General features: G+C 35.7%; 2 protein-coding genes across 6 annotated transcripts; both read left to right on the plus strand.

Moving 5' to 3' along the window:
- The first annotated feature begins 1,464 nt into the window (after positions 1 to 1,464).
- LOC101267324 (uncharacterized) lies at positions 1,465 to 1,890 on the plus strand. Its single transcript, XM_004243065.1, has one exon. The coding sequence runs from the start codon at positions 1,465 to 1,467 to the stop codon at positions 1,888 to 1,890; it is 426 nt and encodes a 141-aa protein (XP_004243113.1).
- Positions 1,891 to 18,757: 16,867 nt separating this feature from the next.
- LOC101256303 (calcium-transporting ATPase 3, endoplasmic reticulum-type) lies at positions 18,758 to 105,157 on the plus strand. 5 transcript variants are annotated; one of them, XM_004242901.5, is made up of 34 exons: positions 18,758 to 19,142; positions 19,216 to 19,266; positions 19,346 to 19,379; positions 20,706 to 20,723; positions 24,111 to 24,247; positions 25,190 to 25,264; positions 29,005 to 29,050; positions 29,981 to 30,040; positions 30,152 to 30,232; positions 31,106 to 31,191; positions 41,249 to 41,350; positions 41,429 to 41,482; positions 46,336 to 46,437; positions 48,146 to 48,204; positions 50,080 to 50,224; positions 53,750 to 53,857; positions 58,412 to 58,564; positions 58,970 to 59,074; positions 60,425 to 60,621; positions 73,323 to 73,434; positions 81,217 to 81,315; positions 81,400 to 81,545; positions 81,676 to 81,733; positions 82,577 to 82,669; positions 89,913 to 89,963; positions 90,055 to 90,186; positions 93,559 to 93,660; positions 100,864 to 100,918; positions 101,171 to 101,256; positions 102,566 to 102,714; positions 103,714 to 103,819; positions 103,928 to 103,981; positions 104,612 to 104,657; positions 104,760 to 105,157. In XM_004242901.5, the coding sequence occupies exons 1-34, from the start codon at positions 19,110 to 19,112 to the stop codon at positions 104,825 to 104,827; spliced, it is 3,003 nt and encodes a 1,000-aa protein (XP_004242949.1). In that variant the 5' UTR covers positions 18,758 to 19,109; the 3' UTR covers positions 104,828 to 105,157. The 5 variants fall into 5 exon arrangements, 4 of the variants coding, with proteins under 4 accessions (XP_004242949.1, XP_019070377.1, XP_025887704.1 ...); XM_026031919.2 differs by having other exon boundaries at positions 18,940 to 19,142; positions 29,981 to 30,033; XM_026031918.2 differs by lacking the exons at positions 18,758 to 19,142; positions 19,216 to 19,266; positions 19,346 to 19,379; ... (1 more) ...; positions 24,111 to 24,247; positions 25,190 to 25,264 and adding an exon at positions 25,907 to 26,059.
- The last annotated feature ends 39,022 nt before the right edge of the window (positions 105,158 to 144,179 follow it).

The raw sequence follows: 144,179 nt of genomic DNA on the forward strand, positions 1-144,179 counted from the left end.
GACATTATTTGTCTTCTTATAGTACATACCTTATTTCCAGGATGGACCCATTGAAGTATATTTTCCAAAAGGTGATGCCAACCGGGAAGTTAGCTAAGTGGCAAATGTTATTGAGTGAATTTGATATTGTGTGAGTGACTCAGAATGCGATAAAAGCACAGTCTTTGGCTGATCATCTTGCAGAAAATCCTTTTGATGAAGCATATGAGCCACTAAAGACTTATTTCTCGATGGAGCAGCATATCACCAAGGAAAATGTGTCGGAGCAGTCTTAGTGTCATAATCTGGTAGACACTATCCCATAGCAGCTAAACTCTTATTTAATTGCACGAACGACATGACTGAATATGAAGCTTGCATTCTTTGTTTAAAAATGGACATCGACATGAATGTCCATGAGCTATTAGTTATTGGACAGGTTCAAGGAGAGTGGGCCGTGAAGAATCCAAAGATTATACCTTATGTGAAGTGTGTAAATAAACTATGCAAAAGATTTCGTAAGATCGAGTTCAGACATACTCCCAGAATACATAATGGGTTGTCTGATTCCCTTGCCACCATTGCTTCGATGATTAAGCATCCAGACACTAAGTATATTGATCCTCTATATATAGAGATGAAGGAACATCCAATCCATTGTTCACATGTGGAAGTAAAACCAGATGATTTGCCATGGTATTTCGATATAAGGAAGTATTTAGAGTTTGGGAATTATCCAGAAGATGCATCCAACCATAAAAAGTCGATACATCATATGTATCTCAATTTCTTCTTATTGGAGAAGTCCATTACAGGAGGACTCTAGATTTGGGTCTTCTCGGATGTGTTGATATTGGTGAAGCTGCAAAACTTATTGAACAGTTATATGCTGGAGTATGTGGTACGCATATGAATGGGATCACTTTGGCAAGAAAGATCCTTCGAGCCAGTTATTGCTGGATGACTATGTAGAATGATTGTTGTAAGTTTGTGTAGTAATGTCATAAATGTAAAGTGCACGGTGATTTGATCCGAGTGCTGCCTCACCAACTTAATGCTATGAGTTCACCTTCACCATTTGTAGCTTGGGGTATGGATGTCATCAGTCTGATAGATCCAGCCTCTTCAAATGGACACAAATTCATTTTGGTTGCCATCGACTATTTCACTAAGTGGGTAGAAGTAGCTCCGTACAAGTCGGTGACCAAAAAAGTTGTAGCCGATTTTGTTTGCAAAAATATGATATGCAGATTTGGAGTACCAAAATCCAGCATTACTGATAATGGTGCAAATCTCAACAGTCACATGATAAGATATATATGTGGGCAATTTAAGATTACTCACCGAAACTCAACCGCTTATCGTCCTCAAATGAATGGAACTGTAGAGGCTGCCAATAAGAATATCAAGAAGATTCTGAGGAAAATGATTGACAATCATTGAGTATGGCATGAGATGTTTCCATATGCTTTGTTGGGTTATCCAATGACTGTCAGAACGTCAATTGCATTCACTCCATATTTGCTAGTATATGGAACAGAAGAAGTCATTCCTGCTGAAGTCGAAATATCATCTTTGAGAATTATCCAAGAAGCTCAGTTAAGTAATGTTAAGTGGGTCAGCAAGCGGATTGATCGAATAACATTGATTAATAAAAAGATAATGGTTGCCGTTTGTCATGGTCAACTATATCTACAGAGAATGATTCGTGCTTTCCACAAGACAGACAGAGCCAGAATTTTGGAAATCGGTCAGTTGGTACTTAAGCGCATTTTTCCTCATCATGAAGAGTACAAAGGAAAATTTTCACCAAATAAGCAAGGACCTTACATGGTTCGCAAAGTATTATCTAGAGGTGCTTTGGTCCTTTCGGAAATAAATGGCACCACATGGCCGAAATCGATCAACTGAGATGCTATCAAGAAATACTACGTGTGAAGCTTCAGTTTGCATTTTTGTTATTTATTGTAATCGATCTGACCTGAATTCTCGAGAATGAAATACTTAGGCGGGCTATTTCGGCCTCGGTCACCCCATTTATCCCTTTCAATATTTTTTTGTATTTGAACTACGTTCGACCTGAATTCTCAAGAATGAGATACGTAGGCGGTCTATGTCGGCCTCGATCGGTTTCTTTGTGAATTTCATATTCTTTGTTAACCCTTAAGAAGGAACTACATTTGACCTAATTCCTGCCTCAAAGGGATACATAAGCGCCACAAGGTTTCGATCATATTTCCCGTAAGATTTCTATTCCTCTTTACATTAGAAACTGGGACAGAATTTTTTAGAGGGACTCAAAAATGTCGAGAAGATTTTTTCTCAACAAGCCAAGACTGAAGATATTTTGAGATTTGTGACCGAGAACAATATTTGAAGGGATCTCAAAAGTTCCATGATTTGCTCACTAACAGTCAAGGATAATCCAAGACAGTTAACTGGGACAGATATACCTCCAAGCATCAGGCTCAAAGGCTAAGCCTGACGTGACATGACACTTAACAGTGACCTTTTTAAAAATACTACTCAAAAAAAAAATCTTAAAGTTTTCCCTTCATGTTTCATTTGTTTTGGCATAAAATATTTTGTCTTGTCTATCAAGAGTCGCGATATCAGGAAATCAACTGGAAATAGCAGGACAATGAGTAGACAACTGAAGGAATCGACACAGATCAGTTCATTTTAAAACTAACAATTTTTCGGTGGACGCAGGTTTATAGCTTTGCTTTAAAATTAGCAAATTCCTCTGATCGATGAATATAGAGAAGTCAAGGGAGGAGAAAGCTCTCCCAAAATTAACGGTGTTCATGTAGACGCATGAATTATTTTATATTGCTTATATTGGAATACAAATGGTTTATTTCAGTCAATTTCCAACAACATCAAGTCTAAAAAATGTCCAGCTAGATTAAAAGATGAATCAAGCAGAAAATCTCAAGAAAGAGTTCACGGTTTCCACAAAGGACGCCATCTGCATCATAATATCATAAAGGTATTACCACTACCGGAAGGGTCATTTATTTGTATTGTCGGTTGAGATGATACACTATCCGAAGGGTCATTCATTTGTATTATCGGTCGAAACAATATCATTACCCAGAAGTTAACTATAATTCTCGATTGAAGAATTATCTTTATTTGGTACCAAGGATGGCATCGCGAGTCAATATTCATGCATCGTGGAAGATCAGGCATCGCGAGTTAATATTCATACATTGCGGAAGATCATGCATCACGAGTCAATATTCATGCATCGCAAAAGATCATGCATCGCGAGTCAATTTTCATGCATCACGAGAAGATATTCATGCCTCGCAGAAAGTTATGCATCGCGAGAAAATATTCATATGTCGTAGAAATTTACGCATCGTTGAAAATCATGCATCGTGAGTCAATATTCATGAATCGCGGAAGATCATGCATCGCGAGTTAATATTCATGCATCGCGAGAAGATATTCATGCCTCGCAGAAAGTTATGCATCGCAAGAAGATTTTCATGCTTCTCAAAAATTTATGCATCGCGAGAAAAAATTTCATGCCTCGCAGAAAGTTATGCATCGCGAGAAGATATTCATGCCTCGCAGAAATTTATACATCGCGGGAAGATATTCATGCCCCCACGAAGATCATGCATCGAGAATTAATATTCATGCATCAAAGAAGATCCTGCATCGCGAGTCAATATTCATGCATCACGAAATATCATGCATCGCGAGTCAATATTCATGCATCGCAAAAGATCATGCATTGCAAGTTAATATTCATGCATCACGAGAAGATATTCATGCCCCGCAAAGAATCACGCATCAAGGGAAGTTATTCATGCCCCGCAAAAAATCATGCACTGCAGAGAAGGAATTAACAACATCCTTTTTCAAGAAGAGCATCAAAGACGACATCTAGATAAATATCACCACCTTGCATCTATTTTTATTTATTTTGACATCAAATGAAGAGTATATCTCAATCATAATACATAACCTTTATTTGGTTTATGTCAAACCGATCGAGTTGACGTCAAATGAAGAAGAGGAACAACTAAGTGTCAAGATGGTAAAGGACACTACCTCTCATTTCAGTTGCATTTTTATGCTAATGAGTTTTATATCAGCCTTCGTCGAGAGCATCCGAAAGGATGAATTCTACAAAACATACCATAGGTGCGGACGACATCAAAATGATGCAGCATAATGTGGAACTTTTTCTTAGCAGCGAACTTGGACATAGTCCAAAGAGGAGTGTCAACTTTTAGGATGCGAGCAGAGGAGTGACTTCAACCACAATAAAATCACACCCCTATCAGAAGGCATCTGGTTTATTCTTTGGCTTTTATCAGTTTCGATTTGCGTCCGGATTTTTGGTATGTCTTGGAGGCAAGTTTCCAGTCTGAGTGACGATACACCAAGAGTCTTCGAAATTATATCCGTGTAAGTTTTTACCTATAGATGTGAAAAGATCCACCCTCATGGCTACGAGGTTGCAAGCCTCTTTTTCATACTCGATTTAATTTGTTACTCGTCCAGAGCCAAAGGTTATCTAACATAATAGATTTTCTTTTCAATCGATCGAGTCAAACTACAGACAACCTGATTCCTGAAGATACAAGGATATCTAGGCGAGCTCAATGTTGAACACTCGGTTGTGTTCCAACGTTCCCTCATAGATCTTATTCCCGAGAATCCCAATCTCTTCATATTTCGGTATCTAGATGACTTTTGAATTCTATCAAAATCGTGCGTTAAATCAAGCGTAATCAATTACCGAGCTTCTCAAGTTTAAACAATTTAAAGTAATTAATTTTATAAATTTTGAAAACAAAATAATAATAATAATAATAATAATAATAATAAATAAAATAAAGTAATAATAAATAAATTTAGCTTGCAAGCTATTTTAAATAAGGTTTGTTACCTAACGTATTGTCTTACATATTTATTCGTATGATATTATTATTATTATTCAAAGTCGAAAAAATATAAATAGTAATATTACGTTTTGTACAAATATTTGTTTAAATATTATAGCTTTTATTTTTGAATCCTTAGTTTATATTCGAATAAATTTTTTTATTTTGTTAACCTTGAGAAGCTTATTGATTAATTATATTAATCCATCTTATTTTAAAGTCTAATCAAGTATGCCAATTATGAGTTAATTTGACTAAATCAGTAATGTTCTAAAAGACTAATTTTAGGCCATTTATTGGCCAATTTCCAATCATCCAGCCTTATCCCCATTTCCAATTTTCGGAAGCCCAATAATCCCCATCCCCAGCCCACTCTTTATGCCAAAATAGTCCAACCCGATTTTCCCTTGATTTCAATTCAATTCCAGCCCACCTTTCCCTTTCTCCCTTCAAATTGTTCAGCCCATCTCTTTTTCCTCCTTTAATCTTCCCCACCCACATCTAGTAGCCCACCAAATCTCAATAACATTTCAACTTTTTCAGCCTAAACCAAATCTCCTTTACCCGGCCCAACAACATCACCCTCAAAGAACAGAAATTACCAAGTTTGCCAATAGTTTCAGGGTTAACACCACTTGGATGGTGTCCTCACAGCGAGCTCGCAGCCTTTCAAACGGCACGCGTGAACGACACCACTCAGATGGTACGCGCCCCGCCCTTCTTCACGCAAGAGAGAGTTGACAAAATCAACCACGCCAACATACACAAAGAGACGGCATCACCTCAATCGTTTCCCTACATAAGGTGTGAATACGAGAATAGATGAAAAGGTAGAGGACAGTTTGTTCATTTGTCGTTTCCTTTCTCCGTCCCTTTCAATTCGTACGACGATGACAATGTGAGATTCGTCCTCGCGAATGTGGGATTAGGCCACTTCAAGTCGCAAGGACATAGAATCAATCCGAGCCGTTTGCATCGCTTTTGTCCTTTTAGATTTTTGCCTGAGTTTTGGAGATTTCTGGTGCGAAAGAGGTTCCTGGCTTTTGGGAGATTTTGAAATATTTGAAATCACATGGTAATCCCGCTCATACCCTTTTCCCTCCCAAATCTGAAAACCGTAGTTTTCCCCCGCTAGAAAAACCTCTTTTCTTGATGGGGTTAAAAGGGTTGGACAATTCGGGAAAGAAAAGGCAAAAAGGATTGGGAGGAATTTTCTTATTTTTGAAAAGGCAGAGCACAGGTTTTTTTTTGGAGATAGAGATCATGTTTTTCTTTACTTTGGGGAAAGAGATTTTTTTTTATGGTGTGAGAAAACGAGTGAGAGTTTGGAGTTAAACCTTTTCGATTGATCACACTTCACTGAGATAGGGAGAATCGTAGCTTTGAAAGAAAGAAATTTTAAGCTTGTAACAAATAGTTGAGGTTTGAACAGTAATACTCCCAAATGGTTTGTTTTTTCTTTTATTTCCATTTCTCTTCTCGCCTCATTAGGTGGAAGTCGCTCTTTCTCATCGTCTCATTTTTGCCGACTGCCAAAGGTAAACTTATTCTAAACCCCAACTATTTCATGCAATGTGTTGTTTAGTATAGATAGAAATAGAGTGTGATTTTCGCCTTTGATGGAAGAATCAGTTGAATATAGTATTATCTTTGTCGATTGTTTATTCGGAGCATTGATAGATATAGATATTAAATTTACATATTGACTTGTGCAAGTCTAAACCCTTTCTGCTTGTCCTGCTATTGTTTGAAATTGGCAGTTTGCGTCTAGATTTGTGCGTAATATTATGCGTATCAGGGTTTTTTGACGTCACTTCTTGGTTTCGACTTCTGCTCGCAAGTAAAAGTCTGTTTTCTTGGCCCATTACAAGTCCATCCCCTGATGTTGTGACCATTAAAAAGGGGAGTACCTATGAATTTTCTTACTACAGGCTTGATATTTTATTTTTTATTTTTTTTACTTTTTTTAGCTGCAAGTTAATGTCGTTTTTTAGGTAGTTGTGTTGCCCTTATTGTTTGATATTTTCTCCGAGGTTCGCGGGCTGTCCTGTTTCTCTCTTTTCATCTCATTTGGTATTTTCCAAGTTAGATATTTGCTTTGAGTCTGAATGTTATGCATGTCTCAATTACATTTCAAGTTTTTCGTGTGACAACGAGAATCAATGACTGGTATGACTTGAGTTGATGTCACTGTTATATGCTTTCTACTTCTTATCTTTTTTTTGTTAGTTTTTTTTTACCTCGTTTGCTTGGATATGTCGAGATTTTTCTGTTACCTAGTTTGGCTTTAAGTTCCAAGAGGTCTCTCATTCTAATGTTGCTAATGTTGTTTTTTAAGAAAAAGAAAAGAAAAGAGTGGGTTGGATTTTTCTCATTCTAATGTTGCTAATAAATAAACCATGGTATAAGTAAGTTTCTTGTTTGATTGTTTTCTTGGTATCTCTGTTGCTAAATGATGTTCTTTTAATTTGAGGTGAAGCCTTGTTATTCTAGCAAGGGGGTTCTGTTTATTAACAAATATGCAATTTGTTATTTATGTAATTTGGGCTTAGTATTATTTATTTTATTGCATAACTTGAGTTTAAAAATTTAATGATTACATTCTCTGGACATGAGATTTTCATAAATGCATGCTATAATATATACTACTACTTAGCGCTATATTTGTCAAGAAGTTTGCACGTTTGTTTCTCAGTTCACGTATTCTTTTTTTGGGAGTTATACTTTTCGGTTTAACTTAAATCTCTATAATAATATGCATTTGGTTCTTTGTGTTGCTCAAGATTTATTTTTGATATTTTATCGCTTCATAAGCTAATCTATTTTATTTTATTGAATGTACAACTCCTTTCGAGTCCTCGTGGACTTCATCCCATATCTTGATATTTTCTCATTGAGCCATAAAGGCTCATGCCCTACCTATCGAGTCAAGCCCAACAAGCCGACGAACAGATTCTTGAAAACAAATTTTGAAGCGAATGGAGGAATTGAAGATTTTGGAGCCAAAAGCCCACATTTTTTTACTTTATGTCGTATTTTATTTTTTGGCTTTAGCTCCCCTTGTAAATTTGTTTATTATTATATGTTTAGTCTAGGACTTGTACAAAATACATGGATCGAAACTCAAAAATAGGTGGGTTTAAAATTCTGGTCCAGGCAGATAGATAATTTGGATTCGGACCCAATCTTTCCTCTCTCTCTCTCTCTCTCTCTCTCTCTCTCTCTTATTTGCTCAATTATTTGTTATTTCTGTTGTTAGTTTTAAGGTTCAAGACCCAAGTCCCCCCTAACGTCGTAATGTTTTAACAATTTAAAATTGAATCAAGTTTAAGTAGTTTTAAAATAAAAAAAAATTAGTTAGATATTTCATTTAGATAAAAAAATCTAAGTAACCATTTCTCAAACAACTCTAAATAATTTTTATCCCTAAATAATTTAAGTTAAATTTTAGCCAAACTAAGTTAGTTGTCAGATAACCGCAAGTAAGCGGACGTCTTAGGTGCTTTCTAAACCTTCCCAAGGCTTTAATATGAATCCCAACCCCTTTACAGTTTTCAATTGATTTTTCTGTTTAAGTCTATTAAAAACAAATATTTTTTTCTTCATTTTTTTTAAAATTAAGTGGCGACTCCAAAAAGTCGAAAACTTTAAAATAAATATTTTCTGCTAAATCCTTTCGTATTAAAACAAACATTAAGACAATATCACTTAACTCATAAAGTAGTCAAAAACTAGCGTTCATCAATTACATTGGTTCATAGGTGATTGAGTTAAAATAATTTAATTAACAACATTTCAATCAATATTCAATGTTTCAAACCTTTGATGCATGAACCTATGAATAGATCATAAAATTGGAAAAGTTCATCTTTGAAACTTTAGAAAACTCTTTGAATGTTGGGCTCCTTGATGAATAGAGTTTCTACGATAAAAAATCATACCAAAATGATGTTAATCCACCAATTTGATGAAGAATCACCACTCAAATTTCCAATCCAAGCTCTTACTTGAGTTTTGGATCCTATGGAGTTCTCGAGAATTTCTTAGAGAATTTGGATTTTGATTTTTGAAGAATGAAATCTTCTAAATGTTTAAGGCTTATAAACATGTTTAGAATACCCAAAATACCCCTAATCAACCTCCATTTCTCTTATTTGGAAACGGGTTGAATTTACAACTTCACCCTTGCAACTTACAGTAAGCTGCGCAGAAACAGTCCATCCCACGCGTGGCCAACAACGGCCCATTTCCCGACCAACGGATTGTCCTTTTGGTCCATGGTTTGGGATTGAGGCTAGTCCTTGGCTTGGAGTTCTCCCACACCTAAGTCCTAACCCACGAAACCCATCGGCGGGGCTTCGACTGGCCGACGAGCTGTCGTTTGCCTCAGTCGATTGGGGCCTGGTCTAGGCAGCCTTGGCTCTAGAAAAAAATCCTTCCTCAAGGACCGTTTGTTGGTCATTGGAGACTTTCACCCAAAAGTTTCCAACCGGAATATGTTCTTATACAAGTTTAGGACCTCCCACATCAATTTAATCCAAAATCAATACGTAAAACCCTACGAAATATGCCAAAAAATATAAGGTCATTTTAAGGCAAACCTTTTGAACGTCATCGACGTTCTTGGACATTTGACCTCGAAACTTCATGAAACTTGATACAATGCCAATAAACAGTATTTTAACTAATATAAGGACCTCATTAACTCATTAACACACATATGGGAACATAAGTGACTTAGTCGTCCCTTGACATTTCACTTCCAAATCACCTAAGACTCTAGACATTGCCTCAATACCACATTATAGACCAATTTAGGACCTTAGACCATCGGGACAAACATGTTAGGCTCTAGTTTCACCTAAGTCATTTTTGAGGTATTACACAAAGTAAGCACGATTAAACCTTGTGATTTTTTGGTGTATCCTCCTGTTTCAACAAATATATTAAGTCAGGATTTTTGAAGCTTGTGCCAACAAGGGACATCAAGTCCTGCTTCTCAGTTGACTATGAATATTCTCTTGCTTTTTCTTTTACTCTTTTCTTTGTTCTCTTTGTCGTTCTATTTTGACAATGTAATCGAGGACAGGCTCAAGAGGAGGATGTCATTTTAATATTGAAACTATGGCAAACTCTCTTCTGCCAAAGAAGATTGGCATGCCACAATAATTAATTAAAATCTCTTACTGCTTTTCGGAATTTTGAAAAATGAACCTTCTTTTTAGAAGTTCATAGACCATGGTCATCTGAGAACGTGCATTTTTATCCTCGGGTAAATAATGAAATGACCGAAACAACAATTCCTAAAAAATCTTCAAAATGATTTCTCCTCGGGAATGCCATTAAGTTGTTAAAACTTTTTACCAAGTGTGACCTCATAATGCTATCACCATTAGCATTAGGTTGCAGATGCACGGGGAAAGTGTCTGCATTGATAATTTTAATCCCATCATCAGCAGTAGCATTGAAAACTTCATGAAGATATTGTTATTCTTCATACACTTCATTTATTTTTTCTTCTTCTTGCTCAACTACTTCTCTACTTTTTTCCTTCTTCTTCGTTAACTACATTTATATTTTTTTCTTTTTCTTCCTCAACTTCTTTTGTTTTACCCTCTTCTTCCTCAACTACTTCTACTCTTTCTCCATCATCAACAACTTCATTTTTTTCTCTTTCTTAATATTGTTTTTTTTTTAGGAAATTCTAGTTCTACTTGAGAAGAAGAAACTGCTTCAGATGCAAGTTCTTCTAAAAGAGTGGTATTTTCATTCCTCTTCCTAGGAATTGTAGACCTAGCTTTCTTCTAGATCTTTATTGTGTCAGTTATATCATTTTTCTTTTGATATGAGTCATATATTTGTATCCCTTTTATCTGCAACCACAAAAATAAAATATTGAATGCCACACATGAGCTATAAATGAAGTTTTTTTAAATACATAATAACACAAACAACAAATACGATTCAATGTCAACATGTACCAACAAACAAACTTTAACCATTTCTAAACCCTATCCAATGAACTATACAAGTGATGTTTTTTTAAATCAAAAAATATTTCAAAAAATAATAACTACCCGATCAAAAAAATGATACAACCACTAAAAACAAGGCAAGTAAGCATTGCAAATCCTAATTAAATATTACCTGAGAATATATAACTGATAAACTAAAAATGATGAGGACAACGGGCCTTACGGTAGAAGAGGATCGCAACAGATTACCACTAATATTTTAGAAAAATATCGTAAGAACAATGATATGTGAAGGAAGGAATAATGAAACGAGAGAAAAGGAAATGAGAGGTTTGAAATATAAAACGACTTTTATAGAAGAGAGGAGAGACGAGAGAGGGTAAATGAAGGGACGGTTGTATTAAAGATGTTTTTTTTTTTTTTGAATTTTGAAAATTCCATGTGTGACATATGTTGTCACATATATATGTTCTGTTGGGGCACATACCACCTTTCTGTGACATATGTTATATAGTATAATGTTGTCACATATCTCCTTTCTGTGACATATCTTACCACACATATCCTTTCTGTGAAATATGTTGTCACATGTATCATTTTTGTATTAAGTGGTATTTTTTTCGACATAAGTTACATATGTTGCCACAGACACCACATTTCTTCCTTTCCGTCATAATTGACATTTGTTCCAACAAAATCAAAATAATCATAAATATTATCAACAAAAATTAACACTTCAACAATTTTTTTATACAACTTATCAACAAAAAAATACTTACTCATTTAAAGTCGAACAAAATTTCAGTTCAGAAAGAGGAGAGAGTCACGATCGGAGATGAAGAGGAAGATAATAGAGATAGTCGGAGAAGAAGATAATGGAGATAGTCAGATTATCGAATTTTTAAGGAAGAAGAATAACTGAAGAGAGAACGGTAAGACAAGTAGAAGAATAAGAGATTTTTTTAAATGGTTTGGATTGAATTATAAAAATTCAAAAATGAAGTGTTCCCTTTTTGTTTTTATGAAAGATTAAAAAGTTTCAAAAAATCTTAATTTGGTCTCAGATTTACTTAATTACATTTTGAAGAGGATTTGACCAGCCCTTAGTCGATCTGTCACCAAAAATCAAACCAAGACTTATTTAACTAAACCAATCCAATTTGAAGAAAATTTGAAACCCACTTGAAAAGATCTCCAAATTGAGACTTAAACCTTCAAGTCTACTTTGAAACTTTAGAGAAAACTATTTTAGACTAAAAATGGAATAATAATACTCTAAAATTTGATAAAACTCGATACAAAAGTAATGTTCAAAATGTAATTTATAGTCGCCGAAAATAAGCTATGAAGGACCACTAGGTGAAGTAAGTCGGGTTGGCCGAACCATTCATTGAGCCAGCCACCCTTTGACCTCTTCATCTGCCTAATTGCCTTAACATTCAGCATCCTCGAGGTTTGCAACTTTGGACGATCTGTCTTTGCTTCACGGAACTGCTCGACGATTCGTCGGCTGCTCCTTTCTTATTGCCAATTTTGTTTATTTCTTCGGGGCTTGACACACTGGAACATTAGGCGGTCAAGTGAGGATACGTCGAGTGCTCTTGGCGATCCTCAGGCTCGCCCTTCTTCATTTATTCAGCTTATTTTGTTCCTTTTTGCCTGTTAGTTAGTGTCCTAGTTTTATTTCTCAATCTATATACTTGAAACTCAAGGGTATTAGTTTATAACACAACTTAAGCACTTGAGGACAATAACTCTATAAAAAATAAGATCTAAAAGTTTACAAAATAGTAATGCATCGTGATTGCCATAACATCAAGTGGGAGAAAGTGTGATGATACACTGTGTCAACACGTCACATAAGTTCCACCTTGTACAAATCTTTTCCAGTGTGGAAAACTTAAATGAGAAGGAGGTTAATATGAAGATCCCAGAATCATGAAAAGTTTCTTTGAAACGACTCAATATGGAAATTAACATAGAATTTTTTAGAGAGAAACTTATTTGTAAATACATAAAAGGTTATCTAATAATAATAATTATTATTATTATCGAATAGCCTCTAGATGAGACATATAAATAAGGAATACAATTATGAAGTTGTTATAAATGCATTAATGTGGATGTCATTTGTAACTCACTTCAAAACTGATCTGTAACTCTCTTTGAAATTCATGTACGAAATAAATGAACATTTTAATTCATGTAACTTTGAAGAGATATTTTGTACTATAAATAGGCGATGATTATTTTATTAGAGGATCAATCGAAAAGTACAGAAGAAAGAAATAAGAAAGCATTCTCCTATATATTTTATCTATATATTCATTATCTTAGATAATTTCATATTGCTAATATTTTACAACACATTATCAACACGATCTCTAACCAATTGACACATACTTAATTCGAAATTAATTCCTATAAATTAATCAACTTTCTTTTAGAGTCAGGTATATATTCATGTGTTTATAACATCTTTAATAGGATTTGCATAAATGTTTAATCTATAATTTGACTACTGCATATATAACTTGATTTAGCTATTATACTTTATTTGGCATAATAATCAGTACGTTACAGATTTATATTGTTATGTTATTTACTAACTTATAACTATAAATTAATTACTAAAGTAATATGATAGCATGCTAGTTAAAATAACTATTTTTATACATTATGGTAATATGTTGGTGTGTGTCATAAAAAAGAATATTATTGTATTAAATATGGATTGAAACTCTTAAAAAAATTGACGTTAATACTATATAACAATTAAAATTACATATTAAATCTATTGTTTCAATACGTCATTAGTTTATATATTTTTTAGACATTCAATGTGCATGCATGTAACATATAATTTATTAGATAATCATATTATAGTTTATCATTTGAACATTATTTACAATTTATTACAAAGAAACCAACATCATAATATTAACTCCATTATTTTATGATAGTTTTCATCATGTCGAATTTGTCAAAACTTGAATTTGTGGCACTTGACATTTCTGGAAAGAATTATTTGTCATGGGTACTTGATGCTGAAATTATGAGTGAATGCACTAATGGTTTCAAGATTATAAAACCGAAATTGAGTATAACTTTGTTGTATTTAGAATAACTTTCCAATTGAAATTATGTGGGGAAACAATAAAAGATGAGGACATGTTGGAAAAGACACTAACAACTTTCATGCCTCTAATATGAATTACAACAGCAATATCGTGAAAAAGGTTTTCAGAGATACTCTAAACTTATCTCATGTCTTTTGGTGGTTGAGCAACATAATGACCTTTTATAGAAAATCACGAAGATTGTCCTGCTGGAAGTGCTCTATTACCGGATGCACACGCGATTGAATCACATGGCGAGTCTGAAATAAGACAAAATAATCAAGGCCATGACAATGTGCGTGGGCGTGAAATAGGCAAAAGACAATATAATAATCGTCGAGGTGGTGTCCATAACAAAAGGGAGAACAATATAGGTTCTCAAAATAATCCTTCTAAAGGAAAGGGCGATCACTGTCATCGTTGTGGCCTTAAAGGTCACTGAAAAAATGAATGTCGGGCACCTGAGCATTTTGTTAGGTCGTATCAAAATTTCTTTAAAAGGGAAGAAAAAAAGGTGACACCTCCTCTTCTAAAGCCCGAGTAGATGATATTCAGGCAGGATCTTCTCAAAAATATATTGAGAATGTTGAGGCAAACTTAGCATTGAAAGATGATGCTTTTGATGGGCTCGACAATATTACTCATCTGAAAGCTAAGGACTTCTTTGGGGATCACAACTGAGATTGATAATTGAACTAGGAAATGAATAATGTTTTTATGTATTTTTAATGTCTTAATTAAAGTTTATGTACCTAAGATTTCTTTTGCTAAATTTCGTACTTTTATTATGTATTTTTATTCATGTGAAGATAAATAAAATTTTCCAGTCTTCAGTTGGATCCAAGATGAGTAGTGGAGATATGTGTCATCTGGATATTGCCACAACTCATACGATACTAAGAGAAAATAAATATTTCTCTCGTTTGATAATGAAAAAGGCATATGTTTATACAATATCCGGTAGTATAAAATTTATTGAGAGCTCAGGAAGAGCGACCTTATTAATACCTGGAGGAACATTATTGGTAATTGATAATGCATTGTATCGTAGTAAGTCTCATAGGAACTTGTTATGTTTCAAGGTTATTCGACAAAATGACTATCATGTTGAGACTGCGAATGAAGGAAAGGTGGAATACCTTTATATTACAACAATAAATGCAGATAAAAAAATTGTGCATGAAAAATTGCCAGCACTTTCTTCAGGGTTGTACCATACAAATATTGGTTCAGTAGAATCACATACCCTAGTAAACAAAAGGTTTACTGATTGTAATGATTTTATCATTTGGCACGATCTGTTGGGTCATCCCGATTATAATATGATGCGCAAAGTAATTGAGAATTCACATGAGCATACTCTGAGGAACCAAAATGTTCTTCAATCAAATGAATTCTTTTGTGGTGCTTGTTCACAAGGAAAGTCGGTTATCAAACTATCAGTGGCTAAGGTTGGGGTGGAATCCCCTGCATTTCTGGAACGGATACAGGGTGATATATGTGGACCTATTCACCCTGCATGTGGACCATTTAAATATTATATGGTCTTGGTAGATGCATCTACAAGATGGTCTAATGTGTGCTTATTATCAACTCGCAATATGGCTTTTGCGAGGTTGTTGGCTCAAATAATAAGGTTAAAAATACAATTTCCAAATTATGCAATAAAAATAATTCGTCTTGATAATGCTGGTAAGTTTACATCTCAGGCATTTAATGATTATGGTTTGCATACTGAAATAACCGTTGAACATCTTGTTGCACATGTTCATACTCAAAATGGCTTAGCAGAGTCATTGATTAAACGTCTTCAATTGATAGCTAGATCATTGATCATGAGAACAAAGTTGTTTGTTTCGGTTTGGGGGCATGCTATTTTGCATGCAGAAGCACTTGTGCGCATAAGGCCAACCAGTTATCATGACATCTCCCCATTACAATTGGTTTTTGGTCAGGAGCCAAACATTTTCCATCTTACAATCTTTGATTGTCCGATATATGTTCCAATTGCTCCACTACAACACACAAAGATGGGTCCCCAAAGAATGTTGGGGATATATGTTGGGTATGAATCTCGTTCTATTATAAAATATTTGGAACCTAGAACTGGATATTTATTTATGGCAAGGTTTGTTGATTGTCATTTTGATGAATCAGTTTATCCAACATCAGGGGGAGAACAAAAGCAGTTGAAAATGAGATAGATTTGAATTCACTTTCACTGTCTCGTTCAAATCCTCGAAAAAATCAGTGTGAGCAAGAAGTTCAAAAGATAATTTATTTACAGAATATTGCAAATCAACTGTCGAACGCATTTACTAACCTTCCACGGGTTACTAAATCATATATTCGAGCTGTTAATACTCAAGTTCGAGTTGATGTCCCTCTAGGACAAAATGTTAAGACGAATGAGTCTGGACCACGTTTAAAACGTGGTAGACCAATTGATTCCAAGGATAAAAATCCTCGAAAAAGAAAAAGAATAAATGATCAAGATGATGATCATAATATAGAGGCAATTGCTCATGAAGCTCTTTGAGGCATAATAAATGATGACACCACAAATGAGGTTCATGTACTTGAAAATAATGAGAATGAGGAAATATCTATAAATTATGTCTCGACGAGAAAAATGTGGAATCGAAATAATATTGTGGTGGATAATATTTTTGCCTATAATGTTGCAATTGAAATAATGCAACAAAAAGAGGATTTGGAACCAAGATTTGTCAATGAGTGTAGACAGAATAATTGTCCAAACTGGAAGGAAGCAATTCAAACAAAATTGGCTTCACTTGAAAAACGTGATTTTTTTGGACCAATAGTCCGAACACCTGAAGGTATCAAGCCAGTGGGGCATAAATGAATTTTTGTGCAAAAACGCAATGAAAATGGTAAAGTTGTAAGATATAAAGCACGACTTGTGACACAAGGATTTTCACAAAGGTCTGACATTGATTATGAGGAGACATATTCTCCTGTGGTAGATGCAATTACCTTCAGGTATATGATAAATATGACAGTTCATGAAAAGCTTGAAATGCATCTAATGGATGTTGTCACAACTTATTTATATGGCTCACTAGACCACAATATTTTTATGAAAATCCTTGAAGCATTTAAAGTGCTTGAAGCATATAAAAATTCAAAAGAAAGTTGTTCAATAAAGCTTCAGAAATTCTTATATGGATTAAAACAATCAGGGCGAATGTGGTATAATCGTCTTGGGAAATGTTTGCTAAAAGAAGAATACAAGAATGACCCTATTTATCCTTGTATTTTTATACGAAGGTCAAAATCTGAATTTGTAATAATATTTGTTTATGTTGATGATTTGAACATTATAGGAACTCCTAAAGAGCTTTCAAAAGTCATTGAGTGTTTGAAGAAATAATTTGAAATGAAAAATTTTGGTAAGACAAAATTTTGTCTTGGCCTTCAAATTAAACATTTGTCAAATGAAATATTTATCCATCAATCAACATATATTGAAAAGGTTTTGAAAAGATTTTACATGGATAAATCACACCCATTGAGTACCCCGATGGTTGTGAGATCTCTAGATATAAATAAAGATTCATTCCGACCTCAAGAAAGTGATGAAGAGGTTTTTGATGATGAAACAACATATCTCAATTGGGGCACTAATGTACCTTGTCAACAATACCCAACCAGATACTTGTTTTGCAGTTTGTTTATTGTCGAGATTCAGCTCATGTCCAACAAGAAGACATTTGAAAGATGTTAAGCATACATTCAGATATCTTCAAGGAACAATTGATATGATAGTGTTGTATTCTAATGCATCCAAGCCAGAGTTGATTGCTTATGCTGATGCAGGATATTTGTCTGATTCATATAAAGCCCGATCTCACACATGCTATTTATTCACATACGGAGGTACAACTATATCATGGCGTTAAATAAAGCAAACAATAGTTGCTACGTCTTCAAATCATGTAGATATAATAGCTATTCATGAAGCCAGTCGGGAGTGTGTGCAGTTGAGATCAATGACTCAACACTATTTTGCAATTATTCGGTGTTTCTGTGCAAACAAAGATTCCAACAACATTGTATGAATATAATGTTGCTTGCATTGCACAATTAAGGGAAGATATATTAAAGAAGATCGAATAAAACATATTTCACCTAAGTTCTTTTTCACACATTATCTTCAACAAAATGGTGAGATAAATGTTCAATAGATTCGTTCGAGTGATAATCTTGCAGATTTATTCACTAAAGCATTGACAACATCAATATTTGAGAAGTTAAGATATAGGATTGAGATGCGTCGTCTCCAAGATATCAAATAAGTTCTTCATCAGGGAGAGTAAATACGCGCTATACTCTTTTTCCCTTAGCCATGGTTTTGTCCCATTGAGTTTTCCTGGAAAGTTTTTAATGAGGCAGCACTCAAGGCGTATTATAAGATGTTGTACTCTTTTTCCTTCACTAGGCTTTTCCCACATGATTTTTCCTAATAAGGTTTTAACGAGACACATTATCTATGGACATCCAAGCAGAAGTGTTATAAATGCATTAAGGTGGATGTCATTTGTAACTCACTTCAAAACTCATCCATAACTCTTTTAAAGTTCATGTACGAAATAAATGAACATTTTAATTCATGTAACTTTGAAGAGATATTTTATACTATAAATAGGCAATGATTATTTTATCAAAGGATCAATCGAAAAGTACAAAGAAGTAAGAAAACATTATCCTATATATTTTATCTATATATTTGTGTTAATACTTTCATATTGCTAATATTTTACAACAGAAGCAAAATTAATCAAACATTCTCCTATATATTTTATCTATATATTTGTGTTAGTAATTTCATATTGCTAATATTTTACTACAGAAGCAAAATTAATCAAATTTTATGAAATGCACCCATCCGTATAAACCCTAGACTAATTATAAAGATAAAAAAATAATAATAACGTTGTGTGTGTATGTGAAGAAAACAGTCACTTTTATCAGATCTCGCTTTACTAGAGTTGCCGAAGATCATCCCAGCAGGCACCAGTTGCACAAGATCATCAAAGAGTCAAAAACACTGTTCAATTTCAGAAGAAACTGACCTGACGTAACCTGACCTGACCTGACCTCCTTCAATGGAGGACGCTTACGCCCGATCTGTTTCAGAGGTATCCTAAATTCTCCTGTTTCTGGTTAAACAAGAATATACCTTGAATGCCAATGCTGCAATTCCATTTCCAGGTTCTTGAATTCTTCGCGGTGGATCCAACTAAAGGTCTTACAGATTTACAGGTGCAATTTCAGTGGCCAAACTACTTGGGAAGGATCCAATTCAATACCCCTAATTCTTTTTTTTTCTTTTGTTTCCCAGGTTACACAACATGCACACTCATATGGCAAAAATGGTAATCATTGTTTCCCTTACTTCTCAAGTGTTATGTTCTTACAACGGTGGCATTTTCAAATAACTGAACAACGTAGCTCATGTGCATGTCTGCGTTTTGAGAATATTTGCTTATTTTACAATAAAAAAATATAAGTTGTAGTACCTATAATATCACAAACTTAATTGCCTAGGCTCCATGTTGTATTGCCATCTTGTATCTCTATTTGCTTATGAATTTTGACAAGTATGAGGTTACAGGAATAAACCAGGAAAAGAATGCATGCAAATTGACTACTTTGTGCCCTTAAATTCAGTAAGCGGAACAATTTAGGCATGTCCACAGTTTATCACTATACATTGGGCTAGTGGACATTCCTATCTTTGGTCCCTAAGGTTGGTGAGGATTCTTTTGGCCAGGTTATTTTGAGAAGAACAAAAGATTCATAGAGTTAAGATCTTCTAGTTTAGTTAATTTTACCAGAATTCTTGCAAGATTAGGAGATCATCCTATGTCCAAGAGATTTCGGTTCCAAATGTTGTTATGATGCTTAGATAGCTGCTATCTTCCAATTGTGTTGTAATTTTAGCTAACAATGGATAGAAGTTGATGATTTGATTGAGCAACTAGTTAATGTTGGTTGCATAACCGGTATGGTTGTGAGTATATAATCAAGTTTGTGGACCCAAGAGTTATGAAGCTACAGAATGTTAATGTTATACTACTAGCTTGCATCTCAACTATAATTGGTATGATAACAATGGTGTCTGCATCAACTTACATCTCAACTATTCCACCCGGTTCCTGCAATCCTACCTGCAATTGTATGGATAATTCTGTTATCAAACTTTAGGTAGATTGGAAGTCATTGCTTTGAGTGTTTATGTCTGTGTTAGATTTGAACAGTGGTGTTCCATGTTATGTGTCTACTTTGTTGACCACTAAGCAGTATTCTTTGAGACTGTGAGGGCATGTTTTGCACGGCCTTATGATACTGGATTGTCATGAACAGAATAATGTTCTAATGGCCAGGATGATGTGTTGTTTATTTGAGGAGAGGCCACTGTGATACGCCTAAAGAATCACTCAATTTTATTCTGTCTCGGACGCCATAGTTTTTTTTTTTAATTTCATACTAATAAAAATGTTTTTCTTTCTAATTGGTATCTGTTGTGGTAAGATTTATCTTCAAAACAAAGTAGTACCGGAATCAGATTAATATGTCATAATTTTAAAATAATTATGCATGTGTTTTGTTATGTGTTACTCTATATGCTTGTCATTTGCCTGATTTTGTCTTCTCTAATTAATTTTCTCTTTGGTTGCATGTTTCATGAATTTTCTCAGTGTTGCCTCAAGAAAAAAGTAAGTTCTCTTTCCTTTCCCTCTCTCTCTCTATCAGACACATATAATTAGGTTGCATCTAAAATAGGGTAGAGACATTCATAATCAGCAAGCCAGCTTCGCTTTAGTTAAGGAGATTTTATTCTTGTGTTTTATTTTATTGCTATAGTAAAATACCTGAACTTTTGATGGAGTCACATTTTATTAGCATTTGTTACAACGATAGGAAAACCAGTGAATGCTTGACTGATATTGTACTACAAGAGCTTTTTCTAGATGAGCATATGGTACATAAGATATGAATTAACCATATTCGTCAGTACTCTACAGTCTACACAATTATGTTATATGTTGTATGCACCCCAAATATTCGAGACAGACAAATAAATAAAAATATTATTTTATTTGGTGACGATAGAATGCATGCCTTTCTTGATATTTTTCTTAAAAAAAGAATGCATGCCTTTCTCTTTTATATTATTTCATTTTGGTGATGATAAAATGCAAAATGATTTGCAGTAAAGTAAGCGTTTATTTTCTCGTCCAGTCCTAATAATTGCATTTTCCTCTGAACTTAACGTTGCTACACTGAGCTCGGTTGTTTTTACAATTCTAAGCCATCATGGCATCCGGATTCTCTTGAAATATGTATAGATCTAGAAATCTCTCTTGAGTGACAAGTGTCCAAAATCCAAACATCAAATCAAAATCCATCTCTATTGCAAGTTGCCACCGAAAGTTTCTCCCATCCTCGGCTTAATTTTTTTTTTAAATCCATCTTTGATTCATGTGTTTCCATAGGTTCACTCCTCAAAATGTGGTTATTGCCGTGCTGGTTTAGGGGGCAACTTCCTTTCATTCTGATCATTTAGTTTCAATTAAGTTTTTCTTTTGCCATTGCAAAATCCCCATACCCACTTCCCTAGACAACTTTATATTGTAGATTAGGTATCTGATGCCCTTCCCCCTTCCTATCGTGGTCACAGATTTTTCCACTTTGCATGACTAACTTTTCCTCTTTTATTTTCTTTCTATTCCAGAAAATGTCCCGTCTAATTATGTGAGAAATAAACAGGTCCGAGATTTTACTCAACTCCATATTTATCTAAGTCAGTCATTCTTAGAGGATATGTAACACATCTTTCAGGTGGTTAAGATTCTTTCTAAAGTTGTAACACTCTACACCCTACACTTCACTTTTATGCTTTGCTTCTAGTGGTATGCCTGATGTTGATAATGTACCAATCTTTATTGGTTAGTGCCTCTTTATTCAAGATAGAACTCATGGACAATGAGGCACATGGCTTAGTTTGCGCTGCCTACACTGAAGTGCATCTTAAGCGACACAAAGCACCCTTGGTGAGCTTTTCTGAGCTAAAAGTCTTAAGCAAGCCTCAAAAGAGACTTGACAGCACACCATATTGTGATGTTCCTCCTAGAAGAATAGCTACTTTTTTCAAAAATTGACATGCAACCAACATGCTACTTTAAAGGCCAATAAGACTACTCTAATATCTTTTATCTGATCATCCTTGTAATCACGCGAAAACAATGTGTCATCTGCAAAGTGGATGCTGGAAATCTCACTTACTGTCATGGATCCTTCTTACCGTGAAGCTAGTTATCTACCCCATTCTTTCATCCTTAGTTCTACTAAGACCTCATTTGAAGCTAAATGCACATCTAAGTGATCAAGATCTGGTTTTTCGATCTGAACACTGAATGATAAAGATCGTTTGTTTTAAACTTGTGAATATAAATTGTTTATCAATATGTAAACACAATAAGTAATATACTTGAAAGAAAGTTGTAGTTAAACATTATATCAACAAAATATTAAAAAACATTAGTTGAGAAAAAATAAAATTATTATTTAATAATAATTAAAATTTTCGAAAATATAAAGATAAATCTTATAATTTTTAAAAATAAAGTGAAACTATCTTCTGTACATAACAAAATTATATTAACAAAAATAATTGTTAGAAGTTATTAAAAGAAAATTCTCATCATCTTTTACTAATTTTTGCAAATAATTTTTATCAATTATTGATGACCAAGCAATACGATCAAGAATTAAATGTTGTTGAAATAAAAAGGGGAAAGAGCATGGATAGTTGATGGTTGGAGAAAGAGAGGCATGATTTTTTTGCAAAAGAAAATATATGGAACGAACTTTAATAGAAGTCTGTATTTAAAAGAATCTGAATGAGATTAAGACTCTGTCGTAGGTCTGATTCATTCTGACCCATTAAGTGATTCTTAAGTAGAAAAAACAGTCGCAGTTAATAATCTAATATTCAAATCATTCAAATTTCGACCTCCATTAAGTGCAAACAAATGAGGACTAAGACTATCCATCACAATTATAATAAGGGTAAATGGATCATCTTGTCCAAGGCCTCTAGAAGATCGAAAGAAGCCTCCACCCTGGCCATGCAACAAGACTGAGGACTTCATTTGTGCATTAAGACCTCTTTCTCTACTTCCACACTTCATTTTCTCTAGAACTGAGATGAGGATATTCCAACCTAATCGGGTCTAGGGATTTTCTATGTCTTAATTAAAATGATTCCCCTATTTTCTCCTCTTTATGTTCAATCTAGGCGCACAAATTAGCAATAAGGACTTACTTGAAATTCGCCTCTCCTTATAAAATTATTTTTTGAATGATGAGCTTGGTAGAAAAGGGCTTTATTAATGTCTTGTTTGCTAAATGGTCCCTCAATTTCCTTCTCTTTGTTTAGTCTAGGTATTCATTTGCAATTGGAACCTAATTGGAGATTTTCTTTCCTGAGATAAAGACTTCTGTGAATAAGGAAGCTGGGCATAATTCATCCGTTTCAGTCTCTTATACATACTAACAAGCTGATTGGTCTAAAGAGTAAAGACCTGTAATTCCAAAGTCCCACTTTTCTTTGAGATCAGGGAAATAAAAGAAGCGCCTAGATTTCTTCAAACTTCATCTCCTTGCGTTGTTGCCAGACCTCTCTCCGTGTTCCAGCATATGTGTAAAATATGAATACCTATCTAAATCTATTAGGTCCAGGCCTCTGCCTCTTCTTCACAAAAGTGACATTCCAATAATCTCTCTGATTCCCATATCTTCTAACAGTATTCCCATTGCTTTCAGTAATAGGGGAATTTGCAGTGTTCTGAAATATGAATTATTATTCGTGGAGTGTGTACCTATGATATAGTCTCAGCTGAATCCTGGTGTTTGATGACCCACACCATTACTTATTGACTGAACCAAGCTATTGCTGGTTTCAACAATTCAGTTGAATAAATTTTAAGCATTGTGCTTATTAATTGGGACAATTATCTTTTGCTACGTAATAATTGGTACATTGTTGCTTAGCTCTGTCTACTTATTGTTATTATTAATATTATTATTATCTATTGCAGGCACTCCTTTCTGGAAGTTGGTGCTGAAGCAATTTAATGATTTGCTTGTTAAGATTCTAATTGCAGCTGCTTTTATTTCCTTTTTTTTGGCACTTGCTAATGGAGAGACGGTAATATCAGCCTTCATTGAACCTTCTGTAAGCAAACTTGACTTCTCTTTCTTACTGTCATTAGGCTAACTTGACTTCTTTTCCTTACTGCCATTAGGGGATGGAGTGGGAGTGTAATTCGGGGGAATTTTTCTTTTACCAAACATAAATGTCTAATGATTTAAGGACAATATGACCCACATATCTCTCTTACTAAAAAATACTTCCAGTTCTGCTCCCAGGCCTTGTTTTCTCATGGATATCAGCTAGGGTCCCTTAAGGAGTAAGGACTTCTGGCTACCCCTCTCTGGTGGTATTTGATTGCAGGAGCAGCCATTTTCATTTTTTTTCTTTAAAGCCTTTTATCTACCATGGATATTTAAAATTATTTTAGATCCGGGGGGGGGGGGTTAGTTTTTTGGCATCACAGAGACGTTGTCCAAAAGAGAAATATGGTTCAAATGGGTTGAGAGCTCATGGTTGCACATTGACGCTCTGTTCTAGGTACCTCGGAGAATTAGAAAGGCTTCCATTGTTTAGGGGAGAGTCTACCAAACATGGAAAAGCAGAGAAAAGTCTACATCTCTTTTCTGTTCCATGAAATTCTACATCTTTGATCACTTCTGGCACTATAATAACTGTTCTAGATTGCCTTGTGACAACATTGTAATCTAAACTTTTTCATCATTGTTTCCTTTGTGATTTAAGCGCTTGATGTACTTTTTTTCTTTTTTTCTTGTAGTATAAATGGGTCATGTTTTGGTTGTATAATAGCAGCACGAAAAAATATGAATAGGAAGAACTAGCTTGGCAAAAATAATTCTAAAGTAATAATTCATTATAATACAGTGAACATGATCTCATATTTATTGAAAGAAAGGATGCTAGAAAGTGCCAAGAAAAGTCTTCTGGTGGTACTGCTGAAGAACAAAATTCATATCATTTATGAATTCCTCCTTGTTTTACCATAATCACAAGTGATGTTTATAGGTTATCTTGATGATATTGGCTGCAAATGCAGCGGTCGGGGTTATCACAGAAACAAATGCTGAAAAGGCTCTTGAGGTATGATATTCAGTTGAGTGTAGAAATAGTGACATTGCTGTGCTAGTGTTCTAATTTTCAGGTTATTCTTTCGATTTCTGTCTCTGTTTAGTAGGTTGAGTTCTTATCTTCTTGATCAACATGTGTCCCCTTTCTTGTATATCCTGGCTTTATTTTCTTATTCGGGTCATTTTCACTAGAGGATGTAAAAAATGAATTTAGAAACTCTTCTTCTATGTGCTTAATCTCACTTTGTGGGTTTTCACTGGGTATGTTGTTTTATTCCATGTGCCTAACATCGTATTATAATGAAAAAATACACAAGTTTCCCTTAGACTTGTTGCAAAAGTCATTTACACTCAACTTTGTGGCGATGACATGGAAGAGCAAGTATATTTAATTTTCTGGAAGATTGTGAGGGCAAAAAAATGCTCAAAATAAATCTAATTAACAGGTGTCCCTTTTAGATTGGACATCATACACTAGTTACACATATGCCATAATACAATCTTTTATTGTTTACCTTTCTACTTTTTTGTTTTTTCTTCTTTTATTCATTTTTTGTTCTTTCTTCTTCATTTCAACGTACCAGAGTCTCTTCTTGATTTAAACATTATCGATGCGTCACTATTATCACCTCCACTTGTTGGCGAAACTATGCAGTTAAACCACCAAAAAACACCAATGGAGCTCCAAACTAAGATCGACTCATAGTTGGAGCTGCTTTACTAGCAGATGTTTCATCTAAGACTGACTTTGAGTTGGAGCTGCTTGACTGGAGATCACCTAAAACAAAGAAGAAAAAAGGAAAAAAAGGTGCAAACTAAGGTTTAGTAATTTCTTATGCTGTCAAGTAGATGTGCAAATGAGCAGGATAGTTTAATTTTGGGCGGGTCGAAATGGGTCAAGCTAATAAATGTTTCATAACCAAAACCCAAAATTTACTTGGGTCAAAATGTGTAATTTATCGGGTTAACCCAACCCACCCAACATGACCCCAACTTTTTCTTTCCTATTATTTTACAGTATTATTGCTCTGCCATTGGTTACAACAAGAATAGTGCATGATAATATATACAATCCTACTTAGAATAGGAATAGGAATAGGAATAGGAGTAGAAATAGTATATAGAATCCTATTCAGAAAAGTATTGTATTGTAGTGTCCTAGTTAGAAAAGGAGTCTAATATAGTGGCTATCAGTAGGGTCTCAATGTAATAATATAAATAGGGTCTTAATGTAATAATAGATGCAATTCAATAATATTCTTCACTAATATTTTTCACATAGTATCAGAGCCTCTATGATCTCGGTACTAGGTTGAGAATCAAAGAGCTTTCGTCGCCAACATGTGGCTTTACCCATATATGTCTCCTGTTTGTCCAATGATTATGTTAACAAAAGTAGGGCCAATGTTATATGCATGAACCCTATATTCAAGGGAAGAAACTCAGTTAGACAAGTCATAGTGCGTCAATTTTTGATGACTTTCTAGGGCTGCTTTGTGTCACCCCCATATCCGTTAGTGTTTGTGTAGCATTGTGCATTCTTTCTGGTGATTACATTTTCATATCGTATTTGTCTAGCACCATGACATCCTTCCACTGACTACTTTCTCATTAAATTCTATTATATGTAGAAGCCAGTGTTATCAAAAGCGAAAAGCGCAAAAAGGCTCTAAGGTCGGTGGGGTCTTTAAGCGCAAAGCACAAATAAAGCGTGGACTTTGATGAAAAAAGGCGCAAAGGGAGAAAAAAATACAAATATATATGTTTAATGCAAGACTAATAATTATAAACGTGAATGACAAATATATGACCAAAGAAATTGAATTATTTTTTATTATAAAGTGAAATATCAATTGTTCAGTGGCACTTCTTCATAAGAGGTCATTGGCAAGGAAAAATTTGCCTTAGAACCTTGATGACGACACTAAAGTGCACATAAAGCGAGGCGAACGCTCAACACGTTTTGAGCCTTGCTTCAGGGCTTAAGCGCGCTTAATGCGCGCATTTGATAACACTGTGTAGCACCTTGCCACCTTTCTGGTGACTACTTCATTTCTGATTTGTGTAGCATTGTGCATCTCTTTGACTACTTCTCATAATTAGTTTGCGTAGTATCATGATTTTTTCCAACCTACTTTCTCATATCTGAGTTGTGTCTTTTCGGTGACTCCTTAGATTTGATTTGTGTAGCTCCATGCTTCTTTTCGGTAACTACTCAAATCTGATTTGCGTAAGTTTGTGGCATCATTCCGACCCTATCCATAAAATTTTTTTAGTAGGGTCGTGTCGTCGGTATGGATCCTACACATAATTTTCTTTCTCACTAGGTCATGTCATCATTCCGACCCTACCTATGTAATTTTATCTCTCAGATTGTTCAGCCATCAAATCTAATACTGTGACGCGTGTGCATGTTTCGACCAGTTTTCAATGACATTCTTGTTTAATATCAACTCATCCATTGATTCCAAGATGATCCATGTATTTTATACCAGATTTTTTGAGCACTTTCCAGCGTCCACTGCATTGTGAATAAGGCTATATGGAGCAAGCACCTAATGTTGCTAGGGGGAGTTTAGTAGCCTTGTATGTCGATTTCATAAGTCACTATGGTCTAAAACAATTTTTTCAAGCTTGGTTTGGGAAGTTTAACTTTGTAATTTAGGAATTTATCACTATGTGTTTTATCGACATTGTGCATTAATTCCAGTATTTCATGAGAAGACTAAACATATTGAGATTGACTGCCAATTTTGTGACTAAGCACATTGAGATTGACAGTCAATTTTGTTAATTCAAGTGATCAACTTGCAAATATCTCACTAAGCCCTGCATCGGTCCTCGTATCAATTACATTTGTAACAAGCTAGGTGCGTACTACTTGTATGCACCAGCTTAATGGGGAGTGTTAGAATGAGAATAGGAACAAGATTAATATATACAAATCTACTTAGAATAGTAATATGAATCAAAATAGTATATAGAATCCTACTTAGAAAAAGATTGTATTGTAGTGTCCTAGTTGGAAAAGGAGTCTTATGTAGTGTCTATAAATAGAGTCTCAATGTAATAATGTAGATACACAATTCAATAATATTCTTCTCAAATATTTCTAACACCATTCTTAGGCTGCTCAGGCTGCAGAAGTCAAATTCTTTGCAGTTTCTTGGTCAACCAGGTTAAGGTTCATATTTGTAAGAGCTGGTAAGATAATCCCAGGGTCATTCATTTCGTAAATTATGTTGTTGTGATTTGTGATTATTCCGTTGATGGTAGCTTGATCTTCATATGATGAAGTTAGACCACACATGTTTATTTCATTAGCAAAGAAGAATGAGCCGTATTTACACTTTACCAATGTTCAAAAAAAAGAATGAGCCGTATTTACAATAGCAGATAATTTGAAACAAAACAATGATATTAGTTTAGCTTCACCTCAATAGTTCTTGTTACATGGTCTGAAGTCTGAACCCAATGATGATCAAATCTATTTGACTGGTCATTTTGGGTCAGCCCATTCTGATCTACCAGATCTTTTATTGATAGCCAGCCTATTTTAGTCCGGATGGGTTTTTTCCACCTCTACTGTCATGGTATATCTTTCTCCATTAGAATTTGGCATTGTGACTGTCTATGTTACATGGAGGAAAATGTTGATATTCATAAGGTGAATCAATTTTTTGTAGTTATGATCTGTCGCGTTCATCACTTACGCTTGAAAATTTGACTCACAGAGTCGTTTCCTAATTGTAGGAGCTACGTGCATACCAAGCTGACGTTGCTACTGTCCTGCGCAATGGTAATTTGAGTTCTTCCTACTTTTGAATCCCCTCTTCAGTTGAAAGCTGTTTTTTTCCATTAGTGCTTATGGGTAGCCTTTTAAGCGCCTAATATGATTCTGATCATGTTAATTGTGTCTCTTCTTCTGGCTTATGTATTTTTTAGTCTATGTTTATGTAAACCTCATTTACGTAAGACAAGATTGTATTGTTTAAAACAATTCAAATTGTTCTTCTGCATCCTTAATGTGCTTCATACTTTGGTGTTATGATCTTTGTTTTATTGAAGCATGTTTGACGAAGTCCTTTTTTTGTTGGATATAAATAGTATGATTGTGTATCTCTTATTTAGGAGAAAATCCACATTTTGGCATCGTTGTGGGTAACTGTATAGAGATGTGTTAATGCGTTACTTGTGTAGGCTATCCAAAGCTCTGCACAGTCTCTTTAGTGTATATATGTATGTCAAGGATGAGGCTGCAAGCTCAAATAACTGTTCTTCTTTGGAAAAATGGAGAAGAGAACTTTAGATAAACGGCCTGTCATTGGTGGGCGTTCAGAGTCAAAGTATATTAGAACATGGAACAGAAGGTCTTAAGGGAAAATGAGGTCATAGCCAAAAAGAAAAAAAAGAAAAGAGAAAAGGAAAATGATAATCTGCACCAGCTCTATGTCATTATGAATACACTGGAGCCTTGCTTTGCAACTCCATGTTGGGCTAGCCAGACTTGGTTTGTCATTAGCTGGACTTCTGATCTCCATATGAAATCTGCACATCATCCTTCAATCCAGTACATTGAGGCATGGAATTGTGGAATTCCTTTACCTGCTGCTAAACAAAATCTTGAGAGCTTTTACATATCACTTTCAGTCATTTCTTTTTCTTGTGCTTGGTTGATTAACATTTCAACATATCGTGATTAACTATTATGTGAAATTTGATCTATCAGGTTGTTTCTCGATATTACCTGCAGCAGACCTTGTCCCTGGAGATATTGTAGAAGTGAGTGGTATGTTGAGTCTTTTAATTATATCAACTGGAAATTGTATAAGATTTCATGCTCATCCTCTTTTTATTTTGCACTAATCTTTTCTTTGTGGCCTTTCCATGAAATGTGAAGTTGGGTGTAAAATTCCAGCTGATATGAGAATGATCGAGATATTGAGCGATCACTTACGTGTTGATCAGGCAATTTTAACAGGTGCACTGTCCGTACAGATAATAATGTCCTTTAATTGCTTAACAGATTATGCAATTTGACCTTCCATTGCCATTTGTTTTATTGAGAATGCACATCATGAGTTAAAAGAATCACAAATAATGTGAATGCAGTGAACTCTTTAACAATAATAATGTTGGGAGGTTGGAGTTGTGTTTAATTGTTTATTATAGTATTTCCAAATGTACCATCTTAAATAGAAGTAGATGATCCGTGATATTTTCATCACAAACAACTTATATTTTATAGTAGTATGTATCTAAGACCTTATGCTACAAAAATTAACATTGAAGTGAGCAAAATAAGTAATCATTTGATGTTATTGACAATAACAGTCATAAATCCTTGTTTGATGAAAATAACAATCTTAAATCTTAAGTAAGTTAATAGCTGTTAACATCAAATTATAGGAAATCATAACTAAAGAATGAAAGCTGTACACGATGTTTCTTGTAAGTTATCAGTTTGATAAGTTATCAATTATTAGGTGTTAGAAAAATAAAAATACTAATTACGGGACTTGAGATTAGATTTGCGTAACTTTACAAATGATGGATGGGTTACTAACTTTTGGAATAGTAATTACTAATACAAAAACTATTATAATGCCAATATGCAAACCTTTTCTTGAAATATTCGGAGTTCTTAGCAGGTGTTATACTTGTATCTGCCTATTATATGGCGCTTCAAGTTTATATGCTCCAACTACAATGTTTCACTGATACAATGAGATTGCATGAAAAGTAAAATGAATCAGTTCTGCCAATCAGTGTACCTTTTTCATTGTAGGCTCTTTAGTTGCTTTTGCTGCCTTTCATTCCTATTTTATGCATCTTCTTTTTGTTCTGATTACAGGCGAGAGCTGCTCTGTGGAAAAAGAGCTTGATGCAACGACTGCTACAAATGCAGTATACCAGGATAAGACAAGCATCCTGTTTTCTGTAAGTTATTAAAACCAGTTCTGTGGAGAATACTAGATAAACGGAGCTTGGAGCATCAATTTATAAATAAAAGGTCCATCATGCTGATGTGTTTGACAATGTAGTAGGGGAGATGATAATACTGTCGCTTGGTTGATTCAGTAGCCTTGATAAATGTTGACCTAATTATAAAAAAATTAAAAGATGGGCATTTGAGACTGAACATTCTCTAGGTTGAAGTACATCCTTGAATTTGTGGGATGCTGAGATTTACCTTTTTACTAACGAGACATGTCAAAAGGACATAAACTCTTGTCGATATAGAGACCCTGAAAACATGTTTATTACGATGACTTTAGCATTCTGATGACGTCTTTTTCTAGGAAGTAATGGGTATTATTGATAACTTGCTTGTGCATGATATTTTTGCATCTTCTTTACTTGTCACAAGCTCTTCCACGTCTCACCATTTATAGGTTTTTTGGTACTCTCTTCTTCCCACCCGTGACTTATTTTTTTCCTTTAGTATTTGTAATTATTAGTATTTTTTCTAAATCATTGTTAATTTCAAATGGAGTAAATTCTAAATCTGTAATATTTAAAAAAAGAAGAAGCTCAAGTCTGGATGATAGATTGGATGACCAAATGAGATGATAGATTAGATGACCAAATGAAGTGCATCAAAGACAAGGAAGGAAAAGTATTGGTGGAAAAGGTATACACTATACGAAGATGGCAGGCATACTTACATAAACTCTTGAATGAAGAGGGGAACAAAAAATATGGTCCAAGTGTTTTACAGAACTTTGCGAGTTGTCGAGATTTTGGATACATTAGAGGTTTAAATATTAAGGTGGTTAAGGATGCTATTCATAAGATGATGGGAGGGAGACCAAACCAGACGAGATCCCAGTGGAACTTTGGAAGGTCGCAAGCAAGTGTGGAGTGATAACTAGGTTGTTTAATGTCATTTTTAAGACAACAAAAATGCCTGAAGAATGAAGTGATCTTGTTATAGAGGGGTATCAAGCCTTATTGTGAGAGTTTGGGAGAGGGTGGTGGATATGAGGATGGGGAAGGGTGTGTCTTTCCGAGAACTAATTTAGTTTCGTGTCAGGGCGATCAACTATGGAAGCCTTCTTAATGAGATTGGTGAAGCAGTTTAAGGTCAGCAAGAGGGGCTTAGGCATTTTTTGTTTTCATTAAGATTTAGAAGTTTGATTTGGATGCACATCTGAATGATGAAGATGTTGTCTCTAGATTTGAACACGGAATGGTTAAGACGGCTTGTTTTTCAAAATCTGAATATACATAATTTATTTATATGTACATAATAAAATAATTATATAATTCAAATGAAAATTAATAAATAAAATCAACTATTTGATAAAAGAAATAAAACATTTATGTCTGCTAGAGATGGGGGAGATACTTTGTTGTGTTGGTGGTGATAGTAATAGTAGTTGTTAATCTTCAAGTAATGATGGTGGTGATAGTTTGTGACGATGGAGGTGGTTGGTGTTGTGGTGACTGTCGTAATGGTGATGATTCGTAGTTTTTTTTTTTTTTTAGAATTAGTATTGTTGTATTCTTCAGCATTGGGAATGCTGGCCACCATCAGAATCAAGTTACAAAACAAGTAGACTCTAGCTTCACAAAGCTCCTAGAAATTCTACTAACTCCTCTATTTCCTCTATACAATTATGTTTACACCAAAAATTAAAGTCTCTAGGCAGTTCCATTTCACATCATGGACTGGTCTGATTTTGTCTTCAAGACACCTTCCAGGCAGTTCCATTTCACATCATGGACTGGTCTGATTTTTTCTTCAAAAAACCTTCCATGCAAGAGGGTATTATCCTCCACTCTTTTTTCTGACTTTTACTTCCCCCTCTTTTCATCCAATAACTCATTAGATCGGCTGTATGTTTCGGCATTGTCCACACTGTCTTTGTGAGACTGAAAAACATGTTCCACAATTGGACAGTGAATTTACAGTGTAGGAACAAGTGATTGTTTGTCTCCCTAGTCTCATTGCACAAAAACCATCTAGTCACCACAACTCTCCCCTTCTTTTGTAACACTTCATGAGTAAGACGTGCTTTTCTTACCACTAGCCATGTGAAACATTTCACTTTTGTAGGGGCTATGTTCTTCCATACATATTTCCATATCTTTAGCTCTTCCTCCTGCATAATGCTATTATCCCTCTTGTATACCTTATTTACAATGAAACTTCCTTTTGAACTGTGTCTCCATCTAAGTCTATCAGGCTCCATTATTATCCCACGAAAAGTATCCACTTCTTCTTTTAGCAGGTCAACTACTCTTTTCTACCTCCCAATCATTTAAGTGTCTTCTGAAGTTTAGATCCCACCCTTGGGGGGGACCAGCAATCAGACACAACAATTTCAGGGTTGCTAGATAGTAACATGAGATCTTGATAATTATCCTGCAGTGGTACTTCTCCTATCCAATTATCCTTCCAAAACCTAACATTGTTAACATTGCCCACTTGGAATTTAGAATTCTTCTGGAGCTTTGACCATAGACCTCTGATAGTCGTCCATACCCCCGTCCCATAAGTGCAATTCACTTCATTTGAGCACCAAAGACTATTCTGTCCGAGCTTTTGAATAATTACTTCCTTCCAGAGGGAAGTTTCTTCATCACAGAATCTCCAAAGCCATTTCATCAAAAGGCACCTGTTTTGAATTCCCAGATTTTTTATTGCTAATCCTTTGTGTTCTTTTCTTAATTGAGTGACCTCCAATTCAACCAGATTATATTTCCCCTTCTCTTTGTTGCCTTTCCACAAAAAATTTCTTCTTAGTCTATCTAGCTTGTTCACTACACTATCAGGAATAGGAAACAAAGACATCACATATGTAGGTATAGAGTCCAACACTGAGTTTATTAGTGTGACTCTTCCCCCAAATGACAAATATTGTGCTTTCCACAGTGCTAGTCTCTTTTCTTACCTTTCTACAATGCTGTCCCATATCTCTACTTCTTTGTATTTCCTGCCTAATGGCATACCCAAATACATAGTAGGCAACATGCCCACTTCACGCTCCAATACACTAGCCAAGGACTGAACATTCATTACCTCTTTGATAGGGAAGATACTACTTTTCCTCCAATTCACCTTTATGCCAGAAACAACTTCATATACCACCAATATGACTATAACATAGGTAACTTGTTCCTTGGTAGCTTCACAAAAAATAATGGTATCATCTGCATACAACAGATGGCATATCTCCAAATCACCCTTCATTATTCTAAAACCCGTGAGCCAATTATTGTGAATTACTTTTCTCATCATGCTACTTAAACGTTCCATAGCCAAAATAAACAAGAAAGCGGATAAATGGGTCTGAAACCTCTTAGTTCCACTGCTCCCGTCTTTTTTGGTGTAAGGGCTACATACTGACATTCAAACTTCTTTCGAGGACTTGATGATCATGGAAATATTGCATTGTCCCCTTAATGTCACCCTTAATAACCTCCCAGAAAGTTTGGTGAGCCCATTTCCTTACATCATTTCGAGCAAGAATTTTATCACATTCAGGGAAGCTTCCCACTAAACACCTTCCAAAAGAGAGTTCTCAGAATATGATGGTCTCGCTCCCATGGGATCCATGTATGTTCCACCCACGTACTCTCCTTATGACCACCTGGGCTTTTGTAACAACTCTTTAAAGCTTTTTTCTCCCCTGATTATTTTTCCTTCCTTTGCCTCTTTGATGTTTAGAGCCTCTCGACTATGCAAGCCCTTTTTAATGATACTTTCCATTTTTAACGTCACATTCAACCAGCTCTCATTGAAAGCATTTTCTAGAACCCTAATGGCAGTTTTGGATTCACCTATGACAGTAATAATCGAAATATAACGGCCAAAGTTGTTGAATTTCATAGAGAAGAACAAGTGTGTTGACCTATCTATGCATTTCCATGTTTTGTACACCCTGCCCTTGTAGTTTGAGGCCTCTCTTAATCTCCGAGATACCCAGAGTAAGGCTTCTCTACTTAAAACCATTCTACGGAGACGTAACTTGGAACTCTCTATCTATTCGTACCAAAACTCAATACGAGATGAGGCCAAAGTGATGTCGAAAGATTTGCCCTCGGATCTAAAATAAATACGATTGTCCATCGATGACAAAAGGTTTAAAACATAGAAAAGACAAAGTAGGTTGTGTGGAACTCTGGTAGCCGAATGCCACCTGAAAAGAGGAACTAGAAGTCTGTAAGGGACCTTAGGTGATTACCTTGAAAACTGTGCGTGTGAATAGTTATACACATTGTGATTGCGTGTTAGTGGTTGTAAAGTTGAATTTGGTTAATGTTAGTAGTTGGTGGTGGCTGTAAATGTGTGGTGGTTGATGTGGTGCTAGTTATGTTGATGGAGGTGGTTGGTTAGTAAAGTTCGACCATAAAGGGGTAGTGGCAATGGTGCTAGTTGTGATGGCGAAGTTTATAGGTAGTAGGAATTGACTCTAGTGGTGGAGGTGGTTGATAGTGGTGGTGGAGGTAGTGGCAGCTATATAGACGGGGGCGGCGGCGGCAACAATGGATATAATTATAAGGATGAAGGAGGTTAAGTGTGGTAGCAAACAATAGTGGTTAGCAATGATGGTGGTTGTGATGGTAGACTGTAGATGTGGTTGGTGATTGGCGACGGTAATGGTGGTGTTTAGGGTGTCAAATGGGCGAATTGGGCTGAAATTAGAGAAGTAAAAGTGGACTGAATTAGAAATTGGGTTGGGTTATGACCCAACCAAATTTACTTTGGATTTAAAAGGGTTGAGTTCAAATGGGCTAAAAATCGGTTTAGGTCACGTTCCCGCCCAATTTGACCCTCTTAATCTCATCGATTTTAAAATTTGCTATTTACATTATATGACCACAACTAGTAAAATTATTCGCGCTTCGCACAGAAGTTTAATATCACCTAGTTTATAATATAATACTTACAATCTATCCGTCGTTAAAACAAAAAAAACTATATTATATTAGATACACTATTACGTAGTAACAAACATTAAAAATGTAAAGGAAATTATTAATTATATCATCTTATCATTTATCCTTCAACCAATCATATTTAATTTGTTTTTGTAATTTATCCTTTTGCCTCTAGGAAGTATTACTATTTGATATTTTTGGGAAATTAGATGAACATCAACATGAGATAATAAATTTTCTAATAAATAAATAATATTTATATGTACTCACAAATACTTATAACAATAACTTTGAAGAAACATAAACAACATGAGCAAAGTACCGGAGCAAAGTAGGGGTGGGCATTCGGTATTTCGGTTCGGTTTTTTCGGTTTTCGGTTTTTGTAAATTGCGTACCGAATACCGAACCGAAATATTTCGGTTCGGTTCGGTTTTTGTTAATTTGGTTCGGTTTTTATTAATTCGGTTCGGTTTTTTATTTCGGTTTTTTAATGGGCCTGTTTAGTGGGCTTTTTAAACTTAACAATTTTTTCAATTTTTTGTTTGATTTTTCAACTTAATGGGCTTTGATATTTCAACTTAATGGGCTTTGATATTTCAACTTAGGGTTTCTTATTTTTTTAAAAAAGATTATATAATATTAATAATTATTAAATATAATATAATTTATAAATTATAATTTAATATTTCGGTTTAAACCGAAATACCGAATTCCAAAGTAACATGTACCGAAAACCGAACCGAAATGCCGAAAATACAAAAAATTAAACCGAATACCGAACTGAAAACCGAAATACCGAAACCGAAATTCTGAAAAATTTCGGTTCGGTTCGGTGTTTCGGTTTTCCGGTTTTTATGCCCACCCCTAGAGCAAAGTACCCACTGAATGTATAGTATCCCCTTAAGGAAATCATTTCCCTCTAGTATTCGAGGTTTAATAGAATAGATCCTCTCAAGATGGAACAATTTTATTCACAAGTATATTGATACAAAAATAATGGTGTAAGTGAGTAATTGATCAGGAGCAAGTACTTGAATATTTAATTGTGCAGAAGAAGTAGTTGAGAATTCTCGTTGTTTTAAAATGAGAGGAAATCCCTTTATTTATAGACAACAAAGGATATTGTAATGGAATGCTTATTGTGCCTTATTCAAAAGGTCACAACTCATTGAAAAGTTACAACTCTTCGGAAAGGTCAGAACTTTTCATAAAAGTCACAATTTTTCATAAAAGTCGTAACTCATCATAACAGTCACAACTTTTCATAAAAGTCACATCTTTTTGGTTATTTTTGGGTCACTCTTCATAGAAGTCGGAACTTTTCATAAAATTCATAACTTTTCACAAAAGTTATATCTCTTCATGAAAGGGGAAGACTATTTTTGGAAATAAATAAATTTAAAAGGAAATTATAGCTTGTGGTGGCGTCACATAAGCGGGCCTAGGGTTCTCTTTTATATAAATATATGATATGATTTGAATTCCAACCCAAGAAAACAAAATAAATTCTTAATTTTGAAAGTCACAAAACATTATACCAACCAAATACATATATATTGAGATGACTTGTTCAATGCAAATAAAAGTATTAAAATTGGTGAATTAGAGATTAAATTGGGCTAAATTGAAGATCCTTTTAAAGTGGGTGGAGACATCAATTAGTTGAGATTGATCCAAATAAGCCGTTAAAGTTTTGGTTGGGTTGGGTGGATTACCTATATTTGGGCTCATTTTCAGTCCTAGTGGTGGTGGTGGCCGTGGTTGTGATGCCGGTGGTTAGTGGTGGCGGTTGGCGATTGTGAATAGAGTGATGGTTAATATTATCCACACAAGAATACCTTTAATGGTGTTAAGACTCTTAGATCTAAATGATTAAAATGTATCCACCCATTAGATGCCCTAAATCTTAATGTTAAATGCACTTGATGGTCTAGTATCTGAACTATTTAGATGATTGCCACGACTTATTTATGCGGAGGTGCCATAGTGTATGTTATTTGCAAGATGACATAATATTAATTGATGAGACTTGTAGCGAAGTGAATGATAAGGTGGAGGTTTGGAGACACATCTTGGAGTTTAAAGGGGGTTAGGTTGAGACAAACTAAGGCAGAGTACATAGAGTGCAAGTTTAGTGACATGACTCAAGAGGTAGGTGTGGAAGTGGAAATCAATAAAAAATCCACCTATAAGGGAGAAAACTTCAAGCACCTTGGATCAATAATCTAAGGAATTAGGATTTAGAAGATTGTCAATTATGTTATATACTAGGTAATCTTTTCGCGCTTTGCACGGTCATAAATAATAATTGCATTGAACTTGCAAATTATTTTTTACTAATATCCATACATTAAAAATAATGGAGAATAGGTTCTTCAAAAAATATTATCAATATTCGAACATGAATTTGATTATTTGTCATTATCACATAACCGAAGAACCTCTAATGAATAAATTATTCACAAAATATTAAATCATTGGTTCTTTAATCAACATAAAAGGAAAATAAAGAAGAAAATAAGAATATATATACAAAGGCATTTCGTAATAAATAGAAACATTTAAGTTGCATAGATAATATATTTGTGATAAATGTCTTGGGAGAAAATTCAAAATTTTGCTAACATATTCCAAAAATTTTTTTACGCTTGAACATGAAAGAATTTATAACTTTTGAACTTGCATAATGAATTTCTTCAATTGATGAGAAATTTCGTATCTATGTAAAAATAGATAACATGTAAGTTTATATACAGTATTTTTAAGTTATAGAATTTCATATAGAATATGTAAACATGAATTCTTGGAACTGAGTACAATAATTGCTTTATATACAATGAATATATGTACTATATGTGTATATTGTATATGTTCAATATAACTGGAGACAATAACTTTGCAGAAACAAAAACAACGGAGTTTAAAACACGTACTCAAAAACAACAATTAATTTCATGTGTATAAATTAATGAGTTTAAAAAATACTAGTGTATGTTAAAATAAAATGAAATAGAAAGGAAAAAATTGAGTCCAGTAAATGCACAATGTCCCCTTTAAGTAAACCATTTCCCTCCAATACGAGAGTTTAAAAAATTACATCATCTCATGATGGAAAGATTTTATCCACCAACTTATTGATAGAAAAAACACTGGTGACAGTTGGTCATTCAACAGGAGCAAAGCACACGAATAATTAATTTTGCAGAAGTAGTAGAAATAGATCAAAAATTTTTGTTGTTTTAAAATGAGAGGAAAACCCTCAATTTATAGACAACAAAGGGTAGTGTGAATAAATCTTTATTGTGCCGTGTCAGAAAGATTACATCTATTTGGAAAAGTTGCAACCCTTTGGGAATTTCCCAACCTTCGGTAAAAGTCGCAACTCTTCATCAAAGTCGCAACTTTTCATTTAAGTCCCAACTTTTTATAAAAGTCACAACTTTTGAAAGAAGTCACAACTTTTTATTAAAGTCACAACTTTTCATAAAAGTCACAACTTTTGATAAAAGTCGCAACTCTTCATTGAAGTCACAACTTTTCATAAATGTCACATCTTTTTATAAAAGAGGAAGACTAGTTTGGAAATAAATAAATTTAAAAGGAAATTCGTGCTTGTGGTTGCGCCACATAGGTGAACATAGGATTTTCTTTTATATAAATTTATGACTGTATTGGAGCGGGATGGGTGAAATGGAGGCCTGCATCCCGTGTTTTGTGTGATGAGAATGTGCATCATGACTTAAATGTAATTTTATGTAGCTGTTGTCAGATCAATTATGGTGTATAAGATGAAGTGTTGCTTAGTCAAGAACTTGCACGTCGAAAAGATGAAAGTAACGAAATGAGGACGTTGAGATGGATATGTGGGGATACCAGGAGATATATGATTAACAATGAGAATATTCAGGGCAAGGTGGGAGTGACCTCCGTGGTGGACAAAATAGGAAAGCGAGTCTGAGATAGTTCAGACATATGGGAGGAGATGCTTAGCTGCCCCACTGAAGAGGTGTAAGAGATTGACCATGGTGGGTTTGAGGAGAGTTAGAAGTAGGACATAGAAGTATTTTCTTTGAGATTATGAGGCAAGGCATGACACTCCTCTAGCTAATTGAGGTCATGACCCGAGATAGGAGGAAATAGAGGCCGAGAATTAGGGTAGAATGCTAGTAGGTAGTCGATCATTGTCTAGTTTACTTATTAGTATTTTTATTATTACTGTCCTGTTATCTTATAATTTGTTTTCTTATTAGGATAGTTATCAATATGTACCATTCCGCCATCTAGTTAACCAAACATAGCCAAAGTGTACCCTACACATACACTCGGTTGTATATAGTGTGCATATGCTGTGTATACATATGTATATTACATGTACAAATTTTTTTATTATATGTATAGGTATGCATATATTCTACGTGCATGTGTATCAGTATGTGAATGTGTAGGTATATATATTACATGTATATGTATATTAGTATTAAATATAATCTATACACTGTGCACATAATTTGTGAAGTGGCTAAAAGGTATTGGGCTGTAATCTTCTCTTTTTATTAATAGTTATTGTTTTTGCTCCGGTTATTGTGCTATTTGCTGTTGCTAGTGTCTTTTTTCCATTATTTCAATCCTGGCTTCTGCACTTATGTATTCCCTTTTCATACTTGCTTTAAAATGTTTCACGTAAGCCGAAGGTATATTGGAAACACCGTCTCTACCTTCACAAGATAACAATAAGGTACATATCACATTCTCTAGACCCCACTTGTGGACCCTAGGTATGTTGTTGTAACTGTTCCATTAAAAAAAGATCTGGATGATAGATTGAGAATTGATGAGTTAACCTTCACTCCCTTAGTCCCTCGTAAAGATCTACTATTTGGTATAAAATAAAGTTAACGAATAATAGATGTCAGGTTCGAGCACCTGCAGAACTGAATAAAGATGACTAAATTATCTTCTGGTTATAGTTTCAAAGACATTTCTTTGGTTATATTCATATTTCTTACATTCACCAGAAAGTTGTTTTGAGTTTGTTATTTTCGTCATAGCTACATACGACAGTCTTCAAACAATGGCAATAAGTCAAATTTCTGTTTCGATTGCCAGGGTACTACAGTAGTCGCTGGAAGGGCAAGAGCTGTTGTTATTGGGGTTGGATCTAATACTGCAATGGGCAGTATACGTGATTCTATGTTAATGACCGAAGATGTGAGCTTTAAATGTTGACCCATGCTAACAACACCCTTTATTTTGGTGTAACAGTGATTTGCTGTCTTATTGGTGCAGGAGGTGACGCCATTGAAGAAAAAGTTGGATGAATTTGGCACTTTTTTGGCAAAGGTATGACTGTATGTACCTTTATTTCTTTCCCCTGTTACAATTTATGAGATAATTTTTTGTTATTCCTAGATTTCACCTTCACCCAACTCCTTTTTTAATTCTTATGTACTCTAGGAAGTTTTAAATAGAAACCCTCATGTGTTCTCTGTGCATTAATGATACTAGGATTTGTTGTGCTAGTTTTAGGATTTTATATAAGCTGGCATGATAATTTGTGTTACTAATACTGCTATCTGACAAATTAATCAAGATTACATCTGCATTTTGAATATATATACACAAAAGAGGGCACCTATCTATAGTTCTATACAATAATCAATCCCTGTAGTGAATTGATGAAATTTAACATACTGTTTTTATCCTAAACATATCCTGTAGGTTACACCACAAAGAAAGTTGAAAAGATCGAAAAACAGGTCCATAGCTGCGTTGCCACTGTGCAATGCAAAAAAGAGATGTCTGCTGAACTTGTCCTCTGTGTTGCATAAGTAGCATCTGCTGCAATTGCTCATTCCCCCTCTCTGTAAATTGCTTTGTGTCAGACCGGCATCATGAGCTAACAGCCACATATAAAAAGGATATCTGCCGACGAGCTTTTGTTTTCCATAATATCCAAGGCTAGTAGCGAGTACTTTCTAGCACCTTGTTTAATCACTGTAGCAAGAGCCTATTGAAAAAAACACAATTCTGTTGCCTCAGCCAGAAGAATTGAGCTGCTTCATCAGTAAATAAAGCCAACTCGTCCAGATCCTGTAGCAAGAGAGCCATTCTTGGAATTTACCAATCAAAACATGGTCTTCTCTGTTGTTTTCCATTCCAACATTGGGATACAAGGCTATCAGTGTCGGAGTAGTTTCAGATTAGTTCTTTCGATAGATGTTTGATCCATATTAGTTCACAAGTCGCAACTACTATAGCTTTATATTCAGCTTTGCTACTAGATCTTGCAACCACACTCTGTTTCTTGTTCTTCTAGGATATTAAATTGCTGAACCCTCTAGCTAGAACACAATTTGTATGCCGAACAATGTTGGCATGTCCTCGATCCTCGTACAGTAGTCCTTTTCCTAGAGCAGTTTACTATAGTTAAAAGATTTAATATACTGAAGAATACAGACTACTGCATCCTATGAGCTTCACATGCAGAATCTATAGATTGACTAACAATATTCATTGAAAAGGAGATATTAGGCGCGTTGCAAGGAGATAATTTAGTTCTCCATCTAATATCGTGTGTCTCTCGAGATTGCTGAAAGGCTCCCTGACCTGGCAGAAACTTAAACATTCAGATTCATAGGTGTACTGATAGGTCGACAATTTGCTGTTGCGCATCTCTTTAAGTATGTCGAGAGCATACTTTTGTTTCAAATGATAATATCTAACTTGGATTGCGCGACCTCAATCCCCTTTGTATTAAAATGCTGAGATGTCATTTCAAACTATCAATGGCCTCTTGATTCATGCCAGAGATAACTATGTCATCGACCTCCATTTCAATATAGTTTTGAGATGCTAATCAACTGACAGTGGGGGGACTACAGTGTGACGATGAGGGGTGAGATGTAACAACCTGGAGGACACCTTATATACAGTAGGAAATTGTGCTAAGCCAAATTCTGTCTCATACCGAGTCAAGATTACTTGGCAACTCAAAAAGCATGAGAACTAAGAACTCTTCTGTCATTCTCCTCTCCTTTCTTGTAATACCCTCGTATTCACATTCTATACTCCTTTTGTCACAATTTGACACCCTTCCTCTTGTTCTATGTTTATCAATAACTCTGACCTATTTTCATTTCCTTTCAAGAGACTCCCAAAAATTATTAAAGCTTGGAAATTTTGATAATCCAATTATCATTCTCCTCCATTCCTCAACACTTGATATTTACTTTGTTTAAGTCTTTATACCTCTTCATTCGAATAACTAAACTTTTATCTAATTTAATATAGTACAAGAGTAGGTAGAGGTTCTGAAGTCAAGTTTCACCACCTACCGTCAACACAATTTCTCTTATTGCTTGACCCAAGAAAAAAGAATCAGAATAGCAAAATTTGTTGTATAGACAAATAAATAAAATTCTCTTTCCTAATAGATTAAGCTTCTAAATTCTGTGCATATAATTCGATGACAATTTGTGAGAGTGCACGCCTATTATGCCTATGGTTTCTAGGTGGCATATAAATTACATGAGCCACAAGCGAGATAATTCTTTTCACTACCCTATCCTCCCACCCACACTCCATCTCCCCACTCCTAAATCACCCACTCTCCCTCTCTTCAAGAGGATTTTTGTTCCTCACCTGTCTTTCCTTTGTGACTTGAATCCCTAATTTCTTTGTTGTATTTGGGGTGTTCTGCCAAAGATTAAACCTCCTTGTCATAGGTTAGACAGATCTGACATCATTTTAGAACATTTGTTTGGTCCAAGTCAGTTGGAAGATGCGCATTAACATGCGAAAGAGCCATACTATTACTAGTTGGTGATACATGACCTCTAGAAGTTGGCAGATTTTTGCGGGTGCAAGTTTGACGATAAGATAATTGGGATGCCACTTGAGCCCAAGATTCGAGATATAAAATTCTGGCCACCTGTAATTCGGTAGTTTGCACAGAGGTTGAGCAGATTGAAGCAATTGTATAGAGGGTGCAAAATCACACTGCTGAAATGAACCCTCTATAGTATAGTTATCTACTTTATGCATTTTTTCTGTATCTCAACTACAGTGGGATAGAAATTGCAGAAGATGATGAGGTAAAGGTATTATCCATGTTTAATCATACTTTTAAGGGTATTACCTTTTCTATACAGACTATAGTTAGAAGACATGCAAAAGCTTAACTTCAACTACAGTATTTTTATTTCATTTAATATTGTGATGATTCTAGAAGCTGTTTATTCCAAGTAATACTCAACTCAAGCTCCTAAAAAAAATTTAAAAACTTAAGCTGCTTGAGAACAAGCGAGATGACTCCGGGGGTGTGTGTGTGTGGCCCCGGGGGGGGGGGGGAGCAGAGTTATCAAAGTGGAAAAGCTCAAAACAGCTCTAAGGCATGTGAGGGCTTTAAGCGTAAAGAGCAAATAAAGCGTGGGCTTTAATGAAAAAATGCACAAAGGGAGAAAAGAATACAGATATATTATGTTTTGTCCAAGACCAATATATTTTATTTTGAGCAAGTTAAAGTTATATTTTGCTATGCTGTCAACCATTAAAAAAATTACTATGCAAGTAATCATAATTACAAGAGCCTAAGAGGTCTACTAGCTGTTCTACCTCATCTATACCCTCTTCTTTACACCAAAGATATAAAGTATTAATGCAGTTTTCTTTTACTTTCTGCATTGGATTAGTAATATTCTCAAAATATCTATTTTATTGTTTCTTTCCTTCCAGACTGACCACCATATGCAAGAAGGGGCTTGGCTCCACCATTTTTTCTGTTTTATACTCCCACCTCTTCTCATCCAGCAGGTTAGAAGATCTGCTGTATGCTCAGGCATCATCCATGGTTTTTGGATGAGATTAAGAGACATATGCCACACCTGAGATGTCACTCTACAATGGAGAAACAGATGGCTATTTGTTTCCTCCTTTTCCTTGCAGAAGAAGCACCTTGAGACAATCTCAAAACCTCTCTTTTTCAGTTTCTCTTGAGTGAGACATGGTCTTCTACATACTTTCCATGTGAAACACTTAATCTTGGTAGGGATATTAGATTTCCATATTTGTTTCCAAGGTCCAGGGATTTTCCCAGGTTGTGAGAACAAATTTCTTCTGTACTAAAATTTTTCCATCCCTATCATGTCTCCATTTGGTTGTATCAGGGCTGGTATTTAAACCAGAGAAATCACTCAACCTTTGCAGTAAGCTGGCCACACTCTCGATCTCCCAGTCATTTAGAAGCCTCCTAAAGATGATATTCCATCCTTGGTTAGTCCAGGTCTCAGCAATGGATGCTTCAGGATTGTCACAGACAGAGAATAAATCTGGAAAATCCTCCATGAGTGAGTTCTGGCCGATCCATTTATCTTTCCAGAAAAGAATTCTAGTCTCTTCACCCACCTTATAACCTATGCTCCCGGACAATGTTCTCCAAATAGAGACCCCATAAGTTTTAGTCACAGTGTTACTTGTCCATTGCTCAGTCTGTCCGTATTTGCTAATAATAACATCCTTCGGAAGAGCATGATCCTCTTTACCAAACCTCCACAACCATTTTGATAAAAGACATGTTTTGCAGCCCTAAATTCGTGACACCCAGCCCACCAGCTTTCTTACTGTGTTGTACAGTTGTCCAAGACCAATATTATAAACATGAATGACAAATATATGACCAAGGAAATTGAAAAAATTTTATAATAAAGTGAAATATCCATTATTTAGTGTCACTTCTTCATACGAGGCTCATTGGCAAGTAAACGTTTGCCTCAGAACCTTGATGACGCCATTGAAGCGTACATAAAGCGAGTCGAAGCACTCAACACGTTTTGAGCCTCGCTTCAGGGCTTAAGCGCGCTTAAAGCACACCTTTGATAACACGGGGGGGGGGGGGGGAGCATAATAAAAAGAAGAATAGCATTTGAGATAATGAAGGAAGCTACAAAAGTTCTTTAATGAAGTAAATATGCCCTATTTCTCTTATTTCATAATATCTTGTCCAAGAAACATGGGTATACTGTATTGCTAAATGGGGTGAAGTGAAACATTTTATTAGGAGCTGATATTTTCTGTCTAACAGGTCATGAGATTTCACTTACCACCTAATGTGACCTAGAAACTTATTTGTTCATACATATTTCTCTTCAATCTTTGTTATGTTGTTTGCTTGTGAAGCTTTTCTTTCGTTCTTTTAGATCATTGCAGGTATATGTGTGCTAGTTTGGGTGGTAAACATTGGGCATTTTAGTGATCCTGCCCATGGTGGCTTCTTGCGAGGTGCAATACATTACTTTAAGGTATAGGAATCTCATTAAAAGCATTAACTAATCAATTTTGCCTGTATTATGCAAGTTCACACGTTGATTTAAATGTTAAAGTACAGGTACACTGAAGTTTTTAAGTGTCTGATAATAGACCTTTCCCTTGCTTATTTATTATTACTGAGCACTTAAATGATGTTATATTTTATTATATGATTGATTTTGTTTCAATGCTAGGTAATACCTGAGTTGTTACCTTCTCAAAGTAAAAATGAAATGCTAGGTATTACCTGACAGATTTAATTTTCATTAGATAATGTACATTTACCAGAATCTTGGCATATTTAAGCTATGTAGGACGCCTTCGTCTCTTTTTGCCCTTTTAATTAGTTTTTGTTTTTCATGCGTAGAGGCACTTTTTTAACCTAATTGATAGTTGTTATGAAGAATCACACGTGGGAGAGATATGATATCTCTAATATCGGTACTAGTTACTACAATATTTTTAGGATAATTAAGTCGCTGGTGTTAGGATGATTCAAATTTTGAATTGTTGTCAGGTTGTCCTAGATAGTTGAGATATTTTAGTTTCTTAAATTTTTAATTATGCAGATTTTGTGTTTAAAGTTGACTATTTTAAACACACTTGTAATTGATAAAATTATCTAAAGACATTTCCAATCCTTTTTGCTGTCCCATCTTTCTAAAAAACCAAACAATGGTATCAAGAGCCTCATTGATGTTACGGGATCTGTGAGTTCTTCTAAAAAACTATTTTCAACCTGCAAGGGCTATTTACAACCCAATATTAACCCGTGAAGGCTACTTTCAATTATTTTTAACCCGTCAGGGCTATTTTCATCCCATTTTTCAGTTTTCAACCATGGCAACCAACAGTCTCTCTTTCAATACCCCACAAATTTTCACCAACATAAACTATCAAATTTGGTCTGTGAGAATGAAACGATATTTTGAAACCTATGTTTTCTGGGATGTTGTGATGGAAGAAAAATCCTTGCAACAATTTCTGGCAAATCTTATCATTGTCTAGAAAAAATACTTTTAGAAGAGCTTCCAAGCAATACCAGATTATTGGGGGTGTTTCTTAAACACAAAACCAAAAGATGAAAAAGAAAGAAGAAGAAAATTTGCAAGTTCAAAAACAATCAAAAGAATTCAGCATCAACCACCAAAGCAAATATTGAGGAGGAACAGTTTTTAAATTGCAGTAATTATAGGAAAGAAGGAGCGTTTAAATTTACTTTCTTTATTGTAGTAATTTTTAGTCTAATTAAGTTGCTAACCTTAGGATGATTTGGATTTTAAATTGTTATCATGTTGTTTTAGTTTACTGCAGTACTTTAATGTCTGCTTCGCTTCCACACTTCTCATTTGAGGGGGCTCTTTGTTCTTGCTTCATTTTTTTCAAGTTCTTTCTCTCTTATATTTCTTTTCAAGTCAGTTTTTGGTTTTAGAGTTCCTTTGGCATTGCTCTTGTTTAAAAGCTGTTCTAGAGACTTTATTTAAAAACTGTTTTATTTGTATTATCACAAGTATTTAACAGTTATTTTCCTCATGAGTGATATTTTCGTGGGATTAGTTGTTGTTTAATTGAGCAAATTATGTCTGTTATCCTTCTGTGGTTTGTCCGTTTTTGTCCTTGCTTCATTCGAATTCTTTACATGGGCTGATTTTGGTTCTGACTATACAACTGATGAGACATACTTCTCTCTTCCTTGTTTAGATTGCAGTTGCACTGGCTGTTGCAGCAATCCCTGAAGGGCTTCCTGCTGTTGTTACAACGTGAGTGTGTCTAATCATGTTCTTTGAATTCTTAATTGGTGCCTGGTATAAGATATCTGGGTATCTTCCAGTTGGGATACTTGCATGGATGTCATTATCTTTACATAATGCTTTCAAACAAAAAAAAAGCAAACTTAAGAGGGTAGAAGAACCAAGAAATATGCCACCAAAATGTTACTGCTGGAGCCACATGCAAAAGTCATTGTATGTTTCAGCAAAAAGAGTAACTTCACAGTCCTCTGTATAGAGAATAAACATTGAATTTTTTAACAGGTGTCTCGTGGCTTAATATTTATATTCTGATTAGTATGCCATAAAACGAGTTTTGTCAATAGAACTGTGTATTTTTTATTATTGGTTCCAAAGATACTCCATGCTTGTTCAAAGTTTGTTTGTTTATCTGTTGAGTTAGTTCTTTGCATATTACATGTAGCCATAATGCTCTTTGTTTAAGTTCTCTGTCCATTCTGATATGCTGCCAGAAAGTTGTCGCTTTAAAACATTTTATGTGCTGATATGGTGTTTTCATCTTTTCCTATATGTAGTGAAGCCCCAGTTTAAATAAAAATGGACAGTAAGCTTAGGCTAACTTTTAATTTTAGGTAGATGCTGATGGGGAAAAGACTGAAAGACTTTCTCCTCTCAGTTGTTTTGCTATCTCACATGTCATGTTTCACTTCCTATCTTATTTTCTGTGGTGGAAAAATCCATTTGCGGTTGTGTACTTTGTTCTGCATATCTTGAACCTGCTAATGTATGTACCGAGAGTATGTATTGAACATTTGATTAAACACTATTCTCTTTTAGCTTTGTATATTAGTAAAGCTAAAATAAATGTTTTTACAGTTCATCTGTTGTCGTAATAGTAGTACCATAGTGGTTTTAGTTAGCTATCCATTTATACCTGTGAGGTCTCTTTATATATCGATAATTGGGTGTTCGTAGAAAATCATATCTTTTTGTAGGTTTCTTACTTTTCTTTGTATACTTCTTTTAAATGGACGTCTCTTTATGCCCTGCTGTTAATATAATTTTTTACTTTATCCAAAAAAACATAGTTCTCCATTTATGTACTTCTTTTTATATTTAATTTCTCCTTTTATTCTGTTTTATATGCAGTTATCTTCACTTCAAAGTATAACTTAAGACAAACATATGTTAGTTTTGATGGGAGCTTATTGTAAAATACAATCATGAATTCTGTTCAAGTTTGCTAAAATGCAAAAGACTATCCTTCCTTCTGTATGTTTGAAATAGTAGTTGGAAAACATAAAAAACACATGCTTACATACTAACACAGATTGAAACTTTTATAAGTATTAGAGATTTATAGATGTAAAATGTTGTTCCATCAATACTTCTGGACAAATGGTTTGTATGTCAGGAAATCGACAAAGTGTGACTTGTATCCCATACATCTGCTTACATCTCCTCTCCTGTTTCATGTATCTAGTGCATGAGTCTCTGGTCTTATTGCTAGTGGCATGGGTAGAAGAATATTTTCTCTCCTTAGTAGTACTTGTGGCAGTCAATAAACCAAGTTCGTCCTAAAAAAATCCCAAGTACGATAAAAACAGAGATGGTCACTGAATAATATGCTTCTTATGCTTGATTTTTGGTCATAATTGAAGAAAAATATTATACATAAGAGTGATCCTCTACCATGGTGTGTAAGACTTCCCAACATACTTACTACTATATCTTTTATCATGCTTTGTTATTGTTTAGGTATGTTGCTCAAAGATACATTTTTGTTCTTTTACATTTATTTTGTGCTCGTTTTACAATCTCTTCCATCCCCTCACTCATCAAGAAAAAATGAGAAAAAGAAACGAAAGGTAGAGGATCCTATGTACTTTTATCTGATTATGACAGGTGTTTGGCCCTTGGGACAAAGCGAATGGCTCGTTTAAATGCTATTGTGAGATCCTTGCCGTCCGTAGAAACCTTGGGCTGCACGACAGTAATCTGCAGTGACAAGACTGGCACTCTCACAACAAATATGATGTCTGTGTCAAAGGTACATTGTAAACTGTATACACTATTTCTGTAGTTTTGAACCTTTTCCGCATATTCCCTTTTTTCCCAAATGGCCTATGCTACAGAAATATTATATGTTGGGGGAAGGGGTTACTTTAAGCACTTGAAAATGCTAGGCAGGAGCAATCTAGAAAGTGAGGATGATAGCATAAGTAGAAGTGCCACAGAATATATGCACTGCGATTCAAGCAACGACAAGAAGGTGAAGGTTATGTGACATTAGAAGGGGTTGTGGTGTGTAAATGCAGTCAATTCATATGTTTTGGCTCGAAGTTCCATGAGAATGGCATGACTTAGATGAAGATGTCACACATACAATTAAGATAAGATGGTTCAAATTGAGAAGTCTATTGAAATGTTACGCATTAGGAGGATACCTGTCAAAGTTAAAATTGCAAGTTCTGTAGAATAATTATGTAAAACTGTTATAAGAGCAGGGATAACATATAGCATTGAGGTATGGGCCTCTAAGATGTCACAACCCAAAACGAGTCATGAGTGACCCCACACTTGACCTCCTAGGTGGGTGAACCAATGAATTCAACCCCAACTTATATTTATCGTTCATCTTGGGAAATACTAACATAAGGCGAAAGCTTATATCTTATTATATATCATTTCCAATTCATTACATCAAGGACATCTAATCTCCAAATACTGAGTAAGAGTATCAAGACACCAAAATAAATGAATAAAATAGTGTGTCTGAAAACTAAGGACATCATGCCATGACCAAGAAAATCCAACACGAGATTGAATGAATAGCTCACCCTGAACCTAATATTTTGGAGCTTGGCTAAAGCTGAGGGCGAGTCTAGTCGTTGGTACATTCGCTGCACTCCACAAAAGGAAAATAAAGAAAATACAAGTTGGTGGTCAATATAGGGCAACACATGCTGAGTAGATATCATCGATCAACTCAAAATATAAATCAATATACATAAAGTAATAACATGAAATCAACTATACCACTTAGCACGTGACAAACAACAGCCACCATGAACAAGTGACAACAACACTGAAACAAGTACAAAGCAGTCCACAATATTGAGAACACACATGATGTCTCATGCCTCCACACCACTCTCTTTTGGGAATTATGTTCTTTGAGATTTAGTACATTCAGTTACTTTGATATATTTTCCTTTAATGTTACCGTGTTGGAACGTGACGCCCAATCTAATAATATCGTGTCAGAACGTGACACCCGATCCAATAATACTATGTCTTAATGTGACACCCGATCCAATAATATATTGTGTAATATATAGTTAATTTATTTATCATTCTTTATCATCTCTTTCCACTTCCTTAATAATGTATCATTAAACCTCATTTATTCAAGGCATCTTTTTAATAGAACAAGTTCAAGATTATGGAAGTCACATTCTTGGGATTTCAGGCCAATCACAACAACACATGAATTATTGAAACCACAACAACCAAGTACATAGAGAAATTCATAATACCACTTTATGACTATCAATCACTATTAATGGTCTATCTAACACATACAAATCGTTACCTTCTAAAAAAAGAGTCTAACACATAAAATAAACCATAATCGACTTCCATCAAAGAACTGAAGTCACATAAGTCACATAAGCTAATTCGTCAATTCTTTTCCTTTCTTCAATGCCTCAGATTATTCCCAATCTAGCAAGTATGGATAATTTGTAAGTAAACAAATTCAATTCTATAACCAAGCTCCTAATCTTGATGCCAACTAACTTCTTAAGTCTCATATTGTCAAGCCAAGGGTTAAATCTCAATACGTCATATTATTATAATTTTAAGGAATTAATATAATATAATACTCGTAATATTTAGTTATATATATAAAAATATATTAAAACTTAATTCATAATAATGTGATAGCATTAACAAGTTATCGTAACCCAAAGGTCAACTAATTAAATCACGATCCACATACATGATACCACACCCTAACTTCCCCGTACATCCATCCTATATCTAACACAAATAATATCTTGTGATTAAACTTTTCAAAGCGCCAACCAACAATTATCAATATTGTCCAAAAACAACAAATGAAATTCTTGTCCCCCAAACTTCCAACCAAATACGACCCACTTCCAATTCATAGCAACCGTAATATTATAATTTTATTAGGATGCATGTCTATCTATTCCATTATAAGTAATGAAAATAAGATGAGTTCGAATAGAAGAAGTAAACCTTGGAGCCACCATCGACCTCCTCTGCTATTGTCTTGTCGTTTTTGAGTTAATATCTCAATGTGGGAACCCTAATTGCTATTAATTCAGTTCTTTAAGTGGTATAGTGTATTAAATAAATTATGGCTTGACTCATTAACCTCTAATTAATAAAAATTAATTATTTAATAAATATCCATCAACTAAATAACTGTAGTTAATGAATAGTCCAAAATACCCATTTAGAATCTATCGGAAGAGTGCTTTATGAAATAAGAAGCTCTAGGTGGGTTGTTACGTAAGATCAAATAGAACTGTTATAAGAGCAGGGATGACATATAGCATTGAGGTATGGGCCTCTAAGATCAAATAATCTAAGATGAGTGTTGCAGGAATACAAATGTTAAGACGGAAGTGCATTTATACTAGGTTTTGACGATCATAGAGATAATACTCTATTGACCGTAAGTACAAGCAGCATACATAGGGGATAAGTTGAGAAACTGCGGCTTTGTGATGGTTTTGACATGTTTGACATAGACCCCAGGTGTCATGGTTCATGTGTGAAGATGATAAATGAAGGTGTTAAAACAGGTGAGATTCTAATTTCTTGGATACATACGAATTTAGCGACATATATTATGCAATTGAAGAAAAAGATCCATATAGGTGTAACTAAGTAGTTGAAATTCATACTTAGTCATGTTAGTAAGGTTATTTTGGGTGCAAGCTCTGCTAGGATTCTTTCTGACAATCCTTTTTTATGCCAGTCAAAACTGTAGAGAACTTTTAGTGTTAGAGAATCTAAATTATTATACATCGGAATGCAATAGGTTCAAAGGAGTGATATGAATATAATGCAGATGTTTTGCCAATGCTTTAACTTTAAAAAGTCATCAGCACAAGAAAATTATGAATTCTAGATTTGAAGAGCACATAATATGGAAGCTGGAATAAACGGTAGTGGCAGCACAAACAATGGAAGATGAAGAATTGACCCAGCAGTGATATGGTGGGCCATATAGCAGGAGAGGAATTCTAGGTGTTTTCAGGGCAACAACAACCCCATGCGTAGGATTAAAATGAACTGGATTAGTGTATTATTACTTTTTGTTATTGGGTAGTAGACATCTTAGGATCTTTATAAGATGAAATAGGTCCTAGAGATAGTTTCTGATCTTACTCTTTTAGATGTAGTTTTTTTGATGTAAATTTTTGAATACCAGCCTTAGTGCTGATGAAATATGTACAAAACCAGTTTCTTTGTCAAAAATAAAAATAACTGTTCACTGGCTAATGAATTTTCGGTAATACTTTTTTCTGTTCAGATTTGTGTGCTTCAGTCATTAAATAATGGTCCAATGAACTCTGAATACGTTGTTAGTGGAACAACTTACGCACCAGAAGGTTTTATATTTGACAGCTTGGGAGCCCAGGTATTCCTTGTTATTCTTGTTCTTGTAGACAGATTTCCGGTACTTCGTTTGTTTTGATTGCAAGCATTACTGCTGTTGTATTAGGAGGGCAATGATTGTAACCTATCTCTTAGACATTTTAAGACCTGATAAGTTTTTCCTTGCATCTCTATTATCATCATAAGTAAAGGTTTTTGCCCAAAAAAATCAGAACTTTTTTCGCAAATATTTTTTTTGTCATTTGGATATGCAACATGCTACGGAAAGCAGATGGCCTCTTAAAGACAATGCGTGGCCTTGTGCTGGTATATGCTGGAGGAGGCTTTTGGACCCTCAAAAGTTGTGACTTTTCCTTTTGCATTGAGAATTTTAAAAGCCCTCTCAATATTGTCATTTCTCCCTGCTAAATATTTTCCCGATCTTCTCAGCTCCTCCCTCATGAATGTCAAATATATGAAGAAAGAAATTAAAAAATAATTAGGATAAGTGAAACATCAATTGTTTAGTGTCGCCTTTTAAAAAGACGTCCATTCACTAGGAAAAGCTTGCCTTAGAACCTTGATGAAGAAGCAAAAGCTAACATTTAGAGAGGCGAAGCGCTCAACATGTTTTGGGCCTCACTTTAGGGCTAAAGCATGCCTTTGACAACACTACTAAGCACCCTCTATGATGAGTTTACTACACTCTCTATGATGAGTTTGCTACACTCATTGAGATTATTGGAAAAGAAATACATTTTCCCATGTATGATGTCTTAATGATTTACACATCCTTTGCACTAGTAAAAGCTGGGAAGTGGGTGGCTTCTTGATGAGATTGTGTACATTTCCTTTCGGTAGAATTTCTGGGACATACTTTAGTTGCGAAATAACATGATCTTGACGGAGCAACCTCAATACCTGAAAATTACTTCAGTCTTTCGAAGTCTTATAGTGTGGAAGTGCTGAAAGCGATGTTTCATTTGGTAATACCACCCTGATTATTGCTGGTGATATTGATATTGTCAACAATAACAATTAGAAATGTAGGAGAAAAATATTATTGAGTTGTAGTTGTGTCTACATTATTACATTGAGATCCTATTTATAGACACTAAAAATAGGATACTATTTACTCTTTCTATTCCTACATAAGTAAGATTGTATAAACCTATTCCTATTCTAATAGCCATAGGATTGTGTAAACCTATTCCTTTTCTAATCAAATTAAACCTATTCCTATTTTAACATCCCCCTCAAGCTAGTGCATACAATTCATGTACCTAGCTCGTTACATATGTAATTAATACGAGGCCAATGATGGGGTTTGTAAGATATCTGCTAGTTGATTAATTGACATCATAAAATTGACAGTCAATCTCAATGTATAATGCCGATAAAACACAGAGTGATAAAATTATAGTGTTGAACTTCCCAAACCAAACGTGCAAAGACTGTTTCTGACTTAGACCTTAGACTTAGACTATAGAGTAACTCACATAATCATCATACAAGACAACTAAACTCCCCCTGAGCAACAAAGTGCTCAAGATCTTGTATGAAGTATATGGATTGGAATCAATAGATAAATCGATATTGGACAAGTCACCGAAAAACTGTCCGGAACATGCTCATATGCTGGAGTATTAGATTTGATGGCTAAAAGTAGTCACAATCACAATCTAAGAAATAAAATTATATGGGTAGGGTTGGAATGATGTCACGACCCAACTAGAAAATAGAATTATATAGGATTGTTTGAATTGATTGAACGACCCCATTGATAAAAGAGAAATAATATGGGTAGGGTCGAAATGATGGCACGACCCTAATAAAAAAGAAAAATCATATGAGTAGGGTTAGAATGATGGTACAACCCTACACAAATAAGATTTAAGGAGTCATCGAACAGACAAATGGAAATATGCAAATTAAACAGAGGAGTCACGGAATAGACACGTGATGCTATGCAATTCAGATATGATAAAATAGTTCAGAAAAATCCAAAGTACTACACAAATAAACTATGATAAGTAGTTCGAAGAGATGCACGATGCTATGCAAATCAGATGTACAAAAAAAAAGACAGTCACCGGAAAGATGGCACAGTGCTACACAAATTATATATGTAAAAACAATCACTAGAATGATGACACAGTGCTACACAAATTAAATATGAAAAAACATTCACCAGAATGATGGCACGATGCTTACATAAATCAAATATGATGAAATACTCACTAGAAGGATACACGGTGACCCAACTTTTGCTAACATTATTGTTTGCCAAACGGGTACTGGTGGAATACAAGGAGGTTCACAGATTCTCCTCCACAACCAAAACTCTCAAAACGCTATGACTACATTGTGAATGTTAAGTTAGAAGGAACAATCCTATATTTATACAGTCCAAACCTTTTCCTACAAGAAAAGGACTAGTCAAATGTTATAACATTTTTCTAAAAGGAAAATGTATTTATGTTAAGAAAGTCACAGGAAATAAAACCCAATAAATCTCCCCTTTTTGGCCTGAATTTCTGACAAAATAAAATTGTCCACCTTTTTCATGTAATCTTTAGGATCTTGCACCTCTTCTCCATTATCTCCTCCGTTAAATTTACGTCTTGACATATAGAACCTCTCTGAACAATTTCTCCAACAAAAATCTTCATCACTGTAAAAAAGGTTGCGGCTAGAACTACACCCGCCATGATGAACACCATCTCTAACCTTGCTTCATCATTGAACCATGTCAATATAGGAGAAAAATATTATTGAATTTTAGTTGTGTCTACATTATTACATTGAAATCCTATTTATAGGCACTAGAATACAATCCTTACCAAGTAGGATACTATTTACTATCCCTATTCTTATTTAAATAAGATTGTATAAATCTATTCCTTTTCTAATAGGATTGTGTAAACCTATTCCTATTCTAATAGGATCTATTCCTTTTCTAATAGGATTGTGTAAACCTATTCTTATTCTAATAGGATTGTATAAACCTATTGCTCTTCTAACAATAACCACCATAAATAGATAGAGCAGAATGTTGATGAAACATAGAGTGATAAATTTTAATACAACTTCATGCCAAATTCCTAAATTATTATGTGACTGTTTCTGTCCATAGAGTTGACTGGTGCTATAGACATTTGAAGCTACTAGACTCCCTCTGAGCAACAAAATTAGGTGGTTCCTCCGTATAAACTTCATCCTCAATACCCTTCAGGGCGGCCCGAGCTTTGGACTTCCATGTTGGAGGTCTCAAGTTCGAAACCCCTTGCCATGGAGAGGGAAAGCTAGGGGTTTGCCTTTTAGGTAAAGCTTGCACCGGACTTGCCTAGTGCGGGTTACCTCTCATGTGTGGTTTGCGAGCTATTGCATAGGGGCGGGAGTTTTACCCTGTGCGCACCCAAAGGGGCGGCCGCTGGTTTCCCTTGTCATTAAAAAAAAACCTTCATCCTGAGTACCATTATGGAGAAAAACGTTCTTGTGGATAGTGTGAAACATAAGCTAAAGAATTTATTATCAGAAATATGATCAGAAGTGTTGGGAGTCCAGGATTCACAGTCCAAGGGTATAAGAATGTTAAACACAAGCAAAAGAATTACCATCAGATAAGGAACCATTTACAGCCTCAAAAAAGATAAAGGAACCATTTACAGTCTCAAAAAAGTTTACCAAGCATAGCTGAAGTATACACTACATATACACTCAGTTATATATGGTGTGTATACATATGTTTATTATATGTATAAGTATGTACATTATATGCAAATGTATGTATATTATATGTGTATTAGTGTAAAGTATACATTACTTGTACACTGTGTACATATTTTGTAAACTAGATGGCCTAAAGTTATTGGGCTGTAATTTTCTCTAAAGAAAACCCCTAATTACACCCGATGCAGTATAAGCAACATGAGCATTTTAGGTGGTCTACCACGCAGAGAATTACCTACTTCACTAAAAAAGTTATTGAAAGGCTATAACACTGCACAAACACGTCAGAAAATTCACTGGAAAATGAAAAGTGATCGGAAATTGAAGAAAATATTATGATGGGCTCGAAATCATGGTATGATCACAACCAAAAGAAAGAACTGCTCTGAAGATTGGCCGCAAACTGCCTCACACGCTGAAGCATGTGTTGGACACGCCAGAGCGGAGCTTTGTCAAGCACATGAGGGTGCATCATGGGGGGTTCTGCTGAAGCAGTTATCTGGGGTTTGGTTGCCAGATCTTGCTGCACCTTGACTACTGGGAGAAAAGGAGATGGCACAGGGAAAATCTAAAAGTCACAGGAAAGAAGGCATGGAGATTGACTATCCTATTCCTGAGATTTCTGACGGTCGCTGTAATACCATTTGAAAAATAAAAACACGAGAAATTATAATAAGATGCGTTAACTACATTATTAACTAAGCCCTATTAATACGAAGTACATTATAATCCTTTACCATGCAGGGCACTATATATATTAAATAATCTAGAAGAGTTATAGGGTAAAATTATTTGTTTGCTACTTGCTTCTGTTCTCCATATTATATTTATTTAGTAGAATATTTAATATTGGTGTTCTGTGCAGCTAGATATTCCTGCTCAGTATCCTTGTCTACTTCATATAGCAATGTGCTCAGCTCTATGCAATGAGTCTGTTATACAATACAACCCAGATAAGAGGATTTATGAGAAGATTGGTGAATCAACTGAAGTTGCCCTCCGTTTGCTGGCAGAAAAAGTTAGTCTGGACTTTGGCTTGCGTGTCGCTTCTTTATTCCTTATCTTTAATTTATATGACATTTTCTTTTTATTTTGTAGAATCCCAAATGTTTAACATTGTTTTACTGATAACATTATTTCATAAGGCCATACAATTTTCAAGCTTTATAGTTTATCTAATTCTTCAAATTCTATATAATTTGATTATTCCTATCGATCTGGCTATGCAACCATTATTTTATTATTTCATTTCACCATTTCTTGTATAGTAAGTCAAATTAACATTTCAAATTCCGATAGGTCTATTAAAAAGGGATGTTGGAAGTATTTGTTTAGTATATGTACATATTACAGCACATCAATTGATTATGTGGCTGATAATCAGATCTAACTCTATGCTTATGCTCTTATCAATTATTGTCAGATTGGTCTTCCTGGTTTTGATACAATGCCCTCTGCTTTAAATATGCTAAGCAAGCATGAACGGGCCTCTTACTGTAATCGGTATTGGGAAAGCCAATTTAAAAAGGTGAGGTATGTTCCCACTTTATTTATTAGTGCTGGAGATAATGAAAATCTAAGATTTGCATTCACATTCTTATGGAATTTCAAACTAACTTGCTTTTGCTGAAACATGAAAACAGTCATGTTTGAGCTCTCCATATTGGAGTGTTTTTCATGTTGCCGAACACATTAGGATCATGTTTGTCTTACAGAAGTGTTCCAAATGATTTTCCCAATTGGTTTGTAGTAAAATGTTGCTTCCCATTGTGATGATAGTAACTCCCTTTTATGAAATGCTTACTACAGCAGTCAAATGTTTGCAATAGTTTTTTCTTGGGAAATACGGCGAATGTAATTATTTTCACCATTTGGATCCTCACATTCGTTAAAGACATCATGCATCAATTGTTGTTTCTTGTTTACATATGCCTTCGGAACTTTTAATGAAAACAAAAAGCTAAGAGGAATTCTAGGTAAAGATTCTTGCAAGTAAAAAAAATCTAAAAGAGCATTACAGGAGCACCAACTTCCACTACGCGGGTCTGGAGTAAAGCTTGACGACCAATAGAGAAAAAAAATCATTGCAAGTTTTGCAAATTCCACGTAGTCCGCAATATTAGGGTCCCAAAACATGAAAGATCTTGAACGACCTGCGTGGGCTACCCTGAGATTTGTTAGCTAATTCAGTATAGATTATAAATTTGTTTTGGTTAATTAGTTAGAGGTTGTTTGGATTGGCTTAGCTTAAGTTATTTTGTCTTTATGATTTTTTATACTTTTTGTGGTGTTTCGAAAAGAAAAATATGCTTTTAATCACTTAATGTACGGCCGAAAAGTACAAAAATAAGCTAAAAGCTAAAAGTTGGGTATTCCCAACTTACGACTTTTAGCTTTTACTAGCTTATAACTTATTTTAAAAAAGCATATCCAAATGCCCTCTTAGTTCAGTATAGAACATAATTCTGCCACAGAAGATTGCAAGTAACTATTACATGAATGAGTCAGATCTCGTCCCTTGTTGGGCTTGGCTACTGTGTCTGTGCGATCTTTGCTGTTTATAGTAGCATGCCGGGTTCTATAAACTATTTATCCTTCGATTTTCTTAAATTTCTCACCCTTTTCCCCTTTCTCTTGGCTCCTAACACTTGTTGCACTACAATGCTGATAAATGCATTGTTTATCTGCACTTGAATAAATCATGAAAGGCTAATTTGAGTTTTTAGAATCAATACCTGTCATTTTCCTTCTCCTGGAAATGAAGTTGCTTTATTAATTTGTTTGATTATATGATTTTGACACATGAAAAGCATTTAAACACCAGATTTAGTGCTATGCATGTCATTATATTCGTCTTTACTTATTCCATAACTTGCAGGTTTCTTTATTGGAATTTTCACGTGATCGCAAAATGATGAGTGTGCTTTGTAACCGGAAGCAGATGGAGATAATGTTTTCAAAAGGAGCTCCAGAAAGCATACTTTCAAGATGTACCAATATACTGTGTAATGATGATGGTTCTACTGTCCCTCTTTCTGCACATATTAGAGCTCAGTTGGAAGCAAAGTATAATAGGTTAGGCCTTTTTTATGTGATGGTTGTATTTTTCTACTTGTCTGGTACGTGCGTGACTGGGATATTTTAATCCAGATAGTTCAGATTGGAAACCTATATTCTGTTTGCTTTTTGAATAGGTAAGTTAATATTATATTAAAATTAGAGCAACCTAGTACTCAGATGTGGCAAGGCATAACATCACTTAGGGATCCTTCATTCCGAAAAGGTGGAACCAACTATAACTTAAGGCGCCTCATGTAGGCCTTGTGTATTTTAAACACCTCAAATAAGACCCCGCTGTGATGCACCCAATCTTAGCCTTTGAGGAGCATCTTTTTTTTTTGTTATTGTTTTTCATTCTTCTTCTTTTGCACTTTTTATCCCTACCACTTACTCCACCTTCCACCATAAAAATCTTTATGGAGACCCTTGCAAAACCTGGAAAAAAAACATCACCGTAATGAAATTTTTTATGAGAACATGAAAGAACAAAACACGAAAAATTGAAAAAAGAAAGCTTCTAGACATGATTCTCGATGTTCCTTCTCTCTCCTACTTTCTAGGAGGGAGAATCTCACTATTCCGGCAGCTTTCAACAGAATTAGACCTTCTTTCAAGCCACAAATAATCACCCACTGTGATTATTGAGAAACTACTTGGTATTTTTTAGATAAAGGATGGAGGAAACTAGAATCTACTTCAATGCAAGGTTCAAATCCTTTAATATTACTACTAGATGGGAGACTGATAAGGCTGAGTGGTACGAATGGGTGGAAAGGAGTAGGAAGATGATGCAAATATCTTCAATGAATAGGAAGGTGATGGAGTGGATGTGTGTTTGCCTCAGAGAAGCATCGAAGGAAAAAAGAAGGAAAATACGAGATGGAAGCAGAACATTTCTGTTAAAAAAAGCATAATGAATATGGGAGATTATAAGCATCATAACATTAAATAGAGGGGGGAAATCGGGCCTAATCATTCCAAAAATAGCAGATAATGCTGGATGGTTGGACATTTATTCAAAGATCACCTGGTTCAGTAAATGCTAGAGGAAGAAAGAGATGACACCTAGCACAAGGATGACGGATGTTGATTTTCCCTATGCAAGTGCTTTACATGAAAGTAAATGGCAAACCAGAAGCCTACGCACAACCAAGATTAATAGCAAGAAAGGAACCGTAGAAGTGCTAGACCAAATGGATGCACATGAGGATGGCCTACAAGGGAGATGTCTAGTTGGGTACTGTAGAGAGGAGAAGGGCCAACTTTAGCAGATATTCAAAGATGGTCCATAACAACATGGAAGGAAGTCTTCGGATTGAACATCTATAAGTTGTATGGTGAGATGTTCCTCGTCGAGTTCCCAAATAGATACATGGCAGAGCAGACCATTTATGGTGAATTGAGATGGAAAAATTACAGATTTCATCTCGAATGGTGGAAGCCAAGAGAAAATATGGGTTAGAGTAGTGGGAATTCCCCTGCACCTCTGGTTAAAAAGGTTTTTAAGGAAATAGGTGAAATTTGTGGGGGATGGGTTACTACAGAGGAGGAAACTAGGCTTAAGAATCATATGAAATGTGCCAGAAGCTTGGTTTCAAATGATGGTTGCAGCATCCCAAGGGAGGTGGTGATATCCCAATATGGTGTGAAATACCACTTTCCAATCTGGGCAGATCTCGGTATGAGATCATGCTGGAAAAACCAAATGGAGGAGATGAAACACATTACCCAGAGAAAGGCTTAACCCAATGGGTAAGGAAGGAAAGCTTCTGTGAAGAAGTACAAATCAGGGATTCTATAAGAGGGCAGTATGTTGGAACAACGGGAAAAAGTGTATCACCAAGAGCACATGGGAGGCACATGTCTCATTTAAATGAGACCTCTATAGTGGGTTGTTCACATAAGCCCATTTTGAAAATACCATAAAATCTATTTAAAGGCCCATACTTAGTTGCTAAGGTTATTTTTAACAATCTACAAGAGGAGAAACTGAGTCCCATAGAAGCCCATAATGCCTTAAGTTTCGCAGAAGACATAGCAACACATATTTCTCTGCATGTATCCTCTATAGAATCAGAACAAAGGAAGTCTTATGCGAAGATGGTGATGATGACAACTGAGTTTGTGAATGGGGATGGTTCACCTACACCAAACAAGGAGGCAGATTGACATAAGGTAAGAGGCTGCGACAGTATAAGTGCAGAAAGTGAAAATTACTGGATAATTCTCCTCGAGTGACAACACAAATATTGTCAACTGGAAAGTAGAGGAAGTTGAACCAATAATGATGCAATAACACAGTCTGCAAGGGAGAGAAAAAGAAACATTGGTCTAGGTGCAACATAATTTGATAAGACTGGGGAAAATATTTGGGGTTCACTTTCAAGGACTCGAGGAGGCCATAGAACTCTTAATGCAGATAGATGGGTGCTCGAAGCAAGAAGAATTGAACATGATATTGAAGTAAAAAAAAACAAGGATCAAGGGTGCACAAGAAATTAAAAGCTTAGTACCCTGTGATGTCAGGTATAAAAATACCGGTCACGGGAACAAAGGGAGAAATATTAGCTCTAGTTCTTGATGAAGCTCAAGTTAGTGTCTTGGATGTACGAGGGTTCAATGATAGAGAGATAAAGAGGCTAGTAAACACTTTGATTTGGGGTTCGAAGGCTGACATTATTTGTCTTCAAAACACAAAATTAGAAGGGAATGTCTTAGAAATGGCAAAACAAATGTGGGGCGTGAGATGGGTTGGACAAGCATATCTTGCAACTAGAGAATGCTAATTACACTTAGTTCAAAGGAGACCAACAGAAACAACCTTAAATCCAAATTTCAAATGAGTGGGATGACTATTTCGGAAATTTGAAACAACTTCAGCTTATCACTACTTGGAGGGTCTTGGAAAAAGGACAAGAATTAATTTAAATTTTAAAATTGGTGGCTGGAGACCGAAGGTTTTATTGATAGTGTAAAAAATCGGTGGTCCTCTTCCAACTTCTTATCTAGGCCGGCAAGCTCAATGATCTGAAGCACAAACTCAAAGAATGGAGGAAAGAGGAGACTGGGAACTTAGGAATACAAAGGAAGAAATTGCTTGAACAAATGGCAGACTTGGATACAGAGAGGGAAGATAAAATATTCAATGATGAAGAGATAGCTAAAAAGTATGAATTATTTCTAAAAGATGAGTTGTTGAAGGAGGAGGAGATTTCATTGAGACAAAAGTCAAGAGTTCTTTGGTTCAAAGAAGGCGATAAGAATACCAAATTATTTCACAAAATGGCAAATGCTCATAAAAGAAAGAAAAAATATAGACCAGCTAGTGATACATGGAGCAATTACGAAAGACTAAGTAGAATGGAAGGGGAAATTGTGGGGTATTAGAAAAGGTTGTACTCAGAAATCATCCTGTAGAGACGTACCCTGCAAATATTACTTAGTTTCCAGTTTCCAGTCCTTACACTGGAAAATAGGGTGCCATGGCCAGATGGTTTTACTATGGGTTTCTTTATCAAGTGTTGTGAGGTGGTGAAGCAAGACATCCTGGACACTATCTAAAACTTTTGTGATCAAGGAGTGTTTGAGAAGAGTTTTAATGCAACATTCATAACACTCATTCCTAAAGAGAAGGGTGCCAAGGAGTTGAGGGACTTCAGACTAATTGGCAGAATCCATAAGTTGCTCTCTAAAGTATTGAGTGAGCGACTGAAAAGGGGTTATTGGTAAGTTGATAGATTCTCAACAAATGTCATTCATTAAAGGGAGACAAATTATGGATGTGTTCTTGATTGCCAATGAAGCTGTTGAGTCCGGAGTTAAGAAGAGGAAGCCACTTATTCTCTCTAAGTTGGACATAGAGAGCTTATGACCATGTTAATTGGAGATACCTTATGAAGATATTAGAAATGATGGATTTTGTGCAAAAGTGGTGGAAGTGGATGAAGCAATGGATTTCAACAGTGTGCTTTTCTGTACTATTTAATGGTTCTCCGACAGGATTCTTCCAAATGTATGGAGGACCCAGGTGACCCTCTGTCACCTTTTCTGCTCCTAATTGCTATGGAAGGACTTAATAAGATGATCAAGACATCCAAATTAAGAGGTTAGATAAAGGGTTCGATGTGGCTAGAAAAGGGATTGACAGTCTGGAAGTGACACATCTACAATATGTAGATGACACAATTATTTTTTGTGATGCCGAGGAAGATCAACTAAAGCACTTAAGACTTATTTTGGTTTTGTTTGAAGGGATCTCTGGTCTGCATATTAACTCATAGAAAGAGTTTATGTACCCTATTAATGTAGTCAACAACATGAGTTGGTTAGGAACAATCCTTGGAGTTGAAGTTGGCATTCTGCGAACTACTAACATGGGATTACCTTTAGGAGCTGAATCTATGTCCATAGATATATGGAGCAATGTGATCGAGAAGTGTGAAAAAAACTTGCTATGTTGAAAAGTAAAAACACAATACTTGTCTATGGGTGGAAGATCGACACTACTCAATTTAGTACTTGGTATTCTTCCAACTTACATGATGTCCCTTTTCCCTATCCCACCATGGGTCACCAAGAGGCTAAACAATATTAGAAGAAAATTTTTGTGGCAGGGCAACAAGGAAAAGAAAGGATTTCACTTGGTAAAGTGGAAATCAGTGATAACTGGGAAGAAGAGTGATGGTCTGGGGATTAAGAACCTAAACTTGCAAAATAAAGCTTTTCAAATGAAAGGTTATGGAAGTATGCCAATGGTAACCAACTGTTGTGGGAAAGGGTGATTGAGGTTAAATATATACCAGAAGACAAATGGATGACCAAAGAAGTGACTACTCCTTATGAGGTCAACCTTTAGAGGTCCATTAGGAATCTATGCGATGAAGTGAAGAACAACTCAAAGGTGAATGTTTGTGATGGGAGAAAGACCATGTTTTGGAAGGATAATTGGCATGAGAAAGGCAACTTGGAAGAGTTATTTCCTGAAGTTTATAACTTAGTCACATTTTAGCGAGGGTTTATAGCAGATTTATGGACACTACAGGGGTGAAACTTCAACTTTAGAAGACATCTAAATGACTGGGAGGTTCAAAGAGTAGCTGAGTTTGTTAACACAATGGAAACTTTCAATGGTCTTCAAACAAGGAAGTATGTTCTATGGTGAACAGGAAACAATAGAGGACGATACAAATTTAATAGAGCTTATAAGCTAATGGATCAGACAAACCAACAAATTACAAATTGGCGATGGAAGCAAATATGGAAAAGCAAAATGCCCTACAAAGCATCTTGCTTTGTCTGGTTGTTGGCCAAGGAAGCAACTCTTACCGAAGACAATGTCATGAAGAGAGGGATAACCTTTTGCTCTAGATGCTCTTTGTGGGGATACTTTAGAGAATGTGAATGATCTGTTAGAAACACTGCAAGTACACTCAACAATTATGGAGAATTTTTTTGAGTCTCAGAGGCATCTCCTCGACTATGCCAGCGAAAGTTTCTGAGTCTTTAAGAAGTTGAGGGAAGCAGGAGTATGGGCAAAAGACGAGGCTGCAAATGACAGAGGCAGATGGAGACTTATCCCTCCTTCAATATGGTGGGCAATATGGAAAGAGAGGAACTTTAGGTGTCTTGAGAGCATAGAAAACAGTGTGCAGAAAGTGAAGCTCAACTACATTTTGCTATTATGTTTTTGGTGTAATCAGTTATACTCAAATAATGCTGTCTCTATAATTGATTTTTTGACATTTGTGCACCAAAAGAAAATAAGGGATCAGAAACTACTTAATTGAGCAAAGCTGATCTCCTGCCCTTCAAAAGCTCACCTTCTTTTGAAATGACCAAGCTAGAGAAGTAACATTCCATGCATTGTGGCTTCTTCTCCTAGCTCCACTCTTCCAACTAATCATCTAACTCCTTCATTAATCTTGGCATTACCTGAGTGAAACCAAGCCACGTAATCATATCCTCTCATAACATCGTGGCTAATTTGCTATATAATAAAATATGATCTGCATCATCACTGGTCTCCTTACAAAGGAAACACCAACTCATGTGGACAACCTATTGCTTCCTAAGGTTCCCTGATGTACAAATCATCCCTTCACTAGCTAGCCACGTGAAGAAGAATACCTTCGTTATTCATACCACACCATATGGAAAAATAACCTCCACCCTTACCAGAAGCTTCTTATAGAAGGACTTGACAGAAGACACTTTGTTATTCCCCAACTTTTCTCTACTCAAATCATTGGGTCTGTTAACTTCTCACATTTCTTTTGGAGTAATTTAGCAATCTCTGAGTTCCGTCACCTCCCAATCATGGATTTCCTTTTCAACCTCAAATCTTTAAAAGTTCCATCCCCTTGGGTCCTCCTAACTTGCTGAACACATAACTCCCTTTGGCATTAAATCATATATATAGTAGGGGAATTTATCCTTAAGCACCAAACTTTCACAACACTATTGCCCCCCAAAAAACTAACTCTACTCTCCTGTTAACCCTAAAAGTAATGTTATCATCCAAAGCATCCCACCCCTTCGTTATATTCCTCCTCACACCACATTCGAAAGGCATAGTGATCACTTTTGTTCTCCATCCCCCCTCCATTTCACCGTATATTCCAGCTATAATCCTCTCCATAAAGCTTCTCCCTCAACCCCAAATCTCCACAACCATTTAAATAAAAGAGCTTTATTGAAAGTCTTCAAGTTTGATTCCCAAATCCTCCCCATTTTTTAGGAGATGTCATAGATTCCCATCAAATTAAGTGAAACTTCTTTGCTCTGTCCGTCGCATCCCTAAGAAAATCTCTTTGCAACCTCTCCATCTTACCTATAACATAACAAGGTGCATTGAATAGGGAGATGCAATATTTAGGGATACTCTATAACGTGCTCCTTATATGCACTTCTTTGCCTCCCTTGGATGAGTATCTTTTTGCCACCTAGCTATGTCTTCTCTACCCTCTAAATGACAGGATTCCAAACAGTGAGATCCTTGTTCGACACGCCAGAGGCAATCCTAGGTAGGTAGTGGGGAGAGGCTACCTTCACTACAAGACATGGACAAGCGTGGCAATATTATGCACTACGTCAACAAGTATAATCTCACATTTACTAAGGTTGATTTAAGCCTTGAAGTCACTTGCAATCAAGTTAGAGCTTGTCCAAGATAGCCCAACTTGTTCACATCAGCATCACAAAATATATAGTTGGTATGCGTAAGTGATTTTTTCCCATATGCCTAAACCTTGGTGGATTGAATTACTCGGTACTTGTGTAGGTGAGAGGTATGCACTTAATGGAATAGTTGAGGTGTGTTCAAGTTGACTATCATTCCACTGGCGAAAAAATAATTTTACCTCTCTACAAGTGTTAAAAGTTGAATTTAATGATGATAGGATATAAGAGGTATCTAGGAGTTAAATATTGTGTTTTATTGCATTGTGTTGAGGCTTGGGCGGGTAAATTAATAACTAAATCAGGCACAAATCCAAGATGGAAGGACATATGTATTGTAGTTGTTTTTCTTTGTCTTGTGATTTGGAATGTTAGATATTCTCTACTCAAATGTATGGTTTTCTTTCTATGTGAAATTTATACTAAGGCACCAAAGTTCTAATACAAACGAGGCAATACTAAGTGAGTTCTTTCAAGACTAATTAGACTTCTTAACTCTTGGTGGATAAAATTATCTAGTACATGTGTTTAGGTAGTAAGTTTCTGGTGGATTAGTCATGTGCACATAACTCATAAGTTGGCTGAAATGGCATTGCTATCTAAACAGAGTTGTCCTAAGACACCGTTTAATAGACAGACCATTTCAAACCTTATGACCCCTTCTAATTGTTAAGTTTCTTTTAGGACATTTTACAAGAACTTTGAGATTTCATAATGTTTAATTAGTTGAGTTTTAGAACAGCTTTAAATGGTTGGGAAATTGACAGACTAACAATCTTTTTCGGAACTTTGGAACAGTTCAAAGGTAGATCAACTGAGGCAGATTACTTAATATGGTTAAGGAATAAGGAGAACAAATTACAGCGGAAGCAACATACTAAGTACTCACAACCTCAAATAATTAGAGTGGGATCTGGCCTTGGAAGATCTGGAGGGGTAAGATCCCTCACAAAGTTGCATGCTTCTCTTGGTTGCTAGCCAGAGAAGTTGCACTCACACAAGATACACTCATGAAGAGAGGTTTTGATCTTTGCTCAAGGTATTTTCTCTGTGATAAGGAAGAAGACACAATCTCTCATCTCTTTCTTCACTGAAGCTGGACGGACCAGTTGTGGAATATTTTCATTAACATTAGGGGTATTAATTGGAATATGCTCGGAAGAGTATATGATGTATTGAAATGCTGGAACAGTGATACCAATCCATCTAATCGGAAAGAGAGATGTAAAATTGTCCCAGCTTGCATTTGGTGGATCGTGTGGGGAGAAAGAAACAATGCAGGAACAGTGAAATCAATCCCTCTAATCAGAAACTAAAGTTGAAAACGTTTAGGGATTTTCTCTTTTTGGTGTAAACATAGCTTAATTGAGGAGTTGGAATCAGTTTATGATGTACTCGATTCCTTACGAGAAAATTGAGGACATGGAGCTTTTTTTTTAGCTCATCTGGATGTAAATATGGGAGAATACACACCCTTTGTGTAGTTTGTTATTAATACACAAAAACGTTACCTGCTCAAAAAAAAGTATAAACATTAAACAACCTTTTACATGCATTTCTTTGATCGAGGGATCCTTTGTTTTTTAGAGTTCAATTACTTTGTATAAGTTCTAGATAAATTCTGCTTCTCTGACATTCCAATCTTCTTATTGTTACAACAAGGGTGGATGTATGCCAGCCTTACCTCTATCTTTGTGGGATAAAAGGGAGATTGTTTCTCAGAGATCCTTGACTCAAGGAATTGTTTTCAGAAAATGGTTTAAAAGAAAAGCAAGGGTAAAGGTATGATGAAAATATTCGAGAAAAGAAAGCACAAACTATACAAACTTAAGACAACCAAAATGAAAGAAATGATGGTAGTAATAAAATTGTAGAATAAGATAATGCTAGCATAATAGTGGCAATACTGGTAAGGGAACCGATAAATGCTCTAGAATCCTGCTTCAAAAGTCTTGTGAGAGAAACCATTCTACAACCAACTAACCATCTATCCTAATTCTCGCTTTTCATGATCTCCTCTGTAGGGTTATTCCTTGGTGAGCTGAAGATGTGTCATGTCTAGTCTAATCTCCCCAATTCTTCCTTGGTCTACCCCTACCACTTCTGAAACCCATCACTGCCAACTTTTGCACATCCTCATGAGGGAGGGCATCTGTGGTCGTCATATTCTTATGCTCAAACATCTTAGTCTTGCTTCCCAAAACTTTTCCACCACAACTTCTCCCTATGTACCCTGTATATCTTCATTCTAATCTTGTCTCTTCTAGTATGCATACATATAACATATCCATCCAAGTATCCTCATTTTTCTTTCTTCATCTTCTGAACATGCAAATTCTTGACTGACCAACACTCCACTCCGTACAACATAGCCGGTCTAATAGTCAATCTACAAAGCTTATCTTTAAGTTTCGCTGATACATTATTACCAAGTCAAGAATGTATCAGTGAGAGACGTATGTTTGAGAGAAGCTTCAATTCTACTTGTATGACTTTAATTCCAAAAAAATTAGGTGCTTAGGAGCTCATTGACTTCATACCTATTAGACTGATTGGTAGATGTACCAGATCACCTCCAAATTACTCACTAAGAGAATAAAAATAATTATACATAAACTAGTCGACCCCAACATTTGGCCTTCATAAATTGGAGACAAATAATGGATGCCATTTTTATGGCAAATGAGTGTGTTGAGGCTAGAACTAGGTGTAGTGTCCCAGGCATCCTATGTAAGCAGGATATTCAAAAATCTTATGACCACCTCAATTGGAAGTTCCTACTGGAGACTCTTTCTAAAAGGGGTTTTGGAGGTGATGGCCAAGATGGATGAAGTTTTGCATCAGCACTGTGCAATTGCCAGTTCTAATAAATGTCTCTCGCACATGTTTCTTTTCTTCACAAAGAGGTTTAGGATAATGAGACCCATTATCTTCTTTCCTTTTTGTTATTGCTATGGAGGATCTAAATAATATGTCGAAAATTGCTCAAGAGAAGTTGTGGCTGAGAGGTTTTAGGGTCTCTAGTAGAGTGAGGGTTGATTTGGTGATTACTAACCTTCAATAGCCTTCTCTTCACAAAGAGGTTTAGGATAATGAGACCCATTATCTTTTTTCCTTTTTATTGTTGCTATGGAGGAGCTAAATAATATGTTGAAAATTGCTCAAGAGAAGTTGTGGCTGAGAGGTTTTAGGGTCTCCAGTAGAGTGAGGGTTGATTTGGTGATTACTAGCCTTCAATAGCCTTCTCTTCACAAAAAGGTTTTGGACAATGAGACCCATTATCTTCTTTCCTTTTTATTATTGCTATGGAGGAGCTAATAATATGTTGAAAATTGCTCAAGAGAAGTTGTGGCTGAGAGGTTTTAGGGTCTCCAGTAGAGTGAGGGTTGATTTGGTGATTACTAGCCTTCAATATGCGTATGATACTCTTGTCTTTTGTGTTGTAAATAGAAAACAACTCAGGATTTTAAGGGTAATCTTTGTTCAATTTGAAGCTCTCATGTCTTCACATCAATTTGAACAAGATTTTCTTGTATAAGTCCCTGATTTACTCTCTCTGGCTAGCATTTTGGGTGGAAGGATAGGAGACCTACCAACTAAATACTTGGGATGTCTTTCGGAGCCAAAAGCAAATCCATAGGCATTTGGAATGGGGTGATAGAATAATGTAAATAAAGGTTGGTGAATAGGAAGAGCCAGTACCATTCTTTAGAGGGAAGATTAACACCCATCAGTAATGTTTTGGAGTTTACGCCAGTCTATATAATGTTTCTTTTACCTATCTCCAATGGTGTCATTGATAGCCTAGATTCTATGAGAAGAAACTTCATGTGGGAAGGAAATAGTGAAACTAGGAAATTCTACTTGGTCAAGTGGGATACTCTGTTTAAGAGTAAACGGGCAGGGGGTTCGGGGCAAGGAAAATCCAGTTTTGATGCCTCATGAGGTAGTGGTTGTGGAGATTTGCCTCCACTGAATAAGCACTGTGGAAAGCAGTAATAAAGGCTAAATATGAAATGATCACTGGATAACTATAATGGTCACTAGCACTTATGATCAAGCCTTTGGAGAGCCATCAGAAACCATTGGCCAAAGTTTAGAGGAAACTGTTGTATCAAATTGGGTAATGGTCGGAAAACCACTTTTTGGAAAGACATATGGCTAGTACAAGGATCTCTAAAAGCATTGTTTTCAAATATTTCACCCTAAACCAGCAGCAAAGGGTCACCGTGGTCGAGATATGGTCAAACCAAGGGTGGAATTTGAGTTGAAGAAGATCTCTAAATGACTGGGAGATCCACGGTTTGGTGGAGTTTACAAGGTCTCGGGGCAGTTCAAAGGAACTACTGATGCATAGAATATTTTAGGATGGCAGGATCACTATCAAGACAATTTTATTGTCAAAAGAGCCTACAAAAAGTTTAACCCTTGTAACAGTCCGTGGAATGGGTGGCCTTGGAAGCTGATACAGAAAAGTAAAATTTCATTACAAAGTGTCTTGTTGTACTTGGCTTCTTGCCGAGCAGACAGTTTAGACCCAGGAAAACCTTATAAAGAGAAATATTCAACTGAGTCCAAGGTGCTTCCTATGTGGTGAAGAAGTAGCGATTGTCGCCCATCTCTTCCTTCACTGTAGGATAACCAACATTTTCTGGAATGTCTTCATCAACCTGAAGGACATGAACTGGGTTATGCCTAGGAGAGTTACCGACTTTGAGGATATAGAGTAGTTATGCAAGCATTACTTGGCATAAAGAGAGATGAAAAATCATTCTGGCTTGAATTCGGTGGTCTATGTGGGAAGAAAGAAATCTCAGATGCTTCTGGGCCAAGTGTAATTCCATCCAGTAGATTAAGTTCAAACTGCTTAGTTTTGTTTCTTTTTTGGTGTAAATAAGAGTACATGGAAGATATAGAATCAATTACATATGTTTCTGGTTCCTTGTAAATCTTTCTATAGGATTGAAGATCTTCCAACTACTCTCCACAAATGTAATTAGGAACCTTTAGTATGTTATGGCAGATTCTAATATTTTGGTATAGAAAACAAGTTGTTACCTTCTCAAAAAAAATAAATATACATAGGACAATGGATGTGAGCGTCTATTTCATCCACCTCGCTAACGTGTCCGACTCCTCGTCGATTTCTCTATTTCCTTCTCACGGTTGAGTGGGTAAAGTTGTGTCTTAAGTAGGTTCAAGAGGCTCTACTACTCTCGATATTGTCATTGCTATGGTTGTTGCAGATATTATGTTGAGATGGAATTTGCTAATCTGTATCAGATATGGTGATATCAATGCTTCAGACCAACTTGAGTATTTTGTATAACCTTGTACTTGTGCCACTTTAGATAGTGTACTAAACATAAATATGGTAGTCATTATCAGACTTATTTGGCATGTCCTCTAAATGCATGGATGTGCATATTTCTACCATTAAGCTTCTAATGTGTCAACGGGTTTTTGTAGTTATTTGAAAATATGCTGTATTAATGCATATTTAAGGATATTTAGGTGATGCATAACATTTCCCCCTCCAGTTTTGCAGGAAAAGAAACTCTTAGATGCTTAGCTCTAGCCTTGAAAAGAATGCCTATGGGTCAACAATCACTCTCCTTTGATGATGAAAATGACCTTACATTTATTGGGTTGGTATGCTCTTTCTTCTATGTGCCTTACTTTTGTATGTAAAAAGCATTACAACTTTTTTGATTTGTTTATTTACTTTTTGCATGATATATAGAGTACTAACTTAAAACAATCAATCAAATAAAATGATATTTGGAGATTATTTCAAGCAGGTGTTTATCAGTTTAGTCTTTCAACTATGAACTTGAAATAAAGAATTTGCAATTTGGAGGATAGATTTTAGGGGTATTTCAACCAAATTCTCAATTTTCAACATCAAATACTTCCTTTTTTCCAATTTCAACAAAATTATGTTCAATGCCTAATATTGGAAATAGACGGACCTGAATAAAGTCGAATAGGTACAAAGGATTGAAATAGGCTACTCCAAATAATTTGGACTAGGGGCGTTTAATTGATTTGATTGGTGCCTGTAGTCAAAGTCAAAGTCAAAGTCAAGCCTAAAAATTAATACTCAGTCTACCTTGTCAAATCTCGGGACAAATTACAAAATATGATTACCTATAAGCTTGCGAGTCCAAATTTATGTTTGGTTTCTCATTAATGTCCAGTTTCGTGGTCAGATCCCCTATTTAACTCATTTAAGGTACTAGGTCAAAACCCTCGAAATTTGGTATTCAAATCTCACAAATCTATGATTTAAATTCAACCAAAATCACTTATAGAGATCTGGTGGTGTCAGGGTGAAACTACATGAATGATTGGGAACATATCACTCCAATAATGGCAAAGTTTAGGTTTGGATTTGTCACTGTTCAAATATGTAGAGATCTGTTCCTTCCTCGCGAATGTGGCACCAATCTATGCGATAGGGGAGATTATCTTATGCTGGTGTGTGTGTATATGTGTGGAATACTTTTTTAGAAGTTATTCATCCTTAATGCATGAAATCGATACCAATCATGATCTTTTTGCACCTACGTGTTCTAATTTGTAAGAAAGCTTCATTATCAGAGTTTTAAGTACATCAAGTGCTAAGATGTTAAAGTATCTACATTGAACTTATAGAAACTACTCTATCAAGAACTATCAATGTTTTCATGTCCTCAATTCTTATAAAGTAGTCCTTATTTTGGAGTATATTTAATACATCGAAGGAAAGATACTATGCAAACCATTGAGTTTTACAAGGAAAGTCTAGCAACTGATGACAACACTCACTGAAAAATCAGTCTTTATTTTGGAGTATATTTAATACACCGACTGAAAGGATTTGGTCAAAATGTCAAAACCATTTGTGATATGTGTGAATTTGTTCATGTTGAAGTATTTGATCCTATGACTTGTTATTCTTTGGAAGAAAAATGACACTTTGACTGTTGCAATAAAGAACATATCTTGTTTGAGCAAATCCTAATTTCCACCTAGAATCTTTTCAACTGGAGTAACTCTTTACACGTTTCGACGACAATAAGCTCAACAACTGTAGTAGAGAAGAAAAGTTACTTTTGCGACCTTTTTCCAAGATGTTGCTTCCCTGCAATAGCAATCAAGTAGCCCAAAATTAGATTTAGAGCTGTCCACATCTGATGGTATACCTAAATCAATGTAACCACAAAAAGATGGGTTCCATGTCCGAAATACGAACTCTAAGGAGTACTGTCACATATATGCCTATGACTTGGACAATGGCATAATCTGGTTTTGTAAAACTCATTATGTACATCAAATTGCCGATATATGAAGCATACCGAACTTTCTTAGTACTATCCTTCACCAACATTACTTCATGCTTGGCTTGAAGTGCACAGCTGGAGGTGTACAAATGACCTTAGCTTGATCCAAGTTGAACCTATGAAGTACCATCTAACTATACTTCTCTTGTGATAACCATAATGTTTTGGCCTCCCTCTATCACACCTATATGCATCATAAGGATCTGCCTCATTGGTTCGAAGACTTCATATTAAAAGATTTGTTCAATTCCTGCTTCATCTTTATTTTTAATGACAAGGGAAACCCACAATCGCTACCCTATGAGTGTGCACAAGGTAAAACCCCCGCTCCCATGCAATAACTCGCAAACCACATAGGAGAGGTAACCCGCACTAGGCAAGCCCGGTGCGACGAGTTCAACCCAGAAGGCAAACCCCTTGCTTTCGTTGGCAAGGGGTTTCAAATGCCGTGAAACCTCCAACATTGATGTCCGAAGCCCAAACAACTGGGCCACCTCGAAGGTATTCCTGCTTTAACTTTTGGATCGCACAAACATTATGAATGACGACAAATATATCATCAACATAAATCAATAATATAATATATTCATTATTAGAGAATTTCTGCACAAAAATAATTTCCAAAGATTTCTTCTTGAACCCTTAGGGGTCGTTTGCAGGTGTTAATTATGTGGGTATTAGTAATGTAGGTATTAGTTATACATGTATAAGTGATGCAGGGTTTAGTATACATGTATTAGTTATGTAGGTTATTAGTTATGAAGGATAATTATGCATATATTAGTTGTGTAGGTATTAGTTATGTCGAGATTATAATACACCAGTGAGTTACTTTTTATTTCTTAATTCCAAAAGTAATTAGAGCTAATATTGTTATAACGATTAAAATAGCCAACTATATCTAACAAATTACAATTAAATAAGTAGCTATATCTAAAAACAATAAAGTAAATAACAAATAACTAAAGTAATTAAGTAATTTGTATTAAATATGATGCAATTGAGCAATAGGTAATTTAAGTTAAAATAAATAACAAGTAGCTAAATATATTGAAACTTGTATTGGCAGTGCATTATGGAGAAACTAAGGAAGGAAATTAATTATAATTAATAGACCGTACCACCAAATAGAACAATTAACAAGAATTTAAGCAAAGGAATTAAAGTAATTAAGCAACTAACAAGGCAAAGAACCCAAAGAAGAAATTTGGTAGTAATTTATTTAACATGTATTAATTATTTGATTTATGGTAAATAAATATACATTTAAAAGTAAATTAATAGGGGTGGATGCATTATTTACTATTTTAATACATGTATAACCAATACCATATAACTTATTTCACCTTTTACATTGCATAAAATTATGCATAAAATCCGTCATAAGTTATGTAAATATTAATTATGCATTACAATAATGCAACCAAACACTGTATAATTTATACAATATTTGAAAACCTGCCAACGAAATATTGTATAAAATTAATACATGGATAGCTTTTATCCTATTTGCAAACCAAACATGGTTTAAATTAGAACATGAACAACTTGGTTATTTATGTATTAACTTTGGGCATATCCATCTTCTAAACAACCCCTTATTGTTTCATAACTGAGCCAAACTTCCTGTTTCACCACCTAGGAACTTGTCTCAACCCATACTAGTTCTTCTTTAATTTCAAGGTACAATCCTCTTTCGCTTATGACTTCAATACTTTGTGGTTACCCCTATGGATCTCCTCATCTATACTTTGGAGAAACATGGTTTTCATATTCATTTGCTGAACCTTCAAGTATAGGTTGGTAGCTAAGCCTAGAAACGTGTGAACAGGGACATCTTCACCATTGGAAAAAATAATTCATCAAATCAACTCCCTTTTACTGCCATAAGCTCTTCACTACCAATCTAACCTTGTATTGTAAGCTAGGTTGCTATTTTTGTGTTTCACTCAGAACATTCACCTATTTCTCCCAAGTTTTTATGTCTTTAGGTGGTTTAAGAAAATCACAAGCATGATTATCATTCAAGAATTTCATCTCATCCTTCATAGCATCAAACTACTTTTTTCCCACTATGCATGACTTCTCCAAGACATTTAAGTTCCCCCCTCCCCATGTTGTTTGTTAAGTGTACATACTGGGAGAGTTAACATTATGGAGGTCTTTTCTCCAATGAATTTAAGAAAAGTTTCAGAGAATTTGTAGTTGTTGGTTGAAGGTCAACGATGACATTATGCAAAGGAGCATCAATGGCATTTCTACCTTGTTGATCATTCTAGACATGATCATTTATCTTCATTTCATCTTAAAGTCTCAGGTCTCAGCATTCTGAAGATTTCGTTTAGGTGCAACCGTAACATGGACTAGATAAACCACAACTAAGCTCTCATTACTCTGAGAATCTAGTTTCGTAGTTTTTTTTTAAAGATCTTCAATAGTGTGGTCTTGAAATAGCACAACATCATGTCCTTATCAACTGGATCATAACCAATGAAGGTACATGAGAATGCTTGATTTAGACCTTTGATCTTTAGCTTAAACAGTTCACACTCGAAAATTCCTGGTGATCATAAGAAACATTACTATCAAATCAAACTACGTAGGGACATTATCTTCCTAAGAAACAGTGGGCGATAAACTGATAACATATGAAACAATATTAAGTGCTTCTACCATGAAGAAATTTGGCTGGCTAACCTGTGAAAACAAGCATCTAACCCTCTCAATTAAGGTTTTGTTCATCCTCTCGACAAACCATTTGATTGATTAGTCTTTTGGAGAAGTTCTTCATGATAAATGCCCAATGCTTTATAATAATTATCAAATGGCATTACAATGCAAATGCATTTCACATTTCAGTGTCCCCATTTTTCTCTCTGCCAAGACTTGAGATTCTTTAAACACATCATGTACTTGATCCTTGAGCTTCAGAGGAAATACTCAAAGTTGCAAGAAGGATTACCTACAAATGCGACAAACTTTAGTTTGCCACCTTTACATTTTACCTTAAGAAGACCACAAAATCGGAATGTACCAGGTCTAGCAAATTAGACTTTTTTAATGATGGATGACTCTAAAAATAGTCCTTTTGTTTCTCAACTAAGCGATAAAAACATAAGTAAATTCATATCCAACAACCAATCCCCTATTTCACTCTTATGACTCCGCTTTTCATGTCATTAAACTGATAAAGTATCACTCAACAACATTTATTGTGTTGATTGATATGGAACATTGTGATTTGAGGACATGTTACCTGAAGCCATCACCGACATCTCAAATATACTTTAATAATTCTCATCATCAAGATTTCCTGTAGAATATGATCCATGCGAGTATTTGCATGCTTGATACACACACACACACACACACACACACACATATACACACACACACACACATACATATATGTGTGTGTATTAGCATGAAGTAATCATTAAACCAGAATTTAAAACCTAAAATTTGTACTTTGCATCTAAATAAAAAAATTCAAAATGATTTTGGTAGTTCTTAATCATATATTTCACTTAAGCTAGTCAGTAGAGGGCTTACTTTGAACATTATTAGTGCATACACGTCACAAGAGAAAGAGTTCAAACACTTCTAGGAGAATTTGGATGAACTTGTGAGGGATATACCACATACCAAGAAGCTATTCATTGGTGGAGATTTTAATGTTCACTTCAGGGTAGCTTTTATTGATTTTGTCATTAAGCTTGGAGGATTCTGTTTTGGGGTTAGAAATAGTCACTTATGGATTTTTCTAAAGCTTTCGTGTTGGTGATAAGTAATTTGTGATTTGTGATAAAGGAAGATGACAAACATACTTTCATATATTCTAGAACGAAGAAAAGGCACATTGTGTTGGGTAATTTGGAACATTAAGAGAGACGTCAAGATTTTGGACATTGTAGTTATCTTAGGTTGAATATTTAAGGGTATTATTCTTACGATTAACATGGTATGTGCGACTTGATCAAATGAGATTTTTGTGGAATTTGGGAAGAGTATAGGCAGGGAAGGCATGGTGTGGTTGATTGGGTTGTTTAATGCCACTTTTAGAATGAAAAATACTCAAAGAATGGAGGTGGAGTATATTGGTTATGTTGTACAAGAACGAGGGTGATATCCAAAATGGTTGCAATTACAGAGGTATCAAGCTATTAAAGGATACTATTAAAAGTTTGGGACAAAGGTGGTCAATATAAGGGTGAGCAATAGTTTGTCCATATCTGAGAACTAGTTCGTATTCATACAGTGGCGATCAACAATAGAAGCCATTCATCTTGTCAGGAGATTAACGGAGAAATACAAGGAAATGAAGATGGACTTACATATGAAGTTCATGTACCTAGAAAAGCTTATGACAAAGTCTGGAGGGAAGTTCTATGGAGATGCCTAAAGGCTAGAGGTGTTCGCATGGCTTGTGATTAGGGCTATGAAGGACATGTATGATGGAGCCAATACTCGGGTAAAGATAGCATGAGAATACTTGGAGCATTTCAAGTCGAGATAGATATGCACCAAGAATCAACACTTAGCCCGTTTCTATTTACCTTGATGATGGATATGTTGACAAAATATTCGAGGTGAGGCGCTAGGTGTATGTTATTTTTAAATGACATAATCCTGATTGATGAAACTTACTAAGAAGTTGACGCTATTATAAATTCAATGATGCAACACATGAGGCAAACATGAAAGTAAAACTTGATACACAAGTTCCTAAAAGATAGTTTTGTGTATCTTGGGTCTTTGATCCAAGGAAATGAGGTTTACAATGATGTCACTCATTATATTGGTGTGATGTGGATGAACAAAGGCTTGCTTTTAGAGTCTTGTGTGATTAAAAGGTACCACCAAAGCTGAAAGGTAAAATCTATAGAGTGGTGGTTAGACCAGTTATGTTGTATCTTGTATGGGGCAGAATGTTGGCCACTCAAGGACTCTTATATTCAGAAGATGAAAATAAGGATGCTGTGATGGATGTGTGTGCATACTAATAACAAGAAGATTAGGAATGATGATATCCGCGATAAGGTAAGAGTGGCTTCCCTGGTGGACAAGATGACTAAATAGAGACTCAGATAATTTTGTCATGTGAAGAGGAGATACGCAAATGTCTTAGTGAGGAGGTGTGAGATGTGAGGTTGAATGTAGTGGGTATGAGGAGAGGTAGTGTTAGGTTGGAAAGTATTGGGAGAGATGATTAGATAAGATATGGTGCAGATTCAGCTAACTAAGGACATGACCTTAGAAAGAAGGGTATGGAGTTCATAGATTAGGGTAGAAGGTTAGTACAGAGTTGAGCGTTGTCTGTTTTTCGATTGTATTAGGTTTTGTGGTAGTCTGGTGTGCCTTGTCTGTCGTAGTACATCCTTATTCATGTAATTTCTTGCTTTTGTTATATGTTACCATCTGTTTTTTATTATGTTTAGGGGATTGCACTATATTGTTGATGTTACTTTTTCTAGCCCGTATGCTGTACACTGCTTTCATATTAGTTGTCATTAAGTCTTCATTGCCCTTTTCTCATTATCACATTGTTTTGTTTTACTTGAGCTGAGGGTTTTTCAAAGACAACTTCTCTACCCTCCCAGACCCCAATTTGTGGGAGTTCATGGGGTATGTTGTTGTCACTCATATATTTCACATAATTGCAGTTTGTAAGCATAGTAATTTTTTGCATATTAACATAGTGTTGTGAATGCCTTGCTTGGGGCACACTTGAATCCTGAAGTTAGGTGCAAAACAAGTTGTTCCCTTCCCAGGTCCCTTGCTTGGGCTGCAGTTAGGTGCAGGCATCAAGACTCGAAGGCATGTGCTTCATCGCCCATGGTTTATGTCTTGAAGTGCAGCACTGACAAGAAATATTTTACCTGATTGTAGTTGTTTATATTTCATTTAAGTTATCACTGCTTGGGTTAATATCGATTACTCATTATCAGACATATATCGATCTTTCTATCTTTTTCTTCATTTGCGCTTCCTTCATAAAATTTTGTGCTATGTTGTGCAGCACTTTAATTGCCCCTATCTACTTAAGTGGTTCTCATTTTAATGTTGACCATATGATTATGTACCTACTGTTATATTTTCTTAATTGAAGGTTGGGATGCTTGATCCACCAAGGGATGAAGTAAGAAATGCCATCCTTTCTTGTATGAATGCAGGCATACGTGTAATCGTTGTTACTGGGGATAACAAGGTAAAATGAGTTGTCCTGTGATAATGAATATCTCAATCTGCAATGATCTGCTCTGGACCCAATTTAATATATACATAATTTTAGACAACTGCAGAATCCTTGTGCCAAAAAATTGGTGCCTTTGATCACTTGGGAGATTTTACTGGGTTTTCTTACACTGCCTCTGAGTTTGAAGAACTCCCGGCATTGCAGAAATCAGTGGCATTACAACGGATGACAATTTTATCCAGGTAATAATATTGCTTCTTATTGTTACTGGATCCTCGTTGAATTCTTTAATTTATGTATATAAAACTTATTGACTCCTAGTTTCCAACTTATCCTTTTGTCATTTATAATGGTTGATTTCCATGTTCTTAGGGTCGAACCATCCCACAAAAGGATGCTGGTTGAAGCATTACAGAATCAAAATGAAGTGGTACCTTTCCCCTCTTTTGGTTGTTATTTTTGGTCTTTCCTCAAGTTAGTTTGCCCTTTCACAATTCTTTTGTTTATACTAGAAACTAGAAAGGAACATAAAAATGTGGCTTGTAACTTTGTCAAGAGTACAATAGCTTTCGGTAAAGTATGAATCATGATAAGCTGTTTTGAACAGGTAGTGTGATGGCAGTAAGGCTGGTGAAATTGCACTTGTACACACAATCATTTGCTTTCAAAACATTACCACTTTGTCTAGATGCTCGGGAGACTTCTCCTTCTGCTTGTTAACTGTGTGCTTATTTATCTATATGATGAGGGGTAGTTAGGCATCTCGAATGCTCCTTGGCTTTCTCTGATATGTTGTTCCTTTTCATGTCCAAATTTCTGAACTTACATCGTCATATTTAATGATGCAAGATTCAGACCCTATTATATAAATATTCTCATGTCCTTGTGTAAATCTGTTCTGATCTTATAGCTTTCTTCTCAAGCATTTCACTACCTGAGTTTGCTTAACCTTGTTATCATTGAAATGGACCATAACCATGTTGAGTTGTTACCTTTGTTATTACTTTTTTTTAATCCTTTGCATGTGAAATTTCTTTCATCCTTATTTAAATGGACAGGGGTCTCTTTGTCTTGTCCTTAAGTGTTTGAATTACCTAATCTTGCTTAAATTCTTCTATTGAAATGCACTATAAAATTGCAGCAAGCAATCCGTGCTTTTAGTTCCATGCTTATGAAATCTCTCTCTTCTGAGTTATTCCTGTATTACAAACTTAGTTCGTTCTCTTTTCTTTTCTTTACATATAGATTTTTTTATGTATATTTTAATTCAAAGGTTGCAATGACTGGAGATGGAGTAAATGATGCACCTGCACTGAAGAAAGCAAACATTGGAATTGCCATGGGATGTGGAACTGCAGTTGCAAAGGTTCTTGCTTTTTCTGTGTAGCTTATTTCTGGTGATGAATTAAAAAATCTAGCTACAAGTCTTTACTGATTTATATTAATACTTCCACTGAGAAGTGAATTTCAGAGTTCCCGGATGCACTCTAAAGCTTCCCCTTTCGATAATCAATAGATTTAAGGTTGTTATGATTTCTAGCTCAGTAATATGGTTATTCTTTATGGATGCCCATGATTAGGAATCCAGTTATTAGGAAAGTTTTCTTTGCTTAAACTGTTCTATTTTATGTAAGTCTAAACTCCTATATCATGGATACTCATGTATATTTTGTCTAAAATAAATTCAGCAAGAGTTTTTCTCTTTCACTATATGGAATCATAGTCTCTACAATCTTTAAGTAAACATAAGTAGCTTCCACTTACTGGCAGAAGGCATAATTGCCCAGGTTTTCCTTTTCCATAATATAGTTGACTTTTTCAGTTACCATTCTAATGACATTAGTTTTATTTCTGATGACACCATGCCAGCTTTTGGTGATTATTTTTGTGGCATCATCTTTCCTTCGACCCGACCATTTTACAGGTGAATTTACAAGTAAAACATTTTCTAAAGCTTCTTCTGTCTTCAGGGGATCAGTATTTGGGTATTAAGGTTTCCTCTAAACATAAGTTTTCGGTCATTTTATAAAATAATATATTCTCTTCTTTTTTCTTCTTAATATCAGAATTTGGTTATTGAGTCCCTCAACATTGAATTTCTGGTCATTGTTCCGGGAAGGTCTTCTTGCCTTTTTCACCTCATGGTATAAGAATACGGATTGAGTTACATTTTCCAATCACTGTTTTGAGGAAGTACAATGGAGGGGGGGGGGGGGTTATTATTTATCAAACTTATTCTGTTTGTCTGTAAAATAATAATGGACAATTCATTATATATCAAACCATAGGTTTTCCTAGCCCCGAAAGGAAGAGTTTTGAATTCTTTTTTCTCTCTGAGGGTTCAGGAGATTGAATGTAGTTGTAAGATAATAAAAAAATTGCCTGGGTAGCTGAAGTGGTGAAAAAATATGTTATATCAACCATAAAGAAGGCTCCCAGATACATTTATTGAGGCCAGAAAAGACCACTTCTTTTCCTGTGATAGACTTCAATTATCCCGCATCTCCTTAGAGTTTTTTCTCTAATCATGTAGTAATGATTAATTTTATAACTATTGGAGATCCAATATGGTTGAGAATATGATACATTTTGTTGTGGCTTTCAACTCTTACGCCATCACAGTGGGAAGATATGCGCATGTTTGTCCAAAACTCAGAAGTTCAGTTGGTAAATGACAGGGGTTTATGCTCCAAATTGCAAACAGAGCGAGACATGATGTTTGGTGGAGATGAGGGTTCGGGGAGGGGGGGCTGCAAGGGGTTTATTCGCAGGGCCTTGAGTGGTAGGGTGAGACTTTAAATAGTTGAATTCCCCTGTGAAAAGAGGAATTAAATACCAGGTATTTCTCATATTTCGTTGAAGATATTGAGCTGAGCTGGAAGGGGCAGTTACACATGGACCAAAGGAAATAAAGAGGAAGTATCATCCAGACTCCAGAGTTGATAAGCTAATTATTATATGGAATGGAATGACAACTTTGCACGATTAAGCAAGAAATCCTAGCAAGAGTTAGTTCAAACCATACTCGTGGGAATATAATACTTCCTGTTATAAAATTAGCGATTGGAGACCGAAAGATTCAATGACAGTGTCTTGGTAGACTTCCATTGTCACAGAAGGAATTCCAGATAACATTCTTGCAATTAAGCTCAAAATTTGTAAACGGAAATTGAAAGAATGGAGCTTAAACAATCATATAGTAACATGGAAGTGATGAAACTTTTTATTCTAAATCTAATCTCATAATTGGATACTATACAACAATAAAGGTATGTCTGAATTAGGAGGAGATTTTCAAGAAAGCAAGTTTTTGTATAGAATTTAGAAGTATGCCAGAATGGAAGAAATAACATGTAGAAAAGATCCAAGGCAGTATGGAAGAAATAACATGTAGAAAAGATCCAGGGCACTATTGCTTAGACAGGAAGGCGGAGTACCCTTCAAGAGTTGCCAATGTACACAAGAAAAACAATATTATTTATCAATCGGTGGAGGGAGGGATTATGGAAGTTCCAGAAGGTATCACAACGGAGATTATCACGTTTTATTAGAAGCTTTATCTGAAATTGAGGATGGCGGCCTAACTCTAATATGAACAATTACTCTTCGATTTCTAATGCGGAATAAGAGGTCCTAGAAAGCTTATTTGATTATGGAAGTGCCAGAAGATATCAAAGGGAAAAATCACCTTTTATTAGCAGCTTTATTCTGGAATTGAGAATGGCGGCCTAGCTATAATATGAGTAATTACCCTTTAATTTCTACTGAGGAATAGGAAGTCCTTGAATGCTCAACTCTATCTGCATTGGTCAAAGCTTCTGGATATGCCATGTGTTTTTCATCAAATGTTGGGAGGTAGTCAAGACAAATATAGTGACTACTAACAAAAAATTTCATTCCTAGGAGATGTTGGTAAAAAGCTTAAGTTCCTACTTATGTGACTTACATCCCTAAAAACAATAGAGCTAAGGAGTTCAGACACTTGAGTCCAATTAGGTGCACCTTTTAACATTGACACTTGAGTCAAATTGAAGTTAATTTTCAACGCTACAAAAGTTTGTTGTGAACAATATGTAACTTGAATGTTTAATAAGCAAACACCTTTTTTACATTGAATGATTGTGAATTTTCAAAGTATTGTGACTTTTTTGATGAGTTGTGACTTTGCTGAAGGTTTGTGACTTTTCTGATAAGGCACAATAAGCACATGTTCATGCTATCCTTTGCTAGCTATAAATTTTGAAGTTCTCTATCATTTTTAGCATCGATAACCTGAATGTTTAATTATTATAATACCTCAAACTAACCCTTCGGGATGGCCCAATGGTGTGGCCTTGGGACTTCCATGTTGAAGGTCTCAAGTTTGAAACCTCTTATCACTGAAAGCAAGGGGTTTGCCTTCTGGGTCGAGCTAGTCGTACCAGGCTTGCCTAGTGCAGGTTACTTTTCCTATGTCGTTTGTGAGCTATTGCATAGGAGCAGGAGTTTTACCTTGTGCACATCCAAAGGCTAACAACTGCGAGTTTCCCTTGTTATTAAAAAAAAAACATAATACCCAGACTAAAAAAATTCTAACTTGAATATTAAATTACTATATTACACCCATTTACTATATCTGCTATGTTTTACATTTATATTTATTTATTTATATTTTATTTTATTTAAAGCAGATTTCTTTTCACATTAAAGGGTTGTGACTTTTCTGATTAGACACAATAAGCACATGTTTATACCAGCCACCCTTTGCTGGTGGTAAATATAGAAGTTTTCTCTCATTTTTAAACATAGGTAACTTGAATAGTAAATCATTATAGTACCCCAAACTAAAAAATCTTAACTAGAATGTTAAATTACTATAATACACCCATTTTAGTATACGTGCTATGTTTTACATTTATATTGATTTATTTATATTATATTTAAGGCAAACATCTTTGCACTTTAAAGAATTGTGATTCTTATGATAAGGCACAATAAGCACATGTTGATAGTACCCTTTGTTTTTCTATAAATAGAGGAGTTCATTGGGCTCAAACTTTTTTAATCTTTCATCTTGGTTTATTATAACTCCCTTTGTGCAACCACAATTGTCCACTATTGACTTGAGATCAAGATTTTACCCTTATTAAATATCAGTAATCTGAACATTTATAATGAGTAGTATTTAATAGAAAGGGTAAAATTGATACAAATTAGTGTAGTACTGATTGCTTTTTATGAACTGGATAAGTATTGTTAGACATCCCAAAATAGTATAGTGGGCAAGTAAAGATGAAAAAAAGGAGTATTATTTTTGAATATTTTTTCTTCTTTATTTTTTTTTGTGTCTTCTCTCTATTAGTCTTCTTTGATTTGATTTTCTATAAAAAGTCGTAATTTTATTTGGGCTAAAAAATTTAGTTCAAATAGACACAAACCAGTGTTGTCGAAGGTACGTTTAAGTCCTGAAGAGAGGCTCAAAACGTGTTGAGCGCTTCGTCTCGCTCAATGTGCTTTTTGGTGGCGTCATCAAGTTGAATGTGTAAGCTTTCCAATATAGTTCGAAACAATGAACTTTATATACAAAAAAAATGTATTTTCCGATTGCGATTATGTCCAGCTTTTGTCATTCTTAATTTTCTTTGATTTGTAACCTGCAAAAAGCCTTTTGGGTCTAACATACCTAATATTGCATATGAAAGCTTTTGTCGTCATAAATAATTAGTGTTTGTACCATGCTTAAGTTTCATGAATTAGGTGTTAGTATTAGTTTATCTATGGTACTACTTGTTTGTTTCTTCCATTTCGTTTATCTAATTATCTTCTTGTTGTTACTGCTTCCTTTTTATCTTGTTAAAGAATGATAAAAAGTCCCACATCGGTGATTAATGAAATGGATAGACTCCTTATAAGACTTGGGCAATCCTCCTCCCTTTGAGCTAACTTTTGGGGTATAAGTTAGGCCTAAGACCTAATTTAAAATGGTATCAAAGCAGGGCCCGTCTCACCCGATGTTGGATCCCCAAAATCAAAATTGTCCACGCACCAGATGCTAAGCACAAGGCATGAGGTGGAGTGTTAAAGAATGACAAAAAGTCCCTCATCGGTAATTAATGAGATGAGTAGACTCCTTGTAAGGTTTGGGCAATCTTTCTCCCTTTGAACTAGCTTTTGGGGTATGAGTTAGTCCTAAATCCTAATTTAACACATCTTTTCTTAAACCTAAGTATATCAAAATCAACCTCCCTATTTACAGACTTCTACTTCTAAATTTTTACAATGCTCACCAACCAATTAAACAAATCGAACCAAAAATCAGTAACTCTTGTACTCTGAAACATCAAAGTTAACTAATCAATTCAACAAATCTAACAGAATAAGCTTAATATAATGGAGAAAAAAACAACAAAAAAGTGTTCAATCACAAACTAACAGGTCAGCTTATATATCTAACTTTATACTCCATCTAAAACAGTTCCATACCACTACTCAACAATGTCTTAAAAGTACCATATAATGAACAGAGCTTTTCTACACTTCTCATGTCAATCAAACAGAACCATACCATATGGTGCAGTCATCTTTAGAACTGACTTCCTTTTCCACCAGCATGCATATTCTCAAAAGTAGAGAGGAACACTTGGCTGACGATCATAGCAAAGAGGCCCCTCTTAGAATGATCAATTACGATAGAAATCATCAAATCAAGAACCAAATGAATGGACTCTTTATAAGCACAATACTATTCTCGAAAAATGTTAATATCAAACTCACACCAAAAAATAATTCGATAGACAAAGCAGAAAAAGATAAATAAGCAGCGTATCCGAACACAGTAGTATCTTGGTTAGAACTTTTGATCATCATTAAATCGAGGTACTTTCTGACAATTACGTCTCTCTCAACTTTTTCTTTCCTTTCTTCCCGAACTTATGTTCTTTAACCCCACTCTCATACCCCCACCGTTCAATATCTATACTTTTATCGATATTCTTACCAATAATTACAAACAGATTTGTCCTCTTTTCCAAATCCACCATTCATTTCAAAAGGACAAACCCCTCTTACCAATTTTTGAATTATTTCATACGTTAACTACCTGAGTGAAAAATTATGGCATAGGGATAAAAAATGAAATATATTATTGTCAAAATTCTTGTGAAGAATTATCAAGATCACACCAAAAAAAAACTCCAATAAACAAAGTTGAAGAAGACAAAAGCGAAAGAACTCACATGCAAAAGCTTGAACGATGGAAACCAAGAGGCCAGAAGACGAAAAAGCAAAGCTTTTTTCATGCTGAAATAGTGGAGAGCTGAACCTTGTGAGAGCAGATTTCTTAGAGAACAATATGAGCCTGTGGGAATAAGATATTTGCAGCACCCAAAAATGACAGGAGAAGCCAATGTTTTCCATGTTAATCTCTTAGGACAGAAAAAGTTTTTTTTAGTTTACCTTCTTTAAAAAAAAAGTTTTTTGAGTTTATCCATTGAAGCAGACCAAAAACAGCTCTTTGGTAAAACAAAAAGTTGCAGCAGTCTAAAACACAACTAACCACACAATTAATTTGAAATGTACAGCAGTATTGAGGATGATTAGATAAATCAATTGATGCAGTTCAAGATTTTATTTAGTATGTACAAAAGGCAACAGCAGCTGAAAATATGAAATACCAATATCACCCCTAAATCAGCTGGTTAGGCTTAGGTTTTTTTTACCATTAAATGAAGAGTACAACTTTAAAATCTAAAAACACAACAATGCAGATGGAATTTCGAGAGTCAATTAAATTTTTTCACATAGTATATGTTACTCCCATTTTTCCAATGTGCTGCAGATGGAATTTCGAGAGTCAATTAAATTTTTTAATGTATGCTTAGATGTTTTAATTTGTTAATTATAATTATTATGATTTATAATATGTTTTTACGTAATTTCTGAATAGGTAAATTAATGTACCTTAGGAGTTAATAGGAAAACAGCAACACTTTTGTACTTCTGATTGCAAGTCTACTGGAATACGTCCTGAGTATTCCTGTGTTTATAATACAAATTACCTTTTCTTAAAAAAAAAAAAAAGGAATAAGAGAACGAGCAGTTAAGATTAATAATAATAGGTACATTGTTAAAAAAATTTCTTTAATAATTTAATACCAATTCCTTCTGACACTTCTGTTTTACATTGTTGTAGTTGCAAAATATTGAATTTCTATTGACATCTTTCAATTCAAAGAACCCTAGATATTGGTGTAAAGGATCTTCAACAAGGATGCTTTAGTGTGTCATAGATTCTTATTCAAGACTTGTATCATATCATGATTTGAATAGCTCTGGAAACATGTGAAGTGACATTTTTTCTTATATTTTTTTTTCACAATTTAATATGCCGAACTGGAAAAATGTTGCCACTGCTGGAAACAATTTAGTGAACTTGTAAAACAATATTTGTATCCTACTGTACATTGGTGCAACAAGCTTTTTAATTTCTTTGCAGTTCAAGATGATTTTAGCAAGAATCACTGTTTAATCACAGTGGATTTTGTTTTTCACTTTTCTTTTCCTCCATAATTGTTTATTTTGGACTCCTGAATTAGACATTTGAATCCCTTTCCTGTGGTCTCAACTTTCAGAGTGCTTCAGATATGGTTTTAGCAGATGACAACTTCGCCACCGTTGTTGCAGTAAGCTGATATTCTTTTTGATTGAATTCTGCTAAAATTTTTGTCCTTCAAATTATATTCCTTTGGTTATTGAATTATGTTTTCTGTGCAGGCAGTTGCTGAGGGAAGGGCTATATATAACAATACGAAGCAATTTATTAGATATATGATATCTTCAAACATTGGTGAAGTGGTCTGTATATTTGTGGCAGCTATGCTTGGGATTCCTGATACTCTTGTGCCTGTGAGTTGGTAGTCTATAACTTCTAGAACATGTTCAGCTCCATTTTTAAGCATCTTAAGTACACAATTATCTGAATTAAGCAGTCATATTTTGCTTACTTTCGTTTCCAAGTAAGTGGCGTAGTGGTTAATGAAGTTGGTTGAGAGCCATGAAGTCTCAGGTTCAAATCTCAGTAGCGATTAAAAAACACTAGGTGATTTATCTCCATATGTCCTAGCCTTGGTGGACAGTTTGTCGGGGTGTACGAAAGTAGTTCTAGAAACCACAAATATTCAAAACAAAATTGGTTGCTTCCTTGAAGTTCTTGATGAGTAAAACTCCCTGTTTCGCTTACATGAGATTGAAGGCAAATGATGCAATTTCAGTGTGACCATCTAGACACTTCAACTTGACATAGATGCGTCTAGCAAACATCTTACTTTGAAAATGCATCTCTGGATACCTGTAAGGGGAGTGCATCCTCCAAGTTGGGGTGTTTATGGAGCAAACTTAAACCAAGTTAAGGTGTCTAGATGTTTATTTGCCAGTAGAGGCCAAGTTTAGGTTGTCTATCTATGCATGATGGCAACTTTCTTTTTTCAAAGTTCATTGATTTCTACCCAGAAAGAGCTGAATATGTACACAAAAAAGGACTTAGTACTGTTAAATATGAAGGGGATTCAGAATGTATACAAAAGAAGTACATCAGTTTTCTGCTTGAAGTAACACCATGATAACTGCAGGTTAGCCCTAAACTACACGAAATGCAAAAATAGATGTGTTATTGGAGTATCTGTTTCCTTTCTTTCCTTATGAACCCAAATATACATAAAGGATAGTCAATAGTGTTTTCATATATATGTGGACAGCTTTTCCATTCTATGTCCACTCTGGTTTCTTAATACATATTTAGAGGTTTTAAGTGTGAAACATATTGTAGAAAAATATAATTGAATTGTGCATCTACATTGCATAGAGACCCTATTTATAGACACCATAATACAATCCTTTTCCAAGTCAGATCCTACCTACTATTCTTTTTCTTACTCCTATTCTAAATAGGATTGTCTATACCTATTCTTATTTTAACACCCCCCTCAAGCTGCTGGCTTGTTATAAATGTAATTAACACTAGGATCGGTGAGGGATTTGGTGAGGATATCTGCAAGTTGATCACTTGACTTCACAAATTTTGTAATAATATTTCGTGAGTATCTTTTCTTTTCTCTGACAAAGTGACAATCAATTTTAATGTTGTTAGTTCTCTCATGAAACATTGGATTTGATGCGATACCAAGGGTCGCTTGATTATCTGACACAAGCTCCATTTAACTGATTTTCTCCAAATTTTATTTCTCCTGGCAATTGTTCAACCCAAACTAGCTCACAAGTTGCCACAACCATTGCGCGGTATATTGCTTCTGCACTAGATCGAACAAGCACATTCTGATTGTTTTCATACTCTTCCACAATATTAAATTACCTCCAAATAAACACAATATCTTGATGTAGAACGTCTATTAGATGGTGATCCTTCCCAATCATCGTCTCTATATCCTGGAATATGCTCATGACCTTGATCCGGCCAAAGAAGCCTTTTACCGGGAGTAAGTATAGGGTTTTATCCCTCTGATCCTCTCAACTCATACTTAGGAAAAGTGTCCAGCTACATATGTGAATAGTGAAGAATGTTGCAAACGAAATCTATTTATTTATTTTTCATCTTCCTTTACCCTTTGTAATTTCGTGAAACTTACTTTCATGAATGTTAGGGTAAGTGACATATCTTTTTATAATCTTGACATGCATGTTTGTTGCATTTAGAAATGATATTAGTTAATTAATATTATGATTATTTTGTTATTTCATTGCTAAAATGAGATCCATTATGTTGGTTTAAAATCCTGTCACATACTTTTAAGGCAACATTATAATCTATCCCTTGAAAGTTTACAATTACAAAATCCCTCAAAACGGATACTATTAATATAAGAGTTGATTCATTAATTTGATGATGCGCGCGATACACTAATCTGATGCGCGAGGTACATTTTATACCTGATACACTAATCTGATGCGCGTGGTACATTTTATACATGATACACTAATCTTATACATGATACACTAATTTGATGCGTGAGATACACTAATTTGATGCGCGAGATACATAAATGTGATGCACGAAAATGTGTGATTTTGAAAATTTGTAAAACTTATATGGGATAATTGTAATGAGTAAACCAAAAGGTGTGAGTTTCGTATTTACTCCAAAAATTATTTATCATATAGTATTATAGTTACATGCACAAATATAACGTGAAAGTTTACTTTCAAATTTTAAGATGACATGAAATCGTTTTATTTGAAGAACCCTATATTTTATAGACAGTGGTTATACCCTTCTAAATAATTTAAATGTCCCTTAAAAGCCAACACCTACACATTCATGAATACCTATACAGAAAATACTTTGTATCTATACTAATAGTCATAAACCTTAAAACATAAACAAAAACTAATATTCTGGAAAGGACGCTCAATGAAAAATGGAATTTTTTTTTGTTATATCTCCATGGTAGGTATTTAGTCAATGGAGTTTATGTTCCTATATTTATAAATTATAGTTTGGTACTGTCAATGTGCATATAGACTTTTGGGTGTTGTTTCTTTCACCAAGTCAACATTTTTGACTATTTTGAAGCCAAAATTCAAAAACAAACTTTCAGTTAAAGAGTACATTTTATTTTGAAGTTTAGCTTTTTAACTTAAAGAAAAGAGTTTGTGTTCTTCATTTTATTGCTTGAATTTGTGTATGACAATGCTGTCTGTATTTACCAAATCATCAGCTTACTCTTGATTTTAAAATTTAAAAAAATAAATGGTTTATAGATACTTAGTGGGCCGAATCAAGGGCTGCTTAACTTTGATTTTCTAAACAATATAGAGAATCTAATGCTTGTTTAAGCATAAGACTTTCCACATTGTCTACTAGAGAAATGATAGAATTATGCGAGAATGCTATCTTTTGGCATTGTGATTTGTAAAAGAAGTAGAAAAAAAAATCTTTTTGAGTATGTATACATTAAAAACTTTAGTGTATATAATCTGCAAAAAATGAGAAAAAGTTAACACGTTCTGGTTGACTAGTATGAACCAAAAGTAACTGTGTTGTAACTCGGTAGATCCTTGCCAGATGCAGCACTTTTTCTTTCTCGTATATCTAAATATATGATTTTTTCCACGATCATCCATATCCGTTTTATTACGTGGTTCACATTTCTTCCAGGCCTGGGAACCTAGTTTGATGCTTTATTTGTTTCTCTTCTAAGCATGATAATTTACCTTCTTTGTGATTTCCTAATTATTCGTGTCTTTACTTTTGTTAATTTGCAGGTCCAACTGCTATGGGTAAATTTGGTCACTGATGGATTGCCTGCCACAGCTATTGGGTTCAATAAACAAGACTCGGATGTTATGAAGTCCAAACCTCGGAAGGTATTATTTTTTCTCCTGTCGTGGTTTGATATAAGATGATCCTTTTGTTTACATTTACTACTGCTCTTTTGTTGTTTTCTAGTTGTTTACTATAAGGCTTAGATGGTACAGTAGCTTTGAGCTTACCAGTTCCACTTCGCATGCATTTATTTTGTTGTTTATGCTACCTTGCTGGCGAATCAGGCTTGTTATTTATACAAGTTTGTGTTGATTATGGACTATGTGATAGTCCTGTTAAGTAAGGAGATCTAAATGGTCTATTATTTAACCCAAAGCATGAAGCATACATTTTAAGCTGTCATGAACAGAGACAGCTTTCCTGGGGACTGATGCAGAACTTTCTGTTCTTCCTGGTTTAAAACTAAACAGAGGCTATTTGACTGAATAATTTAATTCTGGAAGTTAAGCTCAGGTACTATTGCTTTACATGTTTCTTACTCATCTTTCATTTCTTTAGTTCAAATTTATGATCTATATCATATATCAGAAAGATGTTGGAAGCAGAGCATCCAGATACAATCAAACCTCATTATAATGGCAGTGTTTGTCTCAAAATTTCATGGTTGCTATCGTGAAGCGGTGCTATATATGTATACTGACAATTGACATTTAATTCTTATTTAGCTGTTATGAAACATCAAATGATTAGTTTAGTGATTTTGTACCAAGAAGAACTGTATATGTTAATCATTTAACCAAAAATATAGAAAGAGTATGAATGTAAAAAAGGCTAACACATGTAGCCTTTCCTCGTGAAATTATGACTATAACAGATGGGCACCATTTGAAAATACCATTTCTTTCCAATTAGATATTCACACTAAACATTTACTATGTGCATGATATTAATGATGATCACCATAAATATTTTAATATTTTAATATTTTATTGTTATACAAAAGAATATTCTGCAAAATATTATGGCGCTGTAATTTTACAATGTGTATATCGTTATAATGAATGATACTAATGTTATAGGTAGAATGTTGTTATAGAGAAGTAAAATATAACATGAAAAATCGCTTTTAGAATAAATCAGGCAGTTATACTGAAGCAATGTTATTACAAGGTTTGATTGTATAGGATGAGTGTTCATAATTCATGTGATCTTCTATCCTAGGTCAAACTTATATTTAATTATAAGTGGTTTGTAACACTTAGAAAAGATATTACATGAAAAACTTAGGGTCAAATTTCGGGTTAAAAATGATAAAGCATGTGTTCTTTTTTGAGTTGATCACTGTTAGAATAGAATAAGTATTTCCTACTTAAAATAGGAATAGGAATATGAATAAGAATAAGAATAGGATTCCTAGTCAGAAACGAATTCTAATGTAGTGTCTATAAATAGGGACTCAATGTAAAATTTAGATACACAATTCAATATTTATTTTTCCCATATATTTCTTACTTGGTATCAGAGAATTGGTGAGAACTTCAAGTCACCGGTGTCAAATTCCGGTGACGAAGGTGGGACTGATTTGCGTTATCTTTCGTTTTGAAGGTGTTGTGCAAAAGACAACACCGTCACGAGGCTTAGGAAGCTCAGGCGACCAAACCTCAACCAGACCCACCGGAAAATACCCCTCCACGCTCCCCCACGCTCCGATCAGAGGTGGAAATTTTCTGGCGAGATTTGTTCACGCGCCGGCGCGTGAGTGGTTCTCCAGTCACTTTTTTTTTCGAGAATTTTTATTTTGTTGGGGTCGCCTAGTATTTCCGACCAGTTTTCTCTAGATCCAATCACCAAAATTAGGGTTCTGGTGATTTTCGGGCCGTTTCCAGCAAGATTCCAGCGAAATTAGAATTTTCAGGCCACTGTGAGCAGATTTCGGCAGCTTCCAATATTTTCAAACTAGTGTAGCACTTCTGGCAATTTCCAGCAACATACCAGTCTATGGAGAATAGACGGGCAGAGAACGTTTTGGAAAACCTCGCTCCAGGTGTAGTCATTGTCATAAATCTGGACACACTCGTGACATGTTATATTTTGCATGGTCCACCACCCAGTTATGATCCTGTTGTTCTAAAGGAATATAGAGAGTTCCTTCGATGTCGTGCAAATAAACAACCGTCTCCACAAGTAGTTTCGGTTGAACAACCTCATGTTTCTGCTGCGTGTAATTCTGTTGCGGGTAATTCTTTTACTTGTGTGTCACAGTCTAGCACTCTTGGATCATGGGTCATAGACTCGGGGCTTCTGATCATATCTCTGGTAATAAATCACTTTTGTCTGATATTATTTATTCACAATCTCTTCCAGCTATTACTTTAGCCAATGGGATCCAAACAAAACCAAAAGGGGTTGGAAAAGCCAAATGCGTATCTTCTATCGCCCTAGACCCTGTTCTTTATGTCCCTGGTTCTCCTTTTAATCTAGCATCGGTTAGTCGTTTGACGAAATCCCTACATTGTAGCATAACTTTTTTTGATGATTTTTTTCTCATGCAGGATCGCAGTACAGGATAGACAATTGGAACAAGACATGAATCACAAGGCCTTTACTATCTTACCTCTTCTAATTCCCTAACAGCACGCTCCGTTACAGATTCCCACTTCTAATTCACAAACATTTGGGACATCCAAGTCTATCAAACTGCAAAAGATGGTGCCTAGCTTGTCTAGTTTATCCACATTAGATTATGAGTCGTGTCAACTTTGGAAACACACTCGTCCTACATTTTCACGTAGTACTGATGGTCGTTCAGAGTCTATTTTTTCATTAGTTCATTCTGATACTTGGGGTCCTAGTAGAGTCATTTCCACCTTAGGATTTCGTTATTTTGTTATTCGTTGACGATAATTCGCGATGCACTTGAGTTTTCTTAATGAAAGATCGTTTTGAGTTGTTTTCTATATTCAAAGGTTTCTTTGCTGAAATACAAAATCAGTTTGGTGTTTCTATTCGTAATTTTTGTAGTGATAATGCCTTAGAATATTATCATCCCAGTTTCAGGAATTTATGTCTCAACACGGATTTATTCACCAAACATCTTGTCCATACACTCCTCAACAAAAATGGTGTCGTAGAAAGAAAGAATAGGCATCTCATAGAGACTACTCGTGCTCTCCTCATTAAATCCCATGTTCCGCTGCATTTTTGGGGCAATGCAGTCCTTTCATCTTGTTATTTAATTAATTAAATGCCCTCTTCTTTTATTCAAAATCAGGTTCCACATTCCATACTGTTTCCTCAGTCACATCTTTATCCTATCCCCCCTCTTGTCTTTGGGAGCACATGCTTTGTTCATAATTTAGCCCTAGAGAAAGATAAATTAGCTCCTCGTGCCTCAAATGTGTCTTTCTTGGTTACTCTAGGGTTCAAAAAGGGTATCGTTATTATTTCATGATCCTCATTAATACCTTATGTCCATTGATGTTACATTGTTTGAGTCTCAGCCTTGTATACATCTTCTGATCATCCTAATATATCTATGGTCTTACCCATACCTCAAGTTTTACCTGTGCCAACCTTTGAGAATCTACGGTTACTTCTACATCTATGGTTGTAGTGCCACCACTACTGACTTATCATCGTCGTCCACGTCCAGCACTAGTTCCAAATGATTCATGTCATGTGCCAGACCCTGCTCCTACTGCGGACTTGCCTTTTCCTTGCCAACCACTTGCACTTCAAAAGGTATATGATCCACTCGAAATACTATACCTTCTTAAGTTATCATCGTCTGTGATCACCCCATTATGCCTTTGTGTCGTCTTTGTCCTCTATTTCCATCCCTAAAACTACAAGTGAGGAACTTTCTTATTCTGGATGGAGACAGGCTATGGTTGATGAGATGTCTGCTTTCATAAAAGTGTGGTACTTGGGAGCTTGTCTCCCTTCCTCCAGGTAAATCTCCGGTTGGTTGTCGTTGGGCTCACGCAGTCAAAATTGGCCCAGACGGTTAGGTTGATCGACTCAAGGCTCGCCTTGTTGCCAAAGGGTATAACCAGATATTTGGGCTAGATTATGCTGACAGCTAAAATAGCATCAGTCTCCTTTTTTTATTTATGGTTGTCGTTCCTCATTGGCCTCTTCATCAGTTGGACATCAAGTACGCTTGGTGATCTTGAGGAAGAAGTCTGTATGGAGCAACCACTTGGTTTTGTTGTTCGGGGAGAGTGTAGTAGCCTTGTATGTCGATTGCGTAGGTCACTCTGTGGTCTGAAACAATCTCCTCGAGCTTGGTTAGCACAGTACTTCAGCTGTTCGGCATGACTCGTAGTGCAGCTGATCGCTCGGTGTTTTATCGGCATTCTGCACAAAGTCAATGTATTTATCTGGTTGTTTACGTTAATTGTTATCACCGGTAATGATCAAGATGGTATCACTGATTTGAAGCAACATCTCTTTAAGCATTTTCAAACTAAAGACCTTGGCAGATTGAAGTATTTCTTTGATATAGAGGTTGCTCAATCTAGTTCAGGTATAGTATGCCTTAGACATTCTTGAGGAGACAGGAATGATGGGATTTAGACCTATTGACGCTCCCATGGATCTCAATGTTAAACTCCTTCCCGGACAGGGGGAGCCACTTAATAATCCTAAAAGGTATAGACGACTCATTGGAAAGTTGAATTATCTCACAATGACTAGACCTGACATGTGAGTGTTGTAAGTCAGTTTATGACTTCCCCTTGTCAAAGTCATTGGGAAGCAGTGGTTCTTATTCTGCGATATATAATGTCAGCTCCTCGGAAAGTACTACTCTTTGAGGATCAAGGTCATGAGCATATCATTGGATATACAGACGCTAATTGGGCATGATCACCCTCTGACAGACGTTCGACATTCGGATATTGTGTTTTAGTAGGAGGTAATTTGGTGTTCTAGAAGAGTAAGAAACAGAATGTGGTTGCTCGATCTAGTGCGGACTCAAAATATCGAGCAATAGCAACAACAACTTGTGAGTTAGTTTGGATCAAACAGTTACTAGGATAACTAAAGATTGGCAAAATTTATCAGATGAAACTCGTATATGATAATCAAGCGACTCTTCATATCGCATCAAATTCAGTGTTTCATGAAAGGACTAAGCACATTGAGATTGACTGTCACTTTGTCAGAGAAAAAAAATACTCTGAGGAGATATCGTTACAAAATTCGTGAAGTCAAATGATCAGCTTGCAGATAACTTCACCATGTCCCTCATATGTCCTTGTATTAAATACATTTGTAACAAGCTAGGTACATATGATTCGTATGCGGTTAGAATAGAATAAGTATTTCCTACTTAAAATATGAATAGGAATAGGATTCTAATGTAGTGTCTATAAATAGGGTCTCAATGTAAAATTTAAATACACAATTCAATAATATTTTTTCCCATATATTTCTCACAATCACATTTAACAAATTGCCGGTTCACGAATATGTCCCAATTGTCAAGGTATTTTCGTCTTTGGCACGACCTCTTTGGGCCAGCTCAAGGATTTAGGCCCCACGGTTTTGTTTCCTTGTATTTTAACCCAAAGGCGCCTTAAGGCGATCTAAATGGATTGGATTAAAGAGTTACAATATCTTGGTAGTTTGGCGTGGTATTGGATATGGCATCTCTCAGGTTGTAGGGCATCTCTGCAAGGATGTCAAGTTTATTAAGGGATTGAGCGTTTTGCCCACGAACCGATGGTGGGTGAACTTGAAATGGAATTTGCAGTTATATCAGAATGGGAGAGAAAGGTTGGGAGCTATCTAAGGTGAGTTCATTATACAACCATGAGGCCCACTAGCCTTTGGTATCCCAAACAGTACATACCAAATTAGACAATACCTTGGCAGTTAGGCCTGGGCTGTATTAGAGTTGGTACGACCCCTAACATGGTGGTGAGACATGCCTCAGTACTCGCTGAGTCTATAAGGGATGGTGAGTATAACAACCTATGGATCTGTAGTGGTTGAACTAGTAAGGGGATTCATGGTGAAACTTGCCGAAGAAAAATCTCACATAGGAGTGGGATGGGAAGTTGGGGTCTATATAAGGGTGTGTTTAGGATTCAATTTTGAAGGCCCATTTTACAATAAAGCTCATACTAAATGTGAGGCCAAAGTCTTGAGGTGGCCTTCAGGGTCAAAAACAAACAATACCTTGGCAATTTGGTCTAGGCCATGGCAGGTGATATCAAAATCGGTCCTTCCCGTAGTGGCTAGTACGAGGGTGGGGTAAATCATAGCGAGTACGGTGAGTCCCTAAAAGAGTGTGTGTGTTGATTAAGTGGAGCAGCCTATGGAACAAATGGGAATTGAATGCAAAAGGAATTTTGTTTCTTAGGCGATCCATGTTGTCCAAATGTCTTGTGCTTGCCAGAGGGGTCGGGTAAATCCAGACAAACCTTGGCAGTTAGGCCTGAGTGACGACATTGTTTCTCCAACTTTATCTTTAGAGTAAGAGAGAACTGATTTCTTTGTGATATGTAAATGCAATCAAGCATAAAATAGTTGGAGAATCCCTTCAGAGGGATACAGTGTTGTATGATTATACAATGGATTTATCTAACAGGATTAAAGGATACAAAATTAAGACGGGTTAATCTGATGCTGATTTAATAAACGAAGAGCACATTAAGCTAGACGAAGCCATCAACACATTTTGAGCCTCTCTTCAAGGCTTAAGCTTGCATTTGAGAACACTGTTATAGTACATATAGCATTTGTACTTCACCTTTCTTAACAAACTTTTATAAATTGTTTCTTGTACATTGTTTTGCTAGAAAAGAATCATGGTCGTTGGTTGAACTTATGAATCACCCAAGTTTGCCAAGTTTGAATAGAATTATCACTCTGCTTTCCTAGTTTCTTCTCTCTTGCCCTCGTTAACAGTGTCCATATTTCTGAAACAAGCTTTTGTAGCTTTTCCTTTCACAATATCTTCGATGACATATCTAATTATTTGATTAAGTTCATCCTAAATGCTGGGGACACATGCTTGTCAGCACAACATGGAAGGTGGATATTGCACTTATTAAATGTTCTTTTTTTTTATTTGATATTGTTCAACTTTATTGGCTGTGACAGTGAAGTGTCAAGTGCCCTTACTATATTAAAGTTGACTGTGATCTTTCTGTTTTATCTTCCATGAAATGTTTGCTCATTATCTTAATTCCTTGCTCGCAAATGCGTTAATATTTTAACCTTTTCCAAAAATTAGAAAGCTAGATGTTGAAAAAAAGTCAAATCTGAGACCTCCTTTCACTTGTTTATGACAGGTCAATGAAGCAGTGGTTAGTGGGTGGCTGTTTTTCCGTTATCTAGTTATTGGAGGTAGACATATTCCTAATTTACTTTTGTTGCGTACCTAGTATTTTGAAGTTTAAGGCCTCTGTTTAGTAGAATAATATATCGAAAGTACCTCTTACACGCTGAAGTTAGGGTGAGTATTTTGAATGTTATTAGCATAAAGTAAACACTGGAATTTGGAGATAATATTTTCTTGTAGTTGTTAGTTGTTAATATGATATCTGTCCTGCATTTGTTTTCCTTGACTTTTGTTGATTGTAATTCTCTTTCTTGCAGCATATGTTGGACTTGCCACTGTTGCAGGTTTTATATGGTGGTTTGTTTATTATAATAATGGACCGAAACTCCCATATACTGAATTGGTAAGTTCACTCGAAGATGTTCCTTATATTGATGTGGTAAAATGGGTAAAATTAATGGTTATACATTCGAGGATCGGGTATCCAATCATTTAAAAGTAGGTCAAATATGGGATACCCATGTTAGAACATGAATAGGTTTATACAATCCTATTAGAATAGGATATACAATCCAATTAGAATAGGAATAGGTTATCCAATCCTGTTTAGAATAGGAATAGGAATACAACTAAAAAGAGGATAATAAATAGTATCCTACTTTGTAAAGGATTGTATTCCAGTGTCTAAATAGGGTCTCAATGTAATGATGTAGACACAACAACAATTCAATAATATTCTTTTTCTATATATCTCACAACCCATATTATCCATCATAAAATATGGATAAACCATGGATATCTACCAATTGCACTACCCCTTAAAAGTATGCAAGGGTGTAGGAACCTCTATAATGTACAATTATTTAGCTTGTGTTTGTTATGAAGAATTTTTTTTTTCAATTTTCTCATGTTTGGCTGGCTTAAATATTTTGGAAAATATTTTTTCAAATAGATTTATTTGCCTCTAATTTAAGAAAAATGACTTCGATAATAAAGTTAGGAATTTTTTCCAAAGCTTCCCATAAATTAGACCGGACTTCTGACTTTTGACCTCAACCCATCACACGAGATCCTACTTCCAGCTCCAACCCAAGACCCTACTCCCGACTAAGACCCCGACCCCGACCCAACCTTCGTCCCGATCGGGATGCGACTTTCAATGTCGACTGCGATCAATTCATAGCCTCGATTTAAAAAGAAAAAATGCTCATAATCTAGGGTATTTGTTTCTTCACATAATAAGAAGCCATGGATAATATTTATATCCGTAATATCTAGTTGTTTACCCATTTTATCCATTCACTTTCCTTAGTTTTGGCCCACCCCTATCTGACTCGAGCCACCCATTTGCCACACCTAGGTTGGAGTGTTGACAAGTACCTCTGTGGTCACAGAAGTTAGGACGTTATGAACCTGCAAAAGCTCCTTCAGCTTCAAACCTTTGTTAATAAGAATCTACCTTCAACATCTCTTGAGCATAGAGGTGAAAAATTATGAGTTATCGGTGAGTCACACTTCTTTCTCTTCCCATTTGTGCATCTACAGGGCTGCATTGAAGAATTGAAATTGGTTTCATAGTGTTAATGTGTGCTTTGGTGGGGGGGGGGGGGGGGAGGATATTCAGATTCAGGGACTTACGATCTTGAAAACTTGGAAGCATATGTCCTTGAATAGCCTTAGATTAAAACTAACTCGTTTGTGTTTATTTTCAGATGCATTTTGACAGTTGTTCAACAAGGGAAACAAATTATGCTTGCAGTATATTCAGTGATCGCCACCCATCTACTGTTTCAATGACGGTGCTTGTTGTTGTTGAGATGTTCAATGCATTGAATAATCTCAGTGAAAATCAATCTTTACTGTAAGCATGATACTGGAACTGTTGTTTATCTAATTTGTTACTTTTGCTTTGTTAAAAAGTATAGCCCCACACTTTTTTATCCTTTTATTTGAGGAAATGGAAAACTGTTCTTGAGAGAATTTCTTCAAAGGCAATACCTCCACCTTCCACTTATTGTGAACTCTGTTGCTTAGAAAAACTTATATGCAATTACTTTTTTCCGATAGAATTGTAGTATAAATGATTTGCCGCCACAAATTTAACATATGCCTTTCTTCTTCTGAACCTTGAAATTCTTGATGCTTCTCATGGGAAGTTATTGGCATTTGTCCTACTGCTTCTGAATATTTTAGCCGTTTTTACCAACTTTCCAGTTCTGTTCTTTGTCAAAATTACTTTGTCGAGAGTAATTATTTGATTGAGATATTATCAGAAATTCCTTATTCCGATGTTGATGCTTACAGCTTGGGTCTGAAAGTTCTTGTAAAGCCACTCAATGTCCTGGCTACCTCACCGACTTAGTAGTCCTTTTGACCATTCTAGAAAATACAGTAATTTTTAAGAGATTTCTTCACTGATCCATAACCCCTTCCCACATTCCAAAATCCCTCTAAAAATCTATTTATTACAAAATATTACGTTAGGATTTTATTAAGGTTGGTCTAGGTTTTTCTGCCAATTTTTTCTTAGTGATGAATATAATTTTTGTTCATTAGATAAACATACCTTGTAATGTACACGTTTTGGGCCTCAATAAGTAATGTATGTACAAGGTCCAGATATTCTCCTTCTCAAGATGTGGATTGCATTCTGCATCGTGTCATAACTCATATGCTATCCAAAATTGACTTAACTTTTGTAATCTTCTAGAGACATTGTTTCTGAAGCTCTATAGTGTTTCCAAACTCTGTTGTCTTGCAATATCTGTATAGAATGCCTTCTACCGAGACAGTATATTGAAATTACATCAAACTAACCATAAGTCCTTCAGGACTGACTATATTTCGATTTGTTCTTTAGTGTCATCCCTCCATGGAGTAATCTATGGCTTGTTGCTTCGATTATCTTCACCATGATCCTTCACATTCTCATTCTGTATGTGCAACCATTGTCCGCTCTATTCTCTGTAAGTAGTCTCTTTTTCTTCAGACTTGAAGCATAATTTTTTTCAGTTGTGTGATGGCCTACTTATGCTGGACATGTTAGTTAATGATCCTGATGTGTGAGATTGCAGGTGACACCATTAAGCTTGGCAGAGTGGACAGTTGTGCTATACCTTTCATTTCCTGTAAGAGATTTGACCATCAAAGTCCTTAACTGTGGACTCCCTTTCGTATTTATGTTTGTGAACTGCAAAAATCATTTTTTCTGTATCCTACTAGAGAATTCGTTTATCATAATTTTTGGAAGAAAGCGTGATTTGTATAACTAGAGATATGCTGTAGTTTGAATGAGGATAAGTATTTGTTAAGATTGGTGCCACATGTTGCAATTGTCTCGTTCTAGGATACAAAAAGGTGTGACCTTTTGCTGATCTCTATAGCTCGGGTCCATCATAAACGCAGCTAGAGTATGTGCCCCACTTGCTGCCTAGATAGAGTTTCTGTTTAGTTCCAGGTATTATTGTCATAGATACAGTAGAAGTCAGGCATCAGAAAGAATATGCTGGTGATATATTATCTCGGTTGCTGATTCTCTGTGCATATATCCTTAAAAACTGTGCAGTATGGCCAACTTCCTCAAGCTTAAAATAATGGAAGGAATTTCTATGCTTGTGTTCATGTTGACATTTTGTTTGACCTTTCCCATTCATGTTTGCCAGTAGCTTTCGTTCTTGTGTTCTACTTCATAAAATTCTTGCCATTTATCATTAAGTGGATTTCCGCTTTCCATGACTACTGCTACTTTTTCTTGTTAGGTGATATTAATTGATGAAATACTGAAGTTCTTCTCTCGACATTCAGGTAATAATATTCAACATGTTGTTCCCCTAAGAGGATTGAGCTTGTGATTCTAGCAATGCTGATGTGTGTGTTTTCCTTGGTGCATTGTTTATTATTTTATAGGAATAAGATTCAGTTTCAGATTCAGACGTGCTGATTTACTGCCAAAAAGAGAAATACGTGACAAGTAAGCTCTCAGACATGTACTCAGGGGATGACTGTTGGAAGCTCGAGCACCTAATGTTGCAGCTGAAAGATTAGATGAAGTACAGAACAAATTTTGTTCCAACTGAAAAGACACGTGTTTTACTTTTTTTTTTTTTTCTGATTCAACTCTCATTTCATTAGTTGAGAAATTTACAAGCAAGAGTTTAACGATTAAGGGCCCGTTTGGTACAGGATAAAATGTTGCATAAACTTTACGTTGTTTGGTAGCATTTTTATGTCAGGCATAAATTAAACACATATAATGTTAAGAGGATTCAGTGATCATTAATTGAATGGGCATAAGGTTTTACTCAGATTGGAATTAGGCAATCTCGGTGGCATTGAAAATAGGATTCAATGAATTTTAATTTTATTGGTCATGGGCAACCCAATTCATTTTGTGTTGAAAGATATGACTATTTGAACATTATCCTAAATTCTAAGTCTAATAATTCTCCTTCACGTTTAACTTTGTTGTCCATGGAAACTCCACAAACCATTAGATATTTGTGGTGCTTAACCAATGGCTTTATGGGTGAAAAGTCACTTAAAATTGATAAGTTGACTTCAAGATAGGCTTCACAGGCCTTCATGAGCACCATGGCCCATCAAGTGGGTCGTGAAGATGCTCTGCTCGATGCGCTTCACTAAAACAAACATAATATTTACTTATGTCTCAGAATCAAGGAAACTTCGTGGAATTAGAAATAGACTAAATACCTTTAATTTGATAGGTTGTGGGTCACCTAAATCATTTTGTTTTGAAAGATGTGATCATTTGAATTTGACGCAGAAGTCGAAGTCAATCTAGCCTCTTTCATGGGTAGCTTCACGGCTCGTGTGAAGCTGCACGGACCGTCTAGTGGTCTATGGTACTTCACCGAAACCATGGTCGTTATGTGTCCCCCTCACGGGCCAATTCATGGCTCGTGTGGAGCTCTATGGACAGTTTAGTGGTCCGTGTTCTTTTTCCTTTTGCTGGGTGCACAACCACGAGAAGGGTGACGGGCAGTGGTACTCTTCACAGCCATGGACCCCTTTCATGGTTTTCTCTTTCTCTCTTGTTCAATACTAGTTCTGATTTTGGTGGTGTTTCAATGTCTCTCACTTGGGGTCATTCATCCTCAAATGAAGTTCAAACAAACCGAGTTTGGAGGAAAGAGTTGAAACGGAATCGGAAGGAAAGAGGTGCAACTACCTGGCCATCATGGCTGCTTCTACTTTGCAAGTAGCTCCCTCTATGTAATATTCCTTCACAAAACCTTAATTAAAGAGAATTCCTTATTTCTCAACCTACAAACCTGACAGTCAAAAATCTCAACTGACACCACTTAATAAGTAAGACTATTTTTGACAGATACACTCTCTAATGGTGATATTGATGCCACATAACCCACACATTTTTTCAACAAGAAAATGTGAAAGACTTAATGAACCACTGTTGGTTCTGTTAGCAACTCTAACTCATAAGCCACATTCGAGAAGGAGCAAGACAGTAACTTTCAGAAGCTACATGTGCCATCCGAAAAAGGCCACCCAAGGCCCATGGATAAGACCACAGATAGCAGTGTGGTCCGTGGATTGCACTCCCCAATCAGACTCAACCACGGCCAGACTGACAGATAGTCGTGTGGTCCACGTTCAATGGAAGTTGTTTGTGTTTCATGGACTCCAAAATACCCTTTAGACACCAGATAACGGGCCGACATGATGGGCCTTCGGTCACACCATGGTCCGTTAGACTTGGTTCGTGGGTCTTTGTTGGTAGTTAATATTTAGGAGCAATTGGGTCTTTTACTAATTATTTTATCCCTATACTACGTTGTATTACCGTTCACTAAGACCCCTATATAAGTGATTCCAATCCCCAAATAAGTTCATTCACTTCATTCTCTTCAAATTCACCAAAAGAACTCTTAAATAATTATCCCTCTAGAAAGCTTGAAGAAAAAGGATTGAATCTAGAGTTTCAAGTCAAATCTCAATTCCTCCACTGAAGATAGGCAATTGTCTTCAAGGTATGATAGTTTTCATCCATCGATTCCCTCCACTCACAGAGATAATAAATTATCCTATTGTCAAAGTTAAAAATCCCCGGTGGAGTTAGGTTTTTCTTCAATTGTCATGGTTTCTCTTGATTATTTATTTACATGATTGAATTATAATCTCTTATGCATGAATTGATAAAAATACTATGGTTTTATGATGTTTTCACTATGAACCCATGTATTATTCATGTTTTCAAGTTATGATCATGTGATGTGGGATTTTTATTATGAAGGAAGAGTGTTAAGAAATCAATCATGTATTGATAGAATTACATGAATTTATGATGAAATCCATGTCTAATTCATGCATGTTTTTTCTAAATAATTGTTAATTGAAACTGGAGTTTTAACCTTGCAAGGTCAATTATGGAATTATGCATGTCTTTATGAAATCCATGAAATGTTTCAAGGATGCTTTGAGAGTAAAATATCAATGATGATGTTGAAAGCATGATTGCGAAAGGTTTTCTCACATAATACAGATTTTTGGGTTGTAAGGTCTTCTCGCCTAATTAAATCAAAGATTAAGAGCTATCATAATGACATAACTTAAATTTATTGAATGATACCTTTCCACTGATAATGACTTTTCTTGGATTTGCAAGATGACGTGCCCTTCCATGGATCATAAGAATAAGTAAGAAATGACTATACCATGGGATTTATGCTTAACACCGAGAGGATATTTAGATGGAAAATCTACCGTTAGTAGAGGTTGGGTATCTAGAAGAATCTAGATAAAAATTAGCTAGTGGATCCACCTAAGTTAGAAACTTATGGTCCTTACCATGGTAAGTAGGACAAACCTTTTCGGTGTGGGAGACACCGAGGGATCATGTTATAGCTTACATGCTTTATATATCAGTTAAGTCTATTTCCCATAATAATAATGAACTAAGGTTACTTCAAGAAGTATCTCAAATGTGTTCAAAAGTTTATATGTTGTTTGCGTTGACCATGTTTTATGACTTATACCTTCTAACCCTTTTATATCATGTTTTAGTTTGGTCAATTGCATGTTATGAAATGTCCTCCTTTAGCATGATTTAAATGTTTTATGCATATCCATCATACTTGGTACATTTTGTTGTATTAACCTATACTCTTGTCTACATTTCCCAAATATATGGTCCGAAAAGTAAAAGTAGGTTTCTTTGTTTCGTGACTAGTGGTTGATTACGGGTTCCTGAGTTTTGGTGAGTCCTCACACTTCAAGGACATGTTCTCATTGTTCTTAGTCTCTTTCTTATATTTTAGTTTTTGGACATGATGAAGGTGTTAGACCCAATTTATTTTATTTAACTACATTGAAAATGAGTCAAGTGTTTTGGACTCCCCTTTACATTTATAAAACTACTGAACTTGAAATGTTGCTTTACCTCTTCCGTTCTATTTCTTATATTATGAATGCTAAGTGGATTGAAATGGATTTTTCGGGGTCCTATACGTCATGCTACATTTGGGGTGGGGGGTAACTACTGGGTCGTGACATTTGTATGTAGATATACTCCTTTGACTGAACTTTCTTTCATGTCAAATCTTGTCACCTCTTACTTGGGTGACACTTTTAGGAAAACCCAATCACCAATTTCAAACTCTTAAGTCCTTTCTCCTCACATCTGTGACTTTTAACGACTCTTAGATGTTTTTAGTCTATCTCTGATGAGTTGAACTTTCTTCACAGCCTCATGAATTGAATTTGGCCAAATCAAGACTGCTTCACCTACTTCGAACCAACCAACTGGAGACCTGCATCTACTCCCATATAGTGCCTCCTAAGGGGTCATCTGAATAGTGGAATGAAAGTTGTTATTATAGGCAAACTCTATGAAAGGTAGATGATCATCCCATCTATCCTAGAAATTGATCAGAGAAGCTCTCAATATGTCCATTAAGGTATAAATGGTATGCTCTGCCTGACCATCTGTTATATCATGAGTTTGTGGTATTTTTTTTACATTTCACTTAAGAGTTGTGTCTGTCCAGAGCCATATTGTATTAGGAAATAAGTTTCGTATTATATTTGAAGGAAATAGGCTTGGACGCAGAAGTGTGAGATGACAACTTAAAATCAGCACTAAGAGCCACCCACGGAGGTGACATATGGATCGTAGGTCCAGTCGGTCCGTCGATGGGTGGCGCAGGTGGAGCATTAGGGAAGTATGACAATGTATGGAACTATGGATGCAAGTGACAGATCTTACGTCAAACCACGGGTCATCCTATACATTCGTCGACTGATTTACTGAAGTTGAAGTTCTAGTACCTAATGAAATTCCTAATATGGAGCCACATTAGAGGACCCATGGACCCTAGGTCAACTTACGGTCCGTTCTAGAGTGAAGGTTCTAGCCTTTGTAGAAAAAGGTCTAAGTGTTGACCAACGGAGGGGGACCTAAGGAACGTAGGTCGAAGTCGTTGATTAAAGCCGCGTTCAAAAAGCTTATTTCTTTATTTTGTTTCCTTTTTGTATTTGATATTTTTATCTATAAAATAGGATATGTAAACCTTGTTTTGGGGGGTTGTAGACACATAATTTTTTATCTAACCTAAGGTATATACCATTTTTAGTACATAAGTATTGCTTTTATATATAAATAAAATATTTTATTTTTCATCATATTTTAGTAAGTTTATTTTAGAAGATTTGAAAACTACAATAAATTATATGTTTTTTATTTAATAAACAAGCTAGTATTTCTTAATTATATTTTTAAATTAACTATTTGACTTTTGTTTTATTAATTCAAAAATGCTTATAATTTTATCATAATTATCATATATTATTATAAGTGGGAAGCTCCTAACTTAAAAGTTGAATTACCATTTTGTCCTTATTTTATTCCTAAATTAAATTAAATATTAATATATAATTAATTTAATATTAAATAATCATATTTAAATACATGCATCTAGACACAATGGTTTAAATTCTAATTATTTACATACTAAGTAATAATTATATTATATTATAGTAAATACTAAAAATAAGAAGGTGTAAAGTCAAACTTTGAAAGACAAAAATATTTTATAGAAAATTATTAGAAATTATTTCATAGGAAATTGTTAAGAATTACTTTTTTAAAAAAATAAAAATTATCTATTCTTTCTCTATACTTAATGTGATTAAATTTGTTATCCTCTCTCTTTAGTTAGTATAAATAAATGTATTGAATTATTAGTAAAAACAATCACTTTTCCCTCTACCCCATGTCTAAGATCACTTAAATTCTGAAAATTAACTTAAACAACTCTTCATCTTTTCATCTTATCCAATGAATCTTTACCTATATATATGTATCATGAAAAAATAATTTTTCTTTACCACTTGCCTCGTGTTGATGTGAATCATCAGACAATTTTCAGGTACTTTTTTTTTTTGTTTTGAAATATTAATATTTGTTGATCCTCATTAGAATGATATTTTGTATCATAAATCTTATTTTTACCATTTTAGATTGTTTTTTTTTTACGGGAGAAAAAAAAAACTCTACTACTTGTGTATTTCTTTTTACTATATATATTGTTATAATAAATGTCTTAAGAAGGATATGAATGTTTTATTTATTCTTATTTGTTTAATTTTTTTGTATTCTTTACCGAAAATACTTTTTAAATATAATCTTCTATGAAATTATGAATGTTATAAGTCTATTTTTATTAGTGCTGAAATTACTAATTTATGACATTTAGATTCGTTTTTAAATGTACTTTTATAATATTTATTTACTTTTATCTTTCCTTACTAATATAGTTTCTTTAAGTAGTTACATATTTGTGTACTTACTAATATGGAGCGTAATGAGAGATTATTAAGGATAATTCATATAGATATATTCATATTATTAGATGCTATAGTAATATAATTATTTTTCGATATTTCTTGCTTGATGGTCAATGTTCTATTCGATTATTATGAATTTTATTTAATTAATGAAATATAAATTAGTAAAACTGATATTTCTAATTTCAACATTATATAATAATTCAACTTTATAATAATTATATGGGACAAACATGCAACGCACGTTTCCGAAACTAGTTATTTTATATATGTATTTAATTACAAAAAATTACCAACCCACTATTCCATTACCCTCACCCCACTTCTTTCTCCACCATAATTCCCATCCGACTTCGCACACTACAACACCCCTATACTAAAACAGTCCACATACACATACACACTACACTACTATACTAACAACAATCTGCACAACAATACCGATTCATAGGCAGACCACAAAATAAAAAAGAAGAGAATTTCAGCAACCCAAAAATCCCAAAAAAAGAAAGCATACACGAAGTAAAAAAGGGACAGAAAAAAAAACACGCACAACACAAAATAAAAAAAGGAAAAGATCAGCCACAGAAACAAAAAAAAAAAACGCACAGAAAAAAAACACAACCCAATAATAGTTAAGTTCGAGGTTTTATTCATAATTTCAAGTTCGAGATTCCTGAATCCCTTCTTCTCGTGAAATAATTTTCACAAGGGGGTAACACCCAATTTTATTTTATTTTATATTAGTTTAATGTCATGATTATACAAAAATGGATTGCAATATATTGAAATTGTTAAATTTCGCATGTGTTTAAATCATTAATATTTATTGATGTTATCATATGAAGTATGTTTAAGTCTTTTATCTCAACTCTATGTTTAGATCCTTTATTTAGTCATATTTAGTGCAAAATTGGTATAACAAATCGTAGATTATTTCTTGTTTAAACAACCTATAGTTTATTTAGCATTTAAGTAACACTATTGTCCAAGTCTATTCTTATTTTCATATTCTTTTTGATGATGATATGTGTAGTTATGGATTAATAAATTGAAATGATGAGAATAATTAATGACAAAAGTTCATTATGTAAAGATGTTAATTTTAATTATTAGATTTTTCTTTTTATGATGATGACGTAATAGAAAAAATTAAAGGTAAAAAAAAATGAAATATGTATAGGCAGAAATGAAAAGTACTAAAATAAAAAATATTAAGAAAAAAAGGAAGAATGTACAGAAAAAACGATAATAATAAAAGATTTAAAAATAATATAAAAAAAACAATAGAGTGCAAAAAAATATAATGAAATATTCTTTTTTATTTAAAAGTGAGCATGACATTTAAAAAAAAAATAAAAGAAGAAAGAAGGGACGCTAAAAAAAAAAGGAACCAAGACATTGAAAGCATTAAAAAATTGTATGATTAAGTCATACACTAAGAAAACAAGATAGTATAAAACAAGTTTAAAATAAATCAAAGAAAACATTATAAGCATTTTTAGTTAAGCTAATAAATATAATATACGTAAAATTATCTCAACTCATATAAAAGTTAATTAAACGATCGTGTTAGAACCACGAGACTCGAGGAGTGTCTAATACCTTCCCCTCGATCAATAGAATTTCTTAACCGATTTTTGATTTGGCAGATCATAAAATAAAGAGTCATCTTCTTTTTGATTAGGAATTTAAATAAGGTGACTTGAAATACCAAAACTCAGTTCCATGTGACAACTTTGAATAAAAGAAATACTCAATTTTTGAAATTTCCCTTTAATTGGAAAAACTCTTTTTCTTTCAAAAATATTCAAATTTTGAGGAAAAAATAAGGGTGTGACAGATGATGACTCTGTTGGGGACAACAAAAATTCGAGCTTATAATATTGACTTATGTATTACTATTAACTTATTTATTTATGTTTTGGATATTGTATTTGTTAGGTCTATTAATTGTTTATTAATTTTCTTGATATTGTTTGAACGAGATATAAACTATTTTCTCTCGCGCACCCCTTTGAGTCTTCTATTATACCATTATGAGAATTGCGATTGTGCACCACACTTCTGTCCAGATCGCAGTGGATTTTCGATCCATGGTGAAGTGTTTTAACTCTCACATATTTAGGATAAGAAGCACCCACACATAAAGTCGGAAAACGCTGCTACCGGTATGTTGCTACTCGCTGACTCGAGTTACACTTGTTTTACATCCAATCTAGATACATTTCTCTATCAAGTTTAACCTTAGTAGAACTAAAACCATGTATGGTTGTTCCTAATATGTTATACTTATTTGAATCATTTGTATTTGATTTAATGATATTTGACATAGGGATGTAATTCATCTAGATATATACTCAAATTTTATGTGACTACCTAAATTAAATTTTGATGAAATTTGAAAATAAATTTATTTGAGAACTCTTTGTATATATAAATCAAATCTATGGTGAACAATGAAATATAAAAAATCTTAGATTTTTACATTAAAAAACAAAAGACACAGGAAAAGATAAACTACCTAAAAGATTTTCTTATTTAAAAAGTTTATTTTTCTTTCTTTTTTGGATTTCTCACAAAAGAGAAAATATTTTTCATTTCTCAACAAAAATTACAAAAAGAATTTTCATTTATTATGTATAATTCAATAAAAGTAACTTCAAAAGCTTTTGTACCACTTTAAATGAATAATATAGTTGTATTTGTTAACAAATTTTCAATCTTTCAAAAAATCAAAAATAAATTATTTAATTGTCCAATCTGAACGAACTACGCACACTTGATTCTCAACATGATAAGATACATAGGAAATCTTCTTCGGGTTCGGTGATCTTTATTTAAAAAAATAAATTAAAAGAGTGAAGTATTTCTTACTAAAAATTATGTTGTGTTTATATACATTTGAATTGCGTTTGACCTGATTCTTGCTTTGACAAGATTCACAGGTAGCCTATTATTGAGGCTCAGTCCAACTAAGAAAAAATTTGAAATGGTCCTCGTCACATAAATAGGGAAAAATGGAAGTTTTTAATTTTTTTTTGACTTGGTTGGTATCAACATACTTAGAAATGTGCATAAAAATAATAATAAAGTGTTTAACTATTTGAGAAAACATATTAACTTTGTTGTGACCTATAGAATTCTTTTGATATATCTTGATATATTTATGTAATATTTGAGAAACTATTTTTCTAAAAGTTAAGGTTAAAACAAATTCAACCTTATTGAGCATTGTGTGGTGAGCTTTAGATATAAAATTCAATGAAAGGACTTTTGAGCTAGAATTTGGCCTAAATATTAATTGATAAATTGTGAGCAACATTTAACTTGGGAAATGATTATAGTCTTCTTTGATTCGATTGTATCTTTCAAGCCTACCAAATGATATGTTATTCATAGGACTCCCATTTGAAGCCTGAAATATTTTTATTTGAATAATCACAACTTCACATAAATCACTTTTAGTGCGTAAATGCACTATTTGTGGATCTCACCTCCCTGAGCGCACTATCAATTAGATACACAATGCCAATGAACTAAGTTGGGGTACCAAAGTGAAAAGACCAAATATGTGCAAGTTCAAGCAAAATAAAAAAAAGTTGAATAAAGAAATAAAAAATCTCCAACAAAAAGGAGAGAAAATGAGAAGGAAAAAAGAAGAAAAATGAATTGGGAAATTTTCAAGAAACTAAGGTCAAATACGAAAAATGAAAAAAATATTGAAAGTTGTGTAAATTTTAATGAGGAAATAATTACTTTATCTCAAATGAATATCCTAGCTTTATCTAAGCCTACATTACAAGCCAATAACAAGTCCTATTTGATCTCATTTTTGGTATTCTTACATTAGTGGATTCTTATATGAGGGCCAAACATATGATATTTGTTTCTCATCCATTGAACATCTTTCTGAGTGTGAGTGACCTCTAAAACGTCCTAAGATCAAAACACTTCTATTTTGGGAAGTAGAACTTCATTTGTTGCGAGGGAACTTGAAACATGAGGATGTGAATAATTCTATCCCAAAATTTAGAAAAAATGAACTAATCTTGTAAATACTAAAATATGTTTGAGATACCATTTGAAACTATAGGGATTACTCAAAGTTGATCTCAACTTTGTCAGAAAGTAGTTGAAGATGATTCATATGCATCATACTAATTGTTGGTAACAACTAAAGTCAACATCAAACAATTTCTTTTTCAAAGGATTTATAAAAATCTCAAGAAAAAAAAATAATTGTGTATATTTATGAACTGCGTTTGAGCTGATTTTTGCTATACAAGATACATAGGTAGTCCTACAATGAGATCGGTCTCTTAAAATAAAATTTATATCCTTGAAGAAATAAAAGTGGATTATTTTTTTAAAAAAATAAAAAATTATAAACTAAAAAGATTTTTGAAAGTCCTCAATTTAAAAACAAGAGCATATTTTTATTTTTTTTAAAATCACACTCATTTCTAAGGAATAAGCTCTCTAGATCCATTTTAACCGTAAAGAACAAACACCCGGTTATCTTTCATTTCTAGAGAATAAATTGTATTTTGGATTGCATTTTTTCTTAGATACAAGTATATATCATTCAGTCTAATAACATAAATATTATTTTTATGATACAAACTATAAAAAAAACTTGTGATGATTCTATTTGATTATTGACTAGCTAAACCCTCATAGATAATGAGATTAGCAGGATCCTCCTGGATAACTGGTACACTCAAACTTACTTCTCAAATAAGAAGTAAAACGGTCGTGTCAAGTAAATAACCCAACTAGTGAGGTTGAGATCGTTCCCACGAGGAAAATAGTCTAGACTTAACTTCAACCCGTTATTACTATTGTTTGGTCAATGACTTCATTGGAAAGTAAAAACAATAAAAAGGGGGGTTTCTATTTCTAAATGAATGAAAATAACTAACACAATTGAAAGAGACACTAAACAGCTTTGAATGTTGCATTTTAATCAATTAATCAAAGTAACTAGGGTTTACGTGTTCCCCATAGGTTCATAACTTGATAATTCTAACTATAACAATTCATTCCTAGTATCTTGCATTCAAAGTAATAAGTTATGTATTTCTAAATCCTTGGTCCGGCATCTAGAAAATCTCACTCCGCACCTTGGTCCGGCTACGTGTGTTGCTATCCTAGCCCTTATCTTTACCTCATATTAAGCATCGTATTCGATATTTGACTAAGTTATTATCTCGTACCAATCAATACTAGCCTATTAGATAGTATACACTAAATCCATGTTGATAATTCTTTTCCTATTATCTACATCCTTGGTCCGGCAAGTAGCAGCATTAAGACGAGTTCTAACGTTGGCCATCCGATAAAAACACTTCTAAGCGAAATAATTATTAATACATGCAAGACATCATTCTAGAATTGTTATTTTCGTTAGGTTTTATCTCATTATTTGCCTATGGTTTCCACAACCCTAGTTATGGAGTTTAGTTACTCATAGTCATAATCACAATATTCAAATATATTAAATAAAAATTCATGTACTTACTTCAATGAGAAAGAGTAAAATCCGAAAGTTTGCTTGATTAATCACCAAAAATTACTTGCAAGAATCTCAACGTAATCAATAATCTCACAAAAAGTCTAATGATAATCAAAAGTCTAACAATACAATGTTTACTAATATGGTGTTTAACAATCTAAGAGTCTAACAATGATCCAGAGTCTAACCCCAAAAATGAGGTTTTTTTGAACTATTTATAGAAAATAAAAACCTAATTAAACAAGGACTCTATTTGCTGGAAAACTGTCAAAATGCGGCTGGGTCGACGGACCTCGCGACGGATCGTCGTGGTCACGACGGTCCGTCGTGGACTCCGTCTTCCCATACTTATGCAATTTCTTCTGTTGCTATCTTCATTACCCTCGACGGCAAGTATGACGGACCGTCATAGGCACAACGGTCCACCGAGGGTCTTCGTTCCAGAACACTTCAACTCTTTTGATTATGGGTACTGGGATTACTTCTTTGAACTTCATGACGAACCTGCAAGGATGGACCGTCATAGACACGACGGACCGTCACAAGCTTCGTAACCCCACACTTGGTCAGGCTTCCCCATCTTCTTTCAGCAGCTACACTACGCTGCCACCTACGGACCGTCACAAGCACGACAGACCGTCATAAGCTCTGTAGGTGGTCTCTTCTGCATTTCTTCGCTCAAAATCTCCGCATTCAACTTTGGATAGATTTCCTGCAAAATAAAAAGAATCTTATATAAAAATTATCACAAAAAGCCTTCTGGACACACTAAACTTAAGGAAAAAGTATTAATAATACCGTGACACCACGGTATATCAACACCCTCAACTTAAATTCATTGTTTGTCCTGAAGCGACGCACTATGACTCAATACAAAATCTTTATACAATAGTATCCATGTTTTATCCTTTGCAATCATTTGCCTATCAATCCCGATTAATCTCATCAAATATATGCATGCTATCACTATTAGACTTGAATTTTGTGGGATCAGAACATGACACAGACTCACCATGCACTAACACCTATCCTCTTCAATTTCTCACCGAGGTGCTAACAGTTCCGGTATTGTAACTAGTGTCCTCACTTTTAAACAAAATCCTCATTTTTCACACAATGATTTTGGTTTGAGTATAAGGATTACTTTTCAACACTCGCTCTCAGAACAAAGTCACACTCATTCATACCTATCTCCATAGGTTTGCCCTTATTTTCAATTCCTTAAGTTCGCTATACAATCCTTACGATCACGATAGGACTTTTTTAGCTAGTAACATAGACTCAGGGTCAGGTAGGGTATATTTAGGCATCCTTTAGTGACTTTTTTCCCTCCATGACATATTGGCTAAAACTTCCACTTTCTATCATTTTATCTCGCCCATTTTCTCATATTCATTCACCGTCATTTGTGTAAGTGACTCTCTTCTTTTCTTGCTTGTATTTCTTGTATATTTTTCTTTTTCTTTACTTTTCTTTCAACTAATTCTTGAGTCACTTTTCTTTTGTTCTTTCTCTCTCTTTGTTCTTTCAACCCCACTTTCCAGAGCATTCCTCATAATATCCACCCTCAACTCATGACTTTGCCATGAGTCAAGGTACACAATACCCAAAGTTGGGTCAGGGCCATAACGAAGGTTGTTTATTGCATTAGCCACCCTCAACTTATGCTTTTGTCATAAGCTGAGGTGCAAATGTCCAAGGAGGGACTAGGGCCAACACATTGTTCCCAGAAAAGATCAGTTGAGGTGAAAAAGAAAGGTCTAATTTAAGCTCAAATCATTTGGATCAAAGAAGGATAAATTTCATTTGGTTTTATTGAATAAGAGCCTATGATACTTTCCTAATTGTCTATTATAACTTACTTTTAGCAGGACTAACTAGGAAAGTTCTAGCTCAGTACCAATAATGGACTATTCAAATCTTCCTCACACTCACTTGACATCTCATCACTACACCAGATTATCATACACCTAGTTCGAATTTAAGACTTACGGTAATGCAATGGTGTACCTCTATGTCATGCTTAGAGTTAAACATATATCAGTTACTATGCCTAGTCATGCATCATTTTCTAATTTATCAGGATATCATTTAGGCATCATGCTCGAGAATGAAACTATGTACAAAAGATATAGATATGCCGGTTCAACAGAAAAAAGTAATCAGTATTTTGGGGAAAAAGAACACATGCAAGAAAATCCCAAAAGATGATAGTGAATTGGGCTACTCAGACTTCACCCTAACACTCACTTTCCATTTACCCCACCCCCAACAAAAAATCATGCAATTGTCCCCAATGCATAAAAATTTAAATACTAGAGTGGTAGGTGAAGCAAACCTGTGGCGCAAAGCGCCGTCGATCAGCAAGCTGGTGGGTCTGGTTCCCCGGAACCCACGTCCTCTGCAATCTGGACACCCTCAGTGGTGTCCTCAGCAACAACCTCACCATCAGGAGTGCCCCTGCTATCTCCACAGTTCGGGATCTAGAATCCCCAGCCGCTAACTCTGATGCTCTTATCTAGTGCGCCTCCTCATCAGCAAGTGAGTCTCTCCTCGCAGCCTCCATCTCTCGGCACTCCTTCTTCCGTGCTCATACCTCGTCCTCTGCTCGACCCCTATGCCTCTTGGCATGCTCTCAAGGGGGATGTTGTGGAATCTTTGAAGTGGCAAATAGGGCCGCCAACACTGTGTCTTCAGCAGGCTCGACAGAAGGGGCCTCAGACTCCGGCACCCTGCCTCTAAGACCGTGTCAATATCGGGGCGAAGGTTGTCGACCACAGCCTAAAGAGTCTACACATCCACTAGAGGGGATGGCCGGGCTAGCACCCTCAACTCAAAGGCGTCCAAGCGTTGGTTAACCTCAACGATCTTCTGCTCTGTAAACTGGACCATTTTCCACTCTAGGCGCTCTTCGAACTCAGTAATAGACTTTTGCATCCACGGCTGGATATGATGCAGAAGTGTAGCGCCTCTAATTTTTGAACCCTAGCAAGCGGGACCAGCCGGTAGAGTGGCTGTGCGAGAGGAACTCGGGGCAGTGCTACTACCCGGGATAGACTCGACCGGGGTAGTGTCAGAGGACACCGCTTGCGTAGCTGTGCGGGCCTGGGCTACCGTATCAGCAAGATCATCAGCAAGTGGGGGTCAGATCTGGACGGGGCCCTCTATGTGGAGCCAACTCATTGGCCTCATCTCTGATGAGGCCGACGTCAACAGTACCTTGCGGAGTCTTGAGCTAATCTACGTGCCATATAGGCACACCTGCAGACCTGCAGAGAGAAAAAATCATGCACGGGAAAGGGTAAGTAGTAGTGACCTTGAAAGCCCTCTCGTGCATGACTGCCTATAGAAGCCATGCGAAATCCACCTCGAACCAAGAAATCATCGCCGCCATCAACACTGCTCGATCCCATGTAACGATATTATTAGCTGCTGTGGGGGAAAGGCAGTGGCGGACAATCAGCCACAAGAACTTTGCCGTGAAAGTAAGGTTGGCCTTCTTTATGGCCTCCTTTGGCTCAGACACCCAGTTGGTATCCTCTCCATCAACTAACAGGTGCAGGGCCATCCACCTCTTGGTGGTCTCTCTCAGCGATGGCTCGCGCAGGAACTGGCCATCTTTAACAATCTGCCAGTGGTAGTCAAGCTCGGCAGTGAGAGGGTTTCGAGTAGCATCAATACCCTCGCTGTATAAAAACCAGCGGATGACAGGCAAGGAAATGTCAACCTGCACGCCCCGTACTCGAACCTAATCTAGTGGGGCCTGTTTGGCGGGGGCAGCCCGCCTATCTATCTGTGATTGGAGAGTCGCTAGGTAGGATGCGTAGAACTCTCGGACCATTTCCTCACTTTAACGGCCCAACGGACGTGATGTCCACTCCAGGCGATGCCTGGTGAAGAGATTCTGGATCTCAGGCATCGTCGCGAGACTTCCTGTAAGGACCCGCCGCTCCAAGGTGAGTGTTTGAGTCATCACTCCTTTATCAGTCAGGAACTTGGCGTCGGAGTAGACTTGAAATTGCCCGTCGACACACCACTGGTTGGGCTGGTCAGTGGCTAGGGTGGAGGCCTGAGCCGGTGAATTTGATGTGGATTCCGAACTGTCAGCCTCATCAGACGAGGACGGCGCTGCAGCGGTAGCGGGTGCGCGAATTTCAGCAGAGCAGGAGGCTTCCTTCGACCAGGATACTCCTAAGGAGCCAGACGCTCCTTCTTCATTTGTGGCTGACCCAGAGGGTGTGCCGGTCAGTGTGTGCTCCTCATCAGACTGGGAGGCAGTGACTACACCGGACACCACCTTTTTGGGTGTGGCTCTGGGAGGACGTGCAGCACGAGAATGGGTGGAAGTGCCTGGGGGCACGTACTCGGGGTCACACTCATCATCAGAGCCAATGACCATGCGGGCAGACAGGGCGACAAACTTCGATCGCCCGCGTGCATAGATTCGATCTTTCTTGGGTGTAATAGTAGATAATACCTGTAAAGGATCAATATTAGTACGATAAGTGGCAAACAAGACAAGCAAAACCACACAAAAAAAATTAAAACAGTATGTCATTTCTATGGTAACAGTGACACACGACGGGCCTGGTGATAGCTCATCGTGACTATGAAGGACCGTCATGGGGTCCGTCGTGTCTTACTTAGACTATGTATATATGAAAAACCCTCAAGGAGAGTCTCTGACTAGTATGACTGTATGTGCAGGACGGACCGTCATGGCTACGACGATCCGTCATAGGTGTCCGTTGAAGGACACTTAGAAAAAGTGAGAGACCCTTAGAAGAGGGGTCTCTGACCGTCATAACGGTCATGCAGGATGGTCCGTCGTGGGCACGACGGTCCGTCACATGTGTCCGTTGAAGGACAGTTAGAAAAAGTGAGAGACCCTCAGAAAGAGGGTCTCTGACAACCAGAACGGTTGTGCAGGACAGACCGTCGTGGGTATGACAGTCCGTCACATGTGTCCGTTGAAGGACACTTGGAAAAAAATGGACAGTGGGGTGTTAGGGCTTTTGGAACGGACCCTATGACGGTCCGTCGTGGGTACGACGGTCCGTCATCGGGGTCTCATTCTGTAGATCAGTGATAGAACTGGTGTACCCTATTCATCCCCTATGAACCCAAATCGAACTTGTACTGTTATGGACCTACATTTGTCTAACCTAACTACCTAGGAAACTAGTAATGCGAAAGCACCTATGTCTAGGGTTGTAAACATGGCAATTTCAAACATTTTTAACCTAGGTTAGACAGAATCTTATATAAAATAAATGAACATATCACGAACAACTAAGCTAATACTAATTAATAAACAAAAATGCAAGGCAAAATGAGTAGAAATTAGAGACACATACCTTAGCATTGGGGAAAACAAAAAGGACAAGTACTCGATGACCAGGAAGACACCCACAACAGCAACTCCGACTAGTAGGTTATAACTTGTAGGGCTTTGGAGAATTGTCGGGGAAGAATGATCGGTTGATAGAGGGAGAGATGGTGGAAGTTGAAAAGAGAGGGAAATGGGAGGAATAATGAAAGAATGGGGTGAAATGAGGGGTTGGGAAGTTTAAATGGTGAAATTTTATAATAAACTCCAACCGGGTCGGGTTGGGTACGCCTCATTAATTACGCGACGATTCCGCGACGACGATCCATCACAGTTGTGACGACCCGTCGTTGGTTCCATCGTGTGTGCCCTAGTTTGAAAATAACAGAAAGACGTACCTGGTACGACAGAGGCATACGATGGTCCGTCGTAGGTGAAATGGTCTGTAGATGTATCCGTTAGTGACTGCTGCAGAGTAATTTTCTGCTGAATTTCCTGGTGATGTTCTTGGAAATTTAAAAACCCATTAGTAGAAAAATGCTACCATTACTAAAAAGACTATAAGTATTGGGTTGCCTCCCAACAAGCGCCTGATTTAATGTCGTGGCACGACTAGGGACACTTGGTTACTCAGACTTCATCATGATGTTATGCCTCTATCACTTCATTCCCCAATGCTTTATGCCAAAAATAGAGTTTTATTCGATCTCTATTCATCTTAAACCGCACTCCCTCCTTGGCTTTTAACTCAACTTCTCTATGAGGGAATACTTGGGTAATCAAGTAAGGGCCAGTCCATTTGGACTTGAGCTTGCCCGGAAGACAAGGTGACAACCCTAAACTCTTGTTTTTCACTTTTTTGTTCATTCTATTTCTTCATCTTTTCTTTGTGGGATATGGCGGATATCGATTGGAGCTCACCACTCTGCCTTATAGTCCTACACACGTTGAAGGTCGCTTCTTCAGTGTTCAAACAAAATTTCATCTGCCCCTTTTCCATATCAACTAATGCTCTATCTGTAGCAAGGAATGACCTCCCAAGAATAATAGGCACTTCAAAATCGACTTCGCAATCAAGAATAACAAAATCAGCCGAAAAGATGAATGACTCCACTTTTACTAGCACATCATGGAGTATCCCTATAGGCCTTTTCACTGTCCGATCAGCCATCAATAGCCGCATCGCAGTGGGTTTTGGATGCCCCAAACCCAACTTCTTGTAAATTGAGAGGGGCATGAGATTTATGCTTGCCTCCAGATCACATAATGCTTTCACAAAATGTAATGACCCAACTGTACAAGGAATAGTGAACGCACCCGGATCTACTTTCTTTTGTACGAGGGATCTTGTAGAAATAGCACTACGATGCTGCAGTCTATCATCATCCTCAAAAGTGACCGATCTTTTCTTGGTGACCAAATCTTTCATAAATTTGGCATAACCGAGCATTTGTTCTTGAGCTTCTACCAAAGGGACATTGATAGAAAGCTGCTTCAACATTGTTATGAAACACCGGTATTTACCATCCTCGGTCTTTTTCACTAATCTCTGAGGGAATGGTGGTGGTGGCCTAGGCATGAGAATTACCTTCATAGGTACTTCTGCATCTTTTCCATTACTTTCCTCTGCTTCACCACTACCCTTTACCACATTATCATTATCCTTTCTCACATTTTCCTCAGTAGACGAAATAGGTGGGTCAATGGTTTGCTTACCACCCCGAGTAGTGATTGCCACACAGTGCGCATCATTCTTTGGATTTTGGACAGTGTTGCTAGGAAGAGTGCCCGGTTGCCGTGTGTTCACTGTCGTAGATAATTGGGCCATTTGCAACTCGATCTGGTTAATCGATATTGCATGTGTATCAATTTTTTGCCCAATACTAGCTAAATCACACCTTAACTCTTTAATGTGCTCATCACTAACATTGAACCTCCTCATCATTTTTTGCAACATATCCTCATTTCGTGCCATACTATCTCCACCATCCCTAGGAGTAACTTCATGATTTTGAGGAGGGACATAGGGCCCATTCCTATCATTTCTGTTACCGTACTTACCCCTATTGAAGTTGTTGTCGTGGTTGTAGTTTCCATCTCGGTCATAATGACCCTCACGGTTATAGTTACCATAGTTCCGACCTTGGTTCCCTTGACCTTGGCGCCAATTATCCTGATTTGAGCCTTGGGCGCTTGGTCGGAAACCCCCCCGTCTTCTCATTTACTGCATAAGTGTCCTTCGCATAATAGCATTCATCATTAGGAGGTGGTGTTTTAGCCAAGTAGTTGACTGCATTTATCTTTTCTGCACCCCCAGTGACATGTTTTAGTACCAACCCAAGCTCAGTTCTCATCTGAGCCATTTCTTCACGAATCTCATCTGTGGCTGGGTTGTGAGTGGACTGCACTGCGAAGGTGTTTTCTCTTTGTATCAGACTTCCTAGTACTCCAAGCTGTGTTATTCTGGGAGATTTTCTCTATTTTTCAGCAATATCAACATAATGGCATTCCCCATAAGATTCACCTGCAAAAGTGTCCAATACCGCTTTATTATTATCATCCTGTCCCCGATAGAAGTATTTCTTCAATGACTCATCATCTATAAGGTGAGTTGAAACACTTCTCAAGAATGAGGTGAATCTATCCCACGAACTACTAACTGACTCTCCTGGTAGTGCCACAAAGTTATTCACTCTGTCTTTGTGGTTTAGTTTCTTGGAGACCAGATAATAGCGTGCTAAGAAGACATCCCTTAGTTGGTTCCAAGTGAAGATTAAGTTTTATGGGAACTCAGTGAACCACATAGCAACCCATCCCGTCAGTGAGAGAGGAAACACTCTAAGACCTATTACATCTAAATCCAAATCAGGCCTCCCTACATAGCTTTTACACGCTGCCCTTACCTTAGCTATATGGGCATGTGGATCCTCAGAGGGTAGCCCTGAAAATAAAACCCTGGCAGTGAGCATTTGCATCAGGCTACTAGTTACCACAAAAGTGTGGCCTGTGGGTAGAGGAGGCGAACCCTTACCTTAGCTATATGGGCATGTGGATCCTCATAGGGTAGCCCTGAAAACAAACCTCTGGCACTGAGCATTTGCATCAGGCTACTAGTTACCACAAAAGTGTGGCCTGTGGGTAGTGGAGGCGTAACCAGTGGCCCATCGGAGTCTGCTATGTTATCATAGCCTCTGTAGTATGCTTGGGGCCATGGAGCAGGATTTTTTCCCTTTGTTGGTGTTCACCCGGAGCATCGGGTAACAACTGACCATGAACATCAACTGGAGCTGGGATGTTCTGGTTCAGATCATCATAATTTATTCCCAAGTTTCGATTCATATTGCACAGTGTACGCTTTAACTCGTGATCGTAGGTAAACAAGGGTTCTCGTCCTCTCTGTGTATTTGACATACAAGGAGGATGGTTCCCAAAAAAATCAAAAACAATAAAGCAAAGTAAAATCAAGAAAATATCAACTAAACTATAGTAATAAGTTCAAGTTAATCTAAAAGCTACTTTCCCCGGCAGCGGCGCCAAAATTTGATACGCTCAAACTTACTTCTCAAATAAGAAGTAAAGAGGTCGTGTCAAGTAAATAACCCAACTAGTGAGGTTGGGATCGTTCCACGAGGAAAATAGTCTAGACTTAACTTCAACCCGTTATTACTATTGTTTGGTCAATGACTTCCTTGGAAAGTAAAAACAATAAAAAGGGGGGTTTCTATTTCCGAATGAATGAAAATAACTAATGCAATTGAAAGAGACACTTAACAGCTTTGAATGTTGGATTTTAATCAATTAATCAAATTAACTAGGGTTTACGTGTTCTCCACAGGTTCATAACTTGATAATTATAACTATAACAACTATTTACTAGTATCTTGCATGCAAAGTGATAAGTTATATATTTCTAAATCCTTGGTCCGACATCTAGAAAATCTCACAACGCACCTTGGTCCGGCTACGTGTGTTGCTATCCTAACCCTTATCTTTACCTCATATTAAGCATCGTATTCGATATTTGACTAAGTTATTACCTCGTACCAATCAATACTAGCCTATTAGATAGTATACACTAAATCTATGTTGATAATTCTTTTCCTATTATCTACCTCCTTGGTCCGGCAAGTAGCATTAAGGCGAGTTCTAACGTTGGTCATCCGTTAAAAAGACTTCTAAGCGAAAGAATTATTAATACATGCAAGACACCATTCTGGAATTGTTATTTTAGTTAGGTTTTGTCTCATTAATTTGCCTATGATTTCCACAACCCTAGTTATGGAGTTTAGTTACTCATAGTCATAATCACAATATTCAAATATATTAAATAAGAATTCATGTACTTACTTCAATGAGAAAGAGTATAATCCAAAAGTTTGCTTGATTAATCACCAAAAATCACTTGCAAGAATCTCAACGTAATCAATAATCTCAAAAAAAGTCTAATGATAATCAAAAGTCTAATAATACAATGTTTACTAATACGGTGTTTAACAATCTAAGAGTCTAACAATGATCCAGAGTCGAACCCCAAAAATTAGGTTTTTTCAAACTATTTATAGAAAATAAAAACCTAATTAAACAAGGACTGTATTTGCTAGAAAACTGCCAAAACGCGGCTGGGTCGACGGACCTCGCGACGGATCGTCGTGGTCACGACGGACCGTCATGGACTCCGTCGTCCCATACTCATGCAATTTCTTCTGGTTCTATCTTCATTACCCTCGACGACAAGTATGACGGACCGTCATAGGCACAACGGTCCGTCGAGGGTCTTCGTTCCAAAACACTTCAACTCTTGGAATATGGGTACTGGGATTACTTCTCTAAACTTCCGGACGAACCTGCAGGACGGACCGTCATAGACACGACGGAACGTCACAAGCTTCGTAACCCCACACTTGGTTAGACTTCCCCATCTTCCTTCAGTAGCTGCACTACGCTGCCACCTATGGACCATCACAAGCACGACAGACCGTCATAAGCTCCGTAGGTGGTCTCTTCTCCAGTTCCTCGCTCAAAATCTCCGCATTTAGCTTTAGACAGGTTTCCTGCAAAATAAAAAGAAACTTATATAAAAATTAGCACAAAAAGGCTTTTCGACACACTAAACTTAAGGAAAAAGTATTAATAATACCGTGAAACCACGGTATATCATTAATGAGACCAATAGGAACCTCCTGGATTGTAATGACCCGAGGGTATACCCTATAAGAAATTGCATCCTCAACTCGCCACACGACGTACTCGAACTCTTGGAGGTCTCATACAAACCTCTTGTATCGTTCATTGCATAATATACTCCAAAATAAGTAAGAATTTAAAACTTTCTTCACACACGAAGAATACTTTCATTAATACGAAAGCGAAAGACGTTTAAAAACATGTAACCTTTACAATGTCTTATTAAAGCATCTAATACTTTGAATGTACAACATTGGGACAAAGCCCATACAACACTTGAAATAAAGACTAAAGACATAAATGAAACATGTGGTCTTGTCCTTGAAACTTCATCTTCAATTAGAAATCTATTCAAAATCCATGACATATCAATAATTAAAATTTCCTAAACTTAAGTCAAAAAGGTAAAATAAGGGGTTACCACATTGAGTGCACTAAGTATGGAAGCCATGCAAAACCATGAAAAAGAGACATTTAGTATAGAATATGCTTTCATGACATTTTGATAAAAACCTTCATAAACGAGTTTAAGAGACATAATATCACTCAATAATAACATATAGAACATATTCAATTAACACCAATAACATAAACATATTCACATAGACCCCTTACTAAATGTTATCCTAAGACCCACCTAAGTAAGATATGAAGCGGCCTCCCACACAACCCCTTCTGTAACACTTTGAAAATTTAAGACGTGTCGTAAAGCCTAACATAGGTATTATGAGGTCCAAGTACTGTTTTTAAGTCCATTATAATTAATATAGGTCATTTAGGCTGTTTTACAACCAAAACGTCCATGACGTTTGGAAGTTAGTTCAAAGGGGTAAAAGTGTGCCTTAGCCTATTTGACTAGCTTTTAGGAGTCGGAAATGTATGAAAATTGGTGAAATGATAGATAATAGGTGTTTGATTTGTTTCATGGTCGAAACATCCGGGTACGACTCCCCAACGACCAACAAAGAGCCCTTGAGGAGGACCCCTACAGGTTGAGGCAACACTGCCAGAGCAGTGTGCATCGACGAGGCAGTCAACGGCCTGTGTGTGGACTGATGTGGCGTTGATGCCACCGTTGTTCAGAACTTAGAAATATTGAGGAATCCCCTCATTTGCACAGTCTGTGAACTTACCTACGGAGTGTAGGACGGAGGGGGGGTGCTGTTCGTCGACTCATAGACGGCCCGTTGGCGGGGTTCCCTCTTTGAGGGTCTAGAGTTTGCTGCACGTTTTAAATAAAGGTCAATTACTTAATTAAGTGGCTTTGTGGTTAGTTAGGGATTATGGTAAGGCTAATTAACTAATTTAACCACCCTATATAGGCCTCAACCCCAATTAATCGAATTATAACCCTCAAATACAAACTCTCTTCCTTCTCTCTTCTTTCTCTCTCTACTTGAACTCACCATTGAAGACAAGAAAGGAGAAGGATTTGGGGGATGGACAGGGAAGAATTCACCATCAATTCTTCAACAAACGTTAATGTAAGGGATCTAATTTACCTTTCAACTCTTTTTCCTCAAAGGGTTCCTTCAAAATAGATTTCAAAAGTCGAGTTTTCTTATGGGTTTCATCCAATTACAAAATTGATGTTGTGAACTAAGTTTCTAATGGTTTATTTAGGATATAATGGATAGAATAACATATAATTGAACTTAATTAGGATTTATTGTCATGGTTTGATTCAAATTGAAGAATGTGATCTTTAACCCTTAACCCTAAGTTTGATCTTAATGTAAATTGAGTTGTAATTGATTTTCAATTGTCTTGACTATGGGTTATATAACTATTTAAATGATGTACTTACAATAATCATTAAAAAATTGTATTGAATTGTAGTCTTTCATGCTAGTCTTATGAAGATGATCTAGGTTGGAAGGTGAGTTGACCTAGGCATATTACTTTAAGTTATGAACTAGTATTGAATTGTGATATAGAGTTTATTCTAGTCTTGTTATCATGTTGAATATTGAATTATGATGTTGATTATCCAAAGTGTATTTAATTGGGGGTTTATGGTAATGCTTGAAGATGAAATATGAGGAAGACTTGGTAAGTCTTCAAATCTCTATCTTTACTTCAAATTGTGATTTATTGTAGTTAAGTCATGATATTACATTGGAGTATACCTTGTTTTAGGTTTGATAGGGTGGTAAGATGTTGAATTGAAATGTCTTGATTATGGTTGTGAGGTTGTTAAGATGTAAAGGCTATAAGGGTGGTGATGTATACTAATGTGCCTTATTACGAAATACTATGTAATGTGTTAACCTCACCTTTATGAATTGTGATGAAAGGACTTACACTCACACAATTCTTATTGAGATATTGATAATGATGATTCTACAAGGGGTAGACGCTATGACCTAAACTAAGCTATGATTGATAATTAAAGGCTTAAAGACATTTCAAAAAACGTGTCTAGCTTAGCACTGAGTGAACTAGATTGAGGAGTGTCCCTTCCCACATAGGAAAGGTAGGAAAACTAAATTACTCTTGAGATTGGAGACTATAACGCATGGTGCATAAATAGGGTCCCAACCATATCTCCTAGTTCTTGAACTATATTGCCTCCATAGGAATACCAGCTAGTGGATCTACGTATTTGCTATGTTTCATGTTTTTGTACTACTTTGGAAAGTAGTCTGCCTATTTTCGGTGTAGGGTTTTATGACGCCTTATTCCACACTACCTCATGTGGTCTATGTAGGTTAGGGCAGGGCAAGATTTTCCCAAAAGGTAAAATGAATTAAAGGATTAAACTCTAACTAGGATAACCAAAGGGGTGTAACCTAGTTTAGGTAGGGGTTGGGACTCTACCTAAGCATTGCACTAGTTAGACTTGAAGGGAGTCTTAGGAGGATGTTCTTATATATGTTTATGTTATGGTAGTATATGATATGTACATGATGGACTTGCACACTGTTGATCCTATATGTTGATTAGTTCTTTTATGAGTATGCATTGGGTTATATTTTTAAGATAAGGTGAAATCGATTCAATTATAATAGTATAAATATTACTTATTTGAATTCGTAAACATGATTGATTGATTGGTATGACTTATTTGATTATGAATGAGGCTTTTAGATTAGTAAAATGGCATGTTTTGACTAAATGTCCCTTTTTAGCATGATTTATTCTTATATCTGCATATTGTCTCATACTTAGTACATGTCGAATACTAACCCCATTTTCTTCCCTTTTCCCGGACATTTTAGGTTCCGGTCCTTGAAGTGTTTTGGAAGGCGACGTTGAAGAAGGCTTGCATTCCTTATTATACAACTAAGGTAGGTCATCAACTTCCGAGGACAATGCCACTATCTATCTTATGTACTTGTTATGAGTTTAAGACTCTTTAATTTCTTTCCTTTTCAATTGACTACTATACTTTTGTATTACCTATACGAGGTCTTGTTGAATTGATGTAAGGGCTATGCCCAAATTTGATATACTCCGAATATATTGTTATGAGATGAGATGACTTTTATGAGTAAGATATTTTCTATATATTAATGTGTAATAAAAGCAGAAGGCTATGTAATCTTTATACACGAAGGGTCTATGTAAACTCGATATGACTATATTATATGTATGCAGAGGTTATGTAAACCGCCAAGTAGATGTAATGAAGAGTTTTAAATTTTTCCGCAAATTTTGATCTATGAATGTAATGAGATGAGACTAAGATGCTAGTCTTAGTCCATAAAGAGGATGACGACGCTGGTTACGTCGAGGGGGTAAACCCAGATGTGACAAACTTGGTATCATAGCATGATGTTGAATATCGTTGCGTTATATCATTCTCTCTATCACATTTATGTAGGTTTGTATTCATAATTGAGAAGCGCATCACACTTATGAATATGAATCTATGTGATTCCTAGGAATCGCTCTCTTTATTGGAAATATTGTATCGTACCATTAGAGTATATTTATGGTGTGCTTTTGCATTTAATCCTATTATTGTGCTTATAGGAAGAATGAACACAAGAAGGAACGCAACAAGAAGACTTGAGAAGGAAATTTCCAATGCGGGAGCTCCTTCCCATGGTGATCAAGTTCCTCCACTTCAAGAATATGCTAACATGGAGCATGCCCCAGGAAATCCTCCTCCTCTGACAGATGAGAATATAAGGACCACTCTTCTCCAAATGGCCCAAACTATCATTACTCAAGCACAAGCGTACATGGCTCAAGCCCAAGATATGACGGCCCTAGCAAACTGGGAGGTTGTGCTCCGTCCTCATCAACAAGTCACTACTATGGCTTCCCGTCTAAAAAATTCACTCCAATGAACCCTCCTGTTTTCTATGGGTCTAAGGTTGAGCAAGGCCTCCGAGAGTTCATTAATGAGGTCTATAAGATACTTTTAGCTATGGGGTTTTCAATAACTGAGAATGACAAGAGTAGTAAGGCTTTACTTCCCAGATGAACCCGTTGTTGAGTGGAAGGGGGGATATTCTATTCCTAGAGGTCGTATAATCTCTTGTCTAAAAGCATGTAAAATGATCTTAAAGGGTTGTCTCTATCACATAGTTAAGAGTCCACGATTTAGACTCTGAAATTCCTCCCATTGAGTCGGTGCCCTTATTGATTGAGTTTTTGGAGGTCTTTCCTAATGACCTTCCCGGTATTCCTCCCAAATGAGAAATTGATTTTGGTATCAATTTGCTACCGAAAATGAATCCTATTTCAATTCCTCCTTATCGGATGGCTCCAACTGAATTGAAGGAGTTGAAGGATCAACTCAAGGATTTGCTAGACAAGGGCTTTATAAGGCCTAGCATTTCACTGTGGGGTGCTCCGGTGTTATTTGTAAAGAATAAAGATGGGTCCTAGAGAAAATGTATAGACTACCGCCAACTTAAAAAGGTTACTATTAAGAATAAGTACCATCTCCCTCGAATTGACGACTTGTTTGATCAACTCCAAGGGGCAAGATACTTTTCAAAGATAGAATTGATGTTAGGGTATCAGTAACTTAGGGTGAGAGGTAAGGATATATGAAATATGGCCTTTCAGACTCAGTATGGGCATTATGATTTCTTGGTAATGTCTTTTGGTCTCACTAATGCTCCGGTGGCGTTTATGGACCTAATGAATAGGGTGTTTCAAAATTACCTAGACGCATTTGTAATCGTCTTCATTGACGACATCTTGGTATAGTCAAAGAATGAGAGTGATCATATGGGTCATTTAAGGGTAGCATTGAAAACCTTTAAGGAACATCAATTGTTTGCCAAATATAGCAAGTAAGAGCTTAGGTTGAGGTCGGTGACATTTCTTGGGAACATCATCTCTAGTGAGGGAGTTGAGGTAGACCCAAGGAAAACGGTAGCAGAGAAAAATTAGCCTCGACCATTGACTCTAATTAACATTAGGAGTTTCTTGGGTTTTACGGGTTATTATCAGATGCTCGTGGATGGCTTTGCATCCATTGTATCTCCCTTGACTATGTTGAATCAAAAGTGTAAGAAGTTTGAGTGGTCAGAGTCATGTGAGAACAATTTCCAATTGTTGAAAGATAGGCTTACTTCCGCTGCGGTGTTGATCTTATCGGAGGGTACAAAGGGGTTCGTTGTGTCTTGTGATGCATCCCGTATGGGTTTAGGGTGTGTTCTTATGAAACATGGGAAGGTTATAGCCTATTCCTCTATGTAACTTAAGGTACATGAGAGAAACTATCCCAGTCACGACCTTGAGCAAGCGGCCGTGGTGTTCGCTTTGAAAATATGGAGGCATTACTTCTATGGGGTTCATGTTGATGTCTTTACCGACCATAAGAGTCTCCAATATGTGTTTACCCAAAAAGAGTTGAACCTCCGGCAATGGAGATGGTAAGAGTTGTTGAAAGATTATGATATAAGTGTCCTCTATTACCCCGACAAGGCTAATATGGTGGTGGATTCCCTAAGTCGTATGACTATGGGTAGTGTAGCCCACGTTGATGAAGCCAAGAAATACCTAGAAAAGGAAGTTCATACGTTGGCTAGGTTGGGGGTGAGGTTGGAAGGTTCTCCGGATGGGGGTGCCATAGTCCATCACAACTATGAGTCATCAGTAGTAGTTGAGGTGAAGTACAAACAACACCTTGACAAATCATTGATGGAGTTCAAAGAATCGGTCCTTGCAAAATTTAAGTGTACCATGACCTACAGGAAATATATTGGTGGGAAGGTTTGAAGAGGGAGATAGAAGAGTTTGTCACTAGGTGTCCAAATTGCCAAAAAGTAAAGGCTGAACATAAAAAATTGAGTGTCTTACTACAAGAGATCAAAAATCCTACTTTGAAGTGGGAAGACATCAATATGGACTTTGTAGTGGGTTTACCTCAGACTCAAAGGTCATATGATTATGGGTTGTTCGGGATTGGTTGACTAAGTCTGCTCGCTTTATTCCCGTCAAGTCTACTTATTCGGTGGAAGATTAAGCTAGGATCTTCATAGATGAGATTATGTGTAGCCATGGTATTCCGTTAGCCATCATATCAGATCGAGGTGCACAATTTACATCTAGGTTTTGGAGGTCTTTCCAAAAAGGATTGGGGACTAAGGTGAAGTTGAGTACTGTTTTTCATCCCCAAATTGATGGTTAAGAGGAACACACTATTAAAACCCTTGAGGATATGCTTAGATCTTGCATTATTGATTTTAAATGGAATTGGGATACGCAGTTGCCTTTGGGGAGTTTTCTTATAATAATACTTTTTATTCATCCATCTTGATGGCTCCCTACAAAGCCTTGTATGGTAGAAGGTGTGGGTCTTATTTAGGGTGGTGTGAAGTGGGTGAGCTTTCGCTTCATGGTCTCGATTTGATTTATAAGACTTTAGAGAAGTTTCATATCATAAGGAACCGATTGCAAACAGCCTATAGTCGAAAAAAGTCTTATGCCGATCATAGGAGAAGGTATTTCGAGTTTGAAAAGGGTGACAAGGTGTATTTGAAAATTGCACCAATGAAAGGGCTGGTTAGGTTTGGCAATAAAGGGAAATTGAGTTTTCGTTATGTGGGTCCGTATGAAATTTGGCAAAGTGTTGGTAAGGTGGCCTATGAATTAGAACTCCCTAGTGAATTGGCTTCAGTTCATCCTATTTTCCATGTTTCTATGTTTAAGAAGTGTATCGGAGATCCCGAGTCCATTATTCCTATTCAGGGTCTTGGTGTCAAGGATAACCTCTCTTATGAGAAAGTTTCGATTCATATTATTGATAGGCAAGTCAAGAAGTTGAGGAACAAAGAGGTGGTGTCCGTAAAAGTTATATGGACAAATTGCCTAGTTGAGGGTGCATCATCGGAGGCTAAAGCCTACATGAAGTCCCGTTACCCATATCTTTTTGATAATTGAGGTTAGTTTGGGTGAACTTTTGCAAAATGTGAACTTTTGGATACTTCATAGTGAAGTTATAGTGAAATTGGTGCCTTAAACTTGAAATTTTGCTTTTACTTGTTTTGAGTTATGTTGTGAGTTTTTATATTGTGAGTCTTTACAAAATTATATGGAGTATGCTAATAAGTTGAAATTTGTGCTAATTGCCTTATGTAATGTAAGTTGAGCTCATGTGTGTTGTGAGAAGGAAATTTCCTCATGATAAACTATTTTGAGACTTATGTAATATAATTGAAGTTTTAGAATTTCCTTGTTGAAATGACATGATTTAACTTGAGTTGATTGGTTGGGCTGCTAGTCTTGGGTCTATTCCTTCCATCAAAAGAGTTTTAGTGCTATTCCGGGAGTAATGTTCCTAAAGGGAATAATGTAACACTTTGAAAATTTAAGAGGTGTCATAAAGCCTAATATAGGTTCCATGAGCTATAAGTGCTGTTTTTAAATACATTCTAATGAATATAGGTCATTTAGGTAGTTTAAGAACCAAAACGTCCAAGAACGTCCATAACGGTCAAAAGTTTGTTCAAAGGTGCACTAGTGTGCCTTAGCCTATTTGACTAGCTTTTAGGAGTCGGAAATATATGAAAATTGGTGAAATGGTAGCTAATAGGTGTTTGAGTTGTTTCATGGTTGAAACGTCTGGGTACGACTCCCCAAGGACCAACCAAGGGCCCTTGAGGAGGACCCCTGTAGGTTGAGGCAACACTGCCTGAGCAATGTGCATCGACGAGGCAGTCAACGACCTGTGTGTGGACTAACGGGGCGTTGATGCCATCGTTGTTCCAAACTTATACAAATTGAGGAATCCCCTCGTTTTGCACAGTCTCTGAACTCACCTACGGAGTGTAGGATCGGAGGGGGGTGCTGTCTGTCGACACATAGACGACCCGTTGGCGGGGTTCCATCTGTGAGGGTCTAGAGTTTGTTGCACGTTTTAAATAAAGGTCAATTACTTAATTAAGTGGTTTTGTGGTTAGTTAGGGATTAGGGTCAGACTAATTAACTAATTTAACCTCCCTATATAGGCTCAACCCCAATTAATCAAATTATAACTCTCAAATACAAACTCTCTTCCTTCTTTCTTCTTTCTCTCTCTACTTGAACTCACCATTGAAGACCAGAAAGGAGAAGGATTTGGGGGATGGACGGGGAAGAATTCACCATCAATTCTTCAACAAATGTTAATGTATGGGATCTAATTCACGTTTGCGACTCTTTTTCCTCAAAGGGTTCCTTCAATATAGATTTCAAAAGTCGAGTTTTCTTATGGGTTTCATATAATTGAACTTAATTAGGAGTAATTGTCATGGTTTGATTCAACTTGAAGAATGTGATCTTTAACCCTTAACCCGAAGTTTGATCTTGATGTAAATTGGGTTGTGATTGATTCAATTGTCTTGCTTATGGGTTATATCACTATTAAATGATGTACTTACAATAATAATTAAAAAATTGGATTAAATTGTAGTCTTTCATGCTAGTCTTATGAAGATAATCTAGGTTTGAAGGTGAGTTGACCTAGGCATACTACTTTAAGTTATGATTTAGTATTGAATTGTGATATAGAGTTTATTCTAGTCTTGTTATCATGTTGAATATTGAATTATGAAGTTGATTATCTAAAGTGGATTTAATTGGGGGTTTATGGTAAGGCTTGAAGATAAAATATGAGGAAGACTTGGTAAGTCTTCAAATCTCTATCTTTACTTCAAATTGTGATTAATTGTAGTTAAGTCATGATATTACATTGGAGTATACCTTGTTTTAGGTTTGATAGGGTGGTAAGATGTTGAATTGAAATGTATTGATTATGGTTGTGAGGTTGTTAAGATGTAAAGGCTATAAGGGTGGTGATGTATACTAATGTGCCTTATTACGAAATACTATGTAATGTGTTAACCTCACCTTTATGAATCGTGATGAAAGGACCTACACTCACACAATTCTTATTGAGATATTGATAATGATGATTCTACAAGGGGTAGACCCTATGACCTAAACTAAGCTATGATTGATAATTAAAGGCTTAAAGACATTTCAAAAAGGGTCTCTAGCTTAGCACTGAGTGAACTAGATTGAGGAGTGTCCCTTCCCACATTGGAAAGGTAGGAAAACTAAATTACTCTTGAGATAGGAGACTATAACGCATGGTGCATAAAGAGAGTCCCAACCATATCTTCTAGTTCTTGAACTATGTTGCCTCAATCAGAATACCAGCTAGTGGATCTACGTAGTTGCTATGTTTCATGTTTTTGTACTACTTTGGAAAGTAGTCCGCCTATTTTTTGGTTAGGGTTTTATTACGCCGTATTCCACACTATTTCATGTGGTATATGTAGGTTAGGGCATGGCAAGATGTTCCCAAAAGGTAAAATGAATTAAAGGATTAAACTCTAACTAGGATAACCTAAGGGGTCTAACTTAGTTAAGGTAGGGGTATGGGACTCTACCTAAGCATTGCACTAGTTAGCCTTGAAGGGAGTCTTAGGAGGATGTTCTTATATATACTTATGTTATGATAATATATGATATGTAAATGACTGACTTGCACATTGTTGATACTATATGTTGATTAGTTCTCTTATGAGTATGCTTTGGGTTATATTGTTAAGATAACTTGAAATGTATATCTAAATGTTATATTATGTGAAGTTGGACATTGATTATGGTTTCTTGTTGGTGTTACTTTATTGAGTAGGGTAATGGAGCTTTGTTTGGTCATTGCACTGGTTGACTTGATAAGGACTCATGAGTAGTTTTCTTGCTTATTATGATATGATTTACTCGTAGTAATGCTTGTGATGTTATTCCTTGATGATAAGGTTGTAGTAGATCATGGATTCAATTATGATAGTATATATATTACTTATTTTAATTATTAAACATGATTGGTTTATTGGTATGACTTACTTGATTATGCATGAGGCTTTTAAACTTGTAAAAAAATGGAATATTTTGACTAATTTTCCCTTTTTAGCATGATTTGTACTTGTATGTACATATGGTCTCATACTTAGTATATGTGGAGTACTAACCCCATTTTCTTCCCTTTTCCCTAACATTTTTGGTTCCAGTCGTTGAAGTGTTCTTAAGGCAAATTTGAAGAAGGGTTAGATTCCTTATTCATCAAAGTAGGGTAGGTCCTCAACTTCCGAGGGCAATGTTACTATCTAGATAATGTACTTGTTATTAGTTTAAGAATCTTTTGTTCTTTCCTTTTCAATTGAGTACTATACTTTTGTATGACCTATATGAGGTGTTGTTGGATTGATGTAATGGCTATGCACAAATTTGATTTACTCTGAATAGATGGTTATGAGATGAGATGACTTTTATGACTATGATACTTTCTATATATTAATGTGCAATAAAAGTAGAAGGCTATGTAACCTTCTTATATGAAGGGTCTATGTATACTCGATATTACTATATTATGTGTACGTAGAGGTCTATATAAACCTCCAAGTAGATGTAGTGAAAAGTTTTAAATTTTTCCGCAAATTTCAATCTATGAATATAATGAGATGAGACTAAGATGCTAGTCATAGTCCTTAAAAAGGACAACGACACCGGTTACGTCTAGGGGGTAAACCCGGATGTGACAAGTAAAGTTTTTCCATTTCATCACATATCACATAGTTCCAGATTTAATATGATAAGCCTTTGGATAATTTAGACTCCGTACGTAAGGTTACTCTAAGACTCACCTAAGTAAGACATGAAGAGACCGCCCATACACCATCTTCAAGCTTACCTAAGAAATCCTCAAAGCTAGCCCATATAAGACCCATTCTATTTAACATGCTTCATAAAGAGAACCTACTTCCATTAAAACAATTTTAAGAGGCAATCATTCATTTAAAGGACTTCACATAGTGGACTTGAAAAGACCTAGGGAACCTACTTCCTAGCATCCTCAAAGCCTACTCGTGCCATGTCTAGATAATGTCCCATTCCACTACCTAAACGTTGTAGACCTTTGCCATCACTATAATGCATCACACATGATGATAATAGGCATTAGTTGACATATATCATACTAACTAGGCATGGAATTTGGAGTCTACTCTACTCTGAGGGAGGGTATTCTACTTTCCAAGGGTAGAAATAGGACAAATCCCATGTAGGCACATGATTAAGAAATATCAAGGGTTTCCTTGTACTCTAGTCTCAACATAATTAGAGTGACTCCCCAAGCATATTCACTCGATGCTTACCCTGTTTCTCTTAGTTTAATTTTAATCACAATAAGGCATATAAAAAGGCAATACTTCTTAGTATTACCAAATCATAATACCTCTATAAAGGATGAGTAGAGTAGGGCTGCCAATTAATGGTCATACGGATAGCTCAATGACTTTATTACATATAGTTTCATGTTGTTCCATCCAACCTATCCCTAAGTCCATCATTCACACAAGAAGGATACCATTACGACTTTCAACTTCAATGATATCATAACCTTCTTTTTATATTGAAGGTTCCAAGTCATTCACCTTCTTTACATGTTCAAGGTCATATATAAATCATTCATACACATACATGAAATGTGCTTAAGCCTACCAAGTCAAGGGATCAAATATTTACATATCTTTCATGTATTAAAAAGAGGGACTTAGGTTTACCTAATCAAGACATAATATTGCTCATATCACATATTCAATATCATTCAAGTACTAAGAATGGACACTAAGTCTACCACATAAAATACAACATTATCATATAAGGCACTTCTTAGTCTTCATTAACATATATCATCAAATTAGAGAAGAGCCATAAAATTATCACTCATACAAGATCATAAGCATTACAATAGTATTTCACTTCATATCTTCACATTATACAAGATTCACACCTATATCACATCATACTTCTATTCATATGTTCATACAATTCATAACATGTAAGGACATGAGAGTATATGTCACGAACCGAAAGTACCCCCTAGAAGTTAGGGAGAACCCTTGGGTCATGACCTGGGGTACTTGACCCTTTGGGGTCTTGTAGAAGACCTTTAACTATCGTTCATTACATAATACATGAAAAGTAGTGCAGAATTAAAACTTTTCACGACATTTAATATAAAAAAGAATCTTTTAAAAATACTAAGAAGATCTTATCGTCACAAGAAAAACTTAAAGACACAACAAAATTAACTTAGGGACACGACCCTTTACATTTGTAAGAGATACATAATAAGTATTAATATAAAGAAACTAAGAAGATAGGAATTATGCCCTCGGATAAATGAGGAACTTTCCCAAGCTTTGCCTTCTAGACTACAACCTTGTTTCCAAAACCTACACTTATAGATTATAAAAAAGTATGTAGTTAGTACAAAACAATGTACTAAGTATGACATATCCAAAAAACATACGAAAAGGGATATTTCAGTACAAACAAATTTTCATGCCAAATAAGTAAAACATTCATGAATATAGAAGTAAAAGAACATAAGAATCATCAACTATCACTTAGAGAAGCATTTTCATAATTTAACCAAAAAGGCCCATTTTACAGTAAGCCTCTAAATGTTATAGTGAAATCATTTTAGAAATTATAGTGAACTAATCATATTCTAAGAAGTGAACTTGAAAGGCCAATTAAAGAGAAAGTGAACTCATTTCAGTAGGATTTTTCCTAACTAACGATTATCCTAAGACTCAGCAAGGTAAGAGATGAAGGAAGTACGCATATGCCTCCTTCAATAAACACCAAAGTGATCCTCAAGACTGCCCCTTTTCGGCTTACTCACCTTTGGAGAACAAGACCCCACTCAATGACAAGACATTAGAAGAACACCCAAACAACCCACCAAGACTTCCCTTTCAGAATGCCTACTTAGTGCAATGAGTAGATGACGTCCCATACCACCACCTACCCTAATTAGGATACTCCTTTAGAAGGATTGGCACAAACACCCCCCTTTCGTAAGGTCTACATAGTGCAATGGATAGATAACATCCCATTCCACTACCTACCCTAAGTGGTACATTCTTTTAGAGACTTAGTCCATTCAGTTCATATAAGGCTCACCAACACTCCCCTTTGAGAATGCCTACCTAGTGCAATAGATAAATAGCTCCCCATTCCACCACTTACCCTAAGTAGTACACTCTTTTAGGAGACTCAGCATTTTCATTACTTTTGTGGGATTTACCTTAATCGACATATACGATGAGAGATAGACATGGAATCCCGACATTGACCCCTATTGGATGAGGGATCCTCACTTGCCTAGAGTAAGTTCACTCTCATAGCTTTTACATGGATTGCCCAATAGCTACACCTATGCGGGCACATACTTAAGGGATAAGGAGATTGCTACTAAGTAACTCATTCTATACTAATGAGGAGTATTCATCTCAAGAGGTACATTGGAATACAACATCTCAATTCACGAAGTGTAACAAACTCTTCTTTATATCCTCTTAGGTTGGCATAACCCCCACAAATTCTAAACATTATAAACTATAGGTTAAGGATAACTAGGGAACACCATATCTGAACTCATGAAGGGCATTCATCCTCCGACCTATCTTAGAAAGCTCTTAGGATGTAGTGGGGTTGATACTTAACACTTCATTTCAACTCACGAAGAGTGTTCACCCTAATACTCCCCTTTTGACTTAACTTAACTATATTCATTCATTCAACTGTACATGTATGTGTATATGTGAGCACACCTTGCACATAAGCATCATCTTATTTACATTTCAGTCTATGCAGCATACCTTCTTTAATCACATCACACATTTTACATGCTTCACATATATACACCTTTTCACTTAGGCATAATCTAAGCAAAACATGCAATTTAAGCTTCATAATACACAATACAAGGACCATCTTCAATATCACTTTATTTCACATATCATGCCTTAAAAAAGCCACACTTACAATCCATATTAAGTATTATCAAATTCATCAAGTAAACACCACCACCAAGAAGGTGGACCATACCACTCAAGATAAATTCATAAAGGGAGTTAACAATGAAACGAACTTACCATTCTTCCAAAGAATTCACACCCATTTACAATTTTACTTAACATTTCATCATAAAATAGCCTTTAGGGCAGTAACTAAACAAAAATATCAACATAAGGAAACCAAAGTTAAAAGACTACAAAGCCATGCTTCTTTCACCCATTTATTAAGCAAAATTTGATAAAAAGCTTTAACTTCTTTTCATTGAAGTTTTAGCATTAAAATCGTAAACAAACATTAGAAACATTATATTTGAATTATTAGAAATGTTTTCATGCAAGTCCCATATTTAGAGTTTAAAATAGCAGAAACTAGTATTGCTAAACTCTTTTTAAAATCATTTAGAAAGGGGATTCTTGAATGGAAGAGAGTTCAAGGATGAATACCATACCTCACAGTGAATAAACCCCAATGATTTTTTTATGAAGAAACGACCACCAACATCCCCCAGTTCCTTCTTGACTTCTAGCTTCCATGGAGACTTGAGAGGGAGTTCTAAGGGAGACGGGTTTTGGGTTTAAGGAAATGAGGTCTAAAATTAGGTATTAGGGTTTGGAACTCTTTAATATACATAAATAACCCTAAAATAAATGTCCAAGGTCCTTAAAATACATGGGGTGAATTTACCAAACACCCCCAGCCAAGGCATTCTATAACAATTTTTCACATGCATCACCAACGAGTCCTAACAGATGGACCGTTTGTCAACCCACACTCCATCTATTTGGGTCTTAAACATTGTACACTTTAAGACCTTCAGGTCCAATCGACGGACCAAGTCAACGAGCCATCGATTGGTCGATAGGCCACCGACTTTTCCCTTGGTGGACGCTACCACACAATTTTGGACTAAAGTCTTGGGCCCTTGTGTAGGCCCCTTTTTGGGTCTTACGTAGGGTAGTTCTCGGACGTTAAACCCCTAAATATATTATTCTAGGTCTTAGGAACATTACACATTGATTATGAGAAAAACGAACATGTAAAACTCACTCAAACACATCAAGACATACAAGCACCTTCTAAGGCACACTTTGCGAACGTCATGGACATTCTCGGACGTTTGACCTCCAAAATTAACCAATATTCACACACTGCCTAATAATATAAACATAAATTATTTTAAATTAAAATTAACTCAAGAAACAATCACGAAGCTCTAGTTAACCTTAGTTCATGTTAGGGCGTTACATTCTCCCCTACTTGGAACAACATTCGTCCTCGAATGATACAAAAACTTTAAGACCATCATGGACGAACTTAACATCACATAACACATTATAATAAAGTCTCAAACATTCATAATCAAATCACCAACTAACAAGGAGCACAATTTCACACTTTCATACAACATAATCACTTTAGAAAAACTTTCACTTTTCAATATCTTCTCTTAACCTTCACTTATGTAGTAACTAACTTCTACAACATTAAACATACTCATATATAAAACATTAAAACACAAAAGATCCACAATTCATGACAAATCAGTTTTTTCAAAAATGAAAATTTTCACAGTGAGCATCATTGTGTACAAGCAACTTTGCAAAACTTAACAAATTCAACTCTCACATTCATTTCTTTACTTATAAAGGAACTACCTGTAAAACACTAAAAAATCTCATAAAAATAATTTCTAAACACGTTGAAACCATAATTCATGAAAAATGAAATTTTTCTCAAAATTTGGACTTCTTTACAGTGAACTCAAAATTTCACAGTGTCATATGCATAAAATTTAAATAATGCACCTTTCAAGCAACTTTAACAAGATGTCTTGAAAATATGAGAGACACGACCATGATAACTTACTTCAAAGTGACTTGGTAAGTTACACTAAGTGCAATGTGAGAGTAGCATCCCATACTACCAGTCCCACTTAGTGACCCTTGGGGATTCTCATGGATTAAGTATACTACATGCATATATACTTAACATTTAACATGCAAAACTTATATTTAACTTGATTATTTAAGATTAGACTTTAAGTCATCTAGCTTCTTATACAACACAAAATATCTCATTTATACACTTCATATCCAACACCACCTTTTGTACTCAACTTATTCTCCCTCACTCAAGGTAAAGCCATCTTCTAGGTCTTATACTTCAAAGGTGGTGGTGCTTATTTGATGAAATTTATATTTCTTAGTATGTATTGTGAGTGTGGTTTTGAAGGCCTAGTATGTGAATTGAAGTGTTATTGAAGATAAGTCTTGTCATGTGTTTTGTGGATTTAAATTGCATGTTTGGATTAGATTATGCCTAAGTAAAGTATATGATTTTTGTGAAGCATGTAAAGTGTGTGAATTTATGAAAGTAGTTCTAAAACATGTATAGAAGTTAATGCGAATGAAATGATGCTTATCTGCAAGATGTGATCACAAGTACACCCACACACTTAAATGAACGTATGAAGCTAAGATGAGTAAATAGAGGAGTTTTGGGGTGAACACTCTTCACGAGTTGAGATGAAGTATTTAGTGGCAACCTCATGACATCCTAAGAGCTTTCTATGATAGGTCAGAGGATGAATGCCCTTCGTGAGTTGAGATGTGGTGTTCACTAGTTATCCTTAACCTAGTCTAAAATATTTAGAATCCATGGGGGTTATATCTAGAACCGAGAGGATATGAAGAAAAGGTTGTTTACACTTTGTGTGTTGAGATGTTTTATTCCAATGTACCTCATGAGATGAGTACTCCTCGTTAGTAGAGAATGTGTTACATAGTAGCAATCTCCTTATCCCTTAACTACGCCCGCATAGGTGTAGCTACTGATAAATCCATGTAAATCTAAAAAAAAGGACCTTCCTCTAGGAAGGTGAGGATCTCTCATCCGGTAGGGGTTAATATCCAAATTCCATATCTAGCTCTCATGGTCTATGTCTATTAAGTTAACTCCCACAAAATTAATGAACGTGCTTAGTCTTATAAAGGAGTGTTCTACTTAGGGTAGGTTGTGGAATGGGACGCTATTTATCCATTCTACTAGGTAAGTAATCCAAAGGGGGAATCTTGGTGAGTCTTAGTTGAATTGAATGAATGAAATCTTCTAAAAAAACATACTACTTAGAGTAGGTGGTGGTATGGGA

Source organism: Solanum lycopersicum, chromosome 7 (assembly GCF_036512215.1).
Source record: "Solanum lycopersicum chromosome 7, SLM_r2.1".
Lineage (NCBI taxonomy): Eukaryota > Viridiplantae > Streptophyta > Magnoliopsida > Solanales > Solanaceae > Solanum > Solanum lycopersicum.

Bases quoted from the DNA above. Each gene is read 5' to 3' on its own strand.
- LOC101267324 (XM_004243065.1), top strand. From the start codon at position 1,465: ATGACTGTCAGAACGTCAATTGCATTCACTCCATATTTGCTAGTATAT.
- LOC101256303 (XM_004242901.5), top strand. From the start codon at position 19,110: ATGGAGGACGCTTACGCCCGATCTGTTTCAGAG. The intron at 103,982-104,611 runs GTAAGAGATTTG...TTTTCTTGTTAG, and splicing joins TGCTATACCTTTCATTTCCT to GTGATATTAATTGATGAAAT. The intron at 104,658-104,759 runs GTAATAATATTC...ATTATTTTATAG, and splicing joins GTTCTTCTCTCGACATTCAG to GAATAAGATTCAGTTTCAGA.